Raw genomic sequence first — 131,140 nt, forward strand, 5'->3', positions numbered from 1 at the left:
CCTACAGAGATAGAAGGATGGTTGTGAGAAGCAAAAGTAACACGGGAATAAGCAAAAGGATGGTAGTGGATGTGGTGTGCGTATGGACAAGTGACAGGCACAGGAGGCCAGGATTGGGAACTGTACAGATGATATTCAGAGACCAGGGTGAACTCAGTTTTCAGCAGCCACTGTCGAATTTTCCAAAATCTCTGAGCCACATACCCTTTACTTACAAAATGGGAAAGACGTAGTCTATAAACCTTTGCCACTCTCTCCCTGCAACTACTCCAGAGATTCACAAACTTGCTAATAATGGGAAAGCACCCAAGAAAAGAGCATGCCCAGAACACTGATTTAGGTCCAGGAATCTGCATACTTTTAGAAGTTTCATGGGTGATCAGCCAGGTTTGGGAATCATTCCTTAAAGGAGGGTAAATATACCTAACACAAAAAAGAAAAAATTCAGAAGTTTATATGGGAAATTCAGCAAGGCAGGCTAAGAAGAAAAAGACTAAGGAAGGTCTCAGCTGGCAGAAGGGTCTCTGCCTTCCTGAAGCAAGAAGCCATTGTGCCCCAGAATGAAAAGCGTGCGTTTTTGTGAGTTGATGTGGCAGCTTTGGGCTGTCACCTCCTTTAGTCACTGTTTCAGGTCTGGGGATGTTAACTTGTTCCTCACTGAGGCCTTCTCTCCAATAAGGCCCTGGGTCCTCTCCTCCTCCAGCAGTTACTGTAGCACACTTTCTGAAGTATGCTTAGAACAAGCATTTTGCAGTGGGGAGAGGCAGAGGTTTTCAGGGCTGGCTGCCTCTTGCCTGGGTGGGACTGCACTAGAGAACCTTGGGACACGCAGGAAGAAAAGGCTTCCCTACTGTCTGGCTTGGTTTTACTCAATGTGACTTCCAAGGGATCCTCAAACACTTTGAAAAATAATCATTTAGACTCCTCACCCCCTGAGTTAGGAACGCAGCACTGGAGGGCTTGCTCGCAGCTGCATTTATTTAAACATTAACTCAACACTCTGACTGTAGGGCGAAAGCGAGCCAGACAGTGCGGTGTGAGTAAGAATCAAAAAGCCACCTATCGTTCGCCTGGGGACGCCTACCTCCTTGCCCAGATAACGTTACTATTTTCCGGGATTAGAATAGTCCTTTTTTCAAGCACGCCATGTAGTCCATCCATTTGAAGTGGACTAGGAGGGAGCGTGCCGCATCCTTCAGTCCCCGCGGGTCTGTCTGTGTCCCCCTGAAGCGGGTCCCTTCGGCTTTCGGACGCCAGGACGCGGGATTGGAGGTGGGGGGCGGGGGCTGCTCCTCACGGGGGGCCGGAGCCGGAATCCGCCCCCCCGAGGCAAAGCGCGAGCGCTAAGAACTCGCCCGCCCCTCGAGCAGCCAGCCGCCTCCCACCGCGAACTCGGCGAAGGAGGGAGGGGGCCGCGGGAGGGAAAGTGGGGCCGGGCGGGGGGCCGGGAAGCCGGGAGGCGCTGACGTCACTGGGCGCGCAATTCGGGCTGGAGCGCTTTAAAACACAGGCGTGCGAGCGGAGATGCTGCTCCACACCGAGCAGGCCGCGGGCAGCAGCGCGGCTCACTGCTCCTGCAGCGGCGACAGCCAGGGCCGCTCCGCAAGCCCGCGTGGCTGCAGCGGGCACGACCCGGCCCCGCGGCGCTTCTCTTCCGCGACCCGCCGGGAAGCAGGAGCGCGGCGCCCCGCGCTGCAGAAGCCCACCGGGCAGCGTCCCGCGCGCCACCGTCCGCGGCCATCCGGAAGCTCTTCGACCTCGTGCGGCTCGCGGCCCCCTCCCGGGTACCATGGACACATCCACGGTCGCCGCGCTCCTGTCCTTGCCTGTCCTGCTGCAGCTGGTGGCCGAGGCCGGCTCGCCGAGGCCGGGTGCGCTCCTTCGGGGGTGCCCCGCGCGCTGTCAGTGCGAGCCCGACGGCAGGATGCTGCTCAAGGTGGACTGCTCGGACCTGGGGCTCTCGGAGCTGCCCTCCAACCTCAGTGTCTTCACCTCCTACCTGTAAGTGCTCCCCACTCCTCTCCGCGAAAGGGGCAAGCGGGGGAGGGAAGCCAGCCCAAGACCAGGCTGGGCGCTCGTCGGTTCCGTCTGCTCAGGAGGGGGCGAGCGGGTCTACCCGGCGCATCTTGACCAGACGTGTTTGGGCCCCGCGGAAATGCACATGTCTCGGGACTGGCACAACAGCAATTTCTGGGCCCGCAGGGAAACGGCTTCAAGTGCAGCCCAGGGAAAGCACGAGTTCGTAGGCTCGCGGTTCAGCTGCAGGCAGGTCGCAGGGCGAATTGCTCCAAGGGCAGGCATTTGCCTGCCGTGCGGCCTGTGTGCCCCTGCGCCTGGAACCCAGGGCCGGGCTGTCGGATCCGCGCCTGTCCCCGCCTCCGCTCCGCACCCAGTCTCGTTCCATGAAGAGATGGGCTGTAAAAAGTTTCCCCAAACGAGAGCTCCAGCTTGTCCAGCTCCGGGGGAACTTACTCTGCATCCTTTGCACAGTCGCGTGGTGTAACCTTTTTCTTTTCTTTCTTTCTTCGTCGTCGTCTTTTTTTTTTTAAATGAAGTGATTAAAATGTGGCAACCACAAACCCCGATTAGAGCTGCCAGAACGTTATCTTTACCTTTGGCTGCCCGAGCCGCCCTTTGAAGTGCCCGCGGCCGCGGTGTAATCTTTAACCATCTCCTCCTCCCGGGGAGGTAAAGGGAAGTGGGCCGAAGGCGGCGAGCGTGCAAACTGCGGCGCCGGCACCGAGGGGAGACCTGCAGCTGTCCGTCATCCCCTGGGGATCCGCCCAACCCATCTCCCCTCACTGCAGCCTCCAAAGCCCCAGCCACGGCTCATTTCAGAATATTGTCCCGGGACGGCCCAAGCCCGAAGGGTGACAGGTGACTGGGCGTCTGAGGTGACCCAGGAGGAACCCGATTCTCGGGACCAAGGTGACTACGCCTCCTCCCCGGAGAGCCTGGGGCTCAGGTCCTCAGGCAGAGAGACCAGGGTCGCGGCTACTTCTACTTCGGAAAAGGCGCACTCGTGACCTAAGATGACATGTTTAGGTTTAAATTCGAGACACTGCGGGGTGCCCACCCCAAACCCAAGCGATCCCAGTTTCGGCTTCTCTGATGTACCTTGGCAGGAGTGAGTTAGGATGTTTGTGAACTCGTTCTTTCCTCGGTTTCGTTGTTTTGTGGAGGGGGAAAAAAAACATAAAAAGGCTTGCACAACGCTTTCCACCAGACAGTGGTTCTTTTTCTAGAGACAGAGTGAGGAAGAAAAAAAATTTTTTTACTTGCTTTAATATTGTGTTGAAAGAAAGGGACCATATGCTAGATTTTAGTATTAGTAGATGGCAGCCCCTTCCTCAACCTACCATAAAACTATTTTGTTTTTCTTTTCCTGAAAGGATTACAAAATTATCTGTATTTCTGTATTTCCCCACCAGGTTTTTCTTCAATGGTACTCATTGCATGCGGTGGTGATATTTTCACAGTGATGGAAATCTGCTCTCCTAAATGATCATTCTCTAAGAATTCACATTTCCTCCTCCTAAACAGCTGTCTGTACTACCAAGTGAAATACTCATCTCCAAGCTCTCTGGTTTAACTGCGAAACTCAGTGTTTCAAGAATCGTGTGTTTTTCTGAATAGTGAATTTCTGAGAGCAGTTTGGTAATTGCACTTAAAGAACCGAGAAACTATTCTGCCCCATCCTTCCCATCTTCCCTGGAAGAATGGACTATATATACAACGGAAATGTGCAGTCCCCTGAAACACTTACCTAACTGTTTACATCATACACTTGTTATAAAACATGTTTAAGAATACAGAACATAAACTTATGAATAGCGTCAGGATGCTTTTTTCTCCCACTTGAAGGAACAAACATTTGTTAGGCTTCTCTTACTAAAAGTTGGCATTAAATGCTGTTTCAAATAATTTCCCACATACTTCAAATTCATTTAACTGCATCCTCCATACGCTCAGGAGATCTTACCTATCTATCATATTAATAGATAACCCCTTGGAGTGGAGATTCGATTAGAAAGTTAATTGTCATCTTTTACTCATGCTATTTACTGACGGTCTATACCCTGGCCCGAGGGGAAATTTTCTCAGTGCCCTATAAAATGTTAAATTCAGAGTGTCTGTGTAAAGTGTCACAGTAAATGTTAAACATTTGCTTCTAATGGTTAACATGAGTTCAGGCAGTATGAGTGCTAAATGTAGAAATCAGTCCTGAAGTAAATAACTGAACCCATGGATGTTCTTTGTACTGTGCAATTTCAGAATTTTGTCTCCTTATAGAGCACAAAATGCCAGGGGCCATGGAATCCCTTCCTTCCTGGATTGAGGGGCTTGGGATCTGGGGGGGTTGGGAGGGTTTTTTGGTTTTGGGGGTTTTTTTTGACCACCACAGGTACAGTGTGTAAACATTAAGGGTAGATGGCGCCCTCTTTTGGTTACACCTAGAATTATCTGACCGTTTCTGCCTTCACTTGGGTGTACATACCTGAAAGAGGAATTTATTTGCTCATACTCTAATAAATAAGCATGTGTTTTACTGGCTTTCTTATTTTAAGAAATAACTACTCTTTGCTCTTGAAAGGAAACACTGAGTTCTAGCCACACTCCACTGTGGCCCAGGGGTAATTAAGCTTTGATGGGAAAGTTGCAGAGCGCAGACTAATATGGGAAAAGGCCAGACTGCTATCTTTTATTGTTTGTAGTAGGTTATCACCATTTATTTGAGTCAAAATGCTATCTCTTAATCTTCCTTCCCTCCCCACAAAAGAACAAGCATTTAATTTTCTTCAAACAGATTGATGGTGGCAAGTTCCAGGTGTACACATCTGGCAAATAGATTTGCCACAATCTGATAGCTGGCATGTCAGATTTGGAGGTAAAGAAAGTTTCCTAAATCTCTTCATAGAAGGCTAGAGCTATTTATGTGCAGTTTTATAATCTTTCTTCCCCCAGAAAAGCTAAATCTTAAGCCAGTCCAAACATTAATATTAACTCTCTTCTTACTGTGTTCCCCAGTAGATCTATAATTGGGCCACTGAACATGGTGGAAACATTGGAAAATCTCAGTCTTAATCTCTCTCTCTCTTTCTCTCTCTCTCTCTCTCTCTCTCTCTCTCTCTCTCTCTCTCTCTCTCTCTCTCTCTCTCTCTCTCTCTCTCTTTCCCCATAATGGGCTCCTATTTTACAAAAAGAGCTAATAAAGCTCACTCAGCAGAAAATAAGGAAAATACTGATAAAAGCAGGCAATAATTGTTTACAACATTTAGCACATCTCAATCTACCAGTAATGATCTGTCAGAAACAAAGCAGCTCTAGCATCTAATCTTATTTTAAAGAAGTTATTTTAATGCATCAAATGTGGACATTTTTGCTAATGGGGTCTTAAAAGTAAGCTCCCTTATGCTACTTTGTTGTGTCTTTCATCCATTTAGTGTGTCATTCAAATAGAAAACTAAATCATAATGAATATCCTAATATAGTATAATACTTCTCTTTATTGAGCTAGAACAGCCATTTTGTTTTTAAATGAAAACTGAGTTTTCCCCTGATGTTGCTTAAAGACATGAAAATTTCATCCACAAGCAAATTTATGTCACATGAACCAAAGGAACAAGGAGAAAGAATTTTCTAATTTTATGTAGTTGGTTACTTTTCCATGTGTAACTTTGTAACAAAATTTAATTTTACACATAATTAGTAAAACTGGTATTAATAAGAGCTGATTAAAAACCGTCAATTATAACTAAGTGAGTCTGGCCCTGGTGTCATACATGTGTTTTAAGCATTTAAAATGCAGTTTCAAAATTAAAGAATATTTTTAGAATCTTCTTTCAAAATGGTTTAATATATTTCGGCTTCCCTTCAAGCAAAGAAAATTATTTTAAATAAAGGAAAATGTTTGCACTTAGAAATGGTTACAAAAGCCTTAACTGTTATAACAGTCTTTAAATTTAGATCGGTTGAAAAATTTATAGTATGCTCTACAACCTACTTTCAAAATTAGTTTAAAATATATGATGTCAATTGCTTTTCTGCATTTTAATGAAGTTCTTTCTTTTTCTCCAGAATTCCCAAGGTTTTTTTAGTAGTGTTTTTGTTATGGGAGCAATTACTGAAACTTATTGACTATTTTAGTCTGAATGAATATTTTTAAAGTACTGGTTCTGATTCAAACAATTTTATGGTATAGATTTAGAATAAATATTTTACTGAATATGTTCAACATGTGCATGGCAGAATTTATGTGACAAAAATGAATTTTTACATATAATAAACATGATCTTCAATCAGATCTTCAATCTTTTTTCTCCCAAAGCCTTTTCTTTAAAGTAAAGGAGTTCGGAGTTCGGATAAGCAACAAAAGGTAGCAATCACAAATGATTTGGAAGACTGAAATAAAAAAATAATCTTTGTAGTTAAATAAAATTACTTTTTGATAATAGAAACTTCCCACTTGTATGTGTTTAAAGATGTTCGGAAACACAAAACTTGTCTATGATTTCTCATAGCTAAGTTTTTTATCTGAACTATTTGATTGTTTTTTAATTTCCAAAACATATAACTGTGACAGGCATAGAAACAATATCCAAGTAGACAATTAACCCAATAAAGCTATCATAAAATTAAAGGCATTGCAGTATGCTTGTAGTTTTATAACTGATACCTAATATCTACCTACCTTAGTAAAGGGTTTTTTTTATTTCTTCTACTTGTACATTTAAGTCATTTTGCTGAAAATTGAAGTATGTTTCCAATTAATCCAATCATAGCCAGTAAGATAGAAATGAAAAACAGTAGGGAGCTCTGCAATGAACAATTTTGTGGAATAATTTTTTGGTTTTGCTCAGTTATTTATATAAATTTAGAATAATGCTAAATGGCATATTTCCTTGTAAACACCCCACATATGTATATTTCTGGTAAACTGGATTCTTCATGAGAATGCAAATTCCTTTCTATGAGATTCAACCTCCTCACTCTTGCTGCACTGTTTTCCTTTATAAAGTTTCATTTTGTAGTAGAAGATGACTCCAACCGGCATTAAGGCCATAGTTAATATATTACAAACCAAAGAAAACAGGCTGATCATTGAGTCCTGTTGTATTTTTGATGTACCTTAGTAGAATTTCATTTGTTAAATCAACCCATGAGTTCCAATCTACTATAACTCTTCTATTCCCAGATCTGTCGGCTTTTTCAAATAGCAGTAGACTTGATATACAATATTATATTGGTTTCAAGTATACAACACAGTGGTTCAACTGTTATACACATTATTAAATCCTCACCTTAGCTAGTGCAGTTGCTTTCTGTCAACATGGAAAGATGTTATAGAACCACTGGCTGTATTATCCATGGTGTACCACCCTCCCTGTGACCAACTTATATTATGACTGAGATTTTGGGGCTCTTATATCACCCTCACCCTCTCCACCAAACCCCCACAGCCTTTCTCCCATAATAACCACCAATCACTTCTCAGTGTCTCTGAGTCTACTGCTGTTTTGTTCATTTTGTTTTGTTTTGTTGTTAGATTCTACATGTAAGCGAAATCATATGGTCTTTGTCTTTCTCCACCTGTCTTATTTCACTTAGTAAAATACCCTCTAAATCAGTCCATGTTGTCACAAATGGCAGAATTTTTCTTTATGTGGCTGAATAATATTCCATTGTATATATGTACAACCTCTTCTTTATTACTCATCTACTGATGGACACTTTGGTTGCTTCCACATCTTGGCTATTGTAAATAAAGTAGAGATAAATGTAGAAGTGCATATATCTTCTTGAATCAGGGATTTTGTTTTTTGAGGGTGAATTCCTGGAAAGGGAATTTCTGGGTCATATGGTATTTCTATTTTTAGTTTTTTGAGAAACCTCCATACTGCTTTCCACCATGGTAACACCAATTGACATTCCCACCATTGGTGTAGGTGGGTTCCCTTTTCTCCACATCTTTGCCAACACTTGTATTTCTTGTCTTTTGGATAGTGGCCCTTCTAACTGGCATGAGGTGACATCTCATTGTAGTTTTGATTTGCATTTCCCTGATGATTAGTGATATGGAACATATTTTCATGAGCTTGTTGGCCATTCATATTTCTTCTTTGGAGAATCATAGGGTTGTTTGTTTTTTCGGGTGTTGATTTATATGAGTGCTTTATATACTTTGGATGTTAACCACTTATCAGATATGTCATTTACAAATATATTCTCCCATACTGTAGGTTGCCTTTGTGTTCTGTTGATGGTGTCTTTTGCTGTACAGAAGCTTTTTAGTTTGGTGTAGTCCCTTTTATTCATTTTTTAATTTAGTTTCCCTTGCCCAGGGAGATGTGTCCAGAAAAAAGTTGCTCATGATTATGTTCAAGATATTTTTGCCAAGTTTTCTTCTACTGGTTTTATGGTTTCATGTTTTACATTTAGGTCTTTGATCCATTTTGAGTTTACTTTTGCATATAGGGTTAGACAGTAATCCAATTTTATTCTCTTACATGTAGCTGTCCAACACCAGTACTGAAGAGACTCTCTTTTCCCCATTATATATTCATGACTCCTTTATCATATATTAATTGACCAAATAAGCATGAGTTTATATCTGGGCTCTGTATTCTGTTCCATTCATCTATGGGTCTTTTCTTGTTCCAGGTCCATACTGTTTTGATTACTGTAGTTTTGTAGTATAGCTTGAAACCAGGGAGCATAATACACCCAGCTTTGTTCTTCTTAAGATTGCGTTAGCTATTTGGAGTTTTTTGTGGTTTCATAGAATTTTAGGATTACTTTCTATATAATTCATTGAAAAATGCTGTTGGTGTTTTGATAGAGATTGTATTGAATTTATATATTGCTTTGGCAGGATGGCCATTTTGCCAAATATGTCATGTTTTTAATCCACATTTCTATTCAGTCATTACAGACATGAACTACATGCTTGGTTCACCCAGGGAACTCATTATCTGTGGGAAAAGGCTATAGACATTTCATAGGCTATAAGGTAGTATTTTTTATAATTCAAAATTAATTTTGTTCTCCATAAGCTGCATGGTAGGAAGGAGGCCCATTCTTGAAATTCTGGCATTTTCCCCACCTCTTCCAATTAATCTATTTGTTACTTTGGTTGAGGTCAATGAAAATGCCTTATTTGAAACTGATAGGTAGAAGAACACTAGTCATTTGATCTCAAGAAATGGAATTATGTTTCTAATGGTGATGCTGAAAGACTATTAACAAGGAGTTAACATTAGCAGGGAAACTGAAGATGCTTCATAAAGAGCACTCCTGCCTCAGTGCCCTCATGTATTAGCCCTGCTCTCAGTGCTTAAGTGTGGACTGGAAAAACTGAGATTCACTTTGACAGTATGCAAAGGAACCAACCCATTTCCATGAGGCCATCTTCCTTAAACTCAGGTGGAGTAACACTCCAGGCTGAAATGATGAGCTCTTTCCTTTAGAATTTATCCTGCTCGCTAGACTGGAGCTCCTCCCAAGTAGAAAATTTTTCGACGTTATATCCCAAGTGACCATACCAGTGCCTGACATTTAAGGGCTGTTCAATAAATATTTATAATGTTGAATTGAATAGAATTGACTGCACCAGCTGTTGAAATCCCAGTGGCTAAAAGGGGTAAGAGAAAAATAAATGATAACTATTTGTCTGCAAGTAACAAAACAACACGAATCTACAGGTATCCCTCAATTATGGCCCAGCCCCACTTGAAATACAACTAACTAATATTCAGCTGAAATGATGCAATGAGTATTTTATTTTAACAAACACACCAGGATTTATATATCTTAATTACTTTTTTATTGAATAACAATAATAATAACAGCTGGCATTATGTTGTTCTTCCTGGGTGCCAGGCATCCAGACAAGTACTTTACTCAATCATATGCCCCACAGCAACCTTTTAAGACAGGTACTATTATCATCCCTAACTTGGGGGCCTGTCAGCTTATTCCAATGATATTTCCATTGCTCAAGATATTTTTTAACGTCTTTGAAATATTCTTCAAAGTTAGTATACCAGAAACACAAGAAAACCAGCCTTCTACTTTATAGTTATGCCTCATAGTAATTATAATTGGTGTTGAAATATTTCAGATACATTCTTCTTTTCAGGAACACAATTAATGAAGCTCTAATAAGAGAAATATTTCTTCAAGGAATCCCGGGAAATGCAGCTTTTTACTTTTCAATAAAATGAATTACATAGTTTAGGGCCAATATTTTAAATTTAGTAGATATCTATTCATCTCTCCATTTTCTTACTACCACAGAAAGAATTTCTCTTGTCCCAAGTCAGAGATAAATTGTGGTAGCTGCCCAGGTTTTATAAAGTGATTAATTATATAAGTATATATTATACTAATAACTTCCAATTCAAAAATAAAATTTCTCTTTTTTTCTATGACTAGATCTATGTGTCAAATAAATTAGTTGAATTCTTTGGAACTATTTTTCAATTCAGAGAGACGTGAACTTTCTTAATTGGCCAATTTTATGTGAGTTTGTATTCACCTTTAAAATGAATAATATGAACTGATATGACAAAGTTTACCATACTGTCATTTATTTGATTCAGAATGAAGAATTATGTCAAAGTTTTATCTACTTGTCTATATATCTATGTGTAAACTATTCATGGTTTAATAATTAGACCAGTGATAGACTTCTGTGTAAATGAGAAATCTGGGTAAGGCAGAAAAATATCCTCTCCTTCAAACAAAGAAGAACTTATCTTGAACTATCCATTTAGTTTCTTCAGTCCTTCAGTTCATTTGCTGCTATAAAACTAATATGTGTTAATTATTTATTATATTGCAAAGTCAATTGGAAAAACCAGCAGCTGACAAGTTAATTCTAAATTATATTCAGTGTAAAGAATATAATTTTTTTACAGTCAATGCAAGAATCAATGTTTAGAAAATGTAAGCTATGTTGGGATATGAGCTCTAAAATCTCTTAAAACAGTACTCTCAACTCTAGTTTTCCATTAATATCAGTAATTTTAAATTATTCAGCAATTCCTAATTTTCAAGTGTGTCGTTTTTAATGTCTGCACGTTTTTTTTTCTGAATTCATTTTATCCTTCATGCCTTCACAAGGAGTTCTGTTTCATCCTTTAACAAAGGGCTCTGGTGGTTAAAGGTAAAGCAAAGTTAGGCTCACACTAACACACACAGAGCAACACACCAATAAGAGACAGTTTCCTGTGTGCCACTTGCTCAGTGGAAATGATACAAAACATGTACATGGCATGGCAGTGAAGTACCAACCCTTTCTAGGGGAGAGACGGAGGAGCTGGCTGTGTGAAGGCACCTTCAGCTCGGTTCGGAAGCTGAAATGCAGAAGACAGCTGTCCTGGCAAAGACAGCAGCCCAACTCCAGCAGAGAATGTGTGCACCTAGCTGACCTTCCTCTCCAGCCTGCCCGCTGACACTGAGTTTTCCTCAAGTGGTCCCTTGTCAGCCTAGCCTTTTCCCCCAGTGTTGCTCATCTTTCACAACTGGAAACCAAGTGTTTCAAAGTGTTACTCAATTTTGTGGCCAAATTCCTTTATTTTCTCCTTTTTTCCCTCATACACACACACACTGTGATGGCTAAACTTGCAAGCATGCCTTCCTTTCCAAAGTCTACACTAAGAAGAGAACCTAAGATTTTTTTACGATTCACTAAAAAGCTAGTAAATATTTTTGTGCTTCTTTTTTCTTGATTAAGTAGAGTGGAGATCTCTGCAAAAGATGTCTATTTGCAAAAATACCCTTCCTTTGATCAAAAAAGCCACAAAAGTGTACTTCTCAGGAAAGCAGAAAACTACACATGATCTCAAGTGGAAAAAATATAAAGAATTTGCTGAATTTTAACCTTGGTACATAACAAAGATATTATTCTAAAGTTGGTTGGTTAATGTGGGCTGTGTTAGACCTTTCATTGTGTTGTATTTGGGTTTAGCCAATGTTATTTTAATGAGTTTATTGGTTCAATACACAAAACACCACATGGTTCTTGAAGTTTTTAGGTTATAACTTTTCTTGTGAGGCACTTACTTGAAGGAACTCTGTTACATAATCAACTGGTCTTTAAATCTATCAGCACAAAATAACCATTCACTTGAATATATATACCATGAGAATTATTTGATTATAAAAACCAAATAAAAATTTCCATGAAGGGAATTACATTCCTTAATCATCTATTTTGTATATATATTGAGACTGTGGCAATAAACATGTATTTCACAATGTTTGTTGAGTGAATCTACAGAATGAGTTTGTATCTGCTGGTGAAGATGAATAAAAGAAATCCTCCTCCTTATTTTCTCTTCATACTTCCTGTCCCAAATGGACCCTTAGCGGAAATGTCTGCATTTGCCCAGAGACCTACTCTATAATTGTTAGAGGGTCAGCCTTACAAGAGAGTGAAGCCTTTAAAAAGTGGCAAGGGAGGTGGAAAGGCTAAGTGAGGAAATCTGCTACCCAAGAAACAGTGCGGGCAGAACTGAGAGACTGTGAGACCTCCAGACGGCACCCCGACCAAGCTGGTACACTGCTCCTGCGTCTCCCGATAGCCTTCCCCAGCCCTTGCTTCTAGATAGTGTCAGAGGAGGATTGGACGGATGCCTTTCCTTATCTCAGGCACTTCCCCCACCAGGGCTTCAAATAGAAGGGATGTTTAGAAAGAAGAGTCTTTGGGTTTAACCTGTCAATGGGAAGTGCAACCGAAACTGGCGTCTTTGATTTTCACTTGGAAAAGCCAGTCACTGTCCCCGTGGTGGGGGACCTTAGCTCACAGAGCACCCATTCCTCAGCAGCTGCTCTTCTCTGCGGCGGGTGCAGCAGAGCACAGGATGAAGTTCATGATCTTTTTTCCATGAGTCTTCAAGCTTGGGTAGCAAAAGGAAATCCCAGTTAAACCAGATTCTCCCAGGGTGTAAGCATATCTCATTTGAAGATCTCAGAAGTTTTAGCAACATGATTAACTGACAGCAAGTATCCACCTTCCACCTTACAGCTGCTGGCCTTGCAGCAGAAGTCTGCGTCCCCAGGGTCTTAGAATGCTGAGAAGTGTTAGGTGGATACAATCTGGTCCTGAATGACTATTACACAGTAATTTGAGCCCCCTTTTGCCTTAGCTGCAGAAACTCCAGAGAGCATAGTTAATTGTGTATTGGGAAAGGAAAGGCTGATTTTGGTAAATTTATGTTAGGTATAATAAAACCAATTCAGAGCTTGAGCTAATAGCCTACTACATTGAAAGTAAATTTTACTGTAAAGAACTAAAAGGATAATCTTTTACCCACAATTTACCAGAATGACTAAGCTGTATACCTAAGGTCACATTACACAGTACAAGACTGAAATTTAATCATGATTGCTAGAGCATTACCCTAATTGCCCAAATAAACTGAATTAAATTTACTGAGATGGGTTGCAGGGTTTTGATGAGTCAAAGCTGTCTACTCAGGGGATTTAGAATGGAAAGAACCTTGGAGGTCACCTAATCCAACACCTTCTTTTGATAGAGGATGAAATTCATGCTCATAGAGGTAAATAACATTCCCAAAACCACATTGCTGGCAAAGATGGCATTGCACCCCAGGTCTGAGAACCCCAGTGGGATGCCCTCCTCACCTTCTTGCTCCAATGTCGGACTCTCAAATGAGTACTAAAACTCCCAGTTACTTTTCTACATGTTGCCAAATATCCTGTTGCCTATGCATGTTATATATATTCATATCTAGGTATATGCCTGAATTTTACCTAACCTTACCTTTTTTGGGGCCGTTTATAGATACATATAAAGTATATCACCTAAAAATCTGCAAAGCAGATAGAAACAATCAGATTTAATTGGAAGAATAATTTCCCAAATTTCTGTTCATAGTAGTCACACACGGGTTCATTATAACTTAAACATCATTTGGGACCTACTTTGACCAAATTTAGGTCGCCTTCACACCCCTCTTATCAGTTGCCTTTCTCCCCCAGCACAGAAACTGCATTAGGTCAGGCTTGCCACACCTTTCACCTGGACAACTCTAGCAGCTTCTATCTTGATCTGCACACACACATTCCCTACCACCCCACTAGTTTGTCCAAGGTGCAACTCTGGTCCTGTGTCTCTCATATTCAATCCTTGGATGGTTTGCTATGGCATTCATGATAAAGTTTAACTCTTCAGTTTATCCCACAAAGTCAATTTCTCTTGCCTCCTTCCCCACCTGCAACCCTGCTGCCCAGCCCACCTCCTGGGTCCCCCATGCTGTCTTCTCTCCAGTCATATCAAACTACATCCTACAATTTCCAAAATTCGTGCCTCCAGGTGCTCACATGTGTTGGGCTCTGCTTGGAATGCCTTTCTTCTTTTTCATCTGGCTGACTTCTCTGAGTCTTTCCGTACTCAGTTCAAGCATCACCTCCTCTGGAAAGCTTTCTGTGCTTTTAGAAACCTGCCTGTGCTCCCATGTCACGTTGAACCCACTTCTGTCAGAGCACTCACCATGCGCAATCACCATACTTAATCTACTCATCTGTTTTCACTACTGGACTGTATATATATCTTTTCAGTTGTGGATGTTTTGAATCAAAGAATAAAGGAGTGTCCCTGGGATTTGAATCAGAACACAGAATCCCTGTGTATTAGTCATGATTGTCATTTTCCGTATTTGAAAGGGCTTCGCCCTCCAGGGTCTAGTTAACTCCTGGAGAGAGCAACTGCCTTGCAAACGCACCTTTCATAAGCAAAGCGGCCAGTCCAAAGCCCACACACCCCCATTCACCTTCCTGACCTGCTCTTGCAGGAGTCTTGCGCTTCTCTGCCTGTCATCCCAAGGCCAGGTACCAGATAACCTGGAACAGCCCCTTCCCAGAGCCCACCGAAATGATTCAAACCAGCCAGTTCTAAGCCTGCTTCCCCCTCGCGCCCCCACCCCGCCCCTTCCACCCGATTGACCCAGGTGCTCTTCTGTGCCGCCCTGCATGGCTTGAGGTGCCCCTTACCTTAGACCCGTGAGCAGCCAACGTTCTTTTCACCGGCAATTGTCTCCTGATTTATGGGCCATACCTGGCAACTTCAAGAGTTCATAGCCAGGGCACCCTTGAGGGAGAGTCAGCAACATTTTCTGTCTCTAGAGGGCGCTCTCCTGTTCCCCTCAACTCAGGACTCACACGATGTCCACACTCAGGATATAAAGTGCCATTTTTCTGGCCACCAAATATGTAACAGAGTGAGACAAGCTGATGTCCTCTCTGGTATAACCTTATAATGTGGTGACAACGAGGTCCTTTCCTCTAAACCGGGCAGGCAGCACTGTTTGTACAAACTCCCAAGACAAAAAAAAAAAAAAGATCAAAAAGTGTTTTTAATACTTGTATGCCCAATTTCTCACTTGACCTTCATAAAAAACAGAATATGGTTGTAATTAATCCCTAATTTAGAAAAATGAGAACATCTTTCAACAAAGATCACGGCCCAATCTCAAGAAACCTTAGCATGTTAGTCTGAGTCTCAGTTTTCTCATCTACAAAATGGCAATAAAACGACATCTGCCTCACCGGATGGCTGTGAAGATTGATAAGATGATGCAGGTAAAGCACTGTGCCTCGTACCGCCTGTGTGGAGCGCGCATTAGACATTAGATGGCATTGTTTTCGTCAGTGATAATGTTACAGCTGATACAACACTAAACCCGTGCTTTTTGAATACACAGTGTTGCCTCATTGTTATTCCCCAAAGAAGTTAAATTACTTGCCCTAAAGCTTTACAGGTGTAAACATAATTTTCATTAAACCAGATTTTTTTAATGTTAGAAAGAAGAAGAGAACAGCAGTGGGGTGCCTACAAGACAAAAGACTAGGAGAAGTGAGAAGGGGGAGCTTCAGATGAACAGTGCCTCACCCAGCACCTGTGGAATTAAAAAGATCCTAACTTTCATCTCTGATGCTTGGTATCAAATAGAAAAAAAAAGAGTCTGTGTATTGCATGGAGTTTCGTATTTTCATATAGGTATAGAGCATTGTGTAAACACTGCACAGATCTCCAGGGTGGCTGGTAACTGAGCAAACGTTTCGTCATAGATTATGGGCCAGTGGCCCAATGTTAGGTGTCCACTCCTAAGCCATGCTTCAATATATGAACAGCCCACAATCTGTGGTCCTGGGCTGGTGTTTTTTTGTTTTTGTTTTTTGTTTTTGGTTTCTGTTGTGATGTTTTGATTATTTCTTCGTTTCTGATTTTAAGTGTGTACACTTTTTTTATTAAGGTATTTTATTGATATACACTCTTATGAAGGTTTCACATGAAAAACAAGGTGGTTAGTATATTCACCCATATTATCAAGTGCCCCCCCATACCCCATTGCAGTCACTGTCCATCAGTGTAGTAAGATGCTGGCACTGTTTTTATCCTCTCATTTAGCATGTGATTCACCCCCATGGGTTTTCCTGAGTACATAGGAAAAATTCAGTTTGTTAACTTCTTGGGCTCTTAGAAACTCTAATCTCAGCAGTTGACTAGCTGGAGCAGCAGGCAAGAGATAATGGATTTGGGGGACCGAACCAGCAGAGGGAATCCCCCCTTTTCTAAGAGCCCAAGGTGCACTCATAAAAAACCAACTAAAAATATAATTCCTTTCTTTGGGAAAAATACAGATTTAAAGCATAAACTTATGACATCCTGCAAATACATTCAAAAGAGTTGGATTTTCATGAGGAATTTCAGTAACTGTCTCTGAGAAAGCAATTGGTTCAACACAATTGAGGAGGGCTCTTTGCAGTGAGTGATGACAGTGGGGCTAAAATTATTTCCTTGGAATAATAGATACCAATGATTTTAATCTGGGGCACGGGAGAGGGGAGATGGGATTCAAAGTTAAATAGGGGGTCAAAGTACCGCTTGAATTTGTATTGGATAAGAATCCTCTGGCACTGGCCCCCGTGTGCCCCAGCAGAGAGGTGAAATGAGTGGGTGGTTATCGGGCCAGACAGCCTTTTCATTCTGCCAGAGGACCCTGTGGCCCATCTCTGCGGATTCCCTGCAGAAGAGGCAAAGCTGTTTCTCCCACAACCAATGAAATCAAGAGAGCAGATCTGAAAAGGGTAAGGGAAATGTCCCCCATAGAAAGACTTTTATATCTTACTACATGTGAAAAGATGATTCTGGAATTCCCAGGTGCCTACTGAGTAACTAAAGGAGGAAGCTGAATTATTTTACAGGCCTAAAGCCAAACCTGAAGAAACTTTCAGGCAGACATCTATTTTGTGTTATCCAGCCGCACAGACTGGAGAAGTGGGGTCTATCAGCCCAGTTTTATTAAGCAGTTTAAACAATCACTAAGCCAGGAGGGTTGAGAAGGCAGCCAAAGTCAAACAGTATCAAATGAAGAGTCAGAAGGGTCCCTTTCAGGCAAAAACGAAGTTCTCCAGGCATAAAGAGGGTAAGAGAGACTCTCCAGAGGAGGCTGTGGCAAATAGGAAAAGAATTTAAAAAGTGTCAAGGACTCAAAGAGGAGGTGAACTACAGAACAGAAAGAAGACTGAGGCAAGAGGACACCTGCCAAGCATGGCAGCACCCCTGTCTCCGCTGTGGGAGTGGCTCACCGAGGAGTAGGGTCCAGGCCTTCAAGGGGTCTGTACTCACACTCACACACACACACAGAGAGGTGGGGTGTGGGCACATCTCTGCATCTCTACCTGGGAAAAAATGGAAGCTCATTTTGGAGACAACCTCAAAACCTCTAAATACATGTATCCCCCCTATCCATAGGACGATCAAGCAACTGACACTCCTGGGAACTGGGAAATAATTAACACTATGGTGCAGTGAAGCAAAACTGAAAAATTCAGGAGAGAAGTACACTAGATTACAAACCTAGATCTGTGGTTGTCAAACTTGTCTGCAGTTAGCTCCACCTGGGACCTGACGTTAACCCTCTCAATCTCAGATCACATGCCAAACCACCTGAGTGAGAATCCCTGAGGAGGACACCAGCATGACTTTTCTCTCCCCAAGGCAAACTCAACATGCAGTCAAGTTTTGAGAATCACTGAGCCAAATCTAGCTACCCGCTGTCACCCACCCCGCCACTAATCAGCCACTGAATCTCTGGCAAGATGCGTAACTTCCTTGCCTCAGTTTTCACATCTGTAAAATGAGAGAGGTGAGCACACTCTGGGGTCTCTCCTAATTTGATCGTTCTGTGAATCTATCAGCTTGACATTTGCAGGTATTGAAATGGGGCAGGTGTAGCAGGGTCATACAAAAGGGGGAGGTTTCTACACACCCACACCCATTTTGTGCCACAAATCTGGGAGCATTGTGTACTCTCCTGCAGTGAACATTACTTAAAATGACTTTATTTGCTTTACAGTTTAGAGGGCCTCTGTAGGTAGCCTCAGGAGCCCATTCATTTCATTAACATTAAATCAACAGGCAGACCTTCTTTCTGCCTCTCTCCAGCAGGATTAATGGATTTTGGCATGATTTGTGCATCTATCAGCACAACCTCGTGCTGAGAAAGCTAGCAGGCTTGACTAATTCCCAGCGGTGCTAACTTCATAAACTTACTTTAAGCTTTTAACTTTGACTGAAGATTAAAGGTAATGACTTCACGCTGTTACATTTGAATGCATGATACTCAAAATGCATAAAAAGCTACACAAAAATGACAAACTATTTGATAAATTAGCCACATATATATATATTTGTCTATGTGCATGTATAGGTTTTATGTTTATGAAAATACTCATTCTATGTATGTCAAAAAGGTTCCTGTAAAACCCTGAGAGTGATTCATGTGATAAGTAATCTACACTAAGTAGTGGAGTATTGACAGATGCATATATAAAGTGTAAGCACTCAAATATCACAAGTATGCTACGAGAAGGCCCAGTTTTGCGTGAAGCTGTAGCACGATGGACTGTTGCGTATGAATAATTTTCTAAGATGCAAAGTGATGCTGCTCTATGAGACCAGTTGTTATCACCTGTAAAGAATCCCATGTAGGACTATGCTTACATTTTTTTTTCTCCCAGAGTCCGAAATTAAATTCTCAATTCAGAGAAGTTTGCGTGAAGAAAGGAAAGAAAAGGGAAAAAATACAATATTTCCAGTCCATCTGACAGGACTACATAAAAAGCTTTTGATCAAAGGGTCTTAAGTACACTTTACTGGTGTGACCAACAACATTTTTATCCCTTTATTAGATTTATTTTCTTCTGAAAACTGCAGTGACCGGGGTATGGTTTGTGAAAGAAAGCTGGCAGCGTTGTGTTCTTTGATTCCTAATTAACACCTTCAGTCTCAAAAGAGAACCAACAGAAATACCATAAAATGTTGCAGCTGCATTGTGATTCCGCTTGGTTGGTTCGTTAAAAGTCGGCTGGGCATCGGCAGCTGCAATAAAGGGAAAGCTCAATGGATGTTTTGTATTGTGCCCACTGAAGTGAAAGAAGGCAACCATTTTATTTTCCAAATGGGCAGCTGCACAGGGAGGTTTAAATGGAGCTAAATACAAGATTTACTGTTAATTTATAGTAAAGAAAGAAAGAAAATAAGACCTAACTCTCAAGTTTTTACAGTCACATAGAACCTTCGGTGAGAAATTATTAAGGACAATAATTCTGGAGCATTTTAGCAACCAATGTGGGGAATCTGGCAACAAGACATGGCATTCCCAGTTAAAATCGAAACAGCCTTTTTGAAAGAGCTGAGTAAGCAAAAGCTTTAGAAATTGACATTTCCACTTGAAAGGTAAATGTGTATCTTTCCTGTCTTCGATAATGAAACCCCCTCATCCCACTTTATTGAAACCCTGAAATTTGTTCAGATTGGAATTGAGTAAGATTCCACACACACACACACCCCCACCTCACTTTTTTTAAGAGCATGGAGTTGAATTTTGCCTTGGGTGAGGGAATAAAGGAGGCATTTAACTCTGGTCAGATAAATCTCACTCACATTCAAAAATGCAATTAAGGAAATATGTAAATCTAGATGTTTCATCAAATGCTAGCTAAGGGGTTACTAGTTCTTTCCGAACACAATGACTGAACTAAAGAACTTTAGTGTGTGTGTAAGAACCATTGTCCCAGCCACAGTCCTTGTTGGAAACAGAGTCCGGCCTGGCCGTGGGAAATACCTACATATTTGACACAGGCCCTATTTCTGAGAGAAAGGGGATGGACGAGAAAGTATGGTGATTTTACTGTTGCATTCTAATCAGCCATGATCTGCCTAATTTGCTTTGATCAGGAAGATAAACTAATTTTTCTATGGGCTGGATAAAAGTAATTAGCAAGCCAAAGCTTTCAAGTTATTTCAAAAGAGCTAAAGTAAAGAGGATCAGAAATTGTAACGGTGGGAGCTAAATACATCTTTTTGGCTCATCTGAGAGCATTGTTAGTTCAAAATAGGATACTGACAGAGGAGAGGAACTCCCGCTAAAGATAGTTTCATGGGCTGTGTGCAACCATTGTAAATCCTGGGATCTACAATGCTATGTAACAAAACAGAATTATCAAGGGGTGATTTATAACGGGTGTCTGCTCATCTAGCCCTGTTCTTTTGTAAGGACACCTTTACCTTCATGTGAAAAGGTAGGATTTTTGCCTAGTCCTAAATATTGTTGGTTTTCCCAGAAGCTCTTCATTTAAGTTGTTATATTTAAACTCTTGGGATAGTTGGATGTATTTGTTTGAATCCTATGCCGCTGCTCCTCTAAAACACACAGGCACAGCCAGTTTGGGATTCTGCAAACTGGGTCTGAGATCAAACTGAAAAAGGTAATCAGGAACCTGACTCCCCAGATGCTTATATTTCACAGCCTGGTTTGCCAGTGTTTGTGCCAGTTACCAACTTCAGTAATACTGCATCCTCCTCCCAGTTTTGTTTTGTTTTGTTTTGTTTTCTAAACACCCAAACACATGTAGTTATTAGATGAGAAGGAAAGATTTGGAGATGTGGAATTTTGTTTCCTTAAAAAAATTTCTATCTAAAGTTACTTTTTTTCTTGTGGATATGACCTTTGCATTACTTCCTTTTCCAAGCTGTTGTACTAGATATAGTATCTGTAACCCTACTGTAAACTTAATTGCTTTTTTGGCTACTAATCTCCTTTGCTAGTGTTCTGAGACACCAAAGTGTACATTTCATGTCAGACTCAGTGTGTCTTATAAAATAAGTGGATCTTTTAACAGGATCACTCTGTGAGATTGGAGCTCACCGGATTTCAAGGTTATATAGAAACTATTGTTGCAGAATAATTCTAAAGGAAGTTAGGAAAAAAGACCACTATTCTACCTTGCTTTTACTGTTATTCAAAATAATTTTATTTGTCTTTCTCATGTTTTCCTCCTCTTGTTGGAAAGCTGCAATCAACAAATATTTTAACTCCTTATCGTTGTTTTAAAAGTTATTAGTGTAAGAGCAGTGTTTAAAAACACAAATCCATTTTCACTTCGTTGCTAATTGTCATAAAGTCTGCAAAAGATGGCAGCTATTAGGAATAAGAATTCAATCTTTAAGAGCGACGACTTCATGTTTCTGCATATTCCTTCATTCATTCATTCAGAAAATTAATGCTTATCGGTTGCTTACTTTGTGTTAGATACTATGGGAATATAGCAGTGCAGGAGATGGTCATGATCCCTGCCTTTGCAGAGGAGACAGACATAAAGCAAATGCTTATCTTAGTGTGTACCATTAAGATTATGAAAGGGCTCTTATGGAGAAGGGAAATACACTAAAAGAGAACCTGCCTGGTCTTGGGCAGGGCAGACTCCCTTTAGGAAGTGATATTTACTCAGAAACTTAGAGAATGAGTTGGAATTGGCCAGAGGAAGGAGAGGGAAAGAACATTCTAGACAGACTTTGCTGCCTATGTCTGCGCACTGACTGAATTCTGCTCTGTGCAACTTTAACAGCCAGCATGATGCCAAGGACCCACCAGCACCTTGTGTAACACAGTCCCTGCGACAGCAGACTCCTCCTCTGAGAGCTGACCTGTCACTCCTTGGAGCCCTGTCATAGAAACACATTCCAGACATCTGTATGACCAGGGACTCTGCGGTTGTGTTCTGGCCTCAGGAGTTGTACCTTCTGCTTTGCTAGCTTGTAGCTTTACTGGGTATAACTGAATTCATTTTCTGTTCTTCTGAAACATAATTATGAACTTATTTATTTGCTCCCCAAAATAACCTGAAAAGAGGAAATAGTAATCATGTTGTGTGGGCCTGTATGTTCCCTGGATTATACGGGATTGGAGTCAAGAAGTAGAAGGTAAGATTTTCCCTCTGTCTTTATCTCATTCACAGTAAACTTACAATTTTTGTTCACAAGGGGGAGCTGGTCAGACCTAAGTGTGCACATTTATTCATTCTTTCAATGATGCACCTCACATTTACTTGGCACTTACTTGGCAGGTTGTAGACTAAGCTTAAGAAATCAATATGAATTAAGGAGCAGCTTCTGCTCTTGGGAGCTCACAGTTTCATTGAGGAAGATAGGACAGTAAATCAAATCAGCACAGTGGTTAAGAGCCTCATTCTGGAGTAAGACACTGTTGGAATCCTGGCCCTGGCACTTATTACCTTGGGCAAATTATTCAGCTCCTTTGTGGCTTCAGTTTCCTCATCTGAAATGTTTCTTATAAGGTTGTTTCTGAGGATATAACTTGCTAGGCACTTAGAACAGTAAATACAAGGTAAGGTTAGCTATTATTATTAATAAAGGTCAGTATAAAGTTCTGTGGAAGTAGAGAAGGAAACCATTCGCTCCACCTGGAGTTGAGGGTCGTGTCTGCACTGATTTTAAGGGATGGGGAGAATTTCACCATATGGGTGAGTGCAAGAACTCCATTAGCAGAGGCACAGGAAAGGAGAATTTCAAAGTGGTTGAATCTGAGGCCGTAGCAACTGGACATGAGAGCTTTGAAGAGAAAGAATACAGAAAGCTCCTGGTGGCCTCAAGAACTCATGGGAAGAAACTAAGAGTTCAGTATGGAGAAAGTCACTAAGTGCAGTTCTAATCATGACCGATGCCTGCCACATAAAGGCCCTGGTCTTTATACAGCTTCTCTGCAAGTGGCTGGGCCCTCCATAGTGAACCAAGCCTCTGAGGCCCCAGGTTTTAATCTTTCCTTGTAATTGCTTCATGATATGACTGAGGGAGACCATTTACCCTTTGCTGATCTGGGTTGTCATCTGCTGGATGAGAGAAGCCATCCAGTGCCCATCTTAGTGCACATATTACCCTGGAATAGCTTTATATACAGCAAGAATGCTTGGCTTGCAGATTGATATTCCCAGCCACGTGTAATGTGCCGGCATTGCACGTCCATGAGCCGGTGGAAAAGTGGAACTGGGATTAGATGGAGGGTGCCCTCCGTAACCAGCTTCCTTCTCAGGCCTCAGCCCACTCTGTCTTCTTCCTACATTACACTGTGGCTTCTAGTCCAACCTGCTTTCGACTCCACTTCATTTCCAGTTGTAAAACCCACCTGAGTTTCTTCCTTCTCCATGTGTTTTCCCACCCCCAAAATAAGAATAAATGAAAGAGCGGTTTCCAGACAGCACTGTTAACTCTGCTGTATCTTGAAATGCAATTCCACTCTCTCCTGACGGCCTTCAGCCATCATCACCTCTGCTAAAGACGGGGTCAGGACAGATCTCCCCCAGGAACTGTCCCTTATATGTTCTCACTCCCAGAGCATCTGCCATTCGGGGGGCCATTATCTCTCTAGTACCTTTTCTAGCTGTAAACACTCCATCTGGAATCCAGTTTAGCTTTATCTAGACTTCCACGCTTCCAGTGACCTCTGCGCCTTCCCCACCCCCACATCCCCTCACTGCAAGTCTCCGAAAGGACACGACTACCTCTTTTCCAGGGATACATGCCCACCCACCCCCCATCTTAGATTTCCATTTTATCTCCAGGGACCCATGGTTTATTCACTCAAGACACTATCACTGCGGGTGTGCTATGGGAGGACACAAAGATGAAGACAATCGTAGTTTATTTTCTTCTATAAGTTTGATATCTAAAAGGTTGGTATCAGTCTGTACTGTACTAAATTTGGTAACCTGGCATGTTACCCAATAAATGGATTTCCATTTGAAGATAGTCATCACCCTAGCATCCTCTACTTCTCCCGCTTTTGTCTATTTACCATCAGGTTCCCCGCCACCTAGGATAGTACCCGACACATACACATATTAAATGAATATTTTCTGTGGGTGGAATGAGGGATTCCTCCTTCTCTTCAGCTACTTCCTCAAGCTGTTTTCCCTTCTTTCCCCTTCCTCTTACTGCCAAAATTCTTGAAAGAGGCTACCTCCCTGCCTCCCTCTCATTACCACCCACACACTCTTCATTCCTTTTGAAATCAGCCTGCCACCCCCACCATTCAAATGAAATCCCTCTCTCTTAAACACCACACTCACCTCCTGCTGCCAAATCGCAATGGTCTTTTCTCAGCCTTCCGTCTTCCTGGGCCATTTGGCAGCATTAGGCCCTGCCGACCATCCCCTTCTCCCACCCTAAGCGGATTGAGCGCTCCACAGTTCCAGCCTCAACACATACACGTTTTGGACTCCACCAGGCCTGGATACGGCCACAGTCCAAAGCTCAGCCTCCTTATTTGTAAAAGGGAGCTAATAAAGCCTACTGTCTAAGTCTGGCACACACACAGCCAGCCTTCCAGTTGTTCTCCTTACCCCACTCCCATCTCACACGTGCACTGCTGCCGAATTAATCATCCCAAATTTCATAATGACCATGCCGCCTCCCTGCTCAGAAAGCTTCAGTAAACCCAGGGCCTGGAAGTCTCCAGCACCACTGGCTGGCACACAAGGCCTCCACGGGCAGATGGCATCAGCCCAGCTGTGCCCCGACAACCCCAGGATCCTGGAGACAGTTCCCAGGGTCAGCATGGCCTCTGACTCGTTGTTCAGTATCACTTTCTCTCTAGTATCTGCATTAGCAAATTGAAATATTAGATTAATTTAAAGCTCAAGTCCCCCTTAGCTCTAAAATTCTATGTTTTTACTTGTTTGGCCTTATTCTTCCATACTTTCCCTTCAAGTTTCCTATTCTTTAGGCAAATTGGACCAGACCCCATATCCCTAACTTGCTCCTTGCTTTCCAGCCTCTGTACCTCTGCTCTTACCAGTCTCTCTGGCTGGACTGACTGCCTTCCCACATCCAGAGGCAAAAATCCTTCCTTCAGGCTCTCCTCAGGTGCCACGTCCCCTTCCACGGCCAGGAGCAGTTATCCCGCCGGTGGGTGCCAAGTGGGCTCTCGTCTGGCACGTTCACAGGGGGTGAGCCCTGTTTGGACCACCGCAGCTTTCTCCTCCCTCTTTCCCCTGCAGCGTGGGCTTACCTTTGCGCTTTGGTCAGTTCTGTCTTCCTCTTGCCAGCTTTGGCCGTGCCGCCCCTCGCTTAAGAATCCACCATGCCTTCACCCTGCCTAGTGCCTGAAACCCAGCACCTCTCCTCATGGCTTCAAAACACTTCACAAAATGTCCCAGATACCTTGAGTCTCCTCCTCTGTCAGCCGCTCGTCAGGGCAAACTGAAGGCAGTGTAGCTGCGGTCACGCCTGGAGTCCAGTGGGCTGTAAGGGGCTTGAGTGTCTCATATTAATTGTGTTATACTAGGATAATTTATTGGAAGTTATGAGATCAACAAAAGAGCAAAATTGTCCTTAAAAAGACTTCCACTGTGGTTATGCTTTATTAAAAATCTGATTACAGTTTTATGGTTGTAGCACAGTAGCCACTTGACAGTAGATTAGGTAAAACACCATGAATACGTATACTCTAGCGGAAGAGCTCATAACTGGGGCAAAAGTCGGAAACACTCATGGAGATTTTTGAAAAGCTCACATTCCTGGGTACAAACCACCCCAGAGACTCTGGTGTGGTAGCTGTGGAAATGAAGCTGGGCATCTGTTTTTGAGCTGCGCCAAGGTGGTCAGGTTCACTGGATCACACGGCTCTAGGAAGCGCACAGCTGCCCAGCTGTACAGCTCCAGGTGGCAACCTAAAGCAGTTACTGCATATTCTCCGGGGCTCGGTCAAGCGCTTCGTCCAGACTTCAGCACCAGAAACATTTGGATTAGAATCTTAGCTTTGCCACTTACTAGATGTATTACTTGGAGCAAACTACTTTCTCTCTCTAAACCTCAGTTTCCCCACCTGTAAAGGGACCATGATAGTCCCAGCTGTAGAGGAAGATAACATTACAGAGTACTCAGCAACACCTGACACACAAGCAAGGAATCAATAAATGTCAGCCGTGATGATGACAATCATGATTAATTTAGGCCCCCTCTTCAAATCTCTAATTTGCCAAGAGTAGCTTCAAGACCAATTAATATAATACTGAAGGAAATATCAACACCAGTTAGTCAATCACTCTACTTGTAAAGATGATTTCTTGTAAAGAGATATGTCTCTTGCACCGCTCATTATTTCTCTGAAGGTTATTAGAATAAATTATAGCATATATGAATTATATTTCATGTTTATAATGTGTGTATGTGTGTGTGTGTATAACCACTAATACATCAAGTGACCATATAAGTTCTTGACTTTGACTTAAGCAAGAAGTGTTTGAAGGCCTTTGCTGGCATAGGTAAAAACAAAGCACTCTCTTAGAGGTTGCTTGATGGCCTTTTGATGTGTCAGTCTTTGGCCAAAGTGACAGAGATGCCTCTGCCAGAACATATTATTTTACAGTGGACTTAAATGCCAGTTTAAGGAAGATTACTTAAATCATGTGTTTTGTATCCCTGTCTAATTTTTCCTCACAACACTTAAAACTGTAATTAAATATTGTTTGCATAATGATTAACAATGACAAATATCTGAATGCAAGACTCTAGAAAAACAGGAACTGTGTTTACTGTGAATCCCTGAGCCTAGCACAGTGCCTGCCTCATAGTAAATGCCAAGCAAACATTTGTTGAGTGAGAGGAAGAAAGAAAGATGGGAAAAAGGGAAGGGTGAATCTATGTGCTCCCACATATTTATCTGAGAATGAGGAGCAGTGCACAGAATAAAATTTGAACTACCTGTGAAGTATTTAAAAAAGCTAAGACAACCTCAACCAACCAAAGATTACAGTCTAGCTAAGGGTCTCTGACATATTCATAAATAGGTTCCATCCAGTTCACCAAATAAATGCTTTAGGAAGATGATAACTATGCAGGGAGATTAACATAAATAGAGGCTCCAGATTGATCCAGAAGGTGGAGTGAAGCAGACAGAAAAACAAACAACCAAGTTAAGAAAAATTAGAATTATATCACAAATTACAATGATAGCCCTTGAGTAGACAGAAGGGAAATAGTCCTAAATCCATATTAAAGTGGGTTTCAACAGGCTAGAAGATGTGAAGATGCATACGTTGTTTGAATAAGTATATTCAATATCATAATTGTTTTTGATTCTAATAGTGATATTTAATTTGAAATTCTTTGAACATTAAAATTGACATGAGGCCTTTATGTTCAGAAAACAGGAGTGTAGCTGTTAAAAATAGCAAAATTTTCCTGGGGAGCAGGCTCACAGTTGGAGATTTGTGTACAGAGTTTTCTGGGGTGTATCCTCAGGATCAAACCTATAAGGAGAGAGAGGAGTGAAGGAGGTGGGATGGGGCAGAGGAAGTCTAACTGAGATGCGGTTGCAGCAAAGTGCTCAGCCAGTCCTACAGAGGTCTCTGACATTGGAGTGGCCCTTCAGAAGTATCCCTTCGTGCCTCACAGTGACCAGTTAGTGCATGTAAGTCTTCCCCCTCCAGCCCCACCAAGAGTGTGACCTTGAATAAGGAGGCTGCTCCCTTTAATTGCTCAGCAGGGCAATAATTCAGTTGGAGCCCTAGCTGTGGGAATGAAGGGGCAGTGTGCCATAACATCGCCCACAACCAGTCAAGAAGCATTGAATCTGGAAGAGCGAGGGAGCAAGCAAGGCTGCCGTGTTTCCAGGAAAGTTGACTTACTGTGATGAGACAGTGCTACCGTTAGAATGGCCAACCCTCTACAGGATCCTGCAAATTATTTCAGACTTTAATCCTATTTTTCTACCATTTCCTTTCTCTTCTGTTCCATAGGCTCCTTTAGCTTTCTAGTCAGTTCCTTTCTTTTCTTAATCTTGTGTATATATGTTGGTGCATTTCTACTGTCCCAAAGGATGTTTATGGTCTTTGGCTTTCCCCTTCTGTCTTAAACAAAACTCAGTCTCCTAGGATTCCTCAGGGAGTTACAGAAAAGCCTCAGAATACTACAAAACCAGTTCAGCTCCATCTCCCAACCAGCTGCGTCAACTTCTTCTCTTCCTACATTTATACACTTCTGGTCCATCAAGTAAGCCTCCTGCCATTTAACACCTGGCAAAAAAGTATGTTCCTCAATTCCTTAGTTGAAAACTGTCTTTTCAGATAATGTAAACTGATTGACTAGAAATGAGAAAACAAGCAGTCTCTAGTAATCCACAGTCCAGAGTTTATCAAATGGCCAGTTCCTAATCACTCAGAAAACTCTAAATAAAAATAACTGAATGAAACACCAGCAACAGGCATTTTGTTGGTCTTCAGCTATGAACCCTGAAAGGCAGTAATTGTTGCACCTGTTCTGTACTCCTTTCCATTGCACAATGTCTAGCACACTGTTAGAACTCAATAGAATGAGATAATTTTTTATCCAACACTGCACCTGGGAAGACTGGCAGGCTGCCACCAACTAGATGGCTGGTGACTTGAGTGACTCCTGTGCCTTTATGTAGAAGTAGAAAGTCATGAATTACAGCATCTAGACAGACTGCTATGAGGATTAGCCATTGAACAGAACAGTTTTTTTTTGTTTGTATTTTTTAATGAGGACAAAATACACTGGTATAATCCATCTTTATGAATCAAGAGGAGAACTGAAGGAGCAGGGAGGATTATGAAATTACGTGACTTCTGTATCATCAAACTTGAAAGGGCTTAACATTGCTTGGTTTCATTTCAGCAAAGATCTTTTAATTAAACAGGGTTCAGAACACTGACAGCGCTCTTACTAAGACTACAGTAATTCAGGACTTCTTGCTTAGTAAAATATTAGATGGTGTGGAATTGAGGGTATCATGAAGAGGAAAATCATCTTGTGCTGATACCTTTAAACGAAATGGGAAGGTGATGAAGCAATGGCAAATAAATGTAGCAGTTATGTAAAAATTATCCATTTGAGGATAAAAAGTAAGTAATATAAAAAGATGTTCTCCATGTATTATTCTTTATGAGGGAAATATTTTGTATTTGTGTGACCTGCCAACAAAATCAAAATAGATTCTACACTTGACTAATAATTTCCTCTGTCTGCCCCGGACTCCTATGAGTAGTATCTAAGGAAGATCTGGCAAATTATAAGGAATTTAAGAATTAATAGGATTTCTCGGATATCAAAGGTCAAGTTGTCATCTTCAGATTCTCCAAATTTAAGGAAACTGAGGCAATCCAAGCATAATTGTGACTCTTTGGGGAACTATTATTTAGTGAAATTGGTAAGGTGTCCTTGGACATAAGGAGCATGCAATTGATTTTAATACCACAGAGTCTCTTGAGTGGCTCTCAGAGTTACCAAAATAGTTACTTGAGGCAGGGTCTGAATACTTGGAGGATGAGGAAGGCAAGAAACAAAATAACGTAGACCAGATTTTGCGCTCTTTTCCTAACTAAAATAGCCACCATTTATGATGCGCCAGACTTGCCATATGTTATCTTATGTACTCCTGATATCAAACCAATGAGATTTGTTATTCCAATTCCATGAAGAAATCAGAATAGCGAAGGAACTTCCCAAGGTCACAAGCCTAATAAATAGTGGGAAGAAGGGATTTCAAGAGAGGTCTGTCTGATTCCAAAGCCTATGCTTTCCCCAGGACTCCAGTAAGAATTTCCAAATGTGAACTTTGCCTTAATGTCAACTGCGATGACTATTTTAACTTGCTTTCATTTGTAAAAGCCTACTCTAAAAGGTGGTGAGGGTAACTGTGCCTTTGAGAGAGGGCTGTTCAAGATTTCACTGGTGGGCCAATCCTTTCATTAGAGTGAATTTGACCTGAAGAATTGGGGCACAGTACCTGCCAGGGGACTCAGTTGCCCCTATTCCTATCATTTTTTAATATCTGTGTCAGGAATGGCTGGTTGCCATTTCAACTGTCTCTGGTGATGGCAATCAAAGTGGTTTTGTTTGTGTATTTGCCAGTTAATAGTGTCATTTTCCAAGGGGACTGTTATCCACATGGAACTTCAGTGATAATTTGTAATATCCAAAGTGTCTTGGAGTGATGGTTAAATATCAAAGCTGGTATTTTCTGTTGGAGCTGTAAGACTAGAATAATCAACACCAGTTTGGCAGGTTGCATGAAAATGATGTGGCTAGTAATTTTAGTTACCATAATTCTAAAAATTATGCCTTAAAACTATTTGTCTGGGAAAATGCTGTAGGTTCTAGAAATGAACCGCAGGTGAAATCCCTAAATAAGTATACTTTAACATCATGAAAATCTAAAGAAGTACTTTATTGTTTCAACTGGGATAGGGCCACTACATCAAAAGAGTTTCCATAGCCTTATCTGAATTCTTACTAATTTTCAAAGTAGTTCTATCAAGCTGTGACAAATGCTTTTAAAAATATTATTTAGACCAAGGAATATTATATAATATTAGTGTGTGACAAGCAGATGAATTTCCACTGGAACATTATGAAAGTGAAAAATGATAATCGACTATGCTCATATGTCAGCTTTCTTCTGCTTTAATTTGTTTCTATGTTAATTTGCTAGAAGTTCAGCTGTAAGTGATGAACTGAGAAGCGAGGCAGCAGCCAAGACAGGTACATTTAGTTCCAGCAGGACTACTGGTGCACCTGGAAAAATGGGATTGCATGTTGTCTGTTTTAAATAGTAACAATTGTGAAGTTATCAGTCTGAGGCTCCTGTTGGAACTGATTACATGTGATAAAAAAATAATAATAACAAGCTGTGACAAATAGAAGGGCCAGATTTCAGGAATTCACTAAAGAATGTCTCTACTCAAAGCTTTGTGGCAAAAAATGTCTTTCTGGGGGCACAATGGCAGAGTTGAAATAATGGCCTGTGAATACCCTGGAGAAACGACAACGCGCCCAAGGTGAATGCTCAAGCCTTCCCTCTTGAATGAGCCTTTTAATCAAGGCATTCTCTAGGCTCTGAAAAAAGTCTTCCGTTGGTCCTACCTAAAGATTAATGGGAAAAGCCGAAGTGAGTTGGCCTATTTACAGAAACAATTTTAAAGATTTACTGATGGTTGACAAATGCCATTTAAGGTTTCAAAGCCAGCCACATGCTTTTGAAAAGGATTTAAAGGAAATCCTCCCGCTATAGAAGACGACTTTGAAGAATCTCTGTGGCAGCCTCTGGTTTTTAGGTGTGTGGATGTGTCATTGATTTTCTTTCCTGCCTTTTTTTTTCCCCCACATCTTTACTGCATTCCTAAAACATTGGCTTATAAAAAGAAGACAGTGGGCCTTCTTCTAATGTATTTCCATGTTCAGAAGGTACCCATATACTTTTGTTAGTCAGGAGAATTAGACAAACTCCTGCCAGACAATTCTGCATATACAGTATCTTTCTCAATTACCTTTCTATTGTTATATGAGCTGTATGTTACTCCCCAATATTGAAACCCGGATATTGAAAGTTTAGTGTAACATTGCTCAGATATGCAATTAAAGCTTTTTAAAGGTGTTTGGGTTTTTTTTAAGGGTTTTTTTGATCAATATATATGTTATTTTAGACTTCCAGAATGTCACAGCCACATAAAAATTATATCAGATTTCAATGAATATGGGTATCTTTTTTCCTTCCACATTCATTCTTCTGTGCATCTGGCCCTCAGTTTTAGGTCCAGGGAAAATTTATTCAGCCTGAAGAATTACACATTTCCAAAGTGATTGTATGCAAAACGTTTCTTCATAGGGTAAAAATCTGAATGCAATTTTTAAATATTATTCATTAGAAAATACCAGCCACAGTGTGCATTAGAACTGGCCCCACTTCACACTTTGTCATCAGCTTCTCCTACTCACGTCAGTGAAATCTCAGGTGATTTCACAAATGGGATGACTCCTGCTATCTTCTTCACTGATCCCGGGAGAGCTGGGTGAGTCACTCTGGGCCGGGATAGCCTGTCGGCCTCCAGTTGCCCCATGGCTGCCAGGGCACCAGCAGGGTCAGAGCAGCATGCCCTGGTCTTGTCTGCCCATGTCCCCAGGTCACTGACAGTGATCTGACAGAGAGTGACATTGACACAAAGAAGCCAGTTGGGGGCAGGAGATGGGGGTGAGGTCAAAGCAGAGAACCTGAGAAAATCCAGTGAAGTGGAAGCTGAGAGGATCAGCACATGAAGGCTGAGAGCCAGTTTTCTGGCTCCCTTCGGTGGGCCACACCTCCCCCAAGCCCAGAAAGAAACGCTTGCCATCAACTGCCTTGGTAACAAAGGCCCAGGGCCCTGAAGGAAGGGCTTGTACACAGGAGCCTCACAGCCCTCCCCCCAGCAGCTAGAAAGCCTAGTAGACAGTTTCCCCTCTTTCTTGTGAAAGTTAGAACCTAAGAAAGGCTCACCCAGAACCATAGTAGCATTGCATCCACCACCCCAGTGAAGAAGGCCTGCTTCTGCTCCTCTTTTCTCTCCTAGATCATCAGAATGGCCCCCTCTGGGCTGACTGTCCTCCAGTTCGTTTTCCAGGCCACCTCCAGGGTGATCTTTCTAGAAATGTCATCCAAATACCGTAAACTATACATGAGTACCTCCCAGGGTACTCATACCACAAGTGGTACCTGAGTATTGGCATGTGGTCATACAACTTAAAACATCCTGTCATGCAGTGGGAGTGATTTCCTTTCCAATTCCCTCTCAACCCTTCCAGCTTCATCAGTGAGAAAGTCTCAGTGAGGGCTAGCTGGTCTTCATCACCTCTCTTACACTGCCCACTGAGCTCTTCTTGTCGAAAGGAAGACCTGTGTAGGGCTCAGGTTGCCTTAGCAAATCTAACTAGGAATCTAATTAGGATTCTGTAAGATCACTGAGGGTCCTCTGTATATACTTTAACAGTTTCTTTCTATTTATGGCAGGTGATACTTAGAGGTAGCAAATAGAAATGTTCCATTTTTACTGAACTTACCTAGGTAATTTGAGTCAATTAATATATATCTGTGTATCTATAGGTACATCTACATACATATATATATATATATATCTACAAATATATGCACATGTGTACATGACACAACACAAATAAACCTTGTGGGTGAAAATTCCAGAATAGGCAAATCTATAGAGACAGAAAGTAAATGAGTGGTTGCCTAGGGTTAAGGGGAGGGAAGTATTGATTAGTGAGTGCTCATGGGCACAGGGTTTCTGCCTGAGGTGATGAAAGTGTTCTAAAATGAGGTTTTGGTGATAGTTGCACAACCCTGTCAAAATACCAAACATCATTAAGTTGTACACTTTAAATGGGTGAGTTATATGGTGCATGTATTCTATTTCAATAAAGCTGTTTTTCAAAAAAAAGAGTTTGGGCTCCAGGTCAGATTGCCTGGCTTTGAACCCTCAATTTACCAGCCAATGGCCATGGACAAAGTGATTAGCATCTCTGTGACTCTGTTTCTCTCCTGTAAAACAGAAGTAATAATAGTGCCTACCACAAAGGATCATTGTGAACATTGAATATGCCTCACACAGGGCCTGTAAAATAGTAGCACTCAATACGTATTAGGTTATTATTGCCAAAAGATTATGCAATATATTCTGAAACATGAGGAAAAATACATTTTAATGTACTTGTAACATGAACTTAGTTCCTTCACAAATGCTAACATGCCTATAATATTATTGTATATTAGCATATATAATATTCTCATTTAATAAACCCTCCTGTATATACTAAGGACAATTCATAATAAAATGCATGCAAGCCCATGAGATAACTATTAGGACCCCCAGTTAATAGGTAAGAAAGGCAATACACAGAGGATAAGTTGCTCAAGTTTCTGGGCCTTGTAAGTGACAGAATAGAAGGCATTTGACCCCTAGGTCAGTGCTCTTTCCAATACCAGGCTCTGCCATGTGCCCACATATACATACCCAACCAACAGAGTAATCACCCCTAAAGAGAACTGCCTGAACGTATATGAAGCTCCACAATGCTTTCCTTATTTAAACACATCTCCCACATCAAACTGCCACAACAAGCCTTCCTGTCTTGTCTGAGATTTTACAATAAGAAATGTTCTTTTGAAATAGAAAATAGGCAGAGGCTTTGTCTCAAGAATGCTGTTAAACAAATATAACCCAAGAAAGGACAGGCTTGGGGGGTCTGTACCACCAGGGTGTGATCCTTGTCTCTCAACACCAGCATTACAGTACTATTAAGAATACCGACTGAAAGAGTGCCTGTAACATCTGACTTCAATCACTGTAGTCAGTAGCAAAAATGTGTTACACATGGCATATGCATACCACAGCACGAGTTGATTGTATGAAGCACATCCTGTGATCAAAAAAGGACAACACAAAACTAATCCTAAGTGGATAGCAGAATTCACTTGGAACATCTGGGAGCAGACTTTATGACTTCAGTTAAATACTCTTTCTCCAAGTGTGCTCAGTGAATCCATAGGTCAAATCTTCAACCCACATATACTATATTATATATAATTCACGTATGAACATAGTCATGTTTAGTTATTCTCATTAAATCTCTGCTCTCAAAGAGATTAATCTGGTTTGAAAGATCTTACAAGGTCCATGTCTTACTGGATTTTTCACTCCCAACACTTTTCATAGTTCTGGCCCGTAGAAAGTTCCTGGTAAATGTTGACTGAGTCAATGAATGAGTGAAGGAGTGAATGAGTTATGACTGGGAGGTAGATTGCACAACAGGTTTGTAAGTTAACATTTATTCCACACTTTTTTTAAGTTCATTATTAATTTTGGGATGATGAATGAGTGTACTTTGAGTGAATTCATTTCACAATGCATATAAATGGCCAATCACTATGTGGTTCACCTGAAACTAGTAAAATATTGCATGTCGACTCTCCTTCAATTTTTAAAAATTAAATAAAAAAGCAATTTGTTGAATGATGAATGAATGGACTTCAAATGAATTAATATGACTAGGTGAGTTTTCAGAAATAGACTAAAAAATAAAAAGGTTTTCAATAATTTCCACTATTCCATCAAATTCATTTAAAAATGTTTTTAAGATATGATTAAAGAAGAAGGGTACAGTTGAGATACCAACCTAAGTCATCCTTAATTTTCAGGATGATAATTCAATGAAAGTGAAATAGGATTTCAGGACACGATATTCACTGAAATTATAAAACAATTACATATATCTTCAGACCCCAAAGTGATCTGTGTCCACCCACAACCATTAATTAGTCAGCATTAAACTGGGCAGATGAATTACACCTCACCTTCCAGGAGGTCAGCCTCCTAAAACAGTCAGGAACTGTAAGAGCACTCAGGGTCAAATATTAGTGCACATGTCCCATATGCTAATGCCTCTTAAAAAGGAGCCTTTGACTCTCTTTCATTCCTATTTGTTTTCTTTTAATTACATTCTTAATAAAGTTGATTATTTAGCTTCTGAATTCACATACAGTATAAATTGCAATCACATAAATGCTGAACACTAGGAAGTCTTTCACTTTTCATTGGTAACTCCAAGATTTATCAACTAATAACTCAATAAATAACAAAAGAGAAAGAAATCCCAAATCAGACCTCCAGAATTTAAAAAAAAACCTTATCTGCCATGATCTGGTTGGTATGCAGATGAGGAATCCTTTAAATCTCATTCCATGGTTTCAAGTGATGTTCCAGTATAGGTACTGGTGTTTCTATGATAGCAACCATCAATATTCAAGAAAAACTCAAATTCCTTTTAAGAAGGCATGAAAGTACAGAATAAAGAAATTTTAAGGTTTCCATATAAGATGTTAACATTGAAAAAATGCAGGCATTTTAGAAGATAAGATTCAAGTGAGGTGGAAAACCCACATCTATGGAATATCTGTTCTAAAATAGATCCAGTAAATAAGGAAAGATTATTTGTTTTTGCATTTTAAAGTTTATAAATGAGGGTTTATTTCCAGAATCTTTTTAAATACTAGATTAACAAAAATACTACAAAGCAAAATGTATTCATTCATTTTAAATTATATCCTTGCCTATGTTTAGCTTTACATGACAATATGTAAAAACATGTTTACTAAACTCTAAGCTTGTAAGATTTCTTTGGGATGAGGTTAAAAACTTAAAACAGTGTGGCAACTGACCACCTCGTCTACAAGAATAAGGTTGATAAAAAGTGAATTATATAATGCTGCAACTTGGAAAAGGAGGAAAAATACATCACAGCATAGAGTTACTTTAAAGCTTTAATGTTGGCCCAGGGAGATTAAATTGCCTTTGGGGTGTACAGATGCAGAAGATTCAGTTGGTGTGCTTTTCAAAGCAAAGACAGATGATATTAGGAAATAAAGTATGAGGGTTTCTGCTTTAATCTATTCCCATTAATGTTTTGATCTATGACTAATTGGAATTGCAAGTGGGGTTCAAGAAGATTTTTAAAGCCAGTCTGAGGCTAGCAGACGTGTAAGTCTCCTAAAAATGCATCTAAGAAAATGGCAAGAAATTCAATGCTCACTATGAAGAAAGAGAAAATGAACTAAAATGCCTATACAATCTCCAAAAAGAAAACATTACTCCCTTTTTAAGTCTTTAAAGAAAAAGAAAAAGAACTACCACCCAGGGGATTTACTAAATCCAGAAATGATGTCATTTCTTTGCTTAAAATCCTGCAGTGGCTCTCAGAACTTCCAGGATAGTCTGAGCTTCCCAACATGACATTTGAGGCCAGGTTGGTCTGGTTCTGGCCCTTGATGCTTTTGGGGCTATGTGGGGGTTGTGTTGTAACACAAACACTTCCATTCAATGATGCCAGCCTACTGGTAGTTTCTGGAGCACATCCTGCTCTTTTGCCCTGATGTTTTTGCGCATGCTGTTCTCCTACCAGAAATGCCCCTCCCTCTTTCACCGCCGTCCCCCCGCCTTTCATCTTATCCAACACGCCTCTCTACAGTACAGTTTAAGGGTTGGGTGCCTCTTAAAACTGTGAGAATAGAAACATTGTCATTAACTGTTTACTTACATTAAGGTAAATAAAAATAAAATTCTTTGAGTGTTGGTGGAGTAAGAAATTAACTCCCAACCAGCTAAGATCTCAGAGGGATTTTCTGGGGAGATTAGATCTCATGGGACTAAGAAACTTTTAATATTTTTTTATCTTACTTTTAAAATGAAGACTTTTATTCTGTACATCTTATTTCCTCCTTGGTCATTTTATTCCCACCTTGGGGTCTTGCATGTTAGCTTGGAGATACTGATAGGATAGAAAAATCACCAATATGTCAGTGGCTGAAACACAGGGTCCTTCTATGAAGGAGAGTTGTACTATTTGAGCAGAAGGTCAGATGGAACTCATATATGAATACAGGAAGAATAACACACTGTCCAGTCAGCCAGACCACGGTGGACAGCAAAGCTGCCTAAACCCACTGGTTGGAGCACCAGTCAGTTCCTCTGAACACCCACCTTACCTGAACTATTCTTTGGCACTAAAGAGAGCTACTGAAATCTCACCTCCTTCAAGAGGCCCTCCCCAACTAATGGAAAATGTGTTGACAGCTTTCTGGACATGCACTAATTAAAAACATGTTCTTTGGAAGCATGCAGACTTACAAGTAGACTACTCACTCTGTGTAAATTACTTAACTTGCAAAGTATCTAAAAAGTTATGCCCAGCTGCAAAAGATTGAGTCAAGAGCAGTGGCACTGGCAATAGTGGGGCATTGGTGATGGTGGTACCAATACAGCCCTGAATACTTTTTAGTCTTAGAAAATGCCTGGATTGAGCAGCTGGGGCACAGTTGACTGATCATTGATAGCATCTCGATACATCACCACAGCAAGTCCAGGCAGAAAGAGGGAGAGGCAGCAGAAACCATGCTATGGTCAGAAGAACTAGTTCTTGGCATGCAAATGAGTCGTCCCAGGCAAGGCTGGAACTCCCAGAAGGATTTGGGAAGGGGGAAATCTAAAGGAGGCTGGAGCTCCTAAGAGTGACTAGAAGCAAATCCCTGTAAATAATATAGTGTGGCTATTTTCAATCAGGCTGGTATGGATTGGAAAAATAAAACATTATAGCAAAAATAAGTAAGTAGTTGAATAATTAGTATGTGGTTTCAGCTTAAGAAAAATATCAGAAACACATAGCAGACTAAACACTTATTTCAAGTGGCAGCAGAGTAATTTAAAAAGCATAAATCTACAAAGAGAAAATTATAATAGGATGTGTTAACAAATTTGTGAAATGACTTAGAGAAATCTCATGGGATAAGTTAAGAAACAAGCCAATTTCTGCCTAAAGCCCTAGAAAAGGGTGTGCTTTTCAAGGTCCAAGTATTCTTGAAAATAGGGAGATTCACTGAAAGTTTTAATAATAAGCAGTTAAACATGTCCCTTAGCTCACACAGCCAGACAACTGTCTCCTCACCACCCAAACTCCCACCACAAACAATAAACCTCATAAGACGACTGGAAAGTTACAGTCTGGAGAGAGCAAACTGGACTACGAGGTACAGATGGTCACTCTGGGAAGTGGGGATCAGGGATGGAAGGGTAGGATAGAGGCCTGGTGACTTTGTGTGTCATATGTGCATATATAAACTATGTATACCATATATAGTAATTTTTAAAGTACACTTTATATATGTATATTATAATATGTGAATAGGTATAAATATATGTCTTGTGTGTACATATATAAGTATACGTATATAAGCACTCCAACTTAAAATAAAATTTTAATTCAATTTTAATTTAAGGAAGTATAATACAAAAGTAAAAAGTTCCACACTTATGAAAACACATTTAAAACTACAAACAATTGTATTAATGGATAAAATCCTTATCTTGTCACTGATTATTCTAGTAGCTCCCCTGGGAATTTCTCTTTTTAATACTGGCCTCCTTTGATGCCACTGAACTCCCAGGGACGTGGTAAATAGGACTTCACTACAACCACCTCCAGGGCAGCTGGAACTGGCAACATGACAACGAGTGGTAAGTTTGCATGAGTGTGTGAGCTCTCCTTCCTACTGTTTAATTTGTAGTAAGATTGTAAACTCACTTCCTCACGGTCGGTATGACTCCTTGCCTATGCTGCTTTTTTAGCTTAATCATCAATACGCACGTGCTGGGTTCCCACACATTGCGTAGTTCCTTTAACAAGATTCCTTGGGAAGATGCAAAAATGGGTTTTCCCTTTTTGAGGTTCCCCATTTTCTTCTCTTCCATCTTGTCTCAGTTAAAAATCATACATTTGATACAGCTTATGCTGACATTTTGAATTTCTGATTGTACAGGTAGTCAGATTTGGTCTGAAAGACTCTAAGTGTTATACTTGTTTTCACATGTTCTTAAGCTTTGTAACTCATTAACCAAAACCACTGAGTGATTAGAGCTTTGGTTGATTTTGAAAGTTCATCAGTAACTGATTGGCTCTTGAGACCCTAGTAGGCATATAAATGAATGTTGCATGGCTGATGCTAAGGAAAGGCAGACAGTTGCCTGTATGACAGCCATACTTTGTAAGATAAGTAGATAAGCCATGTTACTGGTAGTTCAAATGGTGTCTTATGTATTTCTCAGATTAATCCAGCATTTGCTCTTTTTGCTCTGAGTGTCTGAGTTTTAAAAATCTCTCTTCTCTAATTATTGATGCTGCCCCCACTATTGGAATCTTGATTAAACTGAATGGAAAAAGAGTTTATCTGAAATTGAATAGCATCCCTTTAGACTTGGTCATCAGCCCCAGATTGAAATGAAGACAAACATTGAGACAAAAAATTCTCATGGTGTAATTGAAAAGTGCCACTGTGACAGTAAGAAATTTTGTCTCTCATCTTTTTAATGCAACCCAGAGTTCATAGAATTATTTTAGTTTAAAGAAAAGGAATGCTTAAATCTAATTGTTGGGTAGTTGAATTCGATTCAGGATCCATCTTGAAGGATTTTTTTTCTTTTGGAGATTTACATCTCTGTTTCTACTACTTTGTTTTGAGTTTTAAATGCTTAAAAGCATTGCAAAAATAACAGGAGGTCCTTACAGCACTAAATTATGTTTTCTACCTTTTTTTTTTTTTTGAGAGGGCATCTCTCATATTTATTGATCATATGGTTGTTAACAACAATAAAATTCTGTATAGGGGACTCAATGCACAATCATTAATCAACCCCAAGCCTAATTCTCAACAGTCTCCAATCTTCTGAAGCATAACGAACAAGATTTTACATGGTGAACAAGTTCTTACATAGTGAATAAGTTCTTACATGGTGAACAGTGCAAGGGCAGTCATCACAGAAACTTTCGGTTTTGATCACACATCATGAACTATAAACAATCAGGTCAATTATGATTATTCGTTTGATTTTTATACTTGATTTATATGTGAATCCCACATTTCTCCCTTATTATTATTATTATTATTATTTTTTACTAAAATGCTGAAGTGGTAGGTAGATGCAAGATAAAGGTAGAAAACATAGTTTAGTGCTGTAAGAGGGCAAATGTAGATGATCGGGTGTGTGCCTATAGACTAAGTATTAATCCAAGCTAGACAAGGGCAACAAAACATCCACAGATGCAGAAGATTTCTCTCAAAACAGGGAGGGTGAGGTTCTAAGCCTCACCTCTGTTGATCCCCGATTTCTCACCTGATGACCCCCCTGCGACTGTGCCTGCCTTAGGTTGTTCCTCCCTTGAGGAATCTTACCCGTCTCTGACTAACCAGTCATCTTCCGGGGCCGTACAGGGAAATGTAAAGTTGGTAAGTGAGAGAGAAGCCTTATTGTTTGAAAAGGTTAGCTTTTTACTTCTTTGCAGATTTATGCCCTGTAGCTTCTATGCCCAGCATTTGTCTGGAGGTATCTTTACCACTTGGAAGAATTATGATACTCGGTAATTTCGATATGAGGCACGAATTCTACTTAGGGGTTTTAATTATGAAGGAAGAAGAGAAGCTATAGAAGTAGCAGACAGAAGAAAACATGGGAAGATTGATTATTTCTTTGACATATCTTCTTGTAGTGTAACATAAGCATGTATAGGTTTTAAATTACTAATTAAATTGCGTGCACACATTAACATAATAGGAATACAGCTACATAACCAAAGCAGACCTACAATTACCAGCCATCTCCAGTGAAACCAAGAAAACCAGTTAGGCACCCTAGGCATTTGTGAAAACTTATCAATGATATGATGTATATTGTCTAACTGAGTTTGAATATTTTGAGAAAAGTCAGACAAATTAAAACAACACATTCATGGGAACTGTTCACATCCCATATGTTCTTTTAACAGTAGTTAGTCTATAGTCGCAAGATTTTGGGGCTCTGCAACTTGCACTTCTCCTAATTCTTGGTTGAGTTCCGACAGTATAGATCCAGTCAAATTTGTTGTTTTACTGTATGCACAGGCCAGCTTAGATATCTCCTTCTTCATTCCAATGGCAAGTCCAGGAACCAGTGTGATGACTGCAGCTACAACTGCAACAGCACCAGGATCTTTGTTGAAGTTTTTTGATGATCATCTTCTGGAATGACTCTTCCAGAGAATGTTGATGTTGGAAGTTCTTTTTCATATCGTATCTTAATTCATTTTCTGGGTAGCCAAATTAGGCTTTGATCCTCTGTATAAACACAAACAAACCCTTTGCCCTATGTTTTCTACCTTTATCTTGCATCTACCTACCACTTCAGCATTTTAGTAAAAAAAAAAAAAAATGGGAGAAATGTGGGATTCATATACAAATCAAGTATAAAAATCAAATGGATAATCATATCTGACTTGATTGTTCATAGTTCATGATGTGTGATCAAAACCGAAAGTTTCTGTGATGACTGCCCTTGTACTGTTCACCATGTAAGAACTTATTCACTATGTAAGAACTTGTTCACCATGTAAGAACTTGTTCATTATGCTTCAGAAGATTGGAGACTGTTGAGAATTAGGCTTGGGGTTGATTAATGATTGTGCATTGAGTCCCCTATACAGAATTTTATTGTTGTTAACAACCATTTGATCTATAAATATGAGAGATGCCCTCTCAAAAAAATAATAAAATAAATAACAGGAGGTCATTCACCATATTGCAGGTGCTTCAGAGGAGCCCCAAACATGCTTTATAAATATTGCAGCCATATTCCATATAATGCTGAGGTAAGAACAGTAAAGATTCTTCCATTTAGAGGGAGAAAAAATCCAATCCAGAAAGAAGTTTATGTGTCTATGCAGGCTCAGATACTATTCAATGGCAAAATAGGAATAGAATCTATGCCCTCTCTTTTTGATTTTGAAATACAATCATGTTTCTCCATCTTCCATATGCAACTAGAAACTAACTCAAAGTTTAGTCAGTGAGATTTATTGGGTTCTTTTTTAGCTTTTCCCATCCATGTTCATTAATATCTTTTTGCTAAAAAGATCAGCATTTAGAGGGTTTTTAAAAAATATTTTTAAAGCACATTTTAGCCAACTGTTTAAAGGAAGCACAAGGTAGACACAGTATTCTTAATCTGCTTGCTATACTACCCTCCAAGGCCCACAAAAACATACTTTGTAAAAATAGCCCTTCTAGGAAAAAGAAAGGAAAAGAATAGTGTCAGGGAATGCAGTATTCATTCAGCTGATCGGTCACTCAACAAGACTATTTATTGTCAGCCATGTGCCAGACTCTGTGCTAACACTGGTGATGCAGCACACCCCTGCCCTCATGACATTCAGGAAAGTAAACAAAGATGTGACCACAAACTATTCTTAAGTTAAAAGAACAGTAGTAGAAGATTGGGTTGGGGGACTGTGCAGGGAACAGGGGAGACAAGAAGAAGAGCAGGGTTAGATGGGAAAGGGCCTATCCTGGATTGGAAGGTCAGGAGGACTTATATTTAAGGATGAAGAGGAGCCACCCTTTGGAAGGGAGAATGAGGTACAGATGAACATGATGGGCATAGGGAAACACACAGAGAAGGCCTGAGAGGGAAAGCACTTGGGGTCCAGAAGGAACTGCACAGTGGCAGGTATAATCTAAGAGAGAGTGAGAGGACAGTGAGTCAGGATGAGGGTGGAGGGTTAGACAGATTATTCAGGGCCTTGTTGGGCATGCTAAGGCATTTGGATTCAGTCTAAGAGCAAACAGGAATCCACCAGAGTATTTCAGGCAGTGCCATGGAATTGCCTTATTCTGTTCTGTAAAACTGTATGTGTTGCACATCATGCTAAGCATGAAGACCACCAAGCTGAGCATCCCTGAAAGAGCCAGGAGTAGGACAGGAAGTGGAGGAGCCCTTTGGAATGAGGAGCAAGTGGGATACAGGTGGGCAGACATGATGACGAGGAGCTGACGGCTGTGTCCTCTAGACGAGGCCTCCTGCCAGGCACTTGACATACAGTCTCTCTATCTGCACAGCTCTGGCAGAGCTTGGGCACAGGGAACCATGGGACAAGTGTCCTACAAATCCCTTCTTTTGAACAGAAAGCTCACTGGACATATACCTAACCTGGTGGATTAGGACTGGACCATGGAACCTCAGCCAACAACCAGTGAAGCCTGTTCAAGTGCCAGACGTGAGCCAAGGGCACACACCTATGTTACCTCATTTAATCCTCACCAGGACAGCATGAATGAGGTGTTAAGACCACAAAAACAGTTGGTGTCTGAACTGCCTTTGGGACAATGGCCTCTTTTCCAAATCTGTAACCCATTTTCCTTTCCTCATATCAGATAACAACATTTAGGCTCCCTTTTGTAAATGATGGTTTCAACCAGCAAAGGCCTTTGAGCCCATGAGGTGATAGGTCAGATATGCTTTTTTAACAATAATTCAGAGCCTTTGCATGTGCTTCAGGATACTGGGTGAAACGTGGACAGGAGAAAAAGATTTCATCCTGTTGGCGTGGAAGGATCCCACGGTCACACCGCTTTAACTGTAAGGTATTTCAGCATGTTCCCTATTGCACAGGGTGAGGAAAATGATGGGAATTTCTGCATGGGTGAAATAAAATAGATCTAGTTCCTAAAATGAGGTTTTTGGAAGATTTTCTTTGAAATATTGCCTTGGGGGGATCTTCTGGTGTAATTATCATGGATCCATTTGGGGATAGTTACAGGCCCAGGATTCTTTAAGAGACTCAATGACACAGCCCCAAGTTACTCCCTGGATCATATACACAGTGTATCTTATAGCCTTTTGCTCTGCTTTTCATCCTATATTTTCGTTATCCAATAATAAAGTAATGAACTTAACTACTAAAAGTGATTTATGGTGTGAAAGAGGAGTAGGGAGGGAAGGTCCTTCTAAATTCCCTTTTCTGTCATCTCAAAAGTCCAAATTCATAACTTCTTGTGTGTAATTCATGTGTACTAGTCCAGAGATTCTCAACAAGAGATGATTTAACCCTAAGAAACATTTATTTGGCAACGTCTGTGCAAATGTTTTCTGGGGATGCCATACACAGTGCCACTGCCTGGGTGGCTTAAACAACAGCAGTCTATTGTCTCACAGCTCCGGAGGCTGGCCATCTAAGATCCAGGTGTTGGCTGGGTTGATTTCTCCTGAGGCCTCTCTCCTTGGCTTGCAGATGCCTGTCTTCCCCCCATGTTTTTACATGGTCTTCCCTCTGTACCCATCTATGTCCAAATTCCCTCTTCTTAGAAGGACACATCATATTGGATTAGGGCTCACCCTAATGAGCTCGTTTTAACAGAATTACCTCTTAAAGACCCTATATCCAAGTACACAAGTCATAGAGTTACTGAGGGTTAAGATTCCAATATAATGGGATTTCAATCCATAATAGTTCATAAAAGTTCTTGGTTGTCACAACCTGGGGGGAAGGAGGTCCCCTTGGCATCTAGTGGGTAGAGCCAGAAATGCTGCTCAGCACCCTACAGGGTGCAGGACAAACCCCCCACCCCCACCCCACAACAAAGAAACATTAAACCTCAAATGTCAATAGTGTCAAGGTTGAGAAACTGTGTTCTAGTTCCAAAACCAGTTGGTTTTTTTTTGTTAAGCATAAAGAAGGATGGTATATATTACTTAAATGAGCAATACTATTACTATTGTGAATTACAGCATAACCTTAGTTAGGACTCTGAAAATACCCAAGCTCAAATCTCTCACATAGAGACATATTTGTGGGCATGAAAGAGCTTTGTAAACTGTAAAGTAGACAAACAAATGGAGCTACTGTTATAAAAACAAGAAAACACAATATAAAATATTAGCTCCTTTATCCTTCAGGAAAAAAATTAAGATAACTCCAGGAGGACTGGGAAGAGGAAAGAATGAAGGCAGAGAGGACCATTAAGATTCCAATGTAACTGCTTGACCTCTCCTCCCAGATAATTGGGAAGCGCAGAGTTCCAACAGGAATTCTGGAATCTGGGCTGGGAGAGAAATGAACCGAGGGCTGCAGAACATGGAGCCCAGAAGGACCCAAAAGATGATGTCCAAAGGCTGAATGGAAGCAGAGTCGATGGTCCAGAGAAATAGTCTGGTACAGAGTCACTCCGAAGGGACTAGCCAAGAGAAAAGCAGCCAGAGATGCCACAAAAGGGTAATCAGGTTCAGAAAAGTGAAGAGGTGATTCTCCCTGAAGTACCTTCTTACGTGCGTGATACTTCTTAAGAGGGAAAAAAGTCAAGAAAATATTAGGACCTGGACTTAAGCTATGATGGCAAGAAATGGAAATGAAAGCATGGATTCCAGGATATGGTGTAGCTTCAGAGGGCTGATCCCACAAGCTCTGGAGTCAGTTGGACCTGGGTCAGACCCTGATTCTGCACTGAGTGCTAGCATCACCCTGGGGAAGCTGTAAGTTCTATGTGCCTCTGCTTCTTCATCTATAAAGTAGATTATATCTGAAGATCCATTGGACTGTGTGTGTGTGTGTGTGTCAGATAAATATTAGTTATTATTATTTGGCACAGATAAATGTTAGCTATTATTCCAGAAACATTTCAAGGATATAATCAATAGGGCTAATGACCACTTAGAGGAGGTTAGGGATGAATGATAGGATGACATTAAAAAAATAAATAAACCTGAGCTTTCTAGGGAGTTTGCTTGTGAAAACAGAGATAGAGATAGGTTACTCAAGAGGAAGAAGCACAAAGAGAAAAAACTGATTTGGATAAAAGAGAGAAAATAATGAGTTCAATTTGAAATGTGTTGAGTTTTAGGTAACTGGTCGACTAAACACATGGAGAAGGTCATAAATAAAACTGTTACAAATTTCTGTAGCACAAGTGCAAGTTCAAGGATAGGAATTGTTCACAGAGAATAGAGAAAAGCAGAAGAGATAGAACCTTAGGGGGTAATTCCTAGATACTTAAACTTCTCTGATGGCTTTTGATGATTGTATAGTGCCTTAAAATGTATAAAGCACTACACTATCTTGAGGGAGAAATGGTTCCAAATTGGTTTAAATCTTTTGAAATATCTAGAACACTAAATAATCAAGAGTCTATGTGTTTGTTGATGATGGTGATGATTTTATATCTTAAATCCGCTTTCCCACACCATTGCCATTGTTGAGTTCTGCCTCCCACTGGTAATTTGCTGCTAAGGATTTCAGAACAAAACAAAAATACCAAGATTGCCCAAATAAAGAATACTTTCCTTCTGATTAGGATCTTTTCCTCTGAGAAAAGTGCTTAAATACTCACGACTGAATTTATGGGCTTCTGATCTGACTGTTCAAAAAAGGTCTGGTTTGCTGTTTTGTTTTTTTCCCTTGTTCACTTGTTTTTGTTTTGTTGCCTGCTTGCTTATTTCTCTATTTTGAGGTGTGTTCTGAGTATATGAAGTTTTTAGTAAGTGATCGTCCCACAAATAACTACATCTATCTCCTCTGTTATAACAAAATATGAATTATGCAGTTGAATGCCCAGTCACATTAACTATTCCTGTGTATGAGATTGGAATGATAATATAAAGGTTTTCAAATGAGCTTTTCTTTGAGACTTTGTTTTCTGAAAATTTCCACTAGAAACTTCATAAGGCAAAAGGACCAGTGCAACATAAGCCAACTTCTCTAAACATTTCAGAAATTATAGACTTTTTAAAAAATATTTTTCAAGATAACCATTAACATCAGTAAACATATTTATCTACTCTTGATACATCTATAGAAGAGTTTTAATTTGTGAAAGTATTAAGAGTCTATGTAATAATAGTAATGACAAAGTACATGGTGCTTAAAATGTGTCAGTACTACTTTAAGTACTTTACATGTATTAGCATAATTATACATGAATTATATAATTTATCATTATTTCTCACAACAGTTCTATAAAGCAGATACAATTATTATTTCCATTTCACAGATTAGGAACTGAGGCACAGAGATGTTAAATAACTTGCTCAAGGTTATTCAGCTCAGAAATAGCAAAGCCAGGACTTGAACGAAGGCAGAATAGCTCCAGAATGCACACTTTAACCATTATCAACTACTTCAAAGAAAACCTTTGAAACCTCAGGAAGAAAAATAATGTTAGATTATTAGCCTTTTCTTCACATTTCAATGTATAGCTTCACTTGTTACAAGTAAGTTTTACTTTTAATTTGAAAGTCATCAAATAAGATAAAATATTCTTCTGCCACATTGCAAGTGAGGGTATCCCAATGGCTAAAAGTCATATGGAAAGATACTCAGCTCTCTTAGACATGAGGGAAATGCAAGTTAAAACCACGATGAGATACCATTGCATGTTTAGCCAAAATGACTAAAATTTAGAAGAGGAATAATACCAATTTTGGTGAAAACAAAAGGAAAACGATTGGATTTGAAACAATTGGAATTCTCATACACTATGGTGGAAATATCGGTCATTGTAACTGTTTGAGAAAAGCACTTGTCAGGATCAATTAAAGCTGAACATATGCATGCACAAAGATGCAACAATTCCAGTCCTAGATATCTACCTAACATATAGACATTCAACAAAACATGTATTTAAGAATGTTGTTAGCAGCCCTATTCATAATAGCCACAAACTGAGAAGAGCCCAAATGTCTACCAACATTTGAGCAGATAAATAAGTTGTGTTATAATAATAAAATAAGACACTATATTGCATTGAAAAGGAATAAACTATTGCTACGTGCAACACATGTATAAATCTCATAAACAATGCATGAAAGCAACTAGAAAAACACAGAAAACTGTGCTCTGTATTACTAAATGAAAGAAACCAGTAGACACTGTATGTTCCAACTGTACAACATTCTGGAAAAGACAAAACTTTGGAGAAGTATGAAGTTCAGTGACTGCTGGGTGTGAAGGGGAGGCTGGAGAGATGAATACATGGAGCAGAGAGGATTTTTAGGGTAATGAAAATACTCACTATGATATTATAATAGTGGATACATATCATTATACTTTTGTCTAAACCCATAGAATGTACAACAGCAAGAGAGAATCCTAATGTTATCTATGGATTTTAGGTGGTAATGATGTATGACCATAGGTTCATCAGTTATAAAGCGTGTACCAGTCTGGTGGGGGATGTAGATAGTGGGGGAGGCTATGCATGTGTGGGGACAGGGGTTATATGGGGAAATGTCTCTAGCTTCCTCTCAATTTTGCTGTGAACCTGCTTTAAAAAAATTAACTCTTTAAAAAAGAGTAAAACCATTCACTGTATGATTTATGGAAAGATCAAAACCAAACAACACTAATATAAAGAGTTGGAAGTCAGTTGTAAGGGAAAATGAGGGAGCTTCTGAGGTGATGGTAATGTTCTGTTTCTTGATTTGTGCTGAATTACGAGGGTGTGTTCACACTGAAATTTCACTGGGCTGGACAGCTAGGATTTATTCAGTTTCCCATATACGTTATATGTAAAAAAAAAAAGTTTTCAAAGATACGTTGTTTTGGAGTTAAAAACAATAACATGAGAATAGTACCTGTAAAAAACATTATTCATACTCTCATAAAATGCCACTCAAGCCTGCACTTTTCCTTTTGAAGTTCACAGCAGGGCTCATCTCTAGAAGTACATTTGAAAAGTGATCAATTAACAAGTGCTGGAATGGCTCCAGCCTGGATCCATTGTTAGCTATCTGGCAGAAAGCTAAATACTACTGGATCTCCCAGGACAACTTTAAAATGACTGTACTTAGAAGAAATAGGAATTGCACCATGCTACTAAAGAAGAAAATATTTATCTTCATCTGTGGCAGAGATTAGAGAACCATTTTTTGTTTGTTTGTTTAATTTGCTTTATAATCACACCATGAGGAATGGCTTCTTCATTCACTGGTTCATGTGCAAAGTCTCAAAGTAGACAGAGTGGCTGGATTTTAAGATGGTAGGCTAAGTATCTGGTGCAATCACCCTCCCACCACAAATCCACAGAAACGATAGGGAAGGTATTTTAGCAGGAAAAGTGGGGGAGAAAAGGGAAAGTAGAAGGAAAGAAGAGGAAGTAGAAGAAGAAGAGAGGAGAGGAATCGGGGGGGAGGAGAGGCAATAACAGCACTGTAGATACTTGCTTTTGGGCATGAACCTTTCAATGGGCGAGTATCTTTGAGGAGGTCCTAGGATAGGAAGCCAGTAGGACCGACTGAAGAGAGAAACCACAGCCCTAAGTATGAGCAAAATTATGGTGGAAGGGGGACATACACAAAGTGAATTTTGTTCACAAAAATGTTTTAGACTAGAAGGGTTATTATATACTCACATTTAGAAGCAGTGTAACTGTTGGATGAGAAACGTGACTTTTCAAAAAAATAGATGGTAAGATCATGTGCTCACTTACAGGAAGGCTGCAGGAGAAGAGGGTTCAATTCAACTTCAGTGAGTATTGTCTGTATGGCAAAACTCAAGTGGACTTGTTAGTACTATGATGAAAAAACAGCCTACAAAACATACCATTTCAATATGATGTCACTAAATGCTTGAGGAGATACTGGAGGACCAATTGCCAGTCACTTACACTGCTTTATAAAGAGTTGGGAGAAGGCTTCCTGGAGGAGAAGATAACCCTACCAGTGTCTTGAAGGGTAAACTGGAATCAATAGGCCAGAGTGGCAAAGGGTTGATGTGCTCGCAGAAGAGCTCATATGCAATTACAACAAATATGAGTTTCTTTTAGAAAGTGATAGTAATTGAAAGGTTTCAGGGAGGGTGGTACTTTGGCTAATTTGTCATTTCAGACAGGTCTCTCTCACTGCCATTTGGGTGTTGGGCCTAAAAGGATAAGTCTGGGAGCAGACAGCCACAGGGCTAGGAGGCCATTTCAAGTGACTGGGTCAGAGAATGTGAGGGCCAGCAGCACGGCTGTTAAGGAGGGAGAAAAAGGGATTGGTACAGAAAATGAATAAAATGAGAAAGATTTGAATAGTATCTAAGATTTGGGCTCTTTTGGCAGGAAGATGGTGATGGCAGTAACTAGAAATTGACTCTATAGGAAAAGAATCAATTTTGGAATAGAAAATAATTATTTCCATTTTGGACATGATGCATTCCTATGAGAGTGCTGAGTGGACACATCCAGAAGGAAATTAGATATATGATATTCTGAAATTTAGGAGAGAGAGATTAAGACTAGGAATATGGATTTGGGAGGGTTAGGGGTATGTAAGAGATACTTAAGTATATGAAAGTAAGTAACAATCTCCAAGAAAAAAGGGTAGAGATTGAAGAACACTAGACCAAGGGCAGAACTCCAGAGAACACTGACATTTAAGGGATAAATAGAAGAAAAATCCCACAAAGGAGCCTATAAAGTAGAAAGTTTGGGAAAGGATGGAAAGAATCCTGAGAGAATAATGACTTGGAAACCAAACAGTGTAGAGTTTCCAGAAAGAGTGAGCCTAACTCAGGAGAGTCATGTGTTCATTAGGTCTGACAATATGGAGATCAATGTTTCTTTGGCAAGAGTGGTTTCACTGGAGTGTGGGGATGGAAGTCTGTGCGTTGGTTGCGGTTTGGAAAGGAAATGGGAAGCAGAGACTCCAACTGCAGACTAGGAACAACCCTCAAGAATGGGGAAGATTGGGTAGCAGGTAAAGGAAGACATGGGATTGAAAGAGCCCATATACATTTTGTTTTAGTAGTGGAAAAAAAACTTGACTATGTTTATAAATTGAAAAGGAAGAAAAAGAGTTTTAAAAAGAAATACAAGAAATAGGATTATTCATGGACTAATGTGCTGTAGCATCCTAGAGGGGGTGGGACCCTTAAGCAAAGCTGGACAAGGAGTGTAGCAAGCAGGGGACCAAAGAGAACAAGAATTTGGCTCATTTCATCTTTAGTGGTCTTAAGAATCCCAGTTATTTCCACGAAGTAAGAGGGAAGGTGTCCCACGATAAGAGTTATTGTTGATTAAGAGGTCTGAGGCAAGTGGTAAAGGTTGGCATCAGTCCCCGCGGGAGTAAATTGAGCAATCACAAATAACAGGGTTGTGCAGCAGTGCTGAGAACCCACAAAGACCATGAATTTACAATCACTAATCTGCACATTTGCGAGTTTTTCTTTTTTAGGAGCGCTCAGTACCCTGGGATAGTAACAGAGAAGATGAATTGTGGTGTTTTTCCAGAGCTGGGTTTTGCCAGGAGAGTGAAACAAAACACAGGTTAGGGAGTTAAGGGCGTTGGCGAGATAGTGATTGAGGTGACTGACGCATGATCTAAGCTAGTTCTCAGGCTAAGACAGGCTTTGATTCCGCAGTGTCAAAGGACTAGAGGCTCAAATAGAGAACAAGTAAGCTGGAAAGAAAAGAAGTTATGTCAGAAACACCAGGGTCTGTTAAGCTAGATCAGAAATAGGGAGTAGGGAGACAGCGGTAGTAATTTGTAAGTAGAGGCTAGTGCATCCTAGAGAATAAGAACCACGTGTGTAAAGACAGATGCAAAGGGGACCAGCAAGAATGTCAGCATAACTACAGCATATTCTGCATAGAAGAAAGTGGCATAAAATTAAGGTGGAAACATGCATTAGTCCAGATTGTGGAACAGCCTCAAAACTTTGGGTATCAGTTCCTCTGAGGGGCCTGGAGCCAGCAGAAGGTTGCAGGAAGGGGAGCCCCATATAGCTATGCTTATAGTCCCAGGACCTACGTGCAGGTCATGCCCTGCACAGGGGCTTCTCTCTGGGGATGGAACTCCAGACCAAGCCATTCCCCCTGTTCTGTGGCTGCTTCAGTGGGAAGAAAAGGATCTTTTCTGTAATTCCCCATGTACTCCCCAAAGGAGGAGCCCTTTTCCAAGTTTTCCACCTGAGAGGATGCCTTCCTTATTGGCTAGTAGTGGCTCTGAGTAGAGTGACGATCAGATGGATTTCCAGGACCACTTCTCTGGCCATGGTGTAGAAGATGACCTAGAATAAGGAGACAGTGAACAGAATAGCTATCAACATACAAGGACAGATGAAAAGTAGCAGCCAAGAAGGAAGAGGCCAGACCCAGGAGCAAACTCTGTAGTAGAATTAACATTGGGCATCTTAGGGATGTAGGGATGGCAGAAAAGGGAAACCTTGAAGATGATTTGGATTGTTCTCTGCTATGTTCCTAGACCTGCCCACAATTAATGTTCAATTAATATTCGTCAAAGGAATTAAAAATATAGAGCTACAAGCAACAAAAACATTCTCAGAAGAAAGATACTATCTGCCTGGATGGAACTCTCTACTCATAGGAAGCAGTACCTCCAATAAGCTTCCTAATTTCAATGAGTTGTAGAGCTCAGAGCAGTCATCTAGAAATTTAGAGTTGTTCCTATGCAGTGGGTCTTAGCCTTTCCTGAATATTCAGATCACCTGAGAAGCTTTTAAAAATCCCAAATGCCCAAACTGGACCAATTAATGCAGAAACTCTGGGAGTGGGCCCCAGGCATCAATATTTTTTAAAGTTCCTAAGGTGATTCTAATATATATAGTCAACTGCTCCCACAGAACTTTGCAATATAAGATTTCTAGATGCAGCCATGAATACAGCATAGACAAGAGCTAGGTCAGGGACAGGGTAGAATGATTTAACATTTGACCATCTCATCACAATGAATCCTCCATTTCTTAGGAAATCTTTTTACATGGTGACCAGTTCTTCAAAATTAATTCCAACATCTTGGCAAAAGATGAAAAAATTAAAGAAATCTAGTGCATTGCTTCAGTGATTTTAGAAAACTGAATCATGGGCAAAATGTAGTACAATATAAAGCCATTTTTAAAATAATAATTTTAAAAGTAAATAATGTACAGACTTGGAAATTATTTTAAGACCCTCCCTCATCTGCTGCTAAGGTTAAATGTGTTCCAGGTGTCAGGAAGATCAAATACAATAGAAAAATAAAAGGAAAATAAAAGGAATGAGGATATTTTTGTACAGAGTAGAAGAGTTGTTCTCATTCTGTCATTTGTAACACAAAATTGAGCAGGCAAAGTAATTTAAGTCTCACCGTTCTTGACAGGAAGGCAAAGAATATTGCTAGTCAAAGAGTGGTGCAATGACCCGTCCCAGGCCAGGGCTGTTTTTTACCAATCCACAACAGATAAGAATTTGAGAATAATTGTTTATAAACTTTTCTAGCAACTGAATAATCTCTGTTGGATCACATACCAAAATACTGAGGCTTCTATTTTGTATATCATTGTGTATTTTTTTCACTTTTCCAATAATTAATTTTTATTATATTTTATAAAAATGTAAGTCTATAGCAGTTACCAAAAGAGAGGGGTGGGGGAGGGGAAGTGGGGAGGGAGAGAGAAGGGGATTGAGGGGCATTATGATTGGCACACATGGTGTAGGGGCGTCACGGGGAAGACAGTGCAGCACAAATAGTGACTCTGTGGTATCTTACTACACTGATGGGCAGCGACTGCAATGGGGTGTGGGGGGGCTTGATAATATGGGTGAATGTAGTAACCACATTTGTTTTCATGTGAAACCTTCATAAGAGTGTGTTTCAATGAGACCTTAATAAAAGTAAGTAAATAATAAAATAAAATAAGTAAGTCCACAGCAAGTTAGAACTTTTTAAAACTTGATCTTTCACCACAGATCGTTTGGGAAGCTACAGGACCATTATGACAGTGGAACATCAATGCAGAGGTGCACACAGAAGGAAAAAGTGAACACAGACAAGTTAATTGTTACCTTACCCACTTTGAATTTATATTTTAAAGGCCTATTTCATTGTACCTTATATCATTGTTACTAAAAATTATTTTCTGCTATAAACTTACATGCCTTGCTAGAATCTCTTTAAAAGGAAACAGTTTGCATAAGAAAACAGGTGGCAAAGGGTTGGCTTAGCAGTACTAGCTCATTTTCTAAGAGGAACCACGATGTCAGATAACTCGGGGAAGTTATTAATTCCTGTTGGGAAAGGGAGGTATCTCCTTTTTAAGAAGAAATTAGATCACTCCTTTCTGATTTGAAACAGCTAACATGGTATTCCAATGTATTAATGTAGAGACACCCTTGTTTACATAGGAGGAAGCCTACACTGAAAGGTTAATTTCCCAAGATCATGGTGATCAGGATTCCAACCCAAGATACTATACTCTTAACAATGAATTACTGAGCAATTATTTGGTTGTCTTATCCAGACAATGCCAAGAAATGCAAATTTTTTTTTGTCCTAGGTATATTTATTTAATGGTCATTTTAATTAGACTGACATAGTTGCAATATTTTTTTTTTGAGAGGGCACCTCTCATATTTATTGATCAAATGGTTGTTAACAACAATAAAATTCTGTATAGGGGACTCAATGCACAATCATTGATCAACCCCAAGCCTAATTCTCACAGTCTCCAATCTTCTGAAGCAAAACGAACAAGTTCTTACATGGTGAACAAGTTCTTACATAGTGAATAAGTTCTTACATGGTGAACAGTGCAAGGGCAGTCATATCACAGAAACTTTCGGTTTTGATCACGCATCATGAACTATAAACAATCAGGTCAAATGTGATTATTCGTTTGATTTTTATACTTGATTTATATGTGAATCCCACATTTCTCCCTTATTATTATTATTTTTTTTTTACTAAAATGCTGAAGTAGTAGGTAGATGCAAGATAAAGGTAGAAAACATAATTTAGTGCTGTAAGAGGGCAAATGTAGATGATCAGGTGTGTGCCTATAGACTAAGTATTAATCCAAGCTAGACAAGGGCAACAAAACATCCACGGATGCAGAAGAAGGAAATGCAAATTTTAAATATACAGACAATACCATTTTTTTAAGTCTATGTTTTGGCATTGTTTAGTTTTAGCTTGAACATATAGCATTTTACTCAGCTCCATCATTCTTCACTACAGATATTAAAATATATAATCTAGGAGTTTTTTGCCATACTCTAAAACATTCTTAAACATATTTTATGTCTATGCTAGTGACTTTTTAAGGCAGATGGTGAATGATCCCTCAATTCTTAGCATCACTGATTAAAAGTTAATCTTTGGTAAAAGAACCATGCTGTGGATCCTGAAATCAGCTGGTTAGGTGCAATGGGTGTGGCCACTTCAATAACAGGAATAATCTAGGTTTTTCGAAAAGCTCATGGGTGAAATGGGTGAAGGTGATTGAAAGATACAAACTTCCAGTTACAAGATACATAAGTCCTGGGGGTGTAACGTACAACACGGAGACTATAGATAACAATACTGTATTGTGCATTTGAAAGTTGCTAAGAGTAAAGCTTAGAAGTTCTCATCAAAAGAGAAAAAATGTTGTTAACCATGTGTGGTGATGGATGTTAACTAAACTTGCTCTGGTAATCATTTTGCAATACATACCTACATCAAATCATGTTGTACACCTAAAACTAATACAATGTTATATGACAAGTAAATTAATTTTAAAAATAATAAATAAAAAGTAGCTCATTGTCTTATCCACAATCTATCTTAAGTATGTATACCTGGTCTAAGATCATAATGGTATTAGTTCTGAATCTTCGGGTTTGAGCAACAAGCCATTTCCAAGTCAACCTTCAGCTGACTGGTTTTAGAAAGTCTTCACTAGTCCTGAACAGAATCTGCCTAGGAGTTGGTCTTTTGACCTCTGAGTCACAGATGGTATATACGAAGAATGCTGGAGGTTTATGTGTGAGACAGTAAAGAAATAGAAAAGGAGAAACAGAATAAAATCTAATTACATGGAGTTTTGCTTAAAACAAAATGGATTGAGTTCTGCCCAAAGTGGCTTGTTGTTTCCTGTGCCAGGAACTACTGTGCGGCCCAGCAGGAAGTGTGCTACAGAGCAGGGTCACATTACACCCTTGTTTTATGGTTCATTTCACTTATTTAATGCAATCTGAGAACCTGCAAAAGGAACATGTTAGAGGGAGGGAATAGGCTTTTTGTATTGTTTTGTTTTGTTTTTTTAAGTTTCTTTGAATCAAAACATTTGTTTTTACAAGGTGCTTATAGTCCCAGGGAAACAGGACTTCCAGGGTTGCACAGTGAAGACATTTCTCTTTGTCGCAAAATTCAAAAAGACACAAAGTCAGGTTATGTCTAGGGTTGAGTTATGTCCATTTCCTTTGCTGTCCTACTCACATAATTTTTAACGTAAAGAATTACAGCCATGTCCAGGAACAGTCTAAATCATCCTGAATCTATATGAGCTCCTCCTAAGGTCTCTAATTTGATAGAGAGCCCATGATGTTGGGGGCAGCAGGGAGGAAAGGAATATATTTAAGATGCAAAATAGCGATTCATCTGTCAAGCAAAAGAATGAGTTCATTTGGCTGTATTGCTTGAAAAATGCATGAATTGAACAACTGGACTGCCTCGTGGTGGCATACACCACTCCTCACACGCTGTCTGTTTTCCTCTCCAGAGACCTCAGTATGAACAACATCAGTCAGCTGCCCCCGAATCCCCAGCACAGCCTCCGCTTCCTAGAGGAGTTGTAAGTATCAGCGCAGTCACGATGCACCCAGTCAATGCTGGACACATTCTTGGGTTTGTCTCTCATACTTAACTGTAGGAACCAGATAAAACAAGGCAGGAAAGCTGTCAGCACCAACAATTTTGGCACATGAGGAAACACTTAGTTGGGAGGGGGGGAAAAAAGAATTGCTTATGATTCTGGAAATCAACTTATAAAAGAGTTTACCATGAGCCTACAACTTTCGAAGGTGAGACTGAGCCAAACAAATTAAAATTTTAAAACAAAGGCTGTTTAAAAGAGCTGGATGGCTCTTTGGAAATAGTTAAGCAGCAGGATATTAAATGTTTGAATGCTGGTTCATGTTTATTAAAATAGCAAGTAAAGCTATAATCAAAACCAAAAACTGCCGCTTGCTTCGGCTTGTGACAGGGAGAATTGAGTCCACATTTCATAGCACCAAAACGTCTTGTCCTAATCACTTTTAATTCCTATTTTCCTACTTTTAATTTTAGCTTTCCTCAAGGCTTGAACAGAAAAACATGAAATCCAAAGAACTTACAACTGGGCTCCCCCAAACTCAATATAAAAAGTCAAATAATTTAAAAAGAAGGATGCTAAAATTAGCTCATGATACACAAAGGAATCTTGATTATTAAGTCTAGCAATCACTTACCAGAAGATGAAAAAAAACGGTATAAGCCAAAAATCTGCATTTAAAAATTCATTTGATCCTTTTACCCTCTGGAGTGATGGGGACTGAGGAAGTGATGCGCAGTCGTCATCTTCACGAAGACAGTTTGGCACCATCAGTTGGCTAAATCCTCTGTTGATTAAAGGAATTGTTTGGGCCATGATCTCCTTTGAAAATACTTCCTCTATAAATCCCAAAGTCAGAGTCCAATTTGGGGAGTAATTTAAATTGTTGATGCACCACATGATCCACCATGGGAGGTGGAAAGAATGTTCCATCACAACCAAATTACCCTACATCAAGTTTTTTTTCAAGATTAGAGTCCCCAATTTCTCCCCTTTGGGGTATTATCTGTATTTTTTATGACATTGTATTTTTAGGGGATGCTGTTGTCTTATTACTGAAATCAATTGAATATTTCCAGATTGTTATCAAGAGGTATGGTGGGGAGGCTTAGATTACCAGACTGTACAGCAAGTTTTTATCATTCAAGGACTGGGTTTTACTCTGTGTTGGGACAGGCTCCTCTTCTTCCGTCTATTCTTCTCTCTCCGGCTATTGCTGTTGCTAAGAATGATACTTCATCAGGGCTGGAACCATGCCTGTCTCAGTCACGGCTTGTATGTAATCAATAACCAATAAATTTTTGAGGAATGAATAATGAGAAAGCAAAATGTATAAAAGAAGCCTTTTGTACAAGTTAGCTGCTTTAGAAAAATTAGCAGATTTTGTTGAAATTAGCCAATCTTTTTAAAGATTATTTTTAATAAGTTTCAATCCACATTTTTTCCTTATTTACATCCTCTTCATCCTCCCTCCTCCACCATAATTAATATTCAGTGCTTACTCCTGTTCACCTCTATATTTCTATGGTATGCATTTCCTATGCTTTTCTCTTTAATTTCTTTGCACCACACAGTGGCAAAAGGCTTCTGTTCTACCTCAACGTACACCTCAAGTTTAGACCACAAACTGAATCAATAATTCACTTCCCCGAGCACTTTGTTTAATAGAGTTCTTCCTCAGTGACCCAACCCATTCAAAATAACTTCTCTTTCTTCATGCAGTGAATGTTAATTCTGTTCTAAGGCCACTTTTTTACAAGATAATTGAGAAAAGTCAGACAAAAAAGAGAGAGGGAACTACCCTTTGAAAAAAAATATTTTTCTGTGTTGTTTTATTTTTATATCCCTGGAAATTCCATCAAGTATTTTGACCATGGAATCACAGAATTTTAGAAATAGAGAAGACCTGTTAAAGACTATTCATTCCATGTTCTAATTTTGTTCTGGAATTCCCTCTGCTGAGCTGGCCGACTTGCTGAATTTGAAAGCTGGACCACTTTCCCATATATAATTCTGTGTTGCATCTAACTGGTGCTTCGAAGACCTCATTATTCAATTAGTGACAAAAGGGTGTAGTATTTATAGAAGCTGGGAAGATGAGCAACTCTGCTTGGTTTATTCCTTTGTTACCAAGGCTAGATTTAGGGTATTTTGTGTGTATGTGTTTAAAAAAAAATGTTAGCAGAGCATCTTGATTATGCCTTTGATATGTTGCTGATTTCTAGACTCAGCTATGTTTAAGTCCATATTCTCTAAAATAATAGTATAAATACAATGATAACAATAAGAGCTTACTCTGTGCCAGGCACTGTTCAAAATGCTTTACACATATGATCCCACTGAAACCTCTTAACAGCCCCATAAAGGTAGATATTATTATTATTCCTAGCTAACAGATTAGAAAAAAAACAAAACTGAAGTAAAGAGGAAATAAGGAACTCACCCAAGATAATGGAGTTGGTAAGTATCAGAGCAAAGATTCAAACCCATTTTCAAAGCCACACACAGAAAGTAGAAGGAGCCTTAGGGATTGTACATGATTCATCTGTGCTTTTCTTGCCCCACAGTCTCTAGAACAGGTGAACACTGCAAGTATTGTTTAAACTGGGTCTCATTATAATAGGCATGTTCTATATCTGTGTGTCTGTGTGTATTGTGGGGGAATGAAAAAGAGAGGGTGAGAGAGAGCTATATATCATCAGGGAGAGATTGGATACTCAGGTTATTTATGTACTACCATCATCTATTGGCTATGAGAAAGTCAGAATTTTGGGCATGAATTTCACCAATTTAGCAGTGCTCAACAGGTACAAAACCTTAGTTAACATTTTTACAGCTACATACATACACATAAGCGGCATGTTTTATACAGTACTCTACCTGAACTAGCAAATGACCAATCGCACAGCTATAAACATTTACATTTCTGTTATTGTGTACATCTATCTTTTATTATGGACAATTAGAGTACTGTTCTAAAAGTATTTTTCACTCAGTTTATTTGGCTCATATCTGTGCTTTATCTCTTCATCCATGAAATAGAAAACTGTTATCAATAATATTAATAAAACTCCCACCACAAAACTCAATTTTTAAAAAGCACTATTCATAAAGCCAAGTTACCACTCTTCCACTTAGCTCTAATTACCCGAGATATCATTTCCCTGGTTTAATTCATTTAACTATGTTAAAAGCTATGTAGACATCTGTGGTGTATCCCTCTTCTTAACAAAGGTGCCACAGTTCAAAATCCTCTAAGAATCCATAAAATCCTAGAGGCACTCACTGACTTAATATTTATATATATATATATATATATATATATGTATGTAATATAATATATATTAATATTATTATCCTGGAAAAAGTGACTGGAGTAAATATTTAGCAAGAATAAAAGCCATCACAGTTCACGGCCTCCTCCCCTTCCTGACATTCTGGAATGCTTACTACTTGTGCCACAGGTTCAGCCACATTCAGGTCCTATTTCTTTTTCATTATTTATTTTTTATAACTCTACAAAGTGACCAGATGCACACAGGCCAAACATCCTATTGGTGCAATGTGACAGTGCAAGGAAAAGGAGAGTTCTTTTCTTTTGCAAAAAAAACAAAACACAAACCAAAAACACTCATATCTGAGTGCTGGGAGACTGCCGTACAGAGAGAAGAGGGCAGTGCCCAGCAGCAGAAGCCCAGCACTCTGTCCTGGCTCGGCTGCTTGCTAGTGATAACCCACTTGACCTCACTGGGCCTCAGGGGATAATGGCAGGAGCTGCCCAGCCTGTGTTTTGAGATGTTTCTGAGGGTCAGATGAAATGATGAGAGAATTCTGGTGAACTAGAATTTATGTATTGAATTGTTTAAGTAAAATAAAAATACCTCCAAGAAGATTCCAACCTTCTTTCCTATTTTTGTGAGCTACGTTTTGCAGTAATCCCAGGGATCTGGGACTTGTTAAGGGAAAGCTATTTCCAACCATGACCTCTAATGAACACAGACAATAGTTCTTTACTAAGTTTTAACATTCTGATCAATAATTGAGTCTCACTCCAACCAGTACCTCTCCCAGTTCTATTTATTCCATTCTACTAGAAACTTCATGTTAATGTTTGCTATATGGACAAATAAAAGACCCTACACTTGTCCGTCAGTATGTGGTTCCGAGGTTAGGAGCTAAGGGCAGATTGTGCCTAATGCTGACATCTGCAAGCTCATTGAACTTACACTGGTAGTCTGATTAAACCAGAAAGGGAAATGAATTGTTATCATTTTAAATGGTCTAACTTAAAGGCCTTTATTTCCGAATAGTATTTTAAAATCTTCCCAGACTCTAATGCTATTGGAATCAAATACTCGATTTAGGAAGGAAACAGGAGAATCTCTAGGGAGGTCTGTTTTTAAGTTACTATTGTTTCCTGGAACTGTTTGCTCATATTGTGGTTGGCCTTGAAGAATCTCTGTATAAATAGTAGATATTTATTATTGCAGATGAAATGTGTAATGAGAAATACCACCAAACTTCCTGAAAGCACAATCTATGCTGTTACTTCTACTTCCTCATCATGCTGCTGAAAACAGTGAGAGCTGTCCTGCCTGTCTTTTGACATTTTCTTCCAAGGAGCAAATGAAACAATGATGAAAGAATTTTGGTGAACTATCATTCACATAGTGGGTAGTATTAGTAACATGAAAACACCTCCGTGCCCATGAACAGTCTTCCTGCTCCTTGTCACAGTGTTCAATCTCTTGTCTTCATAGATCTGACCAGTGATTATAAATGCTGCCTCTTTGAAACTTGTTCTGTAATGAAATTACATGATTGTTATCTTGGTTGTCTTGCAAATGTCTATCTATACAGCTAAATATAGACATTTAGATATCTGTCCTTGTATCTGTATGTCTGTATATATATATATAGATGTGTGCATATATTTTGTTAAGACAGTTGAGACATTCTGAAAGTGTCTTACCACTCTGTCTCCTCTTCTTCTCTCATTAGCATCCCTTTCTCCTCCACCTCCAACTCCTGTAAAATGCAGACATTCCCAAAATTTCTGCACTTAGTTTTATTGTCTCCTTTCTCAGTGCTCTTCAGTTCATTCATTCAACATGTATTTACTGAGCCACTGGGAGCAGAAGAGGAATAGGACTTGCTATGGTTCCTTCATTCATTCAATAAGCCCCTGCCCTGCATGAGCTTACAGTCTAGTGGGGGAGATAATCAGCAAGAAAACAATTTGCTGATCGTGTGGGTAAGTAGAGAATAAATAACCAGGGATGACGAGGAAGGAAAGTCTCTCTGAGCCGGTGACATCTCAACTGAGATCATGAGGATGAGGGGAAGGTGTTGTCCTAAGAACTGGAGTAGAGTGTTCCTGGCAGGTGAATAGTGTGAGCGAGGGCCCCAAGATAGAAAAGAATGTGATGCGCTTGTAGATCTGAAAGAAAAGCCATATGGCTGGAGCGAGTGAAAGGAAGGGAACTGACTTGGGTTGAAGCTGGAGATGAAAGCAACAGCCAGGTTATGCAAGACCAATCAGACTATGGATAGAATTATATAAGAGCAATGCAAAGCCATTGGGGGAGCTGTAGGTTGCTAGGGCAAAAATAGGATTTATTATTTTAAGATTTCTCTGATTTCTGTATGCAAAAGAGATTGGGCAGTTACAGAAGAAAAGACACCACTAGGAGACTACAGACCCATTAGAGGTTAAACACAGTTGTTTCAGAAAGAAACCCAAGATTTTAATTGTTTGTGTTTTACAGATGGATCCCCAAATCATATTTCTACTTCAGATCTCTTTGTCTCTGACAGTGGTTCTAAAGTGTGCTGCTCGAACCAGAAGCATTGGTACCACCTGTATAGTTGCTAGAAATGCAAATTCTGTGCCCCACCACCACCACCCTCAAGCTAGTAAATCAGAAATGCTGGGGATTGGGTCCAGAAACTTCCTTTAATTAACAAGCTCTAGAGATGACTTTGAAGCATGGTAACAGTTGAGGCCCCCTAGTCTAGGCCAGTAGTTCTCAAATTTTAGTGACGTCTGAATCATCCCAAGCACTTGTTAAACCAGGTGTTGTTGGGCTCCAGAGCTGCTCCAGCAGGTTGTGGGTGGAAAGGGAGAATGTCAAGAAGTTACATTTATAACAAGTTCTCAGATAGTCTAGGGACCACACTCTGAGAATCATCAACTAAGTAACACATCCACCCACCCCACCAAGACTTTTAAAACTCAACAAGTGCAGAGCCAGATTCATTCATGGGCCCCTCTGTCTCCCTCTTGCCTTTCCTGCCTGCTATCATCATTCTTATTACCCAGACTTGGGATCACTGTGCCTGTCACTTCTTTTGTGTCTGTAATTCTTTCTCTCTCACCCCCAATATCAGCCAGTTTTCAAGTCCTAGAGCTCATAGTTTCACATTGTCTTTCCCATATGTTCATTCTATTTCATCACCACCTAATTCTTCAGGTTCTTATTTTCTCTTCTGTATAACTGTTAAAATAGATTAATTAATCAACTCTCCTAATTCCTTCAACAATTAATGAATGAATCTTCATCTCTGGGGGTGGAGACCAGGAAGGTCTCTAGGTGATTTTATCAATATTAAACTGTGAGAACTACTTCGGAGTTTCCAATCCTTGAATATGCATAAGAATCACCTGGAGCATTTTTAAAACTACTAATTGCCAAGGCTTATTCCCAGAGATTCTGATTTAATGGGTCTCACTGGGGACCCAGGCATTATTTTGTTAAAGCTCAGGTGGACTAGACTCATTGGGTTATATGGAAGCATCATACCAGAGAAAGACAGTCAGGGGCTTATCAGTTACTTGAATGTAGGGACTGAAAGGGAAGTAAGAAGGTGAGAGATGATTCTGAGTAAGTGTCTTGCCAATGGGTTTCAGCCCCGGGCAAGTTCACTATGGATTCAATGTGACCAAAGAAATTGAGAGCAAAACGTTCTTGGGGTGAAAGGGTTATACCCAACTTTATTTCCAGGTGGCAGGTCAGTCACTAAAACCCCATTCACTCAGAGCGAGTCTACATGCAGCAAGCCAGTCTCTGCCTCTGAGCCCCTCTGTCCGCACAGCAATCCTCTGGGCCTCTCTGCCTGCACAGTCATCCTCTGGGCCTCTCTGCACAGTTGTCCCACACAGCCATCCTCTGGGTCTCTGTTCTCGGCGCTGCCACCACTCTGGTCTCTGCTCTGCTCTCCTGCAGCCTTGCAGCCCTGCCACCATGTTGCGCACAAAGTGCTGGGCGGAGCTCTTTTTATAGAGTCAACAGCCATGTATTGCCCACAGGTGTGCAGTGAGCTAGTCAACCATGGCCAGGTGAGAAACCTGGCCACGGGAACTCTCATTTTATCCACAGTAAGGTTATGAGATTAGGGGCCAGACAACTAGTGAAGCACAGTCAATACGAACAGAATTCAAGGGGAACAACTGATACCTTGGAGGCAAGAGGATATCTGGTTCTGGATATACAAAATGTAAGGTACCAGCAGGACCTCCAAATGGAAATGTCATTAACACACTTGGAATGTGAGTTTGGAACATGAGTCTGTTCTAGAGATAATGTTCAGAGAGTTGCTTGCAAAAAGGTGATTGTTGAATGTTCTGGGGCAGATGAGGACCTTGAAAGAGGATATAAGCTCTGTGTTTCCCACTAGGCCTCTTTACCCATATGAAATTCATTAGGCTGCTTATTAAAAATGCAGATTCCCAAATCCTTCTCCCTGGAAACGCCAGTTCACTAAATCTAGGTTGAAGTCTGGGGCATTCTGAATGTGTTGTGTCTCCTAAGGCTATGTCAATACCCACTGCATTTTGAACACCAGTAGATAGAGAAAAAAAAATGTGTGAGGACGGAAACTTGAGTAACATCTATGTTTGGAGAATGAGAAATAAAAGAGAGGCCAGCAAGAAGACAAAAAGATGACCAGTCTCAGTGGCGAGAGCAATAAGATTGTCCGGAATCTCGAAGGCCTTGGAAGGGCTCGGCATGAGAAGGAGGGAGCTACGGTTTCTCATGGCCCGCCCTTCAAGTGGTGTGGCCATTGGTGTCTTTGTGCTTCTGCTGTCTTAGACTGGCTGGTCCTGAGCAACCTACACTCTGGATCAACCTACTTTTAACCAAAGTAATGTTTAAAAACTCAAATTTTTGAGACGGAATACTATGTTGAACTAAATTCCCTTGTGTACATTTTTCTATAGCAGCTTGAGCAAATAACCTCTTTTAGGCCCATTTTCCTATGTATAAAATGAGATAATCATGTTATTTGACAAGATTTTTATAAAAATTAAATAGCACAATGTATATAAATTACTTCATATTGTACCTAGCACTTATGAATTGTTTTATAAAAGGTAGGTACCATGTGTATGCCCAAAAGCACTATATGTGGCATATTGAAAGTGCTCAAAGAAATTGCTGAATTTAAATTTGCTGAGTAATGAAGAAGAAATATTCTTCATCTATTTATGATCGGGCTATATAATAAATAGCCATCCTGGAATAGTTATGCCAGACCTGAAGCAACTGTAGCAGTATATAGCCAACTGTCTTAAGAAGCAAGATCAAATGATCAATCAATAAATATTGATTCAGTTCCCTGTTCTGTGCAAGCAATAAGATTCTTGACCTTAGGAATCTGTAATCAAGTCAGGCAGACTACAAATAAAAGGGTAGAAACTGAACCTTTATAGACATCATCATATAGAATATCTCCTTCAGGAAAGTTAGCTGTGGACTGAGGTAATTAAAGAAGGTTTTACAAAGGAGTTGAATATTAAACTTCATTAGTCTGTGATTAAAGCTACAGCGCCATATGTCCACAAGAGGTTTTCCCTGTTGCCCTGAAAAGTTCACTTATTCAGTCCAGTGGTCTTAGCTCTTGCACATTGAACTCTGAATATTTTTGATCCTGTCTAATAATGAAAACAAAGTGGAAGGCTCATAGATACACAATTTAAGAGAGGAAGATTTGAGGGCTGGATTTGACCGATTAGATGTACTTAACTGATTTGGTGCGGAAACCAGTTTTCAAAAATCACAATTTCTTGAGGCATATTAGGAAAGACAGTTTTTTCTCTAATGGAAAGAAAAGCAGGTGATGAAAAGTCATAATCCTTATATCCAAGGCTGTTGAATAGGCTTCAGCAAACCTTACTAAAGATGAGTGCCAGAGGGTTAAAATCTAAGTTTCTGGACCCTTCTGACCAGATGTGCATCTAATGAAGGAAAACCTGCCCTGGGGTGTTTGGTCAGTTCCTATGATGATGCGTCATTGCCGGCAGGTGCAGGACTGAATTTCATCTTCTTCATGTCTAACTCTTCTATGGCCTAGACCCTTGGCTCCTTTACCATAAATCCAAAAGCGAAACCTGTAAATGGGGTGGCCCCAACAGCTACAAAAAAAAAAGCACTTAATGTATTGAACTGAATCATGAAGAGTCCATCTGAATTGTCTATTGTATTTGTTTTCATAACTTTACCTTTTGCAAGTCATTACTAACAATATTATTGTGGTTTTTGCTAACTTTATTTTAGGAGAATTTAACTTTTTTTCATATGGGAATACTTTGACACTTCATAAGGAAGTAAGAGACTATGGAGATTTTATGTTTAGCGATAGTCTAGCTACTATTATCCAAGTGAATTTTAACTCAGAAGAGTAGAAAGAAATCCAGAAATAGTAACAGAACCTCTGAAATTAATATCGGAAAATCACAGAGAAGGAAACTATTATCAGAAACCTGGAAAACAGGGAACTGTCATCTAGATGTCCAGAATAGGAAAACAGGGAAACTACTCCCAATGAGCCTGATGTTAGCCCTCACCAAATTTCTAGAACAAATTAATATTGCATGTATAGAATGTGTGTCCTCTGGGTCTCACGCACTTTGTAAAAATTGTTGAAAAACAAAGCAGTAGTTTCTAGTAATTTCTAGGAACCAGAATGAATTTGCTAAGTAGTCTGAAATGTCTTATTTTAATTCATAAGGATTATCATATTCAAGTTCATTCTGCTCTGATTACAGCTTCTATGTTCCATAAGAAAAGAGTAGATTACCCTTAAAGGAAATCGAGAAAGAGTTGAAGTTTTTCTTTCTACATAAAACCTTTCTGCTCTTTGGTATCTTTATCTACAAAACGTGGACAATAATAATCTCTGATTTACCTCCTGATGTGAAGTAGAATTGTTATTAAAATATTAGACATGTAATAAGGAAATCTTACCATAAACAAGAAGGAAAAGAGGTGGAGGGTGCATGAGGTGGAAAAGGATAAGGATAACCAGGAAATGCATGTGTACCATTAAAACAATTTGAGGGCAGAAAAAGACCTTAGCAGGGGAACCCTGTCATTTTAAAAACACAAGTGACATGAGGTCCAGAGAAGGTCTGTGGCTTGTTTAAAGTCTTGCAACAAGTTAATGGTGAGAAGGGAGAAAACGAAAAAGGGAAAGAAAAAAAAAAAAAGGAAGAACTACAAGTTCAAAGGTTCCCACAAGGCTTGACCCAGGAGGCTGCCGTAACTCTCCAGGCTCTGAAATTGCTCCCCTGCCTTTGAGACTTGGCCAAGGGGATCATCCATGGTGGGCCATGGCTCTGCGCACATTCGACTCCCCGGAGGGCTCAATCAGAGAGCAGGCTCAAGCACCCCTCCCACTCTTAATGCACACCCCATTTTACCCACACATCTCTCCCTCTCCAGACCTATGTAAAGAGAAAAAAATCCTTTAGATTTTCTTACTTTAGAAATTCAAATGACTGGAGGGATCCAAAGAACACCCATTTCCAAAAATATTTTGATTCCTTGTTAAAACACCAAAACATCTACATATTTGATTTATTTGAAGAGGACTGTGTCTGCTGTAACTTTGGTTTTATTTCCTTTTTATGGCAGTGATGTCAGTAAAACTAATAGTAGGATGATATGAGTTACATGTGAAGCAGTATCTTTAAAAACAGAAAACTTTTTGCAAGTCATGTAAAAGGATATAATTTTCCTATTATGTTGTTTCTTATAGAAATGAAGATGATGAAAGAGATAGTCTCAAGAAATAATTTTAGAAATGGGGGCAGGGGCAACCTCTCAGGCAGATGGTGTATAAGTCCCTAGGGCTGGAACACAGTTGCCCAGAGATTTTTCATTCAAATCATCACCGGAAAGATTTGCATGCAGTTCTCACTATTCATGTAGCCATTTGAAAGTTCACATGTACTTAATTCTAGAATTACTAAAACCATCCCTCATGGTAAAGAAATAAGAGCAGAAGGATGCAGTGATTTCCATAAACTGTTATTTTTGTTGATGAGATAGATCTTCCACCAGCCCAATAAATAGCTAATAGCACATCATAAATTCCTTAGCCTTAAGACAAAATCCCCTGATAAAACAGGTCAATGGTTCCACAGATTAGTTCTGAACACAGGGGCTCTGAAAGTCCTTGCCCAGAAAAGAAAAACAATTCGTGTGAAGCTATGTTTCAGGAAAAGTAACAGAAAGGTATTTACCCTAACAATAATTTACACTAATGAAATAAACAGAAAGTTTTTAATTTCTCCTTTTCATTTCCAAAGTCATCATCTCAAAAACCATCAAAGCTGCTTGATGACACCATAGCAAAAAAGTTAAGCACTCACTTTAAGGCTATGTTCTAGAACTCAAAAATGGGCTGTTGAAGTCACAGCTGTGAACAGGATAGTTAGGCAGGTATTGACTGGAATGGTTACTAGTCAGTTCAGCCTGATCAGTTAAACCATCTGTGATGGGCATGTCTGAGAAAAGCAAGTCTCCTGGTTTGGTGTAGCTACAGTATAGAGTACAAATCAGGGAATTATGGAAGGATACTGGGGACTTTTTTGCATTTCATTGCACCTGGCATGGGAACAGATAAAGGGTTTTGAACAGGGCAGTGATGTGATTGGAGCTGATTTTACAAAGACTATCAGTGGAGATAAAATGAGTAGGAATAGGAAGAAACTGAGTGTGGGAGACTGAAGCAAGGGTCAGCATGACAGTGTAAAAAGAATTTTCTAGTAAGAGAACTTCATAAGAATTAAAGAAACAAAACACTTCTAAAAACACCTTATTCAGATATTAGCTGAATTTCCATGTTGTTAACATATATTTATTTAATGCCTTCTATGCTCAAGGCTAGTGGCCTTTGAATTTTTATGACCATATACCCAAAGAAATTAATTTCCCCTCACTCCAGTTTCACAAATATATTTAGAAACAAAGGTTTCATAAAACAATACTTTTCTACTAGTGTATAAAATGCATTTTTATTTTTCTACTTTATGTTTTTCTTAATTCTATTCCAAGCCACTAAATTTATTTATAGTTTGGAAAGGACTTCTTTAGGCACCCTGAGGAAGGCAGGAGGACAGTATAAGAGTTATTCCAATCTTAACAAAATTCTATTTGTTAAGAGAAAGAAAACAGGCACAAACACAAACACAAGATGGAAATCATGGAATCTGGGGGAACTGGAGAGGACTTGAGAAGCTGTCTTATCTTAATATTTCATGTAATTAGTGAAAAAAAGAAACTCAGAAAGATTAACTTACTTAACAACTCACAGCCAGTTAGTGCTGCAGACCCAAGGTAAACAGAGCCTCTGGGAAGACTCAAGTCCGTTCTTAAACATTTTAAAGCAAAATAAATAACTGAAAGCAAGATTACAAAAATGGTGGGGTATTTCCATTTTAAGTTGACTTAATTTGGATTAAGCAAACTATTCTTTTTATACACATACCACAAATGCAAATGCTATTCAAAAGTACTGTTCATGAGATAATATTTAAATACTCGCTTATGGCATATAGGTGGTGTGGACTGGCAAGAGGACATAGACTTAGATTTGTATGAGCAGCAGCTCATTTCAGTCTTATCAGTGGATCTCTGTGCTGAATTACTTCCCTGCGATATAATGAGTTACAAGAAATTGACCAAATTGGTCATTCATATGACCAAATATGTATTTCCCGGGTATATTTGTTCTTCATCCACAGTTCCTGAAAACACTGCAGAGTCAAAGGTGAAAGGGGTGTTTTGTCACGTTAATGAGAGATTTTTGGACTCCCACTCAGAGAAGAGCTTTCTGCTCTCTGTCTCTGTTGTGCTCTGCTCAGTTAGATCCTGCTTCTTGGTCCGAGAGCTTTCATGCTTCGGGAACTGGAACACTCCCCTATGCCGCCAAGCCAGGCCCCAAGCTCCACCAGGATAGAAGCTCCTTTACTTGGGAACTTGCCCTGTATCTCTCTTCATCTGGCAGTTAACTTGTATCCTTTATTAAATTGGTAAATGTTAAGTGTTTTTCTGAGTTCTTTGAGCCACTCTAGGAAATTAGTCGAATGTAAGGGGGAGGTGGTGGGAATCTCCAATCTGTAGCCAGTAGGTCAAAAGCACAGGGAACTGCCTGGGGCTTGGAACAGGTGTCTGGAGTGGGGGGTGGAGGGCAGTCTTGCAGGTGGGAGCCCTTAACCTGGGAATCTGGTGCTGTCTCCGGGCAGATAGCATCAGAATTGAGTTCTCCAACACCCTGCTGGTGTTCAAGAATTGTTTGGTTAAGTATGTGTGGGAAGACCCCCTCCCACATATTTACACACGTTGGAATTGAGTTCCAGTACCCAAATGAAGTCATAGTACTATTACTGCTGTGTATAATATTGTTATTGTCATACATACATGTAGGGAAAAAACACACCATTGCATTTGGTGTTGGACGACTGGGAATCACAGCCCCATTTGGAGATAATATCAAAAGCATGAATTTGAGGTTTGTTAGCCTCTTCAGGAATAAGCACTGGTCAAATGAGCCACTCCACCCTTATCCCTAAGCCCCAGCTCCTTCAAGAATACATCGGGGTTGTCTTGTTTCCCAGTTCTACCCACCATTCTAAGATGTGAAAAGCTCTGTTGAAGGTTTCTGTGCTCCTCTGAGTCACTCTGTTGTTCTTGGGTTTTCTGTTTCGAGGGATCATCTAACAGCTGAGGTTATGGCTTTGAAAGTGACTGTCTAAGAAGCACTGAGCCAGTGTAGGGTGCCACACCTTGTTGCTTTTTTTGCATAAGTTCTCACCTTGACCGTTTCCCACTTAGAAAAATACTATAAAGCAAACTTTTTAAACTGTACCACTTAATGACGTCAAAAGTTTCCATTAAGTAGACCATGCTAATGTCTTCCATATTAAACACTTTTTATTGTTTTCATTAAGGCATTGCAAAATTAAAGCACATTAAACTCATTTAAGTTATTCTACCCTTTTCTGATAGAGTTTAGAAAAGACTGCCTGTGATGGTCAGCGTCCTTTTTTGCCAAATTTAATAAGAAAGTTGGGTATTTTGTGGGATAATTGCAGCAGAAATATTCTTACATTTGATTATCTGATTTATTTATGCTTATAAAGAATAATTGTAAAAACCATGTGACAATTACATTTTGACATTACAATTTTTGCAGATTATTATATAGCACTAGCTTTTGTATAAAATGTTTTAAAAAGGAGAATTATATATGTATAGTGTAAGCTATTAAATGGTTTATTATAAATAAGTAATTTATTATGTTTCTTCTTAGGCACTCTATCTGCCAGCTTTTCTATTAGAAATTTACAGAAACTTTTTGCAAAGTATAACAAAACAAGGTTCTTTACAGTTGTTTTTGGCATTTGTGGTTTGAATACAATTGCACTGCATTTTTTAACAATAAATGAATCCCACATGAAGAGAAATGTGCTTACTCTCTCCCTTCTCTTTTGAAACCCACAGACGACTTGCCGGAAACGCTTTGACATACATACCCAAGGGAGCATTTACTGGCCTTTACAGTCTTAAAGTTCTGTAAGTAAACCGGTGTTCTTTGTTATATTTCTGATTTTAGTATCAAGTGGATGCTAATTAACTTGTAAAGACTGAGTCTCTCTACTAAGCCATTGACAGCCTTGGGATAATTCATCTAAATTCAAGTCTACTTTCATTGGTACCAAGAACCATACCTGGCTGGATTTGTGTGTGAAAAAAATCCATGTCTCCTTTTCTCTCCTTTTGAACATTTAAAAGTGTGTGCCTCTAAATAACCAATTTATTAACTCAAACCTTAAAAAGAATATTTCTTGTTCCTTTTGTGTTGTAAAGCTGGGTTGAGTTGCTCGAATCATTTTGATAACCAAGTGAGTAAGTCACTAGGATGCTGACATATAGAGATCACAACTTCAGAAGTCATTGGCAAGATTTGTTTCTGTAGAATGCACCAAAGAAGGATCTGCTAAAAAATACTAAGTTTATGCTGCCCTTGTAAACATATGTGAAAAAGCCAAGTTCACAGTGAATACACTGAGTAGTTGCTTAATTGAGAAGCGGTAATTCATTGTGATTATGAAGATGGGTTTTCTTATTATTTAATGGCCAACTTAGCGATTTGCTTATCAAAAAAATTCACTATTGAATACCTTCTTCTAGTATCCAGTGCTCCATTGCTTAATTTTCTTACAGTTTATTCTGTGTAGGAAAAAAAGGAACCTAGGACAGAAAAAAGTAATACAAGTTGAAAGTCTCCCAGGAAAATTTTATCTCAGAGAAAATACCCTGATTTTATTTCCTTCCTTTGAGATAAAAGTTATGAACTCTAAAAAGCCATTTGATATATTTCTGCTTGATGGAAATTTCATTTAATTGACCTGATGGATACATAGGGTATTTAAAAAGCAGTTTTATTTAAATGTAATGTTTTGTTACAAATTAAACAGCAGAACCATTGTTTGGTCTGCTTAAGGAACAGGGTTTGGTCCTCGCCCCCTTGAATTCTGTTTACCATTAGGCATAAATATTTTTAAATTGTCATATTGCAAATCCTAATGTTAATTCACTGTTTGGTAAAATTCTGAGCTGTAGACAAGTCTAATGCACCTGTATCTCCATGAACCTTATATTTGGAATTGTTCCAATTGGATCACATAAGTCAAGTTTGGATAAGACAATTAAGATGATGTTTTTCCTATGTCAAGCTATGTACCACATAAGTGTTTTGGACACTTTTTAAATAAACTATACTGGAATCAATTATTTTAATTCATTTAACAAAAAGTATATTGTATATACTGAGCTAGTGTGTTGTGGAGGGCTATGTGGGTGTGCCATTGAAAGTGCCATTGTACAAATTATTTCTGGAAATACAAAGATCAATAAGTATGGTCTGTGCCCTTGAAGAGCTTATAATCTAATGGTAGTTTGTGGGATCAAGATCATGGGATCAAGACAGACAAACAGATCACTTCTGATTCTTCTGGAAAATGTATCCAGAGATGTACACAGGGTACTGTGGAACTACAGAAGTTAGGAAGCATTTAGTCCAGTTTAATGGTTCAAATTCAGCTTACTAGGAGGGGTGTTTTTCCAGAGTTGACCTATGAGCTGAACCTAGAAACACAACTAGGAACTAACCCATCCACACAGTAGCCGACTGAGGGGACGATATGACAGAGACACAGAGGCAGGATTACCTGGGATCAGCAGGCATCCTTAAGCAGATGGGCGCTCAAGCACTCAGGAAAGGGAGAAGACCCTGGAGAGATAGAAAGGGTGCTGGCCTCAGGGATCCTATTCATCACGTCAATCATTATTATGTTCTAGACACAGTGAGGAGCCAAGGAAGAGACATAAGCGAGGGAACGCATTTTCAGCCTTTGCAGGTTAGCTAGATCACTGTCAAGGCAAAGAGGATTCAACAAGAGTAAGACCCCTACCGGGAACTGTGTTCACTGTTCCCTTTACTTTATTGACTCAAGGACGAATATTCAAGGAGTAAATACAAACATCAAATATTTGGAAAGTATTTTAGTGTTAGAGCAGTGGTTCTCCACCATGGCCATTCTGCCTGGCCCAGAATACTCTGGAAAGCTGTGGGAGCATCTTTGGTTTTTCTGATGATTGGCATGTATGTAGTAAACTGTCCTGGAATGTGCTGCTCAGCCCAGCATAGTTCTCCCACATCCCACTCAACTTCTGTCCCATACCTGATGTAAATTGATAACTCCTGCACGCATAAGTAAATGAAAGGTTTTATGGGAAGTTCCGTGTAAGGCTAATAATTTATATAGGAAAAGTTAAATGGAATAAATGTATTCCCTCAAATATTATTGAATAAATAACTCATTTGTGCATCCTGTCTATTCCAGGTATTCTATGAGTTCTAACCAAATAATTAGCTGAAAATGGTATTAGGGCAATAGGAGAATTACTGCAAAACAAATTAAAGCTATATAACTGTGGAGATGTAAAAATTCTCCTTAAAAATAACTACCATTAAATTAGAAGAGAAACATGAAATGCAAGGCTCCCACTGAATTTTATTAAGAAAGGTTGCTTTATAAATATTTTGTATTATGGCCTTTTAAAATTTTCGGAGTACAGTCATATAAAAATCTATGTTGTGATGATTACATACTGATTTATTCATTTGGGGGTTGCCTGTTGCTTTTTTAATCTTACCCTTACACTGCCCAGAAGAGTCTACCATCCAGCATCTATCTATAAGGCAGTATCGCTGTAACATTTCCTTTTCCAAGTTAGCCTCAATTCCCCATAGCCTGTGGTAGGATATGCTCTCCAGGGCCTCTTGCAATCCTGGAGAACAAATGCTCACCTCAGCATGTGATGGAATTTTGAGATAGGATGATTGTTCCCTGTGATATTTCAACCCTGTGATATTATTTCATCTTCTGCTTCCCTGTTCCCATTCTTATTTGGTCCTGTTGGCAAAAAAGATAACCGAAAAATTGTATTGTTAGAGTCAGCATTGAAATGATGTATGAAATAGTCAACATTTAAAGCTCCTCAGGGAAAGAAAATAAGAAAACAAGAAGTCATCCTTTGTCTGTAAAGAGAATGTTGCATGTTCTTTTCTTACCCATACGTGAGTGATAAAATGAAGTGATAAGTGACTAAATCCATATTCAGTTCATGGTACATTCTGCTTATAGTCGATATACTGAACAAAAGAATATTTGAGAAGGAAATCCGCAGCCATGTTGTGAAAGCTTTCTGTTTTAATGGCACTCCATAGTGCTCCAAGCCCTTTAATTGTTTTGACTCCCACTGGAGTATCTTAAACAAAAACAGAATTTTCTGATTAACTCACTGGAGACCTATAAGGATATAATGGAGATAACTTGCTCTTGTTTTGCCATTTACAAGTAATGAAGCAGAAGTTCTTTATTTAAGGAGAGATCAGAACTTGAGTGTTTTTTTTATTAAGGTATCATTGATATACAATCTTATGAAGGTTTCACATGAGCAACACTGTGTTTATTACATTCACCCATATTATCAAGTCCCCCCCCCACACCACATTGCAGTCACTGTCCATCAGCATAGTAAGACGCTATAAAGTCACTGCTTGTCTTCTCTGTGATATACTGCCTTCCCCATGACCTCCCTACATTATGTGTGCTAATCATAATGCCCTTTTAGCTATATCTTTGGTGCCTTACTGGTAGACGTAGTTGAAAAATTAAATGCCAGGAGGTAGCTCAGGGGTAGCTTTAAAAGTTTTCATTAGTAAAGCTCATATAAGTTCCATTTTCTGAAGCCAGATATATAAAGCTACTGAGAACGTTTGCAACTATTCAATGGAGGAAAACCATCTAAATATCTCTTATCCTCTCCTCTGATTTTCAAATTTTTTAGGAAGACCACATTTTAATAGCTTCACTGATTAGTTGGTAAAGAATACAAGGACAATTCAATGCACACTTTTTACCAGTATATATTACCTACAAAATTTAGGCATCAAGTAAGTCCATTATCTGTATCTTATCATTATTTAAATGTATCAGTTAATTGAGTGACTTAGAAAAGGTTTCTGTGATGTTCAAATTATATATTAAAACTGCTTGGAAGTGTAAAATAACATAGAAATGTAAATTTTTAATATTCAGTTAAATTATACAAAATATGAAATTCAAGATATAATTTTCCCAATTCCCTGTTAAGCAAAGTGTGAGAGCACCCTAAAACTTGATTTTGTTCATAACAACCAGTACATTTTCAGACCTTTGATTTACGTATGAAATGTTAGTTGAATCCAAATTTAACATAACAATGAAATTACTTGAGTAAAACTATTGGAATACAAGTGACAAAATTATACTTCTTAGAAAACAGAATCTCAGCCATAGTGAGAAAAGCAAAAAATTTTATCATCTCCAAATACTTTTCACATCTTATTTGTATACAGACTCATATATGCATATGTGAAAGTATAAATGCACTAAAATTTTAATTCTCAAATGCCCTATCAAATCAGATGATAGCATTCTACTCCCATTATGCAGATAAAAGACCAAGGGTCAGGGAGATTAAATGGTTTGTTCTCCAGGAGTCAAAATTTAGGCCTTATCTCCAAGTTGTGTGGCCTCAAGTTCAGGTGAAAATATTCAATGAGAAATACTTAGCCTGGCATAGGGTGGTTCTCAGTCCACACCCAGTCCTCACCCAGCAGCACCAATATCACCTGGAAGTTTGCTAGAAATGCAAATTCTTTGGCTCCTGCCTAGACCTTCTGAACCAGAAATATTGGGGGTGGGGCCCAGCTAACTGTGTTTTAACAAGCTTTCCAGTGGATTCTGATGAACCCTAAAGTTTAAGGACCACTGGCTTATTATTTTTTTATTTTTGGTGATTGTATGTTCTCATTAATTAAAATGTCACGTCCAGTACAATCCCACCACACCATTAGTTTTGAGAAGTTTATCAGTTCACACAGACAGCATTAACTTTTACTGAATGCTTACCACATAGCAAGTATTGTTCTATGTACTTTCACTTGCTGGATCATCACAATAGCCCTGGGAGGTGGATATTATTATTGGTCACTGAAAGATGGAGAGATTGGGTAATTCTCCTGAGACCACACTGCTAGTGGCAGGGAAGCAGTAGTCGGATAAAAAAATCCATGCTCTTAACCATACCATGTGCCATGCAGCCTCAGAATTTGTACATTCAGCAAATATTCCTCAAGAGAATGCTGCAAGGTGCAGCAGAAAGTGCATTAAGCTGTGGGTTGAATCCCAGCTAGTCATCTAATGAAAAGAAACTTCCATTGTCGAGGTGAGAGAATTAGGCATGTTGTTTCTGAGGTCCAAACACAACTTTGTGACCTAATAAGAAGAAATACTTCTTTAAAATGTCTGCTTTCCTAAAATAGTCCCCTGCCTCTGGCTTACACAGACCATGAAATACTGGGGAAGAATGGCTTTAAAATTATTGTGTTATAAACATTTATGAATAAAGTAGCAAAACATAAGGAATCTAATGGGAATTTTTTCCATGCTATTTCCCCACTAGCAGTGATATATTTTTATTTCATTGTTGCCAGGTGTTTCTACTCTATATTCTCCATGTTCTGAAAAGAACTGTTGTACCCAGACCAGCAAAAATGCAATACTTCACAAAACGAATTTAATTTGTATTAAAATATGACCATGCACAAGAAGGGAGAAGATCTTAAATAGCTTGCTACTGTTATCCCTTATTTACATTTTGTCTAATCTACCAGAATGATACCTTAAAAACAAATAAGAGCGTATCATTTCCCTACTTAAACCCTCCAGTAAGAGCTTCTCATCACACATGAAGTAAAGCATTCTCGTGGCTTGCAAGTCCTTCATGGGATGGCCTCATGTCTCCTCTCCCAATTGCCCTTATTCATTCCTCCTCAATCACATTTGGTCCTTTGCTGCTCCTTTAATAAGCCAAGCAAGCTCCAGCAGCCTCAGGGCCTTTGCACATGCTCTTCCCTCTTCCTCAGTAACTTTCCCCAGATGCTCACAATATTTGTCCCATGACTCCATTCTGGCCTCTATTCGAATATCATCTAAGAGAGAGCTTCCCTGACCACCTTAAAAATAAAAATCTCACCCTAGTTATCATCTATGCTAAATCCATGTTTTGTTTTCTATATACTACCCATCCCTTATCTCATGGTATATACTTAACTTGTTAATTTTTCATTATCTATCGCTCCCAAGGGCCAACACTCTGATGCTGTATCTCCCTGACCCCTAACCAGCGCCTGGCACTGCTGTGGCCAGCTATTGCTAATCATCATTAGCTTTCCTTAACCTTCTTTTCATCTGTTTTCATGCACAGTATGCTGCAGAATAATCACCTAACGCAGGTCCCCACAGAAGCTCTACAGAATTTGCGAAGCCTTCAATCCCTGTAAGTATAGTTGAAATTGGAAAATGTTCTTAGGATCAGTTTGGGAAGGAGAATCGACATGTCTAAATGACCATTTTAATAAATTCCATGGTGGGGAGCCATGCCTAAATAAGTTGTGAATGAGAGTCTCTATTACAGCATCAGCTCTTCACATCCTCATTAAACAATATGTGGGAGGGAGCAGTGCTGGATGGAGTTTGGGATTTCAGGGCAGAAACTCAATCATAACACCTACAGAGAAAAGCCTCTTATAATATGCTGGTACCACAAAGCAAAACATCCAGGATCTTGTCCTAAGTCTCTTGCAATATTTTAGTTCTTGAATTCAAATCAAGAATAATGCTGTTTTTATCTAGAAAAATGAGTGTCATAATCTAGACATCTTAGCATCTTCCATTCATTCTGTTTATAGATTATCTGAGCTGCCTTGTAATGAAATTCTGCTGAGTCAAATAAAGACAATTCGTTAAGTTCTGAATGTCCATCAAGGATCCTCAAATTAGTAAGCTAAGACTTTATAGTATATCTTAAAGCCTTACTGCACAGGTCTACAAACCAAGAGCGTCCCATCACCACACACAGACATACAAACCTACTCACAAGCAGTCCCACAGATACACACACAATACTTCACATTCACACAGCACACACAGACTCCTACAGACACACACACACAGACATTCAGGGATTGTGCTGCTCCCCACTCTAAATCCACAACTTTTCCATCAGGAGTTTCCACCCTTTGCTAATTTAAAATCTCAAAATAAACAAAAATTAGTTATTCTGTATACAAAAGAACTTTCTTACCACTAGATGTTTGAAGCTTGGGTTGTAAGAAATTGTTTACAGTGATTATGTAGCAAAACTAAGCCATGAGTACATGGTAAGTCTTCATCTCATCAGCATGTGTTAAGTGTTTACCATATATTGCATGATTTCTAATATACACAGGTTGTAATACATGCTCTCATCTTACACTGGAGGTCCTCATCTCTCAAACAAAATACTGGTTTCTGGTCTAAAGTGATGAGGGAGACAAATGCATAAAAAAGTCATTGTAAAGAACCTGTCGGTTAATAATTACATATCGTTTGCTTAATGCCTTTTACTGAGGTGACACAAGAGAAGGAGGAACATGAGATTTGGAGATGATACTTTCTCCCTTTGATCTGTTTTTCTTTTTGTGTGTATGAAAGCAAATCTGTGCTTGAGAGCATTTTAAGCTTTTTACTCGAGTCAGAGTGACTTCCTAGGTTTTCACCAGCCTATCGATAAACAAGCCCACAAGGGCCCCTTTGTGGCATGGAACAGGTCTGTTGTATTGTCAGGAGCTCCTTAATGACATCACAGTATCACTCCTTTGTTGCACAAGGCTTTTCCTAAAGGAAAGAAGCCACTGGAGAAGCAAAATGCTCTCAAGTTGGGTTGTCTGGGTAAGGGCAAGGGATCAGGGGGCTGGATTGAAAAGCAAGATAATAGCAGCAGCCAATAGGAACTTTAAACAGCTGGGAGGCAGTCAGGAGATAGAAGGATAAGAGTTTGTAACCAAAAGCCACTATCAGCTGAAAGAAGATCACAACCAGAACACACATAGAAGTGAACTCTTTGAGAAAGAAAAAACCACAAATCCTTTGTTCGTTCGAATTGGGTGGTGCTCTCTGATAAAGGTGTTCAGATTTAGTTTCTTACCATCTAGGTATTTACTGTTCACCAGGTGTCTCTTGCATTTGGCTTCTGGTTCACAAAAACAATTACTTTTGAAACCCTGTAAGTATGTGTTCCCTGTGAAAAAGCCAAGGGTTAACTTTCCAGTAGGACACTGATCACATCCAAACTGAAGCATGTAGATAGACATCCGACCCCCTAGCATGCTGGACTGTATCGGCTGGTTATGTATGTTTTTGTCAGGAGTCCCTTTGCCCTGGGACAGCCTGACCCATGTAAGGGGTTGAATGTGGGCAGTGTGCACTGCTCTGCCACTTTTTTTTCCCATTTTTTGTTCTGCTTTGATACAGAATTCAGATTTGACAAAAAGCATTATAACCATAAATTTAACCACTGACCACACAGATACCGTATTGTACTAGCTGAAGAAGCCCTGTGCCCAGTTTGGGATTTTGGGCCGCAGTGAGCGTTTAAGCTTTACTGTTGTCCCAGACTCAAGAGATCGAATAGGTTTCTCCTGTTTCAATCAAGCATTTCCAAAAATAAAACCATTAGTTTTGAGTCTTATGGTCATTACAAACACACATTCCTTATCCATTCTCCACTGATTTTTCCACGCCTTTGTGCTGCTTGCCTATCAAATGGAGTCACGAAGGTGGCTCATCCCTCATGCTGCCCAGAGCTGGGGGCCTCCATTCAGTGGTCCAGCTCTTCATGGACTGCAGTCAATCTTTAGACCTTCATTTAGCCCTTTTTCTAATGGCTCCTCTTTTTTCTCCCTTGACTTCATTTATTTTTCTCCGCTTTATTATCTTCTGTGAATCGCACATTCACTCCCAAAGAAGCACTCCACGCCTCACAGGGGTTGCAGTCGCATCACCCTGGCCCATGCCTGGCCTTGTAGCTCCTGAAGGGGCACTTCTCACCATGGCGGCAAAGGTGAGCCTCCAGGAGAGTCTCCACATCTAGGCTGCACCCCAGACCACTTAAAATCAGAATCCTGAGCAGGGCACCTGAGCCTCGGCACTTGCTAACCAGTTTAATTGTACAGTTAAGTACTTCTTAAATGAAGACTGGAGAAAATTAGTGTCCTGCAGCATTCTTTCAGATGATCTGCAAATATTCTCCTGAACTATTTTCAAACCTCAATTAATAGCTGAAAGGGTATCCCACCGCGACCCTCCTTACCCCAGAAGGACTCAGGAGACACCAGCCCACACAAGAGATTTTATTATCTGAAAGAGAAAATGGCTGCCCCCAGAGAGAGAGAGCCGCAGCTCGTGGGTGGGGAAGTGCATTTTTAAGGAGTAGGGTAGGGTGTGTTCTGTGTTGGTGATTGGATCTTAAGGGTTGGCGACCATCTGGTGGATGGTGATTGAATCTTAAGGGGTGGGAGTCTTAGCGCGCCAGAATTTGCCTTCAATAGCAAAATCCAGACTTTGCATTCCAGTGTAAATTAGTAGTGTACTTAAAATATGGAATAAAAGTCAGGGATTTTCTTGTTTGTGTTTAACTGAAATTGCTTATCTGCCTATTAATTCTACTGATGCTCTGGGGTAGATAAAGTTAGAAGGCCACCAGCACTGCACCCTCTTCTCAAATGTGTCCCTGGGGTGACAGCACCAGTACCTCCCAAGTTGTATGGTACCTTGGGCCTCATCGCTGTCTTACTTAATCCGAAGTTTCATTTTAACAAAATCCACAGGGGATTTGTATGGCCAAGGCTTTTGAGAAATTAAAATGTTGAGTGTTCTGTGACACTAGCCAAGTGGCCTACAAACCAGTAATGATTGACAGCTGCTGAAATAGATCATTAGGATACATTGCTCCACCAACGTGGACTTGGCTCCATTGTACAGTTTAAGAAATCTGCTATGTTGAAATTGGTAACATAGCTGTGTGGAAGAAACAAATTGTACTCAGGTTTCAAGGGATGTAATTTTCATTTATTCCACATAAAGCGAAAGATATTTTGCTTTTTTCACAGTGAAAACACATAGGTGCATTTGTGTTTAACTCCCCTGATGCTTACAAATTGCTGGGCTAAAAAACAAGAGCACAAGGCCAGAGCCGGCCCCTGTAAATATGTACATGTGGCTTCTGACATGGTCATGACTGCACAGACACCAAGTAGATTTTTTGTAATGTAATCAAATATAACTTAATTTCCTTTCTGTATTTTGGAAGGGAATAGGAAATGTAATCAGAATTCACAGTGAGCTGTATTTCACCAGGAAACCTCTGGCATTATAGTCATTTGAGGACTAGGGTCAGATTACACTGATTTGATCAGAACCCAAAACTTAACCCTCCCATACCCTCACACCTTTGTGTTAATAGTTAAGATACCAATCTGTGAAAAAGAGTGTCGCTTCATTTGTTGATAGTCAAGCATCTCACTGTTATTAGTGAAGTTCAGCGTGATCAAAGAGAATGACATATGCCTGTCTAGTTAACCAGAGTATGATTTAATACATGTTGGTTTTCATTCCAAGTCTACACTAGTGAACCTAATGGTGGAATAGGAACAATCACAAAAATAAAGGGTGGGTAATAGAAAAGAAAAGAGAATTAGACACAGCTTTAGTATTGTCCCTATTCTCCAATTAGCTAATATTCATCTTCAGAGTATAAGACATCATTTTAAAACCCAAGAAGAATGTATAATTCCTGCCTGCAACATGATCATTCCATGCATCTTACTGGGATATCGGCTTCAAGACCGCATAGCCCACCCCTCGGCCCTGTGAGATGTCAGTAACTTGCCCCAGACTCCTCCTAGTAGGGTTTCGCTGGTAATAGTCCAAAGAGAGAATCAGCAAGAGGTAGAGGTGAGGAGGAAGGGGGGCAGCTCAGCATACTGAGCTGAAAGCGAGGCAGAACTAGAAGCAGCAGCAGTTTTCTCTGAGTGATATCCGGAGCCTATGCGGCATCAGGCCCAGAGTAAAGGAGGGGAAGGAAGTAACAGAAGACGAGGAGGTGTGCACAGACCAAAAGAGAGCAAAGTGAGGTAACCAAGAGGATACGATTAAAGGCTCAGAGAGGTTTAAAAAACAAACAATGGTTTTGGTATTAGTGACGTTATCGCTTTCACTAAAAGAGTCACCAGAAAAAGCATTACAAGTATACACAATAAAAATGCACCATGTTTTGGTTTGTTTTGGGGTTTTTTTGTTGTTGTTTTGTTTTGTTTTCACAAAAGTGCCAGCATACCAGCTACATCTTGGGACGAAGGTGGACTTAGAAGTTCTAGAAGCCAGGAGTTTTTCCTATCACACTGTTAGGAATTCATTTCATAGAATCACATGCAAACCAGCATCCAGTAGATTGTTAGGAGGAAAAGTTTTGCCTCCCCACCCCCATTTAAACATTAGAAGAAAATTTTCAAAGGCAAAGCCTTTTCGATACAATGTATACAAGAAAAGAGCTCCAGTTGGAGCATGGTTCTCAGAATCATGAGGGGAAAAAAAGGTGAATACTTTGTGCAAGACCTCATGCATGAAAGATTCTTGAATCAGGTTATCTGCCAGTGCTATGATAAATCACATACATGAAGGTCATAGCAGATAGATAAATAACTCAAATGGGTGTTATGGAATGAGAAGTAAAATAAACTTTATTAGTCCTGTGATGTGAAGTGAAGGTTAATTTTGGGAAGCAAACTCTTTGGAGAAGCTAAGGTAATGACAGCTATGGGAAGGCACATTGTGAATGGGGCAGAGTGTTTCTCCCTTTTCAGGGTAGATGGAGTCTGTGATGAATTGTCAAAAGTAGAGCATGGAAGCATTGCAAGGGCAAAACCAGAAACACCCATGGCATTTAAATACCCATGGTGATAAAAGCAGGGGCCACAATATTTATTAAGCACTTTTACCTGCATCATCCCAGTTCATCCTCAAAGCAACCTTGTGAAGTAGGAGCCAAGATTATCCCTTCCTTAGTGAAGAGAAAGCAAAAAGCTCAGAGATGTTAACTGGGCTTCTATATAGATCATATGACTTGTAATGGAGTCAGGCTGGAGAGGTGAATCTGGAATAAGAACTCTGGCCTTTCTGGCTCCAAAACCTGCCCATTTTACCATCATACTACCTTGCCTCCTCAAAAAATCAGCTGCAGAGGATGGGCACAACAGCATGTGCTAGCAGGAGGGAAAGGAGCAGAATCACGTATTACCTCTAGACATATGATGGTGAAGGTCTGTAAAAAGAAAGAAAAGTAATGCTTCAGGCCAGAAATAAACAACTGAAGAGAGGAAAAGAAAAATATTTATTAAGGTGTGGGCCAGCCTGCGTTTTTCAGTGGTTCCTATGCACTTGGCTATCTGTGCCCTTACTACCTGTAAGGTAGAACTTGTCTCCACTTTCCTGATGAGGAACCTGTAGGTAAGAAAAGGGTATCGTGTCCCTATTCCAAAGGTAAGACTGATTAGACAAAGAGGGGAGAATTCCAGACTGGGAACTACATGTGGAAACCTTGCATGGGGGGAAGCTGGTACATCAAGGAACAGAAACAAGGCAAGTGTGGCTGAAGCAGAAAAAGTGAGGTGGCGAGAAATGCAAGATATGCTTAGTGAGGCCGATGCGGTCCAGAGCCCTAGAAAGCCATTTGAGAAATGTCCTGGATTTTAGTCTTTATTGTGAAAACAATGGGATTCCAGTGGAGGACTGAGGCAGGAACAGGCATGACCAGATCTATTTTACTCAAATAGCCTACAAGAGAACAGGAAGCTTTGTCAGGATGGGGGCAATGGAGGTGGAGAAAGGGAAGTGGATTTGAGAAATATTCAGATGAAATTACCAGTGTTTGGTAATGAATTGACTATGAAGAATGAAGAAGGAAGAGGTGTTAAAGATGATTCCTAAGTTTCTGGTTTATACAACCATGTGCTTAATGAAACCCATGCCTGAGACAGGAAACCTGGTAGAGGAGTACATCTGGGGAGAGTATGGGTGGGAGATAATGAGTTTGGTCTTGAGTATGTGTGTTTGAGGAGGAACAACTAAGTAGGATGTAACATAGCCTGAAATTCAGATCTGGATCGCAAAGAAAAGTGAAATTTAGGTTAGGACCTACCATGCATTTCCCTAGACCTAACACTGCATTGTAATGATTTGACTGTCTGACTACCCTTTGGAAAACATGATCCATACAGGTTGGGCCATGTCTGCCTGGTTTACTGCTAGATCTCCAGCCCCAGGTCGAGTACCTGCAGAGAAAGCACCTGAGCCTTGCTGAACTGAACTGAAGCGTTCAACTCTAGTGATGTTCTGAACAGTGACTCAGAATCAGCTCATCTCCCCTCGTCTGACTGTAGCCTGCATTCACTGATCTCCCTGGCTCCAAACTCTTCTATTTCTTGTTTTGAGAGTTGGAGCCCAGGTTCCTTCAGGGATTTTTGAATTGATCTATCTATAAGACTTAGCTTTCCTCTTGTCTTAGCTGAGAACTCCACACTTCAAAAGCAGGGTTCATAATATTAATTCTGAGAGGGCTGATGAGATTTGCATAGGCAGGAGGTAGAGGATGCTTATAAACACAAAGCCCAGAGGTACCGTGGGAAGGAGCTACAAAAGGGACTTGAATGGGGCAGAGAAACAAGAGACAAGTTGGGCTAGATAAGGTGGATGGTGAGCTTTGAATATCAGAATGGGAAGTTTGGGTTTGAAAGGAATGGTAATGTGGAAGGACTGTGGATTCCTAATAGGACAATGACACAGAGCACAGTTTTAGGGAGATCAATCCAGCCTGGATTAATTGAAGAGATAAGAGACCAAAGTTAAAAAGACCAGCTAAGAGGCTGCTTCAATAATGCATGTGTGAAGAGACTTAACTAGACAGGGGAAGTGAAGAGTCCTGGAGATAAAGATAAATGGAGAGAACTTGGTGAATGACTGGCTGGAAGGCAGTGGAAGATTCCAAAATGATCCCCAGATTTCAAACCCTGGTGGTACCTGTGAGACTAAGGGTGCTGCTGACAAAAAGGTCTTTGTTTTCTATGGAGAAAAATTAAACCAAAGAAGTCAATTTTCAGACCACCAATTCGATAGATCATCTCCCTGTTACAAAATTCACAGCAGTGGTGACCTCTGAGAAACTGAGCAACTTCATGTAAACTGACTTAAAAATATATTTCTCATCAGAGTTGTGCACTCTGCGCTGACTCCAGAGAGACAGAGGTTTGGCTCTGTGAGGCACATCATCTATCAGACTAGTCCCTAAGTCACTGCACTGCAATGAACCCATAATATTCTCTCCACAAGCTGCAAACATGGAAAAAACTTTTTTACCTTTTCAGAGTTAAGTCTAAAGCAATAATTTTTCTTCCTGGTTGAGTTTATCAGTAAGTAAGATGGAAATAGATAAAAGCAGAAATTCCCATATAAACAATTGTGGTGCTTATATTGAATTCATATGCTTAATATCTTCTTGGGATATGGATAAGAGATTCCATTACAAGGTGAAATCCCACACTGTAGTCAGTCCATAAATATTAAAAAACAATAATAACAACCCTGAGAAGGAAGAATAAAGCAGGGGGTAATCTCAATTCCCAACCTCAAGCTCTACTACAAAGCCACAGTAATTAAGACAATTTGGTACTGGCACAAGAACAGACCCACAGACCAGTGGAACAGAATAGAGACTCCAGATATTAACCCAAACATATATGGTCAATTAATATACGATAAAGGAGCCATGAACTTACAGTGGGGAAATGACAGCCTCTTCAACCACTGGTGTTGTCAAAACTGGACAGCTACATGTAAGAGAATGAAACTGGATCATTGTCTAACCCCATACACAAAAGCAAATTCAAAATGGATCAAAGACCTGAATGTAAGTCATGAAACCATAAAACTCTTAGAAAAAAACAGGCAAAAATCTCTTGGACATAAACATGAGGAACTTCAAGAACATATCTCCCTGGGCAAGGGAAACAAAAGCAGAAATGAGCAAGTGGGACTATATCAAGCTGAAAAGCTTCTGTACAGCAAAGGACACCACCAATAGAACAAAAGGCATCCTACAGTATGGGAGAATATATTCATAAACAATGGATCTGATAAAGGGTTGACATCAAAGTATATAAAGAGCTCATGTACCTCAACAAACAAAAAGCAAATATTCCAATTAAAAATGGGCAGAGGAGCTGAACAGATGGTTCTCCAAAGAAGAAATACAGATGGCCAATAGACACATGAAAAGATGCTCCACATCGCAAGTCATCAGAGAAATGCAAATTAAAACCACAGTGAGATATCACCTCACGCCAGTAAGGATCACCACCATCCAAAAGACAAACAACAAATGTTGGCGAGGTTGTGGAGAAAGGGGAACCCTCCTACACTGCTGGTGGGAATGTAAATTAGTTCAACCATTGTGGAAAGCAGTATGGAGGTTCCTTAAAAAACTCAAAATAGAAATACCATTTGACTCCTAGGAATTTACCCTAAGAATGCAGCAGCCCAGTTTGAAAAAGACAGATGCATCTCTATGTTTATTGCAGCACTGTTTACAATAGCCAAGAAATGGAAGCAACCTAAGTGTCCATCAGTAGATGAATGGATAAAGAAGATGTGGTACATATACAAAATGGAATATTATTCAGCCATAAGAAGAAAACAAATCCTACCATTTGCAACAACATGGATGGAGCTAGAGGGTATTATGTTCAGTGAAATAAGCCAGGCGGAGAAAGACAAGTACCAAATGATTTCACTTATCTGTGGAGTATAAGAACAAAGAAAAAACTGAAGGAGCAAAACAGCAGCAGACTCACAGAACCCAAGAATGGACTAACAGCTACCAAAGGCAAAGGGACTGGGGAGGATGGGTGGGAAGGGAGGGAATAGGGGGGTACGGGGGGAAGAAAGGGGGCATTATGATTAGGATGTATAATGTGGGGGGGAGATGGGGAGGGCTGTACAACACAGAGAAGACAAGTAGTGATTCTACAGCATCTTACTACACTGATGGTCAGTGACTGTAATGGGGTTTGTTGGGGGGGACTTGGTGATGGGGGGAACCTAGTAAACATAGTTCCTCATGTAATTGTAGATTAATGATACCAAAATAAAAAATGAAAAAAATCAATAACAATAAAAGTGACTCATTATTATGAAGAATTCATATAAATCAGCACAAATTCAAGCTACAAGAATTCATCCAAGAGAAAAATTCAACCCCAGTAGTATTATTACAATGATCTGCCAGACTCCTGTAAGATAGAGCAGTGTAATCCCCTTTTTACAGATGTGAAAGCTGAGGCCTATTGACTTGGCCATAGTCATAGAGCTACTGTGCTGACTTGGACCCAAGACTTCTCATCCCACATGTCTGCACTAATTGACAAACTCTGACCTTCCTTATACATACACACATACACATACACATGCACACACACACATAAACCCTTTGTGACCTGCATGAAATAGAAATGGTAACAAGGAAACATTTCAAATGTGGAGCTGTATTATGCAGTTATTTTTGTGATAGTATTATAAAACCACATTTTTTATGTGTTTTTGTGTACTGTGTAGTGATGTTTTTCTTATACCCCACTGCTTAAATATTGCATTTTCCAAGCATATGAATAGAAAATGTCCAGCTGCCCCAAAGGACCACATTGACATAATATGAGCTCTTTGTTTACTCACTGAATAGGCACAACTTGTGCCCTGCCAGCTGCTTTGTCCACAGTCTTAACCTTGTTCTGTAAGAACCACCTGTATGAGTGGCTGGATAATTAATTCCATACTCTGGGTTAGCCTTGGGACCTTCTGTTAAAATTAAAGCAGAGACTGCCTCTGAGTGTGAACAATATACCACTCTCTGAATCAGGTTTGGACTACTGAAGCCAGGTGGACGTGGACTGCAAAACACTGCATTCAGAAGGAGTATGAGTTCTCGGGAGCTTCTTAAATGGAGAAGCTGTTTAGGCAGAGCACATCTGGGGGCTGCGCTCAGGATATCTGAACATTGGGTCTGGGAGTATCAGCCTCTGGAGGGTCAGGACTGTGGAGACCTGCCTTGTTTTACACATTTCATTTCAGAAAACAAACTGCTCTAAGATTACAGTGTGGAGATCAAATTACATTCTTTTTTCTGGGGAAAAAAGTCACTTGTAAAAAACATGTATCCAAAGAAATGGACTTATTAACGTTGGAGATTGATACCAAGGCCATGTCAAGATCCCACAGAAGCTTTGGTAGCAACTTAAACATAGAAGAAGACAAGTCTATGACTCAAAGCCGAGAGAGCCTTTTCTGTGAATGCACCCCCATGTTTGCTCTGAACCTTAAGGTCAGCTGTTTTCAGGACCCTTAGAAGCCACTGTAGTTTCAGTGCATAAGCAGCATGATCAGACAATATGTCAACTAAAACGCAGAAGTTCATATTATTTAAATAAAGTCTTCACTCTTTAATCAGTGCAATCATCGGAGAGTTTACATACGCACTTAACTTCTGGTTAAACAAAAACAACCACCTCCTCATCTCCTGGTGAAATCTTACCTTATGAGAACATGGGCTGAGCATGCTGTTGCTGGAGCAAAAGGGAAGAGATGGTGCTGAGTTCTAAACCTTTCTAGCTACGTTTATTGACGGAACCCCGAGATGCCTGGAAGCTGTGTTTCTACTGCCCTCAACAACAGTTGTTCTACCGGAAATCCGGCTGTGAGTGGGCTCTGGCACCAAACTCTTACAGCTTGTTTCCAAGTGACCTTATCTCAGTTATTATCAAAAAACCTGTTCCAGGCCTTGAAGGCATCACTTGCTCCCAGAGGACTAGGAGAGGACCTAGTGGAGTGAGGGAGCCGCTTTCCGAAGAGATTAGCTCCCTGCCACAGAGAAGTACATTTCTAAATTGTTTAAATTTGGGTCGCAGGGGAGTATTTCATGATCCTGGTGTACTTCCTGCTTCTGTTTAGTCTTAAATGCGTCCTAAAACATTTTTCAAAAACCACTCGTGATTTTCTAATCCTTCTGAATGCATGAACTGCTGAAAACACAACTCCTCTTTTTTTTTTAATCCTAGTTTTGAAAACGCAAACAATGTGTGAACTCTAAGAACAGATCGAAAAAAATGAGTGAAGGCTGTTGGATGCGGCTGAGTGAAGGTGGTTCTATTGATCACACACTTGAGAAAAAATTTCCATTTTTTTCCAATTGTGTCTCACTTCAATGAGACAAGTTCGGCAGTGTCATGACAGCCACTGTTTCTATTGGATTAGGGTAAAATAAATGTATTGCACTCCCTCTGCTGGCTCTGAAGCCCAATAGCTCACAACCTAGACCTATATTTAGATGTAGTTTCCCATTAAAAAAAAAAAAAGATGTGTGGGAAAAGGAAGCTAAAGCTGGGAAAGCTGTTGATTTTATTATTTGTTTAAAATGTCAGGAAAAACAAACATCTGCCTAATGCAAATGCTTAGGATGAGCAGGAAAGCCAGCAGTTTTTAGGTTTTTCAGAGCTGTGCTAAGAAAAAAAGAGGGGTCGCCTCTGTTCTCTCCGTAAGGCGTATCTCTAATGACCTTTAGAAATTATTCAGTACCTTTCAAACACTGAAATAATCTTACCTCAGCACTTATTGAACAAGCTAGTAGATTAGTATGTTTAGTATGTTCAAGACAGTCCAAGGAAAGCAAAGGCATGTGTTCGGCTTGAGAGGGACAGGGGAAGAGAGGGTGTCTTTCTCCTGGTGTCAGAAAAGGAAGCTGAAGAGCTTCATGTGGACCCTTCAGGCCTCAGGGGAAGCCATGAGAGGCGTGTCACCCACAGCCTGGGGATGGGGGTGGGGGGGATCCTAGCACCGTGGAATTTTATAGCCAAGGGGACCTAAGAAGCAAAGGCTCCCCTCATGAGTGAAGAGCACCTCCCAGATGTCAGGGGGATCCCAGGGCCAGGGAACCTGCTTCACTCCTGCTAATCAGCACACTGAGGGGCTTCCTGCCAGACCCATCTGCTCCTGGCTTTTGCTCTCTTTCTCATTCCCGCTTGCTTTCTTCCCCAGGCGTCTGGACGCCAACCACATCAGCTATGTCCCTCCGAGCTGCTTCAACGGCCTGCGCTCCCTGCGGCACCTGTGGCTGGATGACAACGCCCTGACAGAAGTCCCTGTCCAGGCTTTCAGAAGTTTATCAGCTCTTCAGGCCATGACCTTGGCCCTGAACAAAATACACCACATACCAGATGATGCCTTTGGAAACCTCTCCAGCTTGGTAGTTCTGTAAGCTTTATTGATTTCTTTTCTCTTTTATGAGTATCTAAATTCACTAGAGACCTTGGCCTTAAAGTACTGGCCCTTCAGGCCTTGAATAGGGACAGTTTAAAAAGGAGGAAAAGTCCTGAGCCCTCCCCAAAATGACTCATAAATATTCTAGTTGTATAAGAGAATTAAACATTTATCAAGCACCTGCTAAGAGCCAAGCACTGCTAGGCATTCAAAGATTGTAAAATATGACCTCCGGCTCAGGGAAGCCCACTGTATATCATACAGGTAATCGCCACGCTGTATACAGTTAGTCCTGTGACAGAAGTTCATAAAAATTCCTTATTCGTGATAACAATTTTTAATTCAGATCAAATTGAAATATGCCCTTCTTATTATTCAATAAATACTCTTGAACCCCTACCAAGGCAAGAAAGCGAAACTGGGCCCTTGAGAGTGAGCTGTTCATTTGTATGTCCTTTTTTGGTGGGTCTAGATTTCACTATTTTAAGTAAATCAAAATGATATTCTCAAGTAACAGCTTGATAAATAAAGAATAATCAGACTTCTCTAAGAATGTAGCAATATGCTCTGCATGTATAATATAATGCTGACCTCGGGAAAGAGCACACAGATGGAGGGAGGTCTGCAAGTTCAATCTGCATGGGGACTTGGAGGGACTGTTCTGTACTCTCTCTCCCCTTGCCCCGTGCCCACCCACCAGTGCCCTCCACCTGCTCCATCACCACCTTCAGTCATTCTGGTTTTCTTGATAGGCACCTGTCTCTTGCACTGTATACTCCTTTGAGGTCTGGCCAGCATTTATCCATTTTTGTAGGTTTCCCTCAATCCCCTTTTCTCATATGTTGCATGTAGAAGATCCTCAACAAATGTCACATAGCTCTCACATGAAACCAACCTATGTTTATATAGAAGAAAAACCTTAGTCTGAAAGGATATGAAGTTTTGGGTGCTATTAGCAAATTTCTATTCTAAATTTCACATATAAAGATGATGCTATTGACCCACTAGAAGCTGGGTATGTGCTTTAATTTTTTCTCCACCAGAGGGAATGAATTTATAGAGATCCAGCTATTCATATTCACCCTGTCTTCCTTAAGCCCATTCTCCAAAAATCCATTTGGGACTTGGTCCAATTTTCAGTTATGTACACAGCTGTTCTCACTGCCCTGACTTAACTGACCATTGAGTCAAAGATGATAATTATATACATTAATACTGTGTCAAGATACTAATCTCCTTGGGCAACCAAAAAAATCTGATCACCATTCTTTGTGGCTGAAATTATTGTTTCTTGTTAACCCGTGGCCCCACCCTGGGAATGTAGCCACAACAAACCATCAGCTTTAATAGAAAAATGTGCTTAGTACACCTGGAACCTTCTCGCCACCCTCCCTATCTCAACGATGGCCAGAATCTGCCTAACACCCTACATACCAAAAGCCATGCTAACCAACCTGGACTTACTTTAATTGGCCATGCTGCTCATATTATACACTCCCCGATATCTCACACCCAGAAGGTAAAACTGTGACTGCCTGTTGAATTCTATGGCATAGAATCATCCGTGCTAAGAGTGAGCGGGGCATATAGCTCTTGGAAAAACAAGTTAAACAAAGATTTTCTTATATATAATTAGTGCATTCTTTAATGTACATTTCTTTAGATTTAAGCAATCAAAATGTTGTGCCGGAACTTCTCTGTGTAGTGTGCCTTCACGACTGTGTCTGTAATGTCCTCCTGCAGGCATCTCCATAACAATAGAATCCACTCCCTGGGAAAGAAATGCTTTGATGGGCTCCACAGCCTAGAGACTTTGTGAGTTGACCTTTTATTTGTTTCCCTTTTTCAGTGTTTTCATGAACATTCTGGAGGAATCAAAATAGCCTTAAAGTCAAACTTGCTGTTTGGTTTGGTTAATTGCCTGAGCCTTAAACAGATATTTACAGTAGCATTTTTTCTTACACACACACACGGAGCTATCAATAAAACTTGAGATTTTATTTTAATTGAACAAGAATGATCAATTAAAATCGCTCTAAGCTAAATGAGATGTTCTCTGCTGAGCAGTGACTGTTCGCTGAGGAATGTGTACTCTCTGGCAAGGATTGATTCTGTCTTGTCCTCAGGTTCACTCTTCATGAGTCTAACCCTCCCTGCTGAATGAGAGAATGCAGACGAGTCCCATGCTGGGCCCTCCAGTCTGAGATGAACTGACGTCTCATTAGCAAACACCAAGGCTTCATGCTAAAGCAATTCAAAAAACTCAAAATAATCCCAGCTACAGTTTATTGGATATATCCATAACCAAATACTGCACTGAGCATTTAGCACATATTGTTTCAATTAATCCTACACCCATCCTATGAGAGCAGCTATGACTGCCCATTTTAGGTTCTAAGAAAGTTATTTCACCAACATGATATATCTAGTCAGGAGCATAACTGGGATTTGCTTCCTTCTGTAGTTGGACTCTGAAATCCACATTTACCAATATGTACCACTTCCAAAGAATAGGTCAAAAGTTCAGTTCTGAGCTGGTACCTATAATAAAAATAGAGCCCAGCCAGCTGACCACCTAGATCCACTTTTGGAGCTACAGTAAGAACAGTTCTTTGGAGAAGGAGCTGCTCCTCATTGCCCTGTGGAGGGAGAGAGAATGTGAGGAGGGTGGGGTGACAGGCAGTGAGGGTCCCAAGTGTACTGGGAGAGGAGGGTGGGTCCAACTGTGTCCCCCAGTCTGTGTTTTTAATATTCCAGTGCAATATACCACACAGGGCCCCTGAACCTACAATGCCGGCCCTGACCGGGGCTGCAGAAGGAGATAACCGCACATCACCTGCACACACAGCTCAGCGATCTGTACATGGGATATTTAGCTTCTAATCCAGGTGTGGGTCCACTGGTTTCCTGAGGGACTCTGTTGGTGGTGGTCTTCTCCGGGCTGACGAGCACTAACATGTCTCCTTCCAGGGTTACTTCAGTTGCTCTGTGTTTCTTCTTAGAAGGGAGGGATCATCCTCCTGAAGCAATGCCAGAAACGACCTTGTCCAGGCAGAACTTCAAGGTCAACCTAATGGCATAGGCACGCCATTCCCATCAGCTGCTTGGGAAAATGAGGACTTCTCCCTTATCTACATGGGGCCAGGCAGGGGATCTTAGCACTGGAAAGCACCTTCCAGTCCCTTTCAACACAACAGGAACAAAAAACAAACAAAATGGGCTTTGATGGGCATTTCCATAAATAGCCTTTTTTTTCCCCCTATATCTCAGGCAAAGACCCAGGATTGCATATAAATACCATAGTGTACAACCTTTCGGGGCAAATTCCTGTGAGTCTCATTGTCCCTCCTCCCCTCACCTTGCCCAGAGCTACAGAAGATTAGCAAATTGGTTACCCCAACCTCTTCCTTTCCTTCACAAGAAATCCAAGTAATTTATAAGGACTCAATCCTTGTTTAATCAAAACAGAGCATCTGGACAGATTTACAAACAGGAAGAAAATTTATGTCCACAAAAGACATGAGTTTCCTGCCTGCAGTATAGCTTAAGAATGGTTTGTGCCAGACAAGTAGGAATCTTGATACATGTTCAACTTGGTCAAATTATCTCTCTCTTAAAATTAAGTAGCAATTCTTCTCCAAAGAGGAAAATCTAACCACATCTGATTGCCTGACCAAAAGGTTTTCTGCATCATCTGGGAACTCTGCCATTCCCAGAGACTAGGAGGCAATTGCTTTTTCATATGAACATGTAGATATAAGGTGGAATAAGTCTTTAAAGCGTCTGTGACTGATGGAATTGAAAAGCCACTTGTGCCATAAAGAAAGAGCAATGAATGATTTTAGAGTATCTGGCTACTCCATCTCTGTGCATGAAGGGTAATGTAGACCTTTGCCTCACGGAGCAAGGAAAACATCATACTTCTGATTTGAATCATTTTTTGTGACCCTGAGGAGATTCTAGACCTGATGTCCTTCCTCAGAGTACCCTGTACACCACATAAACCTCTCCAGAAGCAGGCTGCCATCCTGGACCTCAGGCTGGAAGGGCACAGGCACTCGACAGGAGTCTGGGACAAAGCAGCTCAGGCGAGGCTCTGAAATGCGAGGAAAAAGTCAGAGTGAAGGGGGGAATGTTGATTTGATTCAGGAGCCCCAAGGAGCACACACGCAAGCTAAGTCGCCATGTTTGGATGAAGAGCTACATCAGCAAGCCATCAGCCTCTGGCTTGGACATAGCACTGCTCTATGTCCCCTCCCTTCTTTTCAATGTCCCAGGCCATTGAGACTTGACTCTGAAATTTCTCACGATCAGTCTAATGACCATTGTAACACAGATACTTAGGGAATGATGGTGGTCAGCAAGCCAAGAAAATCTCTTTCCACAAAGAGAAGGAATGAGAATTTTCACTGATACTGGTCCATTGGAATAGCATGTTAACTTGATTTGTTAAATGTAGTATATATGAGTTGTTAAATGAAAAACTGAAAATACTATTTACTTATTTTCAGAGATTTAAATTATAATAATCTTGATGAATTCCCAACTGCAATCAGGACACTTTCCAACCTTAAAGAACTGTAAGTACTTAGGACAAATGTAACGGGAGAACTCTATCCTTGGTGAACTTATTTTTAAAATACATTTATTGTACATAATATGACTTAATAGAAAATTTTTAAAGTTCGTATAGATAATGATTAAGTACACTTGAAACATATTTTCTATCACTGCATGTAGATTCTATCTCTGGCAAGCCTCAGAAAATCTTTTTTTATAGTGGGTTTCTCTAATTTGTGTGTTAGGAAATATACATATTTCTCTAAGCCAGACTTTTTCTTAAGCCATATTCCCCAAAAATCCATATACATGACAGATTTGTGGAGAACTGTAATGAATTCAGTTATTTGCTGAGCATTTCAAAAAACAAACTTTTCTATGCTGCATAAGTCCAGGACTGGGTGAATAAAATACATGTACCTGTACAGTGGTAGACCCTTTCAATGTACGTTATTTCAGTCTTTAAATGTTTCCTCATTCCTATTTAATAAAAAATACCCTCGATTTTACTAAAGTAAAGCTAATTTTTGGCTATTATGTTACATATATTGTCTTTTATGTACTATAATTTAGCTTTTCTTTGTACCTAGAAGTATGAATAGCCTATAAGGAATGTTCTAACACTTGGAAAGGAAATAAAACAGAACCTATTCTCTGGCAGAGAGAAATAAGACACACAGCCAAGAGAGGCAGACAGCAGGGTTTGTTTGTAAGGAAAAGCCTTTAGAAGGTTCTGTCTCAGGAAACCCCACGCATGGCTCAGCTGTGAAGTCATCATTGTCTGTGGTCAGCAGTCCAGACTGCCACTCCCCTCATCCAGCCTCAGGCCCATATAGAACCCAAAGACCGTTGACTTTGCCCCTCTACCAATCAGGCAGCATTAGCACTGAACAGAGGAGAATCCGTTTGTTATTACAGACCCACTGAGCACCTTCCTTCAGTTCAGAAAGTTTCATCCTCATAAGGAGATTACTTAAATTTCTGCTTCACTGTAGCTTAATTTGATTTTTCTCTTCTTTCAGCTTCAAACGGGGTCAGGAGGAGCAACTGTAATCTCTGCAAAGATAGTTTCCCTCTAACTCAAGTTGTTACACAATGTGCTCTGTTGGATATTAACATATGGATTTTCTTTTCATAACACTAGATCATAAGTTTCCATAAAGAGAAAATTAGTATTTTCTGATTCTTTATTCCTCTTTCAAGATGACACCTCCAGGTTATTTTTCTCCTAAAGAGTAAGTGAGGGCATATAAGTTTCAAAGGGCATAGAGGAATTTTAACCTTATCCTCTAGTCACTAAAGGTGCTGATTATTGCAATAGGGCTGGAGAGGGACTATTAAATGATTTTACCCTGCGTTTTATTTTCTATAAATTGTTTTTCCTATCTTTCTAGAGGATTTCATAACAATAATATCAAGTCAATACCTGAGAAAGCATTTGTAGGCAACCCTTCTCTTATTACAATGTAAGTGGCCACAGTTCTTTTTTTCTATCTTGAAATATAATATGTGTTGCACTTTAAATACAATACAACGAGTATTCTATATTGGTCCAAGTTTTGTCTCTCAAGGTAAAATCTATATGGAGAACTGTGTATAAGGATGTTTTGCCAGGTTTTTACCTGCATGCTGAAATAACATAAAAGAGTCTTTTTCTCTAGAACCTACAGCGTACATTGATTACCCTTCGTGTCTTCAGTTTGCCGTCTCACTTCAAAATAGTTCCGTGAAATCCTTTTGCTTACCTCTAGTTTCTAAGCAACAAAACTGATTTTTAGGGCATCAATGTCAAGGTCACCTGGTCATTCAGAACTTGGATCCAAGTATCCTAGAAATATAAATTATAATATACAAATAGGAATCCTTTACAGCTATAACCTCCAGCCTAAATTGGTGGGGTGGGAGGGATGGCGGGAATACTGTTTTACGCTAAGTCTCAGTATCCATTTATTATCAAGCCCAAGCATTGAGTCACATTTATACAATTACAAGCTAGGTTGTAATTCTAGAAAGGTGCGTATGTCCTAGGAAGGTGTAGATGAACATTGATGTAACAGAGTTACAATCACAACATATAACTGAATCTGCATTTCACATTTAGCACAGACTGAAGATTGAGCATACGTAAATATACAGTAAGATGAAAATATGTATTAGGCTGGCTCTAGTTAAGACACCTGGCAGATCCAGGGCATAGTGCTGGCGTGAGGCCGTGAGTGAGGGGTCTTGAATATGGAGGAGGAAAGTAAGAACAACTGGAACATGACCCTAGGGACACTTCGTGGCCGATATTCCTCCTGTACGCACTGGTTGAGAGGCTTTCTGGAGCCATGCAGCATTTGTCACAAATGAGCTGGACTCCCAATTAACCCTGACAATGGGGGTAGGGGGTGGAAATGCCACTCATCATTTCTGAAGTGTTCTGACAGTTTGTTGGCAAACTAAGGGATTTAAAGTTGGTTGCCAATAAACATGAGTCCTCATTAGAGGGTATTTACATATTAAGAGGTTGGCAAATTCATTGCCTTTGTGTCTCCATCCTTGCCCTGCAGGCCTCTTTTTTTTTTTCTATCGCTCTTTTGATATGCAAATACTGCTTGGGGAGGCCTAGGCCCCCAAAGTGCAGCAGCTTCCAGCCAGTGTCGGATGGTGTTGGCAGCCTTCTTCCTGAGACTCTCCTCTCCTTGCTTTGGCCTCTGTCTCCATCTCTTCTCCCTGCCACCCCACCCCACGCCCCCCGATTTCCAGTTTCTGCGAGTGCTTCCCATGTCACATAGCCCTCATCCTGCCCCTGTGGTCCCTATCCTGTCCCTAACTTCTTTCCGTGCCAACCGCCACCAGCCATTCCTGGGTCATCTGCCAGCCTCCACCACTAGCAGAGTCTTCACTCTTTTAACATAACATGTCTTTTCACTATGTTGCTGTGAAACAGACACTCAGGATTGTCAATTTATATATATATATATATTTTTTTGTCTATTTATATTAAATGCAAACTCCTTTCCCTGACCTTTACAGCCTCCCATACCACCCCAAGCCAACCCTGCCAACCCTTCCAACCAGTTCCCCAAAGCTCTCCTCAATTACCCTACACCCTAACCCAGACCCACTGTATTCACAGAACAAAACTCTTTACTTGCTTTGCTCTGCTGATTCTACCCCCTACAAAGCTCATTGAAATGCTGTCTTCCAGGGCCCATTTCAAATAACATTACATGAAGTTTTTCTTGGTCTCATAACAGAATTCCCTCCTGAGAACCCCATAGCTCCTGACTTGTATTTGTGGAGCTTCTGCCTTATGTGCTCTCTTGCCAATGGGTTTCAGCCCCAGGCAAGTTCACTATGGATTCAATGAGACTGAAAAATGACAGTGGAACATTCTTGGGGTGAAAGGGTTTATACCCAACTTTATTTCCACCGTGGCAGGTCAAGCACTAGAATCCCATCCACTGAGAGCGAGTCTGCGTGCAGCAAGCCGGTCTCTGCCTCTGGGCCTCTCTGCCCCCACAGCCACCTCAAAGTCTCTGTTTTAGGCACTACCACCACTCCAGTCTCTGCTCTCCTGCAGCCTTTCAGCCTTGCCACCATGTTGCCTAGAGCACTGGGCAGGGCTCTTTATATAGAGTCAATAACAACTTATTGCCCACACGTGTGTATTGAGCAAGCCAACCAGGGCCAGATGAGAATCCTGGCCATAGGAACCTTCACTTTATCCACATGTACACAAGCATGCGTATTCATATCTGCTCAGTGTGCATACATACATACCTGTATATAAACACGATTACATACATACATGCATATAGTGTGATAAGGAACACTGTGATTATATATATACATGCATATAGTGTGATAGGGACAATGTGTTATTATGAGGAAAACTCCATTGTTTAAAATCATAACACCAATATTTCAGCTCTAGGAAAAAGAAGAGGTCAAAGGGTAGGATCACAGAAGGGCACTTAGGTTTGTTGAGTGACAACTATATGCCAGGCATTATGCCAGATATTACACAAATATTTGCTCTTTTAATTCAAACATAAACCTAACAGCAAAGGTTTAGAGGTAATTTTCAAAGTAGGAAGTTGAAGCTCTGAGAAGTAATGAACTTGCCAAAGTGTCTGAGCCTCAGTTTCTTCCTCCAAAAATGAGAAAAGTAGGATCTAACTACTTATACAATGGGCCTTATAAAGCTGTCAGGTAGATCAGTTGAACTATATATGTAAAAGTGCTCTATCAGCAGAAAGTGATATGCTCTTATGTATTTGTTCCATCCCGACTGATTCCAAGTTTCTTTAGGGCAGGAACATTTTCTCAATCTTCAAACCTCCAGCATCTATCACAATGCCAAGAAAATAGCAGATACCCAATGGCAGCATCCTTAATGAACAGTCTCTAAGGCCCTGCAGTCCTTACCTTCATACTTTGGGCATAGTAGACACCAATAAATACCTGTTGAATTTCATTGAACTAGAAGGCTGTCTCGGCTAAGATCTATTTGTGGACCTCTATTGACCCAGCAGTTCAAATACCATTACATTGAAAACATCTGTGAAACAAAATGCTTTTAAAGTTTTAATGATGTCTCACTTCTTAGAGCAATTTTTTTTTTTAACTAATGTTACAAGAAACCCAGAATGGCAAATATCCTCTGAAAGGGTCCTTTGTGTTTAAGATTTGACCAGAGGATCTAACCTTCTTATAAAAACTTCATCTTTCTGTAACTAATATATGATTGCCAGCACCTTGAATTACCCCTTTGCCATACTCAATGGCTATTCCACAGATGTTGGAGGCAGAGGAAGATTTTTAAGTATACCTATAGTTAGTTCACTTGCTTTCTCCTTACTAATTTATATCTGCCTTCCTGTCAGATATTTTCAATTTTATATAGTACAGATTGCTTTCCAAAAGCTTCATAATGTGAGTTAAAACATTTTCAACATTCGCCTAAAACCAAGTAATCAGGAATGTTATGTAATACAGTACAATCAAAATTACATAAATACACTTAGTATATTTGTTGACATTTTGAACAGGTATTCATAAGCCCTGGTGTTTGGATTTTTTCAGACATTTCTATGACAACCCCATTCAGCTTGTTGGAAGATCCGCTTTTCAACATTTACCTGAACTAAGAACACTGTAAGTTTTTCTTTTACAGATCCTCCTTGCAAGGTTACTACTGTAAACACCAAATGAATAATATAAGTTGAAGTGCTTTGAAAAATGCTAATAAAAATTGCCCCTTTCTAGAATCTTCTCCCAATAATACTCCTGTACCCCTTCTTTCAGGACTTTGAATGGTGCCTCACAAATCACTGAATTTCCTGATTTAACTGGAACTGCGAGCCTGGAGAGTCTGTAAGTTCTTCAAAAAGGTCTTGACTTTGCCCAGAACATGCACTTCCCTTAAAGTCTGACCAGTCTTTAAAGTCAGTGAATCAAAATATGTCACTGTGTGATGCCTGAATAAAAGAATTATGTCTGTTTTGTGTTTCAACAGGACTTTAACTAGAGCACAGATCTCATCTCTTCCTCAAACCGTCTGCGATCAGTTACCTAATCTCCAAGTGCTGTGCGTATCAGTAAGGCAATAATGTTGTATAAACAGGCAACTTCCATTTAGAGGTGAAATGAAGCCATTATTGCAATAATCCTTGAAAAAAGGAGAAAGTTCTTTCCTTGCAGGTCTCCGGGAGGTCAGGCCTTCTTTGCCTGCTTTGGGCCAAGAAAGTGGCTTTCTGATGACCTCGGTAATGATGGCAGGGTGCCCTTTGTTCCCAAGTCCCAAACGGTCTCCCGTCAGAGTTTCAACTGGCACACACTTCCTTTCAGAAAGTGGATATCAACAAGCCAAGATAACTTCATTTCCCCCTCTAAAGGTTTTGCAAAGCAGAAAAAAAATAACGTAATGAACTAAAAACCCAATATGGATGCCAAAATAAAAAACGAATTCATCAGTGCACACAAACCTTTCTAAAGGAGACCAAACATTCTCCCGATATAACTGTGGGTGCCATGTTCTAATGTTCCATCTAGCAGTTAAGTGGCTTGCGTGTGTTATTTCTGCTGACATGAAGCTTTTCCCTCTGCCTTTCCCCTGTCTTAGGAAAAGTAGTTAATAGGAATTTGAAGAGCCTTGTTTAGCCCTTCCATTTTCAGCCATCTTCTTCCACTCAACCCTATTTTCATCCTTTGAAGAATTGCTGGAACTTAACGAAATGACCCTTACTCTCTTGTCACAGCTCTGTTCTCACCCAGGAGACATCTGTGACAGTTGAATACCCATAATTGCACTGTAGGGTAGCTTTACCAAGTGGCAGCTCTATGAATGTTAAGTGAGAAGGGACTCCTACCATGGCAGTTCCGCCTTCCCCTGTCCCCAGCCCGCCACTTCACTTCAGAATTTAGTTGCTCGGTGATTAGGGGTTGCAGTAACACACGTGATAGCCTTGGACACAGTCATTCATGTATAAAGAGAGGGTATATAGGGCAAATCTCCTCTCCTTCGCCCCATGTCCACCTCATCAGTGAGGTACAGATACAGATGAGAAAACTGAGAATTAGGCAAGTTAGGTACATTTGTCAAAGTCACACTGAAGAAAAGTAGCACAGTCCAAATTCAAACACAGGCAGTTTGAGTAACTGGAAAAAAGTGTATGTGTATCAGGTAGTGGAAATCTTGGGGACCATGTTAGAATTCTGCCCACCACACCCAGAACAGGTGTAATTATCCTCACTTCTTGAGGAAACTGGCTCAGAAACATGACTATGATTTCACATACTGTAATAACTAAGCAGGGGCCAATGCTTAAGTCACATCTGTCTCCATGAAGGTCACACAGTGAATGGTACACCACCCAGGTCTAGAACTGCATGTCTTGCCAATGGGTTTCAGCCCCGGGCAAGTTCACTATGGATTCAGTGAGACTGAGGAATGACAATGGAACATTCTTAAGGTAAAAGAGTACCCAGCTTGTACTCCCAGCAATAGGTCAAGCACTAGAATTCTGTCTTCATTCAACAGCCTGCAGGTCCGTAATCCTCCTTCATCTCTGCCTCCACCCAAAGCACTGGGCAGAGCTCTTTATATAGTGATTCAGTCAGTCATAGCTTATTGCCTCTGGGTGTGGAACCAGTAGCCAGCAGCGGGCCAGTTACATCATCAAGTAGTTCAGGTTCAGGTGAGGATTCTGGCCATAGGAACTTCCATTTTCCCCACACTGCATAAATAGAGAATGACCAGCAAATTGGTTAAAATCAAAGGCTCTGAGTCTGCTTTTCTGACTCAAATCCAGTTTCCCTCTGTACCCACAGTTTGTACTGCACAGTTTCTTGAGCAAGTCATTTATCCCTTCTGGGGCTCTATTTCCCAATCTATAAAATAGACATGTAATTTTCCTTTAGAAGATTAAATGAGTTACTACATGTCAAATATTCATACCAGCACCTGGAACACTGTAAGCACTCAGGCACTGTTGGCTATTATCATCTTTCTCACTTCCTTACACCATTATTCTTTCCTTAAGCTCTCCTTTCTTCCCATTGCAACTTAAAGAGCCTGGGAGAATACAGATGCATTAGCAGCAGAATTTTGCCACTTTCAGAGCACTTCAACCTGTAATACTGATTTGTTCTTCACAACAGCCCTGCAAGATCAGCAAAGCAGGTTCTTCTCATTGAAGGAGAGGAACTGGTAGGCTGCCTGGCCAATTGTTCAGAGCAAAGGCTCTGTGCTCGGGGAAAGACATCAATGCTTTGGCCAGTGGAGGGACCAGCTCGAATTCATTGAGGTTGAGAATAGAACTCAGGGTCCTGACTTCTGCTCCAGTCTACTTTATGTTAAGCTTCCAGAACAGAGAGCTCCCCCCCTTTGGCCAAATAATTCACTGAGTACCTGTTCCAGGAGGAAATTTCACTGTATATGAGTGATTTTGCCCCCATGTTGCTCACCTCCACTTGAGTTACTTGGTTGTGTGTGGCTTTCTCTACTTAATAGCTGGTGATCTTAGGCAAATAATTCCACATTGGTTGGGAATGGATAATCAGTGTCTCCCTCATAAGGTGACCACAAGAATTAAATAAAATAATTCAGGGAAAGCTGTAAACATGATGTCTTTATATAAGAAGTGCTTGATCAATGTCAGCCATGAAAATCATTAGGTAGAAGGTAAGAGAAGATGACACTGAGTCTTTATGTAGAAGATTTGATATACACTCTACTAAGAGGTACATGGGAAGGATTTGTCTCGTTGAAGTCTGTGGACATGAATGAACCAAATTATTATCAGCTTTCATGATACATGTGTCCATTTATTACATTCACTACTTTTCAGATTTATGCACCATATTGTTAACCAAGCATATTTGTGCATAGGTGTCAGGTATGGTTTTGTTTTTTGTTATTTGTTTGGTCTGGTTTGGTCTTTCAAACCTCTAGTAAAACTACAAAGTCGTGTTTGCAAATAGCTTCATCTGAAATACATCTGTGTAGTAAATGAACTATATTTCTATATAAATTCCATTTAGTTAATAAATATAGGATAAAGTGATCAATTATAAGATTAGAATAATTTTAAAGCCTCTTAGAAGCAGTGTGGATCTTTGAGTTGTGTGGTAGTGGCCTGGTATTAAGAATTAGAATCAGGCATGAAAATGTGTTAGTCGATTAGCTGGTAAGTTTCAAAACACGAGACAAGATTTTTCTAAATATCTATGTTACTTTATCTACCAGCTTTCGTTTTTTTTAAACTTTCTGCAAATTACCATGGCTTGTTTCAGATTAGTTATATTATACTATAAATATGTCCAGATGTTTTTGTTTTTCTGTAATTTGTTGAGTTTGGGCTGAAGGCTTTCTTAGATTTTTTTCCTCTCTTGTAGTGATTGATTTCAAAGTTAGTGCTATGTTTCGAATTGTTGGGGTTTTTTTTCTTTCAGTTGATTAGAAAAGAACCAACAGTAATTCCCTTAGCTGTAAAGATACAGCAGCTCTTAGAAACAGAGGCACAATTATTTTATTTAATTTGTACTCATTTCAGTAAGATAATAGCTAGGACATTGTAGATCATCACTAACAAAATATAGATAAATTCATTACGAAAAATTTTTTAATCAATTAAAGAAGTATAACTGTTATATTTCAGTAAACATTTGAATCTATTGCTTAATCCAGTAACGCCTGTGACTACCTGGTCCGTGTCAGAGCTGGGAAAGCGAGAGTCTGCCTTCGGGAATTTTATCATCTTGGAGGGGATGGGAGAGCAAAACATGTTTCCTCATGATTAATAATGTAACAGATTTTCCCTTCTGTACCTTCTGGTCTTCAGAGATCTGTCTTACAACCTGCTAGAAGATTTACCCAGTTTTTCAGTCTGTCAAAAACTTCAGAAAATGTAAGTCTGTAAGAGTCTCTGAATAAATTAGCAAAAAACAAGAGTCCAAACTCACATTTCCAGGGGTCATGGTTTTGCTTAGCCAGGGGTCACTGGAGAGAGATATTTGAAGCTTTTCTTTCTTACACACGCAAGGTGTGACGGTATAGGATGGCTATAAAATCAGGAAATGTATGTAATATTATTTTACCAGGCATTGTACTATGAGTACAGCTGTTTATTATGTGTTTGCTTTTTCTTTTTTCTGAATGGAGTATAATCACAAACTGGGTTTATTTAAGCTTTGGAATTTTTCTAAGCTTACATATCCAATGAGTGGTGTTATTTCTAAATATGGGGAACACATGAATTTGTTGGGATGTTTGTTTCACAATAGCCATCTTTAGAGGAGGTACGACATTTGCCATATCTGAAATGCCATTGATGCCACTTATGCATGAAATATCTTATAATTCCTCTCTTAAAACTGCCTCTTCCACCAAACATCAGCCTTACTGCTTTACAGTCATACTGTGATTTTGATCAAAATAATATTAACCATCTATTCTCCCCCACTTAATTTTTCTCTGAATGCCTTTGGGCAATTAAAAGGAGGGGGAAAAAATCCATCTTTAAAGGTAAGAATTTGATGCTCCTGAAAACCCTCCAGGGAGACAAGAAAGGCTCAGAAGGTAGAGTCAGGAGAGGCAATCCTCAACGGGTTTGGGGGAAGATGGCATTTCTTATATGGTTAGTATTCACCCAAAGGAACTAGCTGCTTTGAAAGAGAGGCAATACTATTCAAGTATATAAATTGCAATGTTCTCCAAACAAAACAAAATTTTTAAAAACAGTTCCTTTGATTGAGGGCAGGTATTGACTCTGTAAAAGTTCTCTGAAAATTAATCTCTGAAACCAGTGACTTTGAGATCAATCTTTGGAACTCTGTCATTTCAGAGACCTCCGTCATAATGCAGTCTATGAAATTAAAGTTGACACTTTCCAGCATTTGCTTAGCCTCCGATCTCTGTGAGTACCACCTCCCTGGGCCTTCCCTCACACAGAGCAGTTTCTTTCTCTTTGGGGCCTTCCCCTAATATTTTCTTTTCACTGTACACTGGTATTGTTGGACCTTTGTGCTTATATTTGCTATGAAAAGGCAAATATTTTGCTCATGATCATTTCCAGGAACCAATTCAAAAGCAGTAAATTTGCAGTCTGCTCTCTGCCAGTCAGCAGACATGAAACTTCCATAAAGAAGGAGGCCAAGCTGTTGAATAAGCTATAAAGTGTGTTTCTGTGCACAGTGTGGAATTGGCAGAGATTGTTTTCCCAATGAAAATGGGATGACCACCCAGTTCTTCCTGCACGCATTTCCTGGTTAATTGATTTTTCAACCTGTGTCTCAAAGTGCTTCAGAATCACCTGAGGCAACCATAAAAAATGCAGACTCCAGGTCCTTACCAGTTAGAGTCTCTGGAGTGGGGCCTGACAATCTGAATTCTAACGAGTACACGAAGGGTTGAGCACAGCTGCCGTGGAAAATGTTTTCTGTTGCTCAGATGACTAAGAGTTGTAAATATTTAATTCCATTTAATGATTGAAAACACCATATATTGACCAAAAATGAAAAAAATAAAAACAAAACTTGGTAACAGATTTTTTGTGACAAGCAAAACAGTTAAAACTTTTCCATCTTGAAACTAAATTTAAAGGTAATTTTGATGAATGATGACAATATGTAATGTTTAAACTCTGGTATACTTTATTAAGAACTTTCCCTTTCCTGAAGTGTTTCTTAATACTTAAGAGACCATACCCTTGTAAAAATAATACCATTCTTCAAAACAATTTAAATCTACCTTTAAGAATCATCTTCTCACAAAAATTTACCTTGAAAACTGTCTTGTTCTGAATTTATGTTACCCTTTCTTTACTTTGGTTTAAATCAGCTTGTGATGGTCTTTTACTTTTTTGAGTAAATGTGAAACAAAAATACATTACCTAAGTTCATTACCTGCCTTATTCACCAGATTGGAGTTCTGGCTGTTTCTAAAAGTCTGTTCTTTTTGAAAAGGCTGACATAATTGATAATACTGTATTATATCGCTGAAATTTGCTGTAAGTTGTACTTAAATGTTTTTACCAAATAAATAAAGGGGCTGACCTCTAAAGATATCAAAAGAATGGGACACAGATGCTGAAAGTGACATGTCTGAGTCCCCTGAATTCCTTCTGCCGTTTAGACCTCACATCACTCACACACCAAACTCTGCCAATCCCAGTTCATCAGCTCTTCCACCAGGCACACTGGATCACCATCATCATCCCCCTGACCAGTCTTCTCACCATCAGTCTTTACTCTTTCATCTCATTCTCCAAAGAGAACTTTTCTTAAATAGAAATCTAAGCATATTACCTCCCTGTTTCAAAAATCTTATTTCCCTATTATCTTCAAGCTCAAGTTCAATACTAAACTTCCCAGCACAGAATCCGGCTCCAACTGCCTGGCCCAGCTTTACCTCTCCCCTACGAGTTCCTGGCTCCCTGGCCCACAGGCAGCTGTTTCTTCTCTTCCTACTGCCCAATGGACTCCTGCCTGCCTTTCTTGGCTTGCCCCCACCCATAAGTCAAGATCTCCCCCTTTGAGCGCACCCCACTCTGAGGCACTTTGCACATTCTTGGCTACAGGGCCCAACACTCAGACTGCCCTGCCTAAAAATGACAAGAACTCTCTCGTCTTCTCATCCCTGGGTCGAGTACAGGGGGCCTCTCATTATTTCCTTAAGAATTCCAAACACGTATTGAGCAAAAGGTCAAGGAAGCTGAAGTCAGCTTGGTTTGAATCCTAGCTCCTGGGACAACTCTGTGACTTTGAGCAACTCACATAATATTCTGTGCTTCATTCCTCACCAGTAAAATGGGGCTAATGACATTAACTGACTCTTAGAGTTGTTTAGGGGTTATAATACATGTAAAAAAACTTACAACCATATCTGGCACATAGTAAACATGCAACAGCGTTGTGAACAAACAAAACAAAATGCATCCAAGTAAATTTGAAGATCTAATCGGCTTTATTAAGCAATTTGTGAATCGGGCAGAATCCCCTCTAGCAGGTAGAGAGATGCTCCGAGGAATTATCCAAAATGAAAGGTCTTTACAAACGGGAGGTTGGGGTTGGGGGAGTTACTAGCAGAAAGGAAAGAAGGGATTGTTTCAGGCAAGGCCAGTTTCTCCTAGAGGGAAGAGCAGGGGGTGATGACCTCTTCTTTTAGGGAAGATAGAGAGGCTCATGTGACCGATGAGCTTATCAATGATGCTGACCAGGAAATCCCTGACTGACCGCTTTTCTGGGGGAGGTTGCAACTGTAATGAAGTTTAGGTAGTAAGCCCCTGTTTGGTGACTTGGCCTAGCAGAAGTGACACCATGTGTCTTTTCAACAGTTTCGTAGTGGTGGTGGTGGTGATTATTATTATTAATTCTTATTATCATTATTAGGACAAGTATATATCCTTTTTAGGGTATATCAGTGAAGGTCCTGGCAGGAAACAGAATTCACCCAAGATGGTTCAAATGAAAAGACATTTACCTAGGTGTTGGCAGGAAGCAAGCAAGGGGTGGGTGTGTGGAAAACCAGCAACATGGCCAAGACTGGGGCTGAGGAGACACAGGGAGGAAATGGTGTTTCTAAAATCAAGGAAGAGCTGAGGCATGGAGAGGGGGTGCGTGGCTGAGAAAGTGTGCAGCTGCCGCCAGGGACAAGATTCCAACCCAGAGAAGAAGCAGACTACAGGCGCCCAGCTCCATCCTCCTTGGGGACTTCATGGAAAACCCAGCTGGGGAGTCTGTGGTACACCAGCATGGAGCCCTGGGGCTGCGCCTGCAGGGTCAGCCCCAAACACAGAGCAGGCAGGGAGTGAGAATGGATCCTCACAGGCCAAACAGGCTCAGGAATGGGAGTGGAATGACAGTCCTTTGAACATACACATTCTCTCCTTTTTACCTAAAACCCAATCAAATCACCATAAAGCCCCATGGCAAGACTTGGCCTGCATTCCTGATACTCCACTTTGTGAAGCTCGCTGGGGCACCCAGGTTCTACTTGAAGCTGCCAGAAACTTTGACAAATGGTATGACTTGCTTCCCTCACTGGATACATACTTTATGAGCAGCTTGCTGGAATTATCCGACCGCCATTTCTAGCTTTCCCACTCCTTCCATGCCTTTTCTTTCCCTTCTTAGCTAGAATTCTCTTCTGTTCTGAGATCAATGGAAGAGGCAAAATAAAAAGGCTTCCAGTTTCCTCCAGGTGAGGGAGCCTTTCAAATGAGAATATAAATATTATGCGAATACCATTTATCCAAGGTAACTGGGTGGAAGGGCAATGCAAAAATAAATCACTTACCTGTGCTAGAGAAAAATTGACTCTGATCACTTTCAATTTTCTCAAATGACTACACTTTAGTTCCCTTATTCATTAGGCATTTAAAAAAACTCTAAGTTCATTTCTCCTTCTTCGAAATGAAGTTCTTTTTCCTGCTACATTACCTACATTTCACTACATGTGTATGTTGAGTGAATTTTATTTCTCCATAAATTGTAGATTTTCTTTGTTATCAAAGGATTTTATTTCCAACATAAATTAGCTTCTTTTTTATTCATTTCCCAGTTAAGAACTTAAATGTCCATCTCCTGGACTGGGGATTTTTTTTTTTTAAGTTTTCTGTGTTTCTTTTAAGGCCTCACATACCTGGCAATGTTCAGAAAGTCTTGCTGAGTTTCATTACATATCCAGGGACATTTTATAACTTAAAAATATACTTGCTTGTCAGAGGAAAAGCCTCAGAAGTTCCTGTCTCTTCCTACTCCTCTACCTCCATTCATCTCAAAAATGCCCTTATAAAATTTTACAACCATGTAAAACTCAACTTTTTAGCAAGAAGAGAGTAAAAACTACAGTAAACCACCAGAATGATTTTTTTCTTGACTGATTTAAACAAGACTGCATTCCAGTTCACTCTTTTGTCATCTTATATTCTACTATCTTTATGTGGAGGATGATTTGATAAGGTAAGTACTCCTGTCCTGAATGGAAATTAAATTTTGGTAGAAGAATGAATATATATGGTAAAAACTTCACACAGTCTTCTTTTTATATGTAATTCTCTCAGTTGACTTTTTTTTTTTTCTTAAATAGGAATTTAGCTTGGAACAAAATTGCCATTATTCACCCCAGTGCATTTTCTTCTTTGCCATCTCTAAGAAAGCTGTGAGTATTTCATTGCCTGTTTTTAGCATGTCTTGTAGTAATTGGGGGCCATCTAATTAATCAAAACGTGGGTTTTGCTGAAGAAGCCTGCACAGATTACCCAGGCCCCAGTGTTCCCCACTGCAGAGAGGTCACCCACACCCCCGCCACTCCAACGCCATGTGGGCCTTTACGCGGGTAGCTGAAGATCTGGGTAACAGCTGGTTCTGATTATTGAGGTGAAATTTTCCATTTTTGCTGAGCACTCAGGTGGAATGGAATAAAATGTCAATTCAGTTCTAAAAGGCTGTCATTTTGTAGTTTGCCATCTTGAGTAACAGGAAACCTGCCTGTCCCTTTTTTTCCTCCTCTTTCTGCCCCTTGCTCCTTCTTCTCCCTTTCTCCCCTGTCTAATAAAGACAGAATTGGTCAGAGAGAAGTTGGGGAATAAACCCCCAATGTTTTCCCCCTACACCTAACTCCATCGTCCTAACTCCATCCAGTCAGTTATGGTTTTTCAGATTAGATGTAGCACCTTACATTTGATTTTAGATGTCTCCACCCAGCAAAATTAGAAACTTTTGAATTTGACTATAGAAACTACAATTTGGATGAGATGAAATTGTAGAAACTACAGATTGGACTATAGAAACTACAATTTGGATGAGATGAAAACATTTTCCCCCTGCAATTCTGATTGTAAACAGAGAAGTTATCAGAAGTGAAAACCAAAATGGTTACTTTTACCAGTAAGAGTAAGGACCTGTCTTAGAAGTTTTTATGGAGCCGTTTAATAATCTTCAGGCTGCTTTTGTAACCTAGATGTTTTACGCTAACGTGGACTCAAAACCAATGTTGTTTGATGTTTTGCAGGGACCTCTCGTCCAACTGCCTGTCGTCTTTTCCTGTAACTGGGTTACATGGTTTAACTCACTTAAAATTAACAGGAAATTATGCTTTACAGAGCTTGATATCATCTGAAAACTTTCCAGAACTCAAGTGAGTTTGTCATTAAAACTAATAAGATGTGTTCGTGGTCATATGAAATAATAGACGTGTGATAGCAGTTTTCAAATTTTATGAGGTCATGGGACTCTCTTGAACTGCATTTCATGCTCTCAAGTCCCCCACCCCTAGGGCATTGTTAGGACAATCCTGAAGGGGGAGAGGGTGTCTTCCTGACCACATTTCCCTTCTTTCTCAGAGATGCCTCCCAGAATCATAGAGTTCATGGGAAGAGTTCGAAAACCATTGATCCATGGGGTAAAAACTGGGACATGTAGTCAAACAACATTATGTTACTGTACTACTTTTGACATTTTTTAATTCATCTAGCTTGTGAAGTGGACTAAATTAATATTTCTTTGAGGAAGTAATGCTCTTTAAAACCTGTTATGTTTATTATCAATAAAGTAGTCCCTTGAAAGAGTGTGTATATATATATATATTTTTTTTTAACTACCACTTTTAAAACCATAACCCCAGAAGATAGTTCAGAAAGTAGAAAAGAGAAAAAAAAAATCTAAAATTATCCCCTAAACAACTTTTATGTTATTTCCTTCCAGACTTTGTTCAATGTATTTTTAACTGTTAGAATCACAGTCCATACACAAACTCATGTCATGATTTTGTCATTTAACATTATGTCATACCATAAGCACTTTTTAGTGGTGCTACAGTTTTCCTAAGTTATTTTTAACTTTTCTTTATGAAAATTTTCAAGCACAAAAGTAGAGAAAATAGTATAACATACCCATCACTCAACCTCAGCAATTAACATTTTATAGCAATAATTTTTAATAACACCAATGTTATTATAATTAGCACTGCAGTGAATATCTTTATGCACATTATTAGTATTTTAGCTTATGAAGTAAGGCTAAAATTCAAAGGCAGAATTATTGAGTAGAAGATGAACACTATATTTAACAACCTGTTTCTTTAAGTCTGTGTTTTTTGTTTGGTTTTTTCAATTAAAGGGTTATAGAAATGCCTTATGCATACCAGTGCTGTACATTTGGAGTGTGTGAGAATGTCTATAAAACTTCTAATCAGTGGGATAAAGGTGACAACAGCAGTACAGATGACCTGCATAAGAAAGATGCTGGAATGTTTCAAGTTCAAGGTAAGACCTGCCATGACAGGGTGATGAAATTGCATCTGGAAGGGTCTTGAAAAGTCATCAAACATCATCTGAGCTCCAGACACATCTGGAGTAACCACCCCAGCAAGCTGGGGACCAATCCCACTTTTTAAAGACTCCCAGAGAAAGAGAAAGCTCATTCAGGATTCCTTCTAAAACTTCCTCTTTTTTGTAAGTGAATTCCTAGTCCTTTTATTTATAATTAGATCCCCCTTAGCCTATATTGTCCTCAGGGGTAATTATTAATATTGATACCAGTATTTCCATAAACTTTTAAAAAACATCTCATCCCTGTGGATACCTTTCCCAAACTTGCTTCTGAGCTTTTTTCTCCAGAAGATAAAATCTCATTTTATTCTATGGCCCAGGGGGAACAGAGGATATAGGCATTTTACATGCCTCCAGATTTCAGCAGAAGGCCTTAAGAATCCAACTTCTTATCCATCTAATTCTAAAACATTCCCCCCTCCTATCCCTAACATGGGTATCTGTCGGGAAGGTGAAATGAGATAATGTCTGTAAAGCACTTAGCTTTCCTTGAAGTAAGACCTGACCTAAATAGACAGCAATGCACCTCAGCCACACCTGTGGTAACGAGGAGGCACTCTGGGCCGCCCCACTCTCCCTTCCTGCCAGCTTTGCAAGTTCACACAGAGCCTAAACAGACCAGCTTTTCTTCCTTTGGACCTTAATGATTTGTTAATGCATAAGCAGGTACGATTCAGTCAGTCTGCACATTGCCTTAACATTTCTTCCTACACACGTACCAATTTAAGAAGCTGATATTTTGGACCTTGGCTTTTTTATTTTAGACGTCAATATGTGCCTTGTTCTGGTTCTTGCTTTAGTTTTTGCTGTTCCTGCCTCATCCACCCTAATGTCTAATATATTTATTAACTAAAGAAAAAAAATTAGAGTGCCTCATATGTTCCAGGCACTGTTCTAGGCTCTAGAGGTACACAATGAACAAGAGAGACAGGCTCTTCATGAAGTTGATTTTCAAGGGCAGTGGTTTTCAACCCTGGGCCTCATATTGGAATCACACAGAAGGTCTTTAAAAATGCTGATGATGAACCAAACAGCAGTAGACCCAGAAACACTGAAAAGTGGTGGGTAGTGGAGGGGTTGGAGTGGGTGGCTGGGGAGCCTGAGGGGGATAAAGGGGCACAAAAATCTCAATCACAATATAAGCTGGTCATGGGGACAGTAGCACAGCATGGAGAACATAGCCAAGGATTCTTTAACATCTTCCTGTGTTGACTGCACTACTGGGGGTGAGGATTTAATAATGTGTGTAACTGTTGAACCACTGTGCTGTATATTTAAACCCAATATAATACTGTGTATCAACTATACCTCAATAAAAAAACTGAAAAAAAAAATGCTGATGCCCTAGCCCCACACCAGACCAATTAAATCAGTGTCTTTGGGAAAGTGTGTTAGATCACAAAACTCCTATTTTCATGGATAGCCAAACCAAACACCAAGCAGTTTACTTGATTTGTCCTCTGTTAAGCAAAATTCCCCAGAAAAGACAGAAACTTACTGTACCTAATTCTCCCTTTTGTGCCCAGAGAGCACAGCCCAAAACATTTTCACTATGGCTTTCTGAGCATTAGAAAATTGGTTAAAGTGATTCTTCCACTGAATGGAGAGGCCCACAACCTCTAATTTAGCTCAGTGCAATTTGGGGCCATGATTAGCTGCAGGGAACAAGGACAGAGTGAGAGAATTTAGATGTCATGACCAGGACTCTGGGGCTGCTCTCCCTTCCCCCAGTCCTGCTGAAATACTATGTCACAGAGTCGATGGAGGAGAACATCCAGAGGCAAGTTTATAATAGACTCACAGGAAAGCCAGGGCTCAGGGAAAAGTGGGATGTCTGCCCTTATGTTCCCTTGGACACTTCATGTCTCTACGACAATCCAGGACTGGCTTTGTCCCCTGAAAAGAGACAGAACTAATCAGTCCAAGACTTCTCATTCCTGCAGATGAGCGTGATCTTGAAGATTTCCTGCTTGACTTTGAGGAAGACCTGAAAGCCCTTCATTCGGTGCAGTGCTCACCTTCACCAGGTGAGAAAGGCATCAGAACTGCCTCAGCAGTGCCCACCATTAGCTCTGAGGCCAACAGTGGCATTTTTGCTACACGTCAGGACAAAATCTGTGCCATCTTTGTGGCTCATCAGTGTCCTTTCCCAAGGGGACCTTTGAGATATGAGATATAAATGTTTGTTCCCTGGAGTTGGTCTCTATTCACAAATAGGGTTTTTGTGGGAATCTTTTGATTCAGACTGCTGGAAATTAAGGAATCAAGCCTGTAGTTAGAGGCATATGTAATCTTTAAAATGATGTTAGCAATTTCGCCTGAACAGTCAAGCTTCAGGTAGTCACTGCTTGAAAGTGATTTCTTTTGCCTTGCCTAAATAGCTATTTGGTTGAAGCAAACAATAGTTTATACAGATAAGTAAAAAATATCTTCATATATTGACTTCATTTCCTTGTTTATCCCATTCCAAGAAACAGAATGGGCCAGTTAAAAAAAAAAAAAAGCTGGGAAGGGTTGATATGTTATTTTCAATAAACAGTTTGTCCCTTGCTCCCAAACATCAAATGGCAAGCTAAACCTAAGATGTGATTTTCATGAAATGCATGTTCATAGTACCTGTACATCCTCTTCCAATTTTATGGAGTATTTCCCTAGGATTCTCCTTTTCTGCTTACAGAAACTTTTCAAAGCATTCTGAAAAAATATAATGAAAAGCCCAGAACATCTGGCTTCTTACCTAGCCCCAGCTCTGCTGTATTTGGGAGACCATAATTAAGTGATTTAAATTCCCCATATCTATTTTCTGTGTACAGCTTGAACACATAGCACCTGATAGACTCACCCAGTCAGTGCTGGAAAGCTCTGAGACAGTAACCACAGTGGTTTAAGAAAGTGAGGGGCACCACAGGGGAACCGTGTTCCTGTGGGAATTACTGGCCTCTATCTCTTGACATCCTAACAGAAATCAACAAGTTATTTGGAAAAACTGTTAAACCCTCATTTACTACCCAGTGTTTTTTTCTTGGACTTCCAGGCCCCTTCAAACTCTGTGAATACCTGTTTGGTAGCTGGCTGATCCGGATTGGAGTGTGGACCGTCGCTGTCCTGGCACTCACCTGCAATGCATTGGTGACCTCAACGGTGTTCAGAGCTCCTCTGTACATTTCCTCCATAAAACTGTTGATTGGGCTGATAGCCGCAGTGAACATGCTCATGGGGGTCTGCAGCGCTGTGCTGGCTGGCATGGACGCCTTCACCTTCGGCAGCTTTGCCCAGCACGGTGCGTGGTGGGAGCAGGGGGCTGGTTGCCAAGCTGTTGGTTTTTTGTCCATTTTTGCTTCAGAATCATCTGTGTTCCTGCTTACTCTGGCAGCCCTGGAGCGTGGGTTCTCTGTGAAGTGCTCTGCAAAATTGGAAACGAAAACTGCTTTTTCCAGTCTGAAAGCAGTCATTTTGCTCTGCACGCTGCTGGCTCTGACCATCGCCGCGGTGCCCCTGCTGGGCAGCAGTGAGTTCAGCGCCTCCCCGCTCTGCCTGCCACTGCCCTTTGGCGAGCCCAGCACCACGGGCTACATGGTGGCTCTTGTCCTGCTCAATTCCCTTTGCTTCCTCGTGATGACCATTACCTACACCAAGCTCTACTGCAATTTGGAAAAGGGAGACCTGGAGAACATCTGGGACTGTTCTATGGTAAAGCACATCGCTCTGTTGCTCTTCACCAACTGTATCCTCTACTGCCCTGTGGCTTTCTTGTCCTTCTCCTCTTTACTAAACCTCACATTTATCAGTCCTGAAGTAATTAAGTTTATCCTTCTGGTGATTGTCCCCCTCCCTGCCTGTCTCAATCCCCTTCTCTACATCCTCTTCAATCCCCATTTTAAGGAGGATTTGGGCAGCCTGGGAAAGCAAACCCACTTGTGGACAAGATCAAAACCCACAAGCCTGCTGTCTATTAACTCTGATGATGTCGAGAAACAGTCCTGTGACTCAACCCAAGCCTTAGTAACCTTCACCAGCACCAGCATAGCCTACGACCTGCCTTCCAATCTGGTGTCACCACCCACTTATCCAGTGACCGAAAACTGCCATCTTTCCTCTGTGGCATTTGTCCCATGTCTCTAATTAATATGTGAGAGAAAAAGCTTTCAAAAATTGGAAACCCAAAAATGTGAGATTGAGCACATCAGAGCAGTAACCAAAAAGAGCTGAATTGAAGCTGGATTCCTTAAAAAAAAAAATAATGAAAAGCTGAAAACCTATTGATACTGTAGAGTGAAAAATAAGTCTAAATGCTGCTTGTATAATTTGTTCAGATAAAAGAGAGATCAGCCACAGTATTTAGGGAAGCCTAGATTTTTTAAAAAGCAGGTCGAAATGTTCCAAAAAGATTCTCCATGATTTCAAGTGGATTTTTTTAAGCTCACCACTCTGTGGATTTCAGCTGGGAGGTGGAGGGTGTCTGTTTGCTTATGAAACGGGGTTTAAACCCGAAAACCCCTAAAAGGTGGTTGGGAGTTATTAGGAAGATAAGGGTTTTAAGTGGTCTACATGACTTAATAATGGTTGTGACAAATAGGTTTTCATTTTAATGACCATGTGGAGATGTTTTAGTCCTACTGTGCCTTTCCTCAGAAAGGATCCTTCCAGGTCCCAATCCCCCCATGAATGGGTAATGTAAGGCATTATCAATTCACTCTATTCACATCATTTGTAGACATGCTGAATTTTATCTATCAGCATTAGAGGGTTACACTCTCAGTGGAACAAAACTGCTTACAAATATTTTGAAAGGAAAATGAACTTAAATTCTTAAATTGCCACGAAGGCAATCATCTACAGGTGGGGTTTGCTGTGTCTAATTCATTTTTAACTCCTCGGTGTCCAGACTCAAGAGAAGTCTATTGCCGGCAATGGACATACCAGAAAAGATGGTAAGCAACCTGGGATTTTTTTTTTCTGGGTGAGTACACATCTTTCACAGAAGATTTTATCAGTTGATTGGAATTAAGGTGCATCTTAAGGTAATGATCAAAAACAGACACAACATAAATTAAACCCACTGACATGACTTCTCACATTCTAGCAACAATGTCTGAAACCACTCTGGACTCAACAGACTTGGTAATATATTATCCTGTTTATTTAGCTTGGTTTTAGCTGCATTGTCTTCAGATCACCCCAAGTCAGGAACATGACTTCTCTGCTTAACCCATATCTAATACATGTGTTAGGTATTTTAAGAGGCAAAATTATTAAATACTAAAGGTCAAAGAATTAATTTTTAATTTCCATTATACTACATTAGCTTCAATACATCCAAACCAGAAGACTGTTAGATTTATTTTTATATAAGCATGTTTATTTTCATCAGATGTTTTAACTTGGAATAAAAAAAATACATTTATGAGATGTTTTATAAGATGTGTAAATATAGAACTGTATTTATTACTACAGTAAAGATTCAGTAACACTAAGGACCATGATAATAAACCATGTACAGTGGCATATTCTTCCATGTATATTGTGTTTCTCTGCCCATTTTCTTTAAATTCATTAACTGTATATAATATATGTGAATGTATAGTACTTGTAAATAGATTCCAAACTTGCTTTTCTATTGAATACAAAAATAAAATAAATTTGTAATAAAATGTGTGACTATAAAACAAGATGTATTCAAGGTTTTTATTGAGCTCATAGGCAAATAACATGGTCTCCTAAAAGTTTTTGATGTTTGATATCTAGGTACATTTACTATCAGAGTATTTGCACTTCAATATTTTGTGTATTTTGGACTTATCTTAAGAAATAAATCTCTCACAAAAACAAATCAAAATCTTTACCAACTCCTGGACTGCTTTAAATAAAATTGATAAGCCACTTTGTCATGACTGATGACTTGCTGAAGTTTATTATCCCCAATGACAGTTTGGATTTTATAGTGCCTTGCCAATGGGTTTAAGCCCCAGGTAAGTTCACTATGGATTCAGTGTGACCAAAGAAACTGACAGCAAAACGTTCTTGGGGTGAAAGGGTTTATTACCCAGCTTGTTCTCCAGTGGTAGGTCGAGCATTAGCGTCTCTGCCTCTAGGCCCCTCTGTCTGCACAGCTGTCCTCCGGGCCTCTCTGCACAGTCGCCCCGCACAGCCATCCTCTGGGCCTTTCTGCAGTCGTCCCGCACAGCCGTCCTCTGGGCCTCTGTCCTTGGCACTGCCACCACTCCAGCCTCTGCTCTGCTCTCCTGCAGCCTTGCAGCCCTGCCACAGTGTTATGCCCAGAGCATTGGGCAGAGCTCTTTTTATAGAGTCAACAACCATGTAGTGCCCACAGGTGTACAGTGAGCTAGTCAACCACAGCCAGGTGAGAATCCTGGCCACAGGAACTCTCATTTTATCCACACATAGCTAGAACCTATTTCTTCTACAATGTAAACAGAAAAAAAAAATACAATTAGAAAGAAATGAATAAATAGCAAATTGACTTTAAAATTATTCAACATGAACATGAGTTTCCTATAAATTCTTCCCCTAAGGAAAACGTATTCATGACCATATCAGGACCAAAACATAAGAACATGTGATTCCCAGAGCACAAAGAAACCCTGTTCCCCTCAGTTCCCATCCCCCAAAACATAAGAAATGAAATTATTTTTCAAACGCCTTGTGCCAGACTTCCCCCAGCTTCTGCGGTGATTCCTGCTCTTCTGTACAGGTTGTAAAATGAAACCAAGTGCTGGTTGGAGGCCTGCATTATTGCTAAAATCAACCCATATTTACTGAACACCCCAGGGTAGCTGGCACTGAGTTTCCCACCCACCTATCAGATATAATTGTATGATTCAACCTAACCTCATTACCAGGCATCCAAGATGGCCTACTGAGTAGTCCACACTTGATTCATCTTTAGCTGAAACAAGGGCTCTAAGACAATCCCACACCTCTTAATCTCACTCCTTTTTGCCCAGGCAGCAGATAGAAAAGGTGCCTCTAGAGCAATGGATCTCAGTCTTTCTTAACATACTTGTTTTTGGGTGTCCAAAGTTAGGGACAAGTTCTGGCAGCCCATCCCTTTCTCTCCCACTCAAAAAAACACAAAGTTGGTGATACAATGTTTTTTAAAAGAGGGAGAAAAAAATCCACTCTCATTAATTTTTTTAAAAATCAACAAGCTCTATTACTTTATTAGTAAAACCTAATTCTATTATACCTCACACCAGACACTGCTCTATTAAAGTGTCTGATAAATGCTCTTCACTATAATACAGTAAACCAAAAGGACTGGAATTACATCCACAAATAAATAAATCTATAGTGAGAAGGACAAAAGATAAATACTTGACAGATAGAACAACAGTAAAACAAACAAATCAAAAGAACATAAATGAGTGGACTGGCCTAGACTAAGAGGCTAACAATTTTATTTTCAAAAATAGATTCATTCACTCAACAAATATTGGGTGCTTACTATTTGCAGTGTTCTATGCATGGAGCTAACAAAACAAAGACTGGAATATGAATTCCTGTGAAGGAGATATAGACAATAAGCAAATGTAAACAAGAAAATATCTGATAGAAACAATGGAAGAAATTAAGCTGAGTAGCATGACAGGAGTAAATGGCATATTACTTTAGATGCAGAGCTCAAGAAAGGGCTTTCTGGAAAGGCCCCTTTTAAACTAACATCTTTTTCAAAAAGGGGTTACCTTTGCTTTAGCATTCAACCAGTTTCATCAATAAAACTCATCATTTTTAGTCCTTCTACTCATATGTCACCTATTAAAACTGTTTTGAATGTTTGAATAACATTTTAATATAAAAATATATTAGGTGGCTGTTATTGCACATAATTTTTTCTCAACGGTTACTGGAGAAAATCATTCTTAAGTAAAATAGAAAACATCTTGATCATTTCGTTTTGGCCAAAAATAGAGAACAAGGTAGTTAAAGATAATAAAATTAGCAACACCCTGTTCATTTAGAACCAGAAACACTCCTTCACCTGTTTCGCCTATCTCCACATCCTTCTTCCCTCTGGCAACCACCAGTTTGTTCTCTGTATTTATGAGTCTGTTTCTGGGTTTTCGTGTTTTCATTTGGTTTGTTTTTTAGAAGTGGAGTCATATGGTATTTGTCTTCTCTGGCTGACTTATTTCACTGAGCATAATACCCTGTAGGTCTATCCCTATTGTTGCAAATGGCAAGATTTCATTCATTTTTATGGCTGAGTAATATTGCATTGCATATATATGCCGCTTTTCTTTATCCATTCATCTGTCAATGGACACTTAGGTTGCTCCCGAATCTTGGCTATGGTAAATAATGCTGCAATAAACATAGGGGTGCATATACCTTTTCAAATTAGTATTTTCATTTTCCTCAGTAAATACCCAGAAGTGGAATTACTGGATTGTATGAGAATTCCATTTTTAATTTCTTGAGCAACCTCTTTGCTGTTTTCCATAGTGACTGCACCAGTTTACATTCCCACCAACAGCGCATGAGGGTCCCCTTTTCTCCATATCCTTGCTAACACTTGTCTTTTTTATACTAGCCACTCTGATGTGATTAAAGACCTAAATGTAAGACCTTAGCATGGTGTTGGAGAACTGGAAGCCTTCGATCCTGCTCTAGGAATGGAGCATTCTTGTTACCCCTTAAATTCATAGATCTTTCACTACTTGTGACCCAGGTTTTCTGCCTTTGCTTCAGTCACTTCAACTGCTACTAATTGACCACCTCTATTCTGTAGCTTTTCTCTCTTTAACTATTTATAACTTGGAACTATTCATGAGTTCAGCCCACTGTCCCCCAAAGCCCCATCATGCCCCAAGGTTTCACTTTGAAGTCCTCAGTTACTACCATTGCCTTGCCTCATTCTGTATCTTCTACTCCTGCTCTAGAAGGGAAAGGATTTGACTGATCACTATTGTCCCTGTGGGGCAGGGCTCTGGGGGCTAGATCATTTCAGAAGTCACTCAGATGGATAGGCTACCTCTGGGTCACATGGCCCCTTCTGATCCAATTAATAGATGGTGGTGATAGGGGAAAGTCAAGGCCACTTGGTCAAAACCCTGACTATCTCTGCTTAAGGAACCAGCCTGGGGCACCCTCCTCTGCAGGCAACCATGGACAAGAATGTATTAGAAGAGTCTGAGGGCTCTTGATTGGCTTGCTCTATACATGTGACCAATTTTGATTTTCCTTACTAAAGAAGACAGACTGGAGATATTTGTCTAGCCCATGCATGCCCCGTATTTGCAATTGCTTCCCAGCCACACCCCCTATCAAATTCTCCTTGATTCAAGCCAGATCAACCAGATACTCTTTCCAAAGACAATCTAAGACAGTCTAACTAAGTCAGGTGATGATGGGATGGGTGCTTAAAATGAAAGATCAAACACAATTTTGGCTAGCATGAACACCAGTAGAAGCCAAAATTATGTGCAAGCTTAGTTTGGGGAAGCAGAAAAAGCCACCCTAAAGAGAAAAACAAAAGACTGGTGTAGCTAGCAGAAAAGAATAGAAGAGGTAACCAGCAGTCCCATGGGACTTGCTAGAACATTCCATTCCCTGGATGGCTTAGTTGTGCTTTTTGTCCTGTTCTTAGATGTCCATGAAGTTGCTTGCTGTAGCCTCTCAATGAACCTCCTTTTTCACTTGAGCTCATTTGAAGGGCTCTTTGTTGTTATTGTCCCTCACAAATAAGCCCTCCCCAACTAAAATGCCTACCTCTGCTGTCCAAAACATTTCTAAATACAGTTGTTGTGTCTTTCCTAAGTGCCTGGATAAGCTCTTTTTTCCCTACTGTCCCCCAAACCCCAGTTCCACTGGCTTGGGGAAAATACAACAATGAATCACCAGCCCCTCCACAGATCAATTTTTCCACTATTTACTCTTACTTACTGGTTTCTATTAGTTATACAACCTCCCAAATGAAGTCTGTATTTACATAAAATTCATAGAGTTCAAAGAGATGGATTTCTTTTACCTAAAACTCTAATTTGTTTTTTTTAACAGCTATTTTTGTTCTCAGAAGGGAAATTTGGATAAAGAGAGTGGTGGTGCTCTAGCTCAGTTCCATGCCTGAGCGCCAGCGCCTCCATTTACCCGCGGAGTTGGCATATTACTAATTCTAGCGGGCCTGTCTTTAATAGACCACGGGCATATTACCTGACTCTTCAAAATAGCCATTTCCTCGTCAATCAAATGGGGATAATAATAGCAGGCACCTCATAGCTTATCTCGAGGAACTGATCATGTACAAAGTGTTTAGTACTCCATGAGTGTTCAATAAATGTTTAGCTACTGTTTGGAGTTTGGAAAGACTCAATAAATAGAACCTCTTCTTCCTGCCTTTGTTCTAAACCTGCTGAAAATCAGGACAAACAGTAAAGCAGCTGGGAGTCAAACATCACCTTTAGTGCTGGTAAAGCTGATAAAAGACATCAGGCTTTTCATCTGCAGGCAAGAGGTTTCCTACTACTTAATCTGACAATTACCCAGACTTGTCCACTGAGTCAAGAAAACATTGGACCACCACAAACCTCCCCATAAAGGGGTGTGTTTCTGTGAAATAACAGCACAGAACAAAACCAAATGTAACCTTCTTGAGGGCACTAACAGAGGGAAGAAAAGACTGAATTCTTCTTGTAGATTCTAATAAGAAATGTCACTTATCTTGCCTACAGGGAAAATCAGAGAATGGCTGGAATGTTGCCAGAGTGTTACTCTAATCAAGCTCCCTCCACATGGAAGGAAACATCAGGAGAGGGAATATGAGGTCTCCCCGTGCCTTCACTATGTTTTCTTCTTTTAACTCGATCCTTTAGGCTTAACCAGGAGGGTCTGTGATCAGCCAGGAAGTGTGGCTTCCCCCTCAGGGGAGGACATCAGCTGTGTTATCTGGGCAGTTTTATTCCCACCTTCACAAAGCCATTCCCCTAAGCAACCACAGCTCTTGGGGGTATCTTCTTGGGACAACTGGGGACAGGAGATTTGACCTCCAGGAAGCTCTGTGATGGCACATTCTCCAAAAGACCCCATCTTTTCTCAGCTTTTGAATTTCCTAGGCATGGTTTAAAACCAGTACAGCCTGTAGGAAATATACATTCTTCTGGGGACACAGCCTATATAAACCTCAGTAAGTTGCCAAGGTCAAAATACTACATAGCTCAGACTCATGTTGGATTTGAAGGGTTCCCATCAATAGCATCCTCCCTTTCAGCCTGAGTTCTAAAGAAATGACAAACAAAAGAGAAAACAAAGCAGATGTGGGTCAATCTGCCACATTTTCTAATAATCCACTTAATCCTGCAGAACGTGGTTTAAAGACCTCAGCAAGTGACGTTTCCAGGGATTGCCGTACTCTCTTCCCAGACGCAGACAGCACTGCGCGACCACAGCCTCCCCACATGGAGCCAGGCCCTCTGTAGCTACTCTGTAGAACAGCAGAGCTGATGGTTCCTGCAGACAGCCTAGCTCCAAACTTTAAAAAAGAGAGGAGGGGAATTACCCAAGCAGGCCTGATGCCTCCCCGAAACTCATCAATAAAATCTCTCACTCCTACGCCGCTAGAACGCTAGAGGTTAGCGGGTGGGCTGAGAGGACAGGAGAATGACGACAGTAATGGAGCTCCCTCTACTGAGAATGAAGTATCAAGAATGAGGAAAAATGTAACTGTTAAAAACTTATTCTTTTATTGTTAAATATATATTTAAGTGGATGCATGTCTGGAAAAGCCAACTCATAACAGTAAACCTTTATTGGAGATTTGATCACGACAGGCAGTGTTAGGCACTTTTATATGCAATATCTCATTTAATTAGGAACGAGCCTATGCAACGGGTCCTGTTATCCCCATTTTGTATATGAGAAAGCTGCAGTACAAAGGCTTAATCAAACAGAAGTTTGATCACTTGCCTAGTAAATAAATAGTGAAGCTGGGTCTCAGAGGCATTTCTTTGCACAGCTACATTAGTGATTTTCAAAGCATGGTCCCTAGGAACTTGTTAGAAATTCACACTCACAGGACTCCCTCCAGACCTATAGAAGTAGAAACTCTAGGGGCGAGCCCAGCAATGCGTATGTTAACTCTGCCTTCCAGGAGATTCTGATGCAGGCTCATTTTGAGAACCACCATATTCTTCCACAGGAGCTAGGTCTTAATGGGGAACTGAACTATCACCTGTAACCAAGGGAGACGAGAAAACAAAAGGAAAAGAGGGGTAGCTGTCATGAGTGTAGAGAAAAGGGGGTTAGCAGAGACAGAAAGAAGACAAGTTATTTCAAATTAAATAAAAATTAGTGAAAATGTTAGCTAAGGCATTAACTAGGAGAAATATTTATATAACTCTGTAAACTTCTCCGTCCTTTGTTTACATTTGTCTAGAAAGAATTTGTGTAGCCCACATTTAGATTAATTCAATTATTTGGTAAATATGTATTGAGCAGTTACTTTGAGGAGGAATATAACATAGTGGTTGAGCATTCAGCTTCTGAAACCAGGTGGCCTGGGTTCAAATCCCAGTTCCAACCCTTAATAGTAGTGTGACCTTGGGCAAGTTTTTTCACTTCCTGTCTTCAGAGTGCTCATCTATAAGATGGGGTTAATAAAATACCCACAGTATACTGTCAACAAAGCTCATTTTCCAATTAACTGTAAAAATCAAGAGTAAAATGGGATGCAGAGATATATTAATTATAGAAAAGATTTTATTTTCATTGGAGGGATTTGCAGCTCATGTACATCTGATACTTATCTGATAAACTCCTCAAATTTTAAATCTCCATTCCATACTAGACAAAGACCTTGTTCAACATTTGCTCAAATCTTGCTATCCACTGAGCTGTTTCTTGGAAGCACAATAAGGAAATGGTTCACAAAAAAGAAGAAAAAAAATGACCTGTACTTTTCACCCAAGACTTTTGTCTTAACAGGAATAAAATTGGCCCTCTGGGTTATGTAGGGGCCTTTGATCTAAAGTAGACCAAATGCCATTGTTTCTGATTAACATAGCTTTATTTTCCAGTGGGAAAATGAGAATTCTTGATATGTTGCTTTGTTATAATAACTCGAAAAAGATTGTATAGCTGATAAAAAAAGATTGTATAGTACAGTTTATGAATTAACTGCTGGGACTGCTCTGCATTCAAATTTTTTGGAATATAAAGGCAGTCTTGACTGAAAAGATGTTCTTCGCCACCATAATCCCTTTTTCCTCACCCACTTAGGACTAAAATCCATTTCTGCTTGGAAGTAGCTCATGAAGTAGCTTAAACGCTTGTGTGTCATCTGCAAGTCATCACAGTTTCAGCTCCTCCTCCCCAAGGAGACTGAAGAGGCTCCCAGCTTACAATCTGCACTTGCAGCTATTCATGAGCTCCTAGGCTCAGAGAAAGGAGCTCCCTCCACCACTGTGGTAGCCAGGCTCCAAGATGGCCCCTCAATTATCTCACCCACTGATATTCACAGCCTTGTGTAATCCCCTCTCCCATTGTACCAAGGCCGGTCTGTGTGACCATGGCATATGGCAGAAGTGATGGCATGTCATTTCCAATGGTAGTTCATAAAAGACTTGCAACTTCCTTCCTGGGTGCTCTCTGTCTGTATGTGTGTTCCAGTCTATGGAGACTTTCATGTGGTAAGAAACTGAGGCCCGCAAGCAAGTATCCCTCAGCCCTAGTTAAGCCTCAGATGAACGGCTACAATCCCAGCCAATGCTTAATATAACTTCTTAAGAGATCCTAAACCAAATCACCCAGCTAAGCCACTCCTGGATGCCTGCCCCACAGAGGCTGCGGTGTATGCTTTAAGCCGCTTAGTTTGGTGGTAATTTGTTACACAGCAATAAGTAACTCTACAACCCTACTGTGAATAAACAGGGAGTTATTATTCACTTACATTTCAAGAGCACTTAAAAGATTTAAATGCAACTTATAGCCATTATATTCCATTTAAATAGATGTTATAGTAATATGAGACCACATTTCTTATTCTTTTGTAGTTTATTCAATAAAAAGCCATGCATTTCTCTCTAGCCTGGAGCAGTTTTAGTATTCATAAAATCATCCAGGGATCTTACTAAAATACAGGTTCAAATTCAGTAGGTCTGGGATGGGGCCTGAGATTCTGCATTTCTAGGAAGCTCCCAGACATTCCTGATGCTGTTGATCTTGAACCACACTGAGAAACACAGGCCTGGTTCATTGTAATCTCTTTAGTACATTCCCCACCCTAGGGAATCTCCAATCATAAAAGCCACACTTTCTTTCCATCTCTTTGCAAGCAAGTCACCACCCATCACACCATTTTGTTTCCAAACCTTCATCAGAACTTAACTTTGCCAAATAAATACTGGTCCAAACGAACTTGATATTAATAGCATATATAATAACTAACCTACTTGATTATTCCACTTTCTTTGTCTCAACTTTTCCTTCTGGTCTTCCTCTCATAAATTTTATCAAGTAATTAGACCCCCCCACCACTAGCCTTTTCTTACTATACTGAAAGGCTGCCCTACCCCACATTTATGAGGCTTCTTCCCTCACACTGCTCCTGTAATCTCACATCTGGGCTATGGCTAGCTAATGCTGTTATTTAGTGTCCCAGGTACCATTCTAAATCCTTAAGCTAACCTGTATGATCTTATCCTCACAACCTCAGATGAGATAAACACTTGATTTTATCTCATTTCACAAATGAAATGTTGACTTACAGGAGTTAAGTGAACCTTCCCAAGATCAAATAGCCAGGTGTTGAATCCGAAATAAAGTTCTTAAGCACTATTGCTCTACTTTTCTCTCTGAAGCTTCAGCCTTCTCAGCCTCACCCCCTGCTTATCTAAATATGCAACCCTCTCACTGTCCATTCTTCCATACCTCTCAACTTCAACATAAAGTTACTATTTAAGTCGCTTAACTCACGTAGCTGTTAAGAACTTACTCCATTTTCTGCCTTAATCAGTGATGTTACTTAATGCTCTCCAGGCATCTACCTGCAAATGTCTAGCTGAATTTGGTTAGCCTATTGTGTTCTCAGAGGACAAGAACCTCTGCTGAATCTCAGCTCAATTTTTAAAACCTGGTGAGGGGCGTAGCTTATGAGAATGAAAATTCTAAAATACCTGATCTATCCAGGGGTACTGGCTGCAGACACAGAAAATTCTGTTGCCACCACGAATATACCTCTTTCCACCTCTCAGCTCTGCTTTCCTTTGGGCCTCACTTCCCTGTGGGCTGTGGTGAAGGAGCTACCACCACCATTCCAGGTTACACTCTACTAGCTTAGTAACAAAAAGAAAGAGCCTCTTTCTTGATAACTCCCTCAAAGGTCCCACGTTGCTTCTCAGTGGATCGACTCCACTCACTTTAGATTTTAGGTCGCCAATTGAGGGCATGCCCTCAGGGCTCAACTTCCTAGGTTAGATGTGTTATTTACTCTCTGTGACTTAGTTGAGTTACTAAGTTACTTAGATAGTAACTGAGTGACTCAGTTTATCTGTAAAACGGGGATTATACAAATATCTCATAGGATTGTTGAGAGAATTTAAATGTTAATAAATCTCAAGCACTTAGAACAGTCTCTGATACAGAGTAAGGTCTCAATTGAGTGTTAGTTCTCACTAAGTAAATGTCCATCCCTGAACCTACATTGACCAGCGAAGCCTGGGAAATGTGCCTTCTACTTTCTATTCCAAACAAAACTGAAGATTTATAGAACAGAATTACAGAACTGGAAGGAATTTTAGTGCTTCACCATTGGAAATGATTTTTTAGAGATTAGAAGCCACTAACCTTATACCATACAAGCACACCTCAGAGATATTGTGGGTTCAATTCTAGACCACTGCAACAAAGCAAGTATCAAATAGAGTGAGTCAAATCAATTACTTGGTTTCCCAGAGCATGTAAGTGTGCAACAGCATTATGCATTTTAAAGAAAGCCAATGTATATAAATTAATTTAAAAATAATTTGTGCTTTAAAAATGCTATCATCTGAACTTTTAAGCGAGTTATCATCTTTTTGCTGGTGGTGAGTCTTGCCTCAGTGTTGATTGCCGCTGCCTGACCAGGGTGGCTGCAGCTTCTCAATCACCACTTCCTGAACCACCTGTACTTTCACATTACCGTCAAGCAGACAGACAGAAGCAGGATGGAAAGGGGGTGAGGCCCACCATAACTCGGGGAGTTAATCAGCCTAATCCAGAAAGCCAGAAAGGACTCATGCACTTTGCAGTGTGGGTTCATTCCACATGATCCAAGTCTGGGCTGAACTGGGGACTTGCTCCAGCTCATGCAGGTGGGACATGGCAGAGACAAGGGACAAGCACCATGATTCATTTTCCTGAAAAAAGCCAGGATTAGCATAATAAGAACAGGAGAGATTTATCTTAAGGCTAGGATTCCAGTTTTAAAAGAGAGCTTGGAGGTTAGATTCACCCAGTGACTCATCTTAAGGCAAGGCAAGCAGTCTTAACCGGTATGTCCCCAATACTTGGGAGAGGCTACTGTCTTAAAGAGGAACAAACGGTCTGTACTACAGAATTACCTAGAGGAGTAGCTATAGACAATGAGGTATTGTCTCTCACCAGAGAGAATCATGAGATGAGACCTCCTGACAGGCCCACGCCCCGACCTTTTACCTTTGTCCCATTCTTCTCTTTTTATTTTGGTATCATTAATATACAATCACATGAGCAACACTGTGGTTACTAGATTCCCATTATCAAGTCCCCACCATATACCCCATTAAAGTCACTGTCCATTAGCATAGTAAGATGCTATAGAGTCACTACTTGCCTTTTCTGTGCTATACTGCCTTCCCTGTGGCCCCCCAAACAGCTACATTATGTATGCTAATTGTAATGCCCCTTTTCCCCTTCTCCCTCCCTTCCCACCCACAGTCCGCAGTCCCTTTCCCTTTGGTAACCGTTAGTCCATTCTTGGGTTCTGTGAATCTGCTGCTGTTTTGTTCCTTCAGTTTTTGCTTTGTTCTTATGCTCCACATATGAGTGAAATCATTTGGTACTTGCCTTTCTCCACCTGGCTTATTTCACTGATCATAATACCCTCTAGCTCCATCCATGTTGTTGCAAATGGTAGGATTTGTTTTCTTCTTATGGCTGAATAATATTCCATTGTGTATATGTACCACAACTTCTTTATCCATTCATCTACTGATGGACACTTAGGTTGCTTCCAATTCTTGGCTATTGTAAATAGTGCTGAGATAAACATAGGGGTGCATATGTCTTTTCGAAACAGGGATCCTGCATTCTTCCTTGCCAATCTGGATGCCTTTTATTTCTTTGTGTTGTCTGATTGCCATGGCTAGGACCACCAGAACTATGTTGAGTGAAAGTGGGGAGAGTGGGCATATTTGTCTTGTTCCTGATCTTAAAGGAAAAGCTTTAAGCTTCTTTCTGTTAAGTATGATGTTGGCTATGAGTTTGTCATATATGGCCTTTATTTTGTTGAGATACTTGCCCTGTATACCCATTTTGCTGAGAGTTTTTATCATGAATGGATGTTGAATTTTGTCAAATGCTTAGTCAGCATCTATGGAGATGATCTGTGATTTTTGTCCTTTTTTTTTTTGGTATCATTAATCTACAATTACAGAAAGAACATTATGTTTACTAGGTTCCCCTCTTCACCAAGTCCCCCCGACATACCCCTTCACAGTCACTGTCCATCTGCATAGTAAGATGCTGTAAAATCACTACTTGTCTTCTCTGTGTTGCACAGCCCTCCCCGTGTCCCCCACGCACTATACATGCTAATCATAATGCCCTCTTTCTTTTTCCCTGCCCTTATCCCTCCCTTCCCACCTGTCCTCCCCAGTCCCTTTCCCTTTGGTAACTATTAGTCCATTCTTGGGTTCTGTGACTCTGCTGCTGTTTTGTTCCTTCAGTTTTCCTTTCTTCTTATACTCCACTTATGAGTGAAATCATTTGGTACTTGTCCTCCGCTTGACTTATTTCACTGAACATAATACCCTCTAGCTCCATCCATGCTGTTGCGAATGATAGGATCTGTTTTTTTCTTATGGCTGCGTAATATTCCATTGTGTATATGTACCACATCTTCTTTATACACTCATCTACTGATGGACATTTAGGTTGCTTCCATATCTTGGCTATTGTGAACAGTGCAGTGATAAACATAGGGGTGCCTCTGCCTTTTTCAAACTGGAGTGCTGCATTCTTAGGGTAAATTCCTAGAAGTGGAACTCCTGGGTCAAATGGTATTTCTATTTTGAGCATTCTGAGGAACCTCCATACTGCTTTCCACAATGGTTGAACTAGTTTACATTCCCACCAGCAGTGTAGGAGGGTTCCCCTTTCTCCACAACCTCCCCAACATTTGTTGTTGTCTTTTCGATGATGGCGATCCTTACTGGTGTGAGGTGATATCTCATTGTGGTTTTAATTTGCATTTCTCTGATGATTAGTGATGTGGAGCATCTTTTCATGTGCCTGTTGGCCATCTGGATTTCT

General features: G+C 40.0%; 1 protein-coding gene across 2 annotated transcripts; it reads left to right on the forward strand.

The window, feature by feature from the left end:
* Positions 1-1,642: 1,642 nt before the first annotated feature.
* Positions 1,643-118,660, forward strand: LGR5 (leucine rich repeat containing G protein-coupled receptor 5). Of its 2 annotated transcripts, XM_036917629.2 has the most exons (18): positions 1,643-2,001; positions 57,032-57,103; positions 71,911-71,982; positions 78,289-78,360; positions 91,038-91,253; positions 93,003-93,074; positions 95,771-95,839; positions 97,214-97,285; positions 100,893-100,964; positions 101,115-101,183; positions 101,326-101,397; positions 105,152-105,217; positions 106,154-106,225; positions 110,398-110,469; positions 111,322-111,447; positions 112,428-112,573; positions 114,583-114,666; positions 115,674-118,660. In XM_036917629.2, the coding sequence occupies exons 1-18, from the start codon at positions 1,790-1,792 to the stop codon at positions 116,759-116,761; spliced, it is 2,724 nt and encodes a 907-aa protein (XP_036773524.2). In that variant the 5' UTR covers positions 1,643-1,789; the 3' UTR covers positions 116,762-118,660. The 2 variants fall into 2 exon arrangements, with proteins under 2 accessions (XP_036773524.2, XP_036773525.2); XM_036917630.2 differs by lacking the exon at positions 97,214-97,285.
* Positions 118,661-131,140: the final 12,480 nt, after the last annotated feature.

This window comes from Manis pentadactyla, chromosome 10 (genome assembly GCF_030020395.1).
Source record: "Manis pentadactyla isolate mManPen7 chromosome 10, mManPen7.hap1, whole genome shotgun sequence".
Taxonomy (NCBI): domain Eukaryota; kingdom Metazoa; phylum Chordata; class Mammalia; order Pholidota; family Manidae; genus Manis; species Manis pentadactyla.

Bases quoted from the DNA above. Each gene is read 5' to 3' on its own strand.
- LGR5 (XM_036917629.2), top strand. From the start codon at position 1,790: ATGGACACATCCACGGTCGCCGCGCTCCTGTCCTTGCCTGTCCTGCTG. The intron at 101,398-105,151 runs GTGCGTATCAGT...TCTGGTCTTCAG, and splicing joins TTACCTAATCTCCAAGTGCT to AGATCTGTCTTACAACCTGC. The intron at 105,218-106,153 runs GTAAGTCTGTAA...CTGTCATTTCAG, and splicing joins TGTCAAAAACTTCAGAAAAT to AGACCTCCGTCATAATGCAG.